General features: G+C 35.9%; 13 protein-coding genes across 13 annotated transcripts; 4 read left to right on the plus strand and 9 right to left on the minus strand.

The window, feature by feature from the left end:
- Positions 1-931: 931 nt before the first annotated feature.
- Positions 932-10,958, plus strand: LOC117918377. The gene is made up of 8 exons (XM_034834981.1): positions 932-1,061; positions 1,276-6,640; positions 6,732-6,979; positions 7,055-7,199; positions 8,087-8,288; positions 8,388-8,726; positions 8,817-9,517; positions 9,815-10,958. The coding sequence occupies exons 2-8, from the start codon at positions 1,451-1,453 to the stop codon at positions 10,460-10,462; spliced, it is 7,473 nt and encodes a 2,490-aa protein (XP_034690872.1). The 5' UTR covers positions 932-1,061; positions 1,276-1,450; the 3' UTR covers positions 10,463-10,958.
- Positions 10,959-12,290: 1,332 nt separating this feature from the next.
- LOC117919084 (ethylene-responsive transcription factor ERF109-like) lies at positions 12,291-13,498 on the minus strand. Its single transcript, XM_034836134.1, has one exon. It carries the CDS (start codon positions 13,461-13,463, stop codon positions 12,816-12,818), a length of 648 nt encoding a protein of 215 aa, XP_034692025.1. The 5' UTR covers positions 13,464-13,498; the 3' UTR covers positions 12,291-12,815.
- Positions 13,499-16,315: 2,817 nt separating this feature from the next.
- On the minus strand, positions 16,316-17,279 carry LOC117919191 (ethylene-responsive transcription factor ERF109-like). The gene has a single exon (XM_034836313.1). The coding sequence runs from the start codon at positions 17,229-17,231 to the stop codon at positions 16,677-16,679; it is 555 nt and encodes a 184-aa protein (XP_034692204.1). The 5' UTR covers positions 17,232-17,279; the 3' UTR covers positions 16,316-16,676.
- An 11,223-nt stretch (positions 17,280-28,502) lies between these two features.
- LOC117919439 lies at positions 28,503-31,265 on the minus strand. The gene is made up of 2 exons (XM_034836643.1): positions 31,024-31,265; positions 28,503-29,520 (listed from the first exon to the last, which is right to left on the minus strand). Exons 1-2 carry the CDS (start codon positions 31,263-31,265, stop codon positions 28,674-28,676), a joined length of 1,089 nt encoding a protein of 362 aa, XP_034692534.1. The 3' UTR covers positions 28,503-28,673.
- A 1,563-nt stretch (positions 31,266-32,828) lies between these two features.
- LOC117919442 (pentatricopeptide repeat-containing protein At5g39350-like) lies at positions 32,829-35,855 on the minus strand. The gene has a single exon (XM_034836647.1). It carries the CDS (start codon positions 35,853-35,855, stop codon positions 32,829-32,831), a length of 3,027 nt encoding a protein of 1,008 aa, XP_034692538.1.
- Positions 35,856-37,014: 1,159 nt separating this feature from the next.
- LOC117917706 (caltractin-like) lies at positions 37,015-40,899 on the minus strand. The gene is made up of 7 exons (XM_034834070.1): positions 40,756-40,899; positions 39,325-39,442; positions 39,203-39,239; positions 39,107-39,134; positions 38,297-38,449; positions 38,120-38,222; positions 37,015-37,253 (listed from the first exon to the last, which is right to left on the minus strand). Exons 1-7 carry the CDS (start codon positions 40,858-40,860, stop codon positions 37,189-37,191), a joined length of 609 nt encoding a protein of 202 aa, XP_034689961.1. The 5' UTR covers positions 40,861-40,899; the 3' UTR covers positions 37,015-37,188.
- Positions 40,900-42,562: 1,663 nt separating this feature from the next.
- Positions 42,563-45,518, minus strand: LOC117917254 (abscisic acid 8'-hydroxylase CYP707A1-like). Its single transcript, XM_034833464.1, has 9 exons — positions 45,337-45,518; positions 44,915-45,236; positions 44,465-44,614; positions 44,095-44,343; positions 43,895-43,984; positions 43,698-43,776; positions 43,167-43,273; positions 42,915-43,036; positions 42,563-42,659 (listed from the first exon to the last, which is right to left on the minus strand). The coding sequence occupies exons 1-9, from the start codon at positions 45,516-45,518 to the stop codon at positions 42,563-42,565; spliced, it is 1,398 nt and encodes a 465-aa protein (XP_034689355.1).
- Positions 45,519-51,046: 5,528 nt separating this feature from the next.
- Positions 51,047-55,033, minus strand: LOC117919356 (red chlorophyll catabolite reductase). The gene is made up of 2 exons (XM_034836537.1): positions 54,639-55,033; positions 51,047-51,829 (listed from the first exon to the last, which is right to left on the minus strand). Exons 1-2 carry the CDS (start codon positions 54,993-54,995, stop codon positions 51,221-51,223), a joined length of 966 nt encoding a protein of 321 aa, XP_034692428.1. The 5' UTR covers positions 54,996-55,033; the 3' UTR covers positions 51,047-51,220.
- An 11,335-nt stretch (positions 55,034-66,368) lies between these two features.
- LOC117919451 (AP2-like ethylene-responsive transcription factor AIL1) lies at positions 66,369-67,279 on the plus strand. The gene is made up of 3 exons (XM_034836659.1): positions 66,369-66,576; positions 66,811-66,897; positions 66,981-67,279. The coding sequence occupies exons 1-3, from the start codon at positions 66,369-66,371 to the stop codon at positions 67,277-67,279; spliced, it is 594 nt and encodes a 197-aa protein (XP_034692550.1).
- A 2,847-nt stretch (positions 67,280-70,126) lies between these two features.
- LOC117918744 (heat shock factor protein HSF24) lies at positions 70,127-73,045 on the minus strand. Its single transcript, XM_034835611.1, has 2 exons — positions 72,384-73,045; positions 70,127-71,196 (listed from the first exon to the last, which is right to left on the minus strand). The coding sequence occupies exons 1-2, from the start codon at positions 72,585-72,587 to the stop codon at positions 70,540-70,542; spliced, it is 861 nt and encodes a 286-aa protein (XP_034691502.1). The 5' UTR covers positions 72,588-73,045; the 3' UTR covers positions 70,127-70,539.
- Positions 73,046-89,310: 16,265 nt separating this feature from the next.
- LOC117919386 lies at positions 89,311-90,463 on the minus strand. Its single transcript, XM_034836569.1, has 2 exons — positions 89,990-90,463; positions 89,311-89,768 (listed from the first exon to the last, which is right to left on the minus strand). Exons 1-2 carry the CDS (start codon positions 90,378-90,380, stop codon positions 89,686-89,688), a joined length of 474 nt encoding a protein of 157 aa, XP_034692460.1. The 5' UTR covers positions 90,381-90,463; the 3' UTR covers positions 89,311-89,685.
- Positions 90,464-96,157: 5,694 nt separating this feature from the next.
- LOC117919372 (protein DCL homolog, chloroplastic-like) lies at positions 96,158-98,383 on the plus strand. Its single transcript, XM_034836554.1, has 3 exons — positions 96,158-96,616; positions 97,578-97,692; positions 97,906-98,383. Exons 1-3 carry the CDS (start codon positions 96,291-96,293, stop codon positions 98,080-98,082), a joined length of 618 nt encoding a protein of 205 aa, XP_034692445.1. The 5' UTR covers positions 96,158-96,290; the 3' UTR covers positions 98,083-98,383.
- A 1,068-nt stretch (positions 98,384-99,451) lies between these two features.
- Positions 99,452-105,765, plus strand: LOC117918432 (CLK4-associating serine/arginine rich protein). The gene is made up of 13 exons (XM_034835091.1): positions 99,452-99,744; positions 100,938-100,976; positions 101,155-101,303; positions 101,497-101,572; positions 102,463-102,754; positions 102,832-102,941; positions 103,069-103,116; positions 103,206-103,412; positions 103,679-103,780; positions 103,973-104,103; positions 104,366-104,504; positions 105,219-105,362; positions 105,476-105,765. The coding sequence occupies exons 1-13, from the start codon at positions 99,548-99,550 to the stop codon at positions 105,498-105,500; spliced, it is 1,659 nt and encodes a 552-aa protein (XP_034690982.1). The 5' UTR covers positions 99,452-99,547; the 3' UTR covers positions 105,501-105,765.
- The last annotated feature ends 3,224 nt before the right edge of the window (positions 105,766-108,989 follow it).

Raw genomic sequence — 108,989 nt, forward strand, 5'->3', positions numbered from 1 at the left:
AGTTATTTGGAAATTGAATTTGAGGATTTTAGATTTTGTTCTGCTACTCTGAACAGGTATTTGGTAATTGGTAACATCCAGTTACAATATGATTGTTTGGGTCAGATTATACTTTAAGCCTTCGGGTTTGAGGTGTGAAATGACCGTCACGCCCTTGGAGTGGGTCTTGGGGCGTGACATTATATCATTAACCAAATATAAAATATGATTTGTTATCTTATTTCTTATCTATTACATGTTATATTTTTGAATAATAACAAATTTTATAAGATAAAATTTGAAAATACCTAAGAAATTGTATATATTTTTATTATAATTTATTTATTAAAAATATCTTAAAAAAATACATATTTTCTTTATTTTTTCTATTGTTTTACTTTGACAAAATATAACCTTAATATAATTTATTTATTTAATTTGTGTAATATGTGATTTTAACTATGCTCGATATGCTTTTATATTTACACATCATAAAAAAATACAAAAAAAAAAACTTAGAAATAATTGTTAATTAATTATTTTATTTTATTTTAATTACAATTTTAGTGAATTGAAATTACGTAAAAACAAACTGCAATTTAAGGTGATCCGGAATCTTGAAAGAGATTATATTATTGCATTCGATTTAATTAATAATAAACGTCTCTTTATAATGAATGTTATTGGACATGCTATGATATTATTAGTAAAGAAATTAGATATAAAATATTAAGATATTGTATTTACTATCTTACCATTCTACGTAAAATAAGATTTGATTATTCTAAAACCTTAAAAATGTCGTCCTAAATAAATACTAGGAATGAAGAAATGCGAGCGCGAGACATGGATAATCGACGTGGTGGACACAAAAGTCAAAAAATAGAGAAATATAGGGAGGTAATTAGAAATACAGAAAAATAAAGGGAAGCAGGCTCGTATAGTTCTAAATTCTAATAAAGTTTCTCTCTCTTCTACTCCGGCTAGAGTAGGGCTTCTCTGACGTTGTCACTCCTCCCATATTCATTCCTCAACGGCGCAGGTTAATCGCCGCCGTCCATCCGATCTTCCGCTTACCAAAGGTCAGCTCTCCATCCCACGTTTTTTCGTTTGTGTTTTTATTTTCGTTTTTAATTTATTTTCGTATAAGTTGCAAACGCATCCAAACCTTAATGACGCAAATGATCATTTTTGAGTTTCATCATTTTTTAAATTTATTTATTGGTTTTTTTTAATCAAATCTTGCAACGGAGATGGGTTTTTATTGGTAATTTCATTTTATTGTTTGTTGATCAGGGTTGGAGTTGGAGAGGAGTTTCTAGGGTTTTAATTTTTGATCAATTACTGCGAGATCTGTTGATTGGATTTGGTACGGCAATTTAACGTGAAAATAAAATTAGGGTTAGGGTTTTGATGCGTTGGCGGAGATTGGGATCCGCCGCGAGGAGAAGAGTTCGGGTGGGATTGTGCGATGGCCAATCATGGAGTCGGGAGCAAGTTTGTGTCAGTGAATTTAAACAAATCATATGGTCAGCCTCCTCATCCACCTCATCAGAGCTCTTATGGATCCAACAGAACTCGAACTGGTAGTCATGGTGGTGGCGGAGGGATGGTGGTGCTATCGAGGTCTCGGAATATGCAGAAGATTGGGCCGAAGCTTTCTGTTCCACCCCCCTTGAATCTGCCTTCTCTGAGGAAGGAGCATGAGCGGTTCGATTCTTCAGGTTTGGGTAGTGGGCAATCGGGTGGCAGCGGTTCAGGTAATGGGTCTAGACCCACTTCTTCTGGAATGGGATGGACAAAACCGGGGACTGTTGCCCTGCAAGAGAAAGATGGGGGAGGTGATCATCACTTATTTGGCAGATCAGGAAGTGAAGCTCAGGCAGTTGACAATGTGGACCAGGGTCTGCATAGTGTAGATGGGGCGACTAGGGGGAGTGGTGTTTATATGCCTCCTTCTGCTCGATCAGGCACACTGGTGCCCCCAATATCTGCTGCATCTCGAGCTTTTCCGTCTGTGGAGAAAGCTGTGGTTCTGAGGGGTGAGGATTTTCCTTCATTGCAGGCCGCTTTGCCTACCACATCTGGACCTGCACAGAAGCCAAAGGATGGTCAAAATCAGAAACAGAAGCATGTTCTGAGTGAGGAGTTATCTAATGAGCAGAGGGAAAGTGACCATTTAAGCTTGCTTGTTGACATGCGCCCTCAGGTGCAACCTTCTCATCATAATGATGGCAATAGGTTGAAAGAGAATCATGAAGGTCATGGCTTGGGCAGTTCCTGCAAAACTGAGCTAACTAGGAAGCAGGATGATTACTTTCCTGGTCCATTACCTCTAGTTCGTTTGAACCCGAGATCTGATTGGGCTGATGATGAACGTGATACAGGTCATGGATTCACAGAGCGGGCTAGAGATCATGGCTTTTCTAAAACTGAAGCCTATTGGGATAGAGACTTTGATATGCCCAGGAGTGGTGTTTTACCACACAAACCAGCTCATAATGTTTTTGACAGATGGGGTCAGCGTGACAATGAAGCTGGAAAGGTTTATTCCAGTGAAGTCCCTAAATTGGACCCTTATGGCAGAGATGTAAGAACTCCCAGTAGGGATGGTTATGTAAGAACTCCAAGTAGAGATGGTTATGAAGGAAACTCTTGGAGAACTTCTTCCCCACTTCCAAAAGACGGATTTAGCTCCCAAGAAGTTGGAAATGACAGGGGTGGCTTTGGTGCAAGACCATCTAGTATGAACCGAGAAACAAGCAAAGAGAATAACAAGTATGCGCCATCACCACTGCTAGAAAATAGTCGAGATGATTTTAGTGTAGTCTCTGCAAATCGAGACTCTGCATTGGGAAGGAGGGATATGGGGTATGGACAAGGTGGAAAACAGCACTGGAACCATAATATGGAATCATTTAGTAGTCGAGGTGCAGAACGGAATATGCGTGATCGGCATGGCAATGAACACAACAATAGATATAGAGGTGATGCTTTCCAGAATAGCTCTATATCAAAGTCTTCATTCTCTCTGGGTGGTAAGAGTCTTCATATGAATGACCCAATACTCAATTTTGGAAGGGAGAAGCGTTCATTTGTGAAGAATGAAAAACCTTATTTGGAGGACCCTTTCCTGAAGGATTATGGTTCTACTGGTTTTGATGGGCGGGATCCCTTTTCTGGGGGTCTTGTTGGGTTAGTTAAGCGGAAGAAAGAAGTGGCTAAACCGACTGATTTCCATGACCCTGTTAGGGAATCTTTTGAGGCTGAACTTGAGAGAGTTCAAAAGATGCAAGAAATGGAGCGGCAGAAGATCATTGAAGAACAAGAAAGAGCTATGGAGCTTGCTCGCAGAGAAGAAGAGGAGCGGGCACGTTTGGCTAGGGAGCAGGAAGAGCAGCAGAGGAAACTGGAGGAAGAAGCCAGACAAGCTGCTTGGAGAGCAGAACAGGACCGAGTAGAAGCTGTACGCCGAGCTGAAGAGCAAAAGATAGCTAGAGAAGAGGAGAAAAGGAGAATTCTTGTGGAGGAAGAGAGGAGAAAACAGGCAGCTAAGCAAAAACTTATGGAATTGGAGGCAAAGATTGCTAGAAGACAGGCTGAAATGTCAAAAGAGGACAATTTTTCTGCTGCCATTGCTGATGAAAAAATGTTAGTGGGGATGAAAGGAACAAAGGCAGATCTTGGTGATTGGGATGATGGAGAGAGATTGGTGGAGAGAATCACAACTTCAGCATCCTCAGATTCTTCTAGTCTTGGTAGATCATTCAATGTGGGGTCTAGGCCTATCTCTTCTAGAGAGATTTCTTCTCCTATTTTGGACAGAGGCAAATCTATTAATTCATGGAGAAGGGATGCAGTTGAGAATGGAAATAGTTCAGCCTTCCTCCCACAAGACCAGGAGAATGGTCACCAGAGTCCCAGACCTGATGCATCTGCTGGTGGTAGAGGATATTCTAGGAAAGAGTTCTATGGAGGAGGTGGGTTCATGTCATCAAGAAGTTATTATAAAGGTGGGATGACAGATCATCAAGTAGATGATTATACACATGCAAAAGGGCATAGGTGGAACCTCTCTGGGGATGGAGACCATTATGGCAGAAACGTAGAGATTGATTCGGAATTTCATGATAATATTGGAGAAAAGTTTGGTGATGTTGGATGGGGGCAGGGTCCTTCTCGTGGCCATCTTCATCCTCCTTACTTAGAACGGATGTATCAAAACTCTGATTCAGATGAACTTTATTCCTTTGGTAGGTCGCGCTATTCCATGAGACAGCCTCGTGTTCTCCCCCCTCCATCACTAGCCTCCATGCACAAAATGTCCTACAGAGGTGAAAATGAACGCCCTGGTCCTTCTACTTTCCCAGATAGTGAAATGCAGTACGATGCGAGAAATGAACCTACTATGCAGACAGGATATGATAATAGTGCTCACCAGGAGAAGCATGAACAATCTGAAATAATTGATATCCAGAGAGAGAAGGCTGAGACTGAGGAGCAGAAATTGGAGAGGAACGCTACACCAAGGTGTGACTCGCAATCGTCCCTATCTGTTTCAAGTCCCCCTACCTCTCCAACTCATCTCTCTCATGATGATTTGGATGAATCAGGGGATTCTTCCATGTTACCATCCACTACAGAAGGCAAAGAAATACCTCTGTCAGGGAATGAACAGGTTGTTTTAAGTACCAAAGGTGGCAAAGAGAACATGATGACAGCCTCAAGTTCCATCTCTACTGCTGATGATGAGGAATGGTCCATTGATAATAATGAACAGTTGCAGGAGCAAGAAGAATATGATGAGGATGAAGAGGGCTACCATGAAGAAGATGAAGTTCATGAAGCAGATGAGCATATTAACCTGACCAAGGAGTTGGAGGATATGCATTTAGGAGAGAAAGGCTCTCCCCACACGGTAGACAACTTGGTCTTGGGCTTGGATGAGGGTGTTGAAGTTAGAATGCCAAGTGATGAGTTTGAGAGAAGTTCAGGAAATGAAGAAAGCACATTTATGCTACCAAAGGTTTCTCTTGGTACTGTAGAGGAACAAGGTGCTTTTGGTGGGATACATGAAGGACAAAGCCCTCAACTTACTGATGGTTCTCCTCAAGTGAGCATTGATGGTTCTGGCAGGAGGGGCGAGGACGCAGGAAAGGCAATCCAAGATTTAGTCATACAGCCGGTTAATGGTCCTCATACCTTGGTGGCATCTGATGTTTTGAATTCTGTGGATGCTTCTATTAGTTCTAGTCAGACTTCACTGCATCCTGCTCCCTCTTCTGTTAATGTGGCCATGCATTCCTCATCTGGGAAGGCTGTTACGTCTACTGTATCTGCTGCTCCAGGTCAGGCTGAGTTGCCTGTTAAGCTCCAGTTTGGGTTGTTCTCTGGTCCTTCTCTGATACCATCTCCAGTCCCTGCAATACAGATTGGCTCCATACAGATGCCTCTCCATCTACATCCCCAAGTTGGTCCATCACTTACCCATATACACCCATCACAGCCTCCTCTCTTCCAGTTTGGTCAACTCAGGTATACATCACCTATCTCCCAGGGAATTCTACCACTGGCTCCTCAATCAATGTCTTTTGTTCAGCCCAATGTCCCTGCCCATTTTACTGCCAATCAGAATCCTGGAGGTTCTATTCCTGTTCAAGCCATTCAAAACACTAAGATTGACATAGTGTCCCTTCCAATGGATAGTCAACTTGGTCTTGTTCCAAGGAACTTGGATCTGCCACAGGACAATGCATCAAAAGAAGTAAAGTCATTGCCCCTGAGAGTAAGTGCAGACTGTAATGTTATGACAAGTCATGCCCAAGCTGATATGTCCCATATTGTTGAAAACAGTAGTAGGTATGAATTAGGACTCCAGGTGACAGATCAAGGGCACCATGAAACAGTTAAAAAAAACTACATTTCCTTGTCCAATGCCAGAGAATCTGAAGGCCTGCCACAAAATGGATCCACATCATCCCAATCTTTTTCAAGGGAGAGAGATTTAAGTGGGTCAAAGGCTCAGGGCCCAATATCTGCTGGCAAAGGCAGAAAATATATGTTTACAGTTAAGAATTCTGGGCCAAGATCATCATTTCCAGTTCCTGAGTCTTCTCGGGCAGATTCTGGTGGATTTCAGAGGAAACCTCGACGTATCCAGCGCACTGAGTTTCGAGTACGTGAAAATCCTGATAGGAGGCAATCATCAGGCATGGTTTCATCTAACCACTCTGGCTTAGATGATAAGTCAAATATCAGTGGAAGGGGTGCAGGAATATCTTCAAGGACTGGGTCTAAGAAGGGAGCTGTGTTGAATAAACCATTGAAACACACCTTTGAATCTGAGAGCTCAGGTCCTATTATTTCGCGTGAAGTTGATCCTGTAGGTAGGGCTGAGAAAGGAATTGGAAAAGAAGCTTTAACTAAGAATCAGAGTTCATCACGTTCTGGAGAGGGGAACTTGAAAAGGAGCAACATTTGTGCTGGAGAAGATGTCGATGCTCCTTTACAAAGTGGCATTGTCCGTGTTTTTGAACAACCTGGCATAGAAGCACCTAGTGATGAAGATGACTTCATTGAGGTGAGATCAAAGAGACAAATGCTCAATGATCGGCGTGAGCAGAGAGAAAAAGAAATCAAGGCGAAGTCTAGGGTTGCCAAGGTTTTAATTACTTCAGCTTAACTCCTATCTATTTGTCCTGTTGTTGCAGTTGATATTGCCTAATTATGTTGTCTTAACTATTTTATGCCAGATGCCACGGAAGCCTCGGTCTACTTCACAGAGTGCTGTTGTGTCAACCAACTCAAATAAAATTTCTGCACCATTGGGTGGAGAAGCTACAAACAACATTCATTCTGATTTTGCTGTTGCAGAGGGTCGGGCAAACAGTGAAGTATCAACAGGATTTAGCAGCAATATAATATCCCAACCCTTGGCTCCAATTGGTACTCCAACAGTGAATACTGATTCCCAGGCTGATATAAGATCCCAACCTATTAAGTATTGCTCAAAAAAACTTGACTCTGCCATAATTATATAAATCTAGACAAACAATTCTCATATCTTCTTTTACAGGTCCCTCCAGACAAGCTCCCTCCCTGTTATATCCAGTGGTGGAAAAAATATTGGGCCTAGTTTGATATTTGATACCAAGAATACAGTTCTGGATAATGTCCCAACATCTCTGGGTTCTTGGGGTAATGGACGGCTTAATAAACAGGTCTGCAGTGCTATTTTATTTTTGCTTGCCAAAATACATTTGTTTTTTATCTGCAAACATACAATTGTTGCTACAAACAAATATGTGTGTGTGTGTATATATATATATATATATATATACATACGTATGTATGTATTATACAATTCTACATATCTTCATGTTGTTGCATTCTGGGGTCACATTCACTCATTTATACAATTACTATATTACACATATAATACACAATTACTATATTATACATATATTATACAATTGCTCATTTATGCATATATCATACAATTCTACATATCATCATATTATACAATTACTTTTTCATTGTTTTGAGTCTTCAAATTTTCAGTTTCTTAGAACAGTCTCGTTCTCACCTTGTACTGCTATTCTTTAAAGTTAGCTGTGTGGATGGGTGGCTTGTGTTCGGGTTTCTAGAGTGGTGCTCTACTGCTCTTTTATTTCCATGTAAGATATGTGGGAGAAATTTTTCTTGATCTTTATACAATGTCATGAGCTGGTTTGAGCATTTAGTAGGACGAGGGTATATATTAGTTTAATGCTTTTCAAGATCCATAGTTTTGGCTTTGGGAAAATATGTTGCTTTATCCTAAATTTTTTAGAATTTGATAACCCATCTTGGATTTCTGATTGGTGACAAGTTTTTCCTTCCTTAAACTGGACAAATGGTCTATAGATTTGGTGGGCTGAGTACAGTGTGCTGCTGGACAGAGCCCATGTTGTAATATTCAAATAGGTTCTACATGAGTGTGAGTTGAAAGCAAAGCATTAGAATTATAAAAACCTGGTTGAGATTGATTTGTTTTTAATGTTTTTACTGGTTTCTGAGGGGATGAAATGTGCTCATGATGTTAAGCTAATTTAATCATATATTGTAGGTTATGGCCCTAACACAGACCCAACTTGATGAGGCTATGAAGCCTCCCCGATTTGACACACATGTTACTTCTATTGGAGATCATACTACCTCAGTTAGTGAGCCAAGCATGCCATCATCATCCATCTTGACAAAGGACAAAACATTTTCTTCTGCAGTAAGCCCAATCAATTCCCTTCTTGCAGGGGAGAAAATTCAATTTGGTGAGCAGTTACTTCCTAAAAACTGTTGTGTATATATGCGTATGTATTTTTCAAGTTGAAATTGCCCGACTTCTGAATGATTTCTGTCTTCTGATTCAGGGGCAGTCACTTCTCCTACAATTCTCCCCCCTAGCAGCCATGCCATTTCACATGGCATTGGTGCTCCAGGTTCATGCAGGTCAGACATTCAGATTGCTCATGATCTTTCTTCAGCTGAGAATGATTGCGGTCTCTTTTTCAAGAAAGAGAAGCACACGGATGAATCTTGCATTCATTTAGAAGATTGTGAGGCTGAAGCTGAAGCGGCTGCTTCAGCCATTGCTGTGGCAGCCATTAGTAATGATGAAATTGTTGGGAATGGGCTGGGTGCATGTTCTGTCTCTGTTACCGATTCCAAAGGTTTTGGAGTTCCAGATCTTGATGGGACAGCTGGAGGCGGTAAACACTTCTTGCATCCAAAGCTGGTGAATCTTGCATTTTCCATTTTTAAGATGTTTAATGTGTTAACAATGTATTACTCTGTGGCAGGTGTGGCTGGTGATCAACAATTATCAAGTCAATCAAGGGCTGAAGAGTCTCTTAGTGTAGCTCTTCCAGCTGATCTTTCTGTTGATACCCCGCCAATCTCCTTGTGGCCGGCTTTACCAAGTCCCCAGAATACTTCAAGCCAGATGCTTTCACATTTCCCTGGAGGCCAGCCTTCTCCATTTCCTGTTTTCGAGATGAACCCCATGATGGGCAGTCCTATCTTTGCTTTTGGACCACATGATGAATCTGTTGGTACCCAATCACAGACCCAGAAAAGTAGTGCATCAGGTTCAGGGCCACTCGGGGCCTGGCCACAGTGCCATTCTGGTGTGGACTCATTCTATGGTCCTCCAGCAGGGTTCACGGGTCCTTTCATCAGTCCGCCAGGGGGTATTCCAGGGGTTCAAGGTCCACCACATATGGTTGTCTATAACCATTTTGCTCCAGTTGGACAATTTGGACAAGTTGGCTTGAGTTTCATGGGTACAACCTATATCCCATCTGGAAAGCAGCCTGATTGGAAGCACAACCCTACATCTTCTGCTATGGGGATAGGTGATGGGGACATGAACAATTTGAATATGGTTTCTGCAATGCGCAATCCACCTAATATGCCTGCTCCCATCCAGCATCTTGCCCCTGGGTCGCCACTTCTGCCCATGGCATCTCCTTTGGCCATGTTTGATGTCTCTCCTTTCCAGGTAAAAGGTCTGCTCTATATTTGAAATCTTAAGCTGATTTGGCTTGCTCAATTGATTTGATGATTTTGAATCCCTTGCAGACTGTCAGTCTTTTCCAGTAAATATAGATTTGGTGTATAGTTCAGTTGGGAGTGAGCATTATGTTTTCTATTGCTAGAATTTGTAGTACACTGGAAATTTTTACCGCTTAGGAGACCTTTGGTGCTAGAAGATTTTGCTACGACAATTCCATATTTTTTTATTGTTCCGTTTTCCCAATACAACTAATATTTGGAGTCAAAATGTTTTTGTGCCCAGTCCTCTCCTGACATGCCAATGCAAGCTCGATGGTCCCATGTTCCTGCATCACCTCTTCACTCTGTTCCTCTCTCGCTGCCATTACAGCAACAAGCTGATGCTGCGCTGCCTTCTCAATTCAACCAAGTGCCTACCATCGACCACTCATTAACAGCCAGCAGGTTCCCTGAGTCGAGAACTTCGACACCCTCTGATGGTGCCCATAGCTTTCCTGTGGCAACAGATGCGACTGTTACCCAATTACCTGATGAACTAGGGTTAGTAGACCCATCGATCTCCACTTGTGGTGGAGCATCAACCCCAAGTATTGCCACTAAGAGCACATTGGGAAGCACAATAGCCGATACTGTTAAGACTGATGCTGTCAAGAACGGCAGTAGCAGCCAGACCGCAAGTTCTGGTTTAAAGTCTCAATCATCTCAGCAGAAGAATTTATCTGGGCAGCAGTACAATCATTCTACCGGGTATAATTATCAGAGAGGTGTGGTTTCTCAGAAGAACGGTTCAGGAGGTGAATGGTCCCACCGCAGAATGGGTTTCCAAGGAAGGAACCAGACCATGGGTGTAGACAAGAACTTCCCCAGCTCAAAGATGAAGCAAATTTATGTGGCTAAACAACCCACGAGCGGGACATCAACTGGAGTGTGAGAATCATAGAAAGTGCTGCTGCTTGATTTCTAAAATAAAAGGTATCGAGATCTCTCTGGAAAGTTGAATATTTTGGTCATTTTTGGTAGCATCAACCCCGTTGGTGGATGTGAGGAGTGTTGAGATTTGGTTTTCCTTTGTTGACCATTATGTTAGGTAGGTAGTGCTGGTTTTTATAATGAAGGTTTCTGAACTGGGTTGGGAGAGGTTCTGAACACTTCTATGGGAGTGTCTAGTGAGAGGAAGGAATGGGTTTAGTATATGGTGGGGATGAGCATGGGCATGGGCATGGGCTGTAGAAGACGCAATGAGATTTTTTAAGTGTGCAATAGTCAGTGTAGTCCATTGCCTTTTATGTGTTCTTTTTTGTCGGCTGCAGATCAAATTATTGTTTCCCTTGGGATTGATGTATTAAAATTATTATACAGTCTCAGCTGATAATTTTCCCTGTTACTAATATGAGAAATCTGGAGTATGCGTCTCTCCGCCTTTTCTTTGTTCTCTCTCTCTTTTTTAAACTGGGAACCAGGTCCTGGGAAGAGTACCTTGGGGCCGGCCAAACTAGCTAAACCAGCTTTTTAGCTCTTAGATACGTGGGGGACCTTGTTTTGGTAGTGGATTGCAGAGCTATTGAAATTCCTTTGAAAAAAAAAAAAGTTATAATTTCATGTATTTTAAAATTATTTACTTTTTATATAAAAATTAAAATTAAATAAAATGAATTTAAAGAAACGATTAAAAATAATTTATTAATTTTAAATATATTTTTTATTTTTCCCAAAATTTTCAAGGGTTAAAGATATCACAAAGTACCTTTTAATGAGTATACTGACTTTGGAAAAATAAATATATTTGTTCATTTTGTACACTGAAGTAGTTGATCAAAGCAAACCATTTGGTGAATCTATACATTTGATAGAAAACTAATACATCTTAAATTATTTTTTCTATGGGTAGAAGGGATAGTAACAAAATAAATTAGAAAAAGAACACATCAATTCTACGTATAGGGCCGTGGATACTAGTCATACTACCAGTCTCTGTTTGCAAATTGGGTGGCTGAAGATCCGGTCACCGTCTACATCTACCCGTTGTGGGCATACTGTGGGGGAGATTATTGTTCTGAATAATGGATCTGGTTCACTCCTTTGACATGCAATAATGACCAAATTAGGAGTGTAATTTGAGCTAGTTGGCTAATCTCAATCTTAACCTAATCCCATTTTTCAAGGGGTTTAAACCATCACTTTTAATATTCAAATTGATCTTGGATTAATTTTTTAATCCAAATTCAATTTAGATTGAGTTTGGGTTGAAGTTGAGATAATTTGAATTTAGCTTGAATTTGATATGATATTTTATCAAATTTATAATTTATATTATTTTATTTACCTTTATATTCTTAAAATTATATTATATATATTTATAAAAATTATAAATTTATTTATTTTTATTATTATCATAAAATTTTATCTCATTTGTTATTTAAATTTTAATATAAAAATATAAAAAATATTTTGAAAAAAAAAAAAGGAATTGTATAACTCCATCACATAATCCAATAAATTGGAGCTTAAAAAAATTGTAATTAAGTTAGACTTGAATTGATTACCATAAATTAAATTAAATTCGGATAGATTATTGGTTAATTCAGATTGAGCTAGAGTGATAACCTCCAACCCACGAGCCACTCATGTACGGCCCACCACGGATCTATTACAAAATATATTTTTGTGGGCCGCCAATGTGGTCTGGACCACTAACCTATGGCCCACCACGGATCTATTACAAATATATTTTGTGGGCTGCCGATGTGGTCTGGACCACTAACCTATGGCCCACCACTGATGTCACCATTCACACGCCACCGTAAAAAATATATCGAGGACACGCTGTTGCAGAAAGCCTAGGGGATAAGCTTTTGACAGGTGGCGGATTTCCTTGAAGAGAATGTTGGCCTAAATCTAAAGACGATAGGATGTACTGACACGTGGTATCCAAGTAGGGCCGCCAAATATCTCCATTCCATTATTGAAAGTAACGCCATCATTTTTATTTGGAAAATAATATACGGAGATTCTCCGCCCTCTATATATTATCCATAGGATGCAATACCAAAATTTCAGTGGGGTTATGAACCACAGAGATTTCAACAGTATGGAAGCTGTATGGATATATATTATATACCTACATACACATTCCTAACTACACTGTTGGAGATGAACGGTTACGCTTCCCGGCAAAACATTTTAAAAAATTTGGTAGTTTGGGTAATCCGTCGTTCGTAAAAGGAAAAATAAAAAATAAAAAAATCCAACAACGCCCAATCTTGTCGCCTTCACCTATCTTCCATCTATTCTCTTACTTTACTGGCCTCCCCTGCTACCTCAGTCTTCTTCTTGCTCAGTTCGCTCTCATCTACCGCGTCATACAATTTCTCTTTACTCTTCAATTTTCGACTCTCTCCGAGATCCGACGTAGTGGGCTTAACCCTAACTCCCATAATGTTGCTTGATTCTGTTTCGTTTGTGTAGTCGGATAGTGGAAAGTTGAGCTTGGCTTTAATTCCGCGGAACTCAATGGCTTTCCTGTCGTAAGCTCGGGCGGCTGCCTCGGCGTTGTCGAAGGTGCCCAGCCACAAGCGCACCGCTTTTTGCGGGTCTCGAATTTCTGCCGCCCATTTTCCCCAGGGCCTGTGTCGAACTCCCCTGTACTTCCTCTTTCTAGTCCTCTTCTTCCCTCTCTCGTCCGGTGGGGCAAAGAAATTGCACCCGAGACAGCCGTCGAAACCGCATTCCTGACACTTCTCAGGATCCGGCAGAGCCAGCACGGTCAGATCATTACTGTGGTGGGTGGTGAAGGTATCATTTTCCAGAGGTTCAATGTTTCCGGTGATGACATTCTGGAGAGTGGAGACCATGACGGCGAACTCCACGTCCTTATTCAAACCCGGCCAAGCAGTGGACTCCACTATCTTCATTCCGTCTCCGAACATCCGCATTTCTTAATTTTGGTTTTGACTGCAGCAGCTTTAGTATGAAATGACACAGTGGGCAGCAAAGCTGTGAGGATTCAAACTATATACCCCTCGGGAATCCACGTGGCAGACAGCTTAGACGCCGTTTGGACACGGTCTTTTAAGGCAGATTACGGTTTGGCACGTGGGCCTCTCAAGGTCATATACAGTGAGCTGTACACTTGGGAGCCAAGTGGATCAGATGACATAAGCATTTTTGTCATAGTCACATGACACGCGGCACTCGGTCGCTTTTTCAGACTGAGACCGGAAACGGAAGTCGTGGCTACATCAACGACTTACAGCGCAGCGTCTTTGAACTCGTGGGCCCACTTTTGCATCCATGATTAGAGTCAAAAGTAAAATGGATATTTTTCAGTAAATAAAGGTTTTTTCTATTTTTTTTTACGTTGGAAAAAGGAAAAAACATTTTTATTTTTTTAATAAATCTTTTGCATATTTGTGAATGGGTGTTGGTGAGATGACAAATGAAATATTGATATCTTGCTATTTAATGATCGTTAGGTAATAGGGTTCTTACCCAACAAGTATATATCTTATATATTTGAAACTTAAAAGTAAAAACTTTTTACTTTCATAAAGTTTTAAAAATTTTGAAAAGATATTTTAAGAGCATAATGCAAATCTCAAAAGATTCTACCACTGCAAAAACCCCACGTAGCATGAATATTAATAAAATAATGTTATAGACATGTTTGAAACCATTATCATTGGTCGGTGAACGATTGTCCTTTTCGTTAAAGAGTTAAATAAGAACACGACATAATGATTAACAGAAGTGAAATTTGTTACCACGGACATCAAAGAATACGCTGCACATGTTAAAAGTCAACCGACCAAATCAGAGGGAATCACCGGGAATATAAGTTTTGTATGAGCCGCCATTTTGCTTCTCGATCTTCGTCTTTTTTGATGTTGTCATTTCAAGTCTTGTGCAGATCGGCAAGGGTACTCGACCTGATTTAATTGCAGCGGTGAATCTCCAGCTGAATCTGAATCAGCAAGTTGGGCATTCATAAGAAGGGACTTCATTCCCATTCTTATATATGTGAATTGATCAATTCACACCATTAAAATGCTTAGACCATACGCAAGTGAAAAAATTTGTAGCTACGTGGAACTATTCTCCATGAAAAGCCCAGACATAGCACCTTCTAACTGACAGTTCTTCAAACTGGTCAACCACACAATGGTTGTCTTTTGAATGGCGCAAACATCAAGTCAACCCACAGAATCTAAATTGAACCGAGTGGATTCCCAAACTGTGGGCGCAAGCTGTGTTTCTGAGCTGTACCAACCGCCCAAAATTCTGAAGGGCTGAGTCTTAACTGTCTCACTTGTCAACATCCTCATAAGCAATTACAAAAATAAAATTATTATGTCATGTCAGAATGTGGACAGGTGGGTCTTCTTATTAATGTTCCGTCGGTCAAGAGTCAAGACTCCTAATTTTAGAAGAACTCATGATGGTCATGTCAGAATGTAGACGGGTGGCTAATCACTGCTCATATATGTTCAGTGGGTCATGACTCCTTTCAAGGTAGAGCCTCCCATTTGCTCTGTTTTCCTCCTTGTTTTTTCTTCTGTCCGCGTAAGCAAGGTGGACCTCATTTGCAGCGTTAAATCTCCAGCTGCTTCGGTTAGCGATCAACCATGAATAGAACTTGGATCCACTTGTATCAAATTATTCAAAAAACAGACCCTGAAATCATTTTTAAAAAAAACAAAAAAAACAACTGTTAGGACTTGTTCATGAGTAGACACAACTATTGAAATTATTAAATTTTTTTAGAAAATTTTTGTTTATGACATTTTTTCACTGCAATAATTTTTTTTTTTTTTTTGGGTAAACTTAAAACTTTTTAAGAGGGATATCTGAATGCCACGTGTCTCGGCATTTTATTCTCATCAAAGTTGTCTTCCAAGACCTTTGGAGAGAAGGGTCAAAAAGTTTAGCAGCAGTCATGACCTAAAACTTTTTGGATACTATATGGTGACTCGATGATATTTTTTTTTATATATATTTAATAAATACTGATAGTTTTATTATTATTATTATTATTATTATGTTTTTACCATATTCAATCATTTAATGGATTTCCTTTTTATTACTATAATCTAGAATCTATTCTCTAAATCCCTTATTTCACTCTGACAATATCATTCACTGGATGTCACGATAAATGTATTTCTACAATTATAATCGAGTCAAGTCATGAAATATATAAATTGATCAAATAAAATTTGGACTATGACATCACTTATTTTATTGGATCATAATAAAAAAATATTCTTTTCAAGTGAACCAATTCATTCTTAATATGGGGCTTCTTGTTATGCTTGGAATAAAGACACATGATATATCTTATGAGTAATCTCATTCAAATATGGTAGATTAAAACATGACATTAAAATAAATGATTATTGAGCTATATGAGGTAAGAAACTCTCAAGTACGATTCTAAATGAAGAAATCGATTCCCCTATTCCGATTAAGAATAATTACCCATTCATTAGGGAGATTTTGAAATTACGGGAGCTTGGTTCGACCAAACCGCTGAATATTGAAAACAAGTTATAACATAAGCACATAATTGGTTGAAGATCACTTTTATGACTTTTCATATCTTTTGAATAATGTACCTAAATATGTCATTTCAAGAGGCATTCCTTGGAAGTAGTAAGTTTCCAAACTTTTAGGAATGTTCCAACATGGGCATATATAATCTCCCATATGTAATTATATATATATATATCTTAATGCAACATATACATTTAATGTGGCATTTGAGATTAGTTTGGCTTGTCCTATTTGATTCTCCTCCTGTCTCAATTTGCAATTCTATAACACTCTCCATGTGTGGGTGGTTAGAGGACTGCACCTGATATAAGGTGTTAAAACATGATATATATATTGATCCCAAATCTATTTAGGAAAATTGGTGGTTCAATAAATCATGCAAATGGGTAGTTCAACAACATAGACCGTGCGCAACATTTGCGTATGGTCGGAGCCTTGAACAGTAATATCGACGAACTGGATCATAAACCTAGTTAAGTACCAGCTTACTACGTACTAGGAAGTTTACTCGTATGCATATGGGCTCAACCCTTATTCTATCCCAGACTTTGTTTCTAAAATATATAAGCCTGGTGTGAAGGAAGATCCTGCATAATCTACTCTCGAAGTTCTTTTGAACTGGTCTCAGCGTTCATATTCTCCAATTTTTTCTTCTCCGCTGTGTCCGATGCACTGGGCTCACCTTCCTCACTAATGTTGTTTGATTTTTTCTCATTTTTATAGTCGGATAAAGGGAAGTTGAGCCTGGCTCTAATTCCTCGGAATTCATAGGATTTTCTATCATAAGCTCTAGCAGCGGCCTCTGCAGTGTCGAATGTGCCCAACCACACCCGCATGCCCCGGCGTGGGTCTCGAATCTCCGCCGCCCATTTTCCCCAGGGTCTCTGTCGAACACCTCTGAACTTGACCTTCCCCCTAGCATCCTCCGTTTCACCCGGCCCCACAAAAAGGTTACACCCAATACATCCGTCGTAGTCGCAGTGCGGACACTTTTCAGGAGGAGGGAGTGACAACAGGGTCTGAGTTTGCTGGGTGTGGGTGGTGGTGGTGGACGTAGAAGCTGACATGACATTTTCTGGATGCTCGGTGGTTCCGGCGATGACGTTACGGAGTGTGGACACAATGATTGCTGACTCCTCTTCCGTATTCATTGTTGCTCTCCGAAGTCTGGAACTCCTTTTGCTTTCTGTTTTTCTCGTCTGCAGTAGGCAGGGGAGTGGGCGTCGAGACTCAAGAATAGAACATATATATATATACTGATATATATAGGCACGTGGAGTCCAGCCGGCACACCTATTGGACACGGTTTGTGTTGATATTTGGCACGTGGGAAGTAGAAGGCCCCTGGACAGGAAGAAACTTAAAATGAGATCGGGAGTAACGAGACCTATCCAGCCATATATGTAAGGGGGAGGACCCACCCACGTCGCTGTCCCAGCTGGTCTCGACCTTTTTGACGAGGTTAAAGTTCCAAATGTAGATGATTGCCGATGATGTAAGTGATGACACCAAAATATAAATAAATAAAATTAAGTAGCAGTAAATAAGATTAGGGAATAAAAAAGTGAAATTAAAATATAAAATAATATAATTAAACTTGGACACAAGGAATATAAATAATTTTTTTTTTATTAGGACCATATTTTGATAGAATCAATATGTATGATCAAGTATCATTGGTAACCCTTTTTTTTTTATTATTATTTTGGTAACTTTAACAATTAATTAAAAAGACTTTTCTTAATGCTTTGGAAGATGATAATATGATCCAAACATAATATAGAAATAAATTTTTTTTGGATACTCATAAAAAAGGCACCACTGATAAGGTGGTGTCACATTCACATTTTCAAATTTGTTATTTGTATTATAATTTTATTTATTTATATTTTTATCATCAATCTATATCTCATCACATATATATTCAATTCAATAATCCCTGTTTTTTGTTTTATATATACCATTACAATATTTTAATATTTTCTATGATAACATTGGTCATCTTTTTGTAGCCAAGGTACAAGCTTCTCTACTATTATTATCGGAGTATCTAGACTTCACTAAAAATTTGCTTAATTATTTGTATTATGAAATTATTTTTTACATGAACTCATGTCTAATTTTTTGTTTGACAACCTTATGGATATTCATTTTCAATAAATAAAGATTTATTTAGGAATAACTTTTTATTATTTTTTTTTACTTTTTAGATTCAAAATTTTTTTTTTCTCAACCTTCATCCAATTAGGGTAGTACAAGGAAGTTATATTTAGATACAAATTAAATTAATGGTCAAAGCACCATTTGGTAATTAGATATATTATTTGAAATTAAAATCTAATGTAACATGATAAATTAGTGAGAGTAAATCCCAATGTGAAAAGAACCAATGATTGAGCTGGTGGCTTTAACCGAGTTGTACACCTGGAAAGCGTTGAGCACCATCTGTAGCTCCAATAGACCAGGGCAGTTGAGATAAACCGAAAAAAAGTCGGTTGAAAACTTTGGCGTCAAACAGGGACCTTGAGAGACTGGTGGGGCTGGCTGTTTCGGCGCAGACCTCTATCAACTCTGATCAATACAGCTAGGAAATGGACCAGTTCAAACTTCAAACCGGATAGTCACTTTTCCTGCAATGACTTTTTCTCATTATGTCATTGTCCTAGGAAGTTTTCAGGTTCCTCACACGAAGGCGATACCTTGCATGGCCTCCGCCAATCGGATTATAGGATTTGATTCCGTGATCATTTATATATATATATATATACACTTGGCTACAATTATATATAATTTATGGGTTGTTATATGGTACACTACCTATTCACATTTGACCCCAAAATATGAGATATGTAAAGTATATATCATTAAAAAATTTATAAAAATTTATCAAACCGGTAAAGATGACTTATTGGTGAGAAATAATCACATGCATTTCATATATATATCTAAATATTACAATTTTTTTATAATTTATTATTAAATATCAAATATAATTTGTTATTTAATGCATTACCTAACTTTATCTAAAAAAAGAAAATCTTACCTACTACTCTTATACTCTCATTATTCATATATAAAAAAATAATAGTAATTTAATATGAAAATTAAATAATTTCAACTACCAAATTACAAAATATGTAAGATGTATTTTGATGAATCAAATTTCAAGATTAAGTTTAAAACTTTTTTAGAGAGAAAATTTAAAATTTGTATTATATGAAGAAGATGAAGGATTTCAAGTGATTACAAGTGTCAAAGGTAATATTTGATTTTTTTTTATCTAAATATAATTGTTGTAAGAAGAATTGTGATGTTAAATAACGATTTATAATTTTTTATGAGTTTCTTATAAAATTTTGTTATCAAATTGTTATTAATATTTTTATACAATTTCTTTTTTGTGTTCATAGATTAAATTTGAAGATGAAGTTTTATATGTCTTGAAGGATGTCAAGTGATTACAAATGTTAAAAGGTAACATTTGATTTTTTTTTTTCCATTTATATATAACTATTGTAGGTAGAAATGTCATGTTAAATGACATTTAAATATGTAATGATTTATAATATCTAGATTTTTTAATTTTTTTCTGAGTTATTTTTAGTCAAATTGAGAGCATTTAGTAATTTGTTATGAAATTGTCATTAATATTTTGTAAGAGATGGTACAAACTTTGTAAAAGAGTGTACGAATTTTCTAAGAGAGGGTACGGACTTTCTAAGAGAGGGTACGAACTTTTTAAGAGAGGGTACGAACTGTCTAAGAGATGGTACGAACTTTCTAAGAGAAGGTATGAACTTTCTAAGAGTGAGTACAAACTTTCTAAAAGAAAATACGAACTTTCTAAGAGAGGGTACGAATTTTCTAAGAGATGGTACAAACTTTCTAAGAGAGGATACGAACCTTTTAAAAGAGGGTAAAAATTTTTTAAGAGATGATACGAACTTTCTAAGAGATGGTACAAAGTGGTACCGTAGAATTTTCCATAATTTATTTCTATTTTTCTTTTGAACACATAAATTAAAATAAAAATACAACTGTTGACTCCTCATTTTGACCGGACAATTGGAGGAGAATATTCTCGTTGGTTTGTTATAGAGCAGCAGAGAGATCCTTAAGGCTGACACGTAGCTGTGGGAGCTCTTTTCCGTTAGGGAAGACACCACATTAGGGAGCACCTTTGAGAGAGAGCAGACACTTTTTCTGGAGAGAACCAGCGGAAGACACGTAGCAGAGACCGTTGGGAGAGGCTTGGAGGGGAAGCAAGAAAAGTTTGGAAGCTTGAGAGAGGCTGGGGGAGTGAGGCGGTGGGAAAGCCATTTTTGAGAGAGTGAGTAGGAGATTTAGAGGAAGCTGGGGGGGACTGTGAGAAAGAGGAGAAAACAAAGAGAGCTAGACCAAAGACAGAGAAGGAGCAGAGGAGAGAAGGGGAGCTGGTTTGCCGTGGTTTTGCTAGAAGTTTAGGAGAAGAAGCAGAGCAGCTTGAAGGCCAGCTAGTCTTGCTGGAGGGGAGCATTTTCAGATACGTTTGCTAGACCACATATTTATTCCAGTTGATTTTCTTGGGGTTGCTGTGACTGTGTTATTATAAATCCATGTCTCATTCTTATGCGAAATTTGTTTAAGAGTGATCTAGTTCCTTTTTAGCTTTCCTATGGGTGTCTGAGTCATACCTTTGATCTAATTTCCACCTGGCGATGCATAAGCCCATTCACTTCAATATGAGATGGGGCTTGGTTTAATGTTTTCTTTGGTTTATTTAATGCTCTGTTTTTATGCTTGCTCCCTTCTTGTTTGCCCTTTGCTCTCGGTTATGATTCGTACCCCCAAGGAGAATAGTTTTGGCCAGCATTGCCATTGGTTTTCATATGGGCACAGTTTTCTGAATTTGGGTCGCTGCTGTTTCATTGCTCATGGAGTTGCTGAGTTATTCTGCTCAGAATTGGTGACTGCCATCCCAGGGTATTAGCGTTATCTTTTGACTGCTCATGGTTCATGCACCTATACTATTGGAGCTGATGGGATGATCTCCAAAATTAACTCTAGCCCAGGAAACCAATTGGGGGCGTTCAAAGCTTCTATAAAGGTGATATTATTTATGTTGGCATCCTCAAATTGCAAGAGGTTTTAGGAAAAATCAACGTCCCATCACAATTGTGGCCCATGGAACCAGAAGATAGGATGGAATGATCAGGCGGTGCACTTTCAGGCATAGAATATTTTGGAAGTTTTGGTTCACCAGATGGTATTGTCGAATCATTTCGATTGCATGCTGCAGGCGGTTGTAAGGATCCGTATGACACAACTAAACATAAAAGGAGTCCCTAATCAGACGGGAAAGCTACCCGCTGTCAATTTTCTTCATATGGGAAGTCTCTAATCACTGTCAGAGATGGGCTCGATCTGAGTTTGTTGGTTTGCTTGAGAAGACAACTGCTGTGATTTGAGATCGGGTTTAGTGGAAATATATTCTGAGTCACCGCAACTGGGTGTGGGATCTAAGTTGGGCAATGGCCGCATGGGTGTCGTTGCTGCATTTTCGTGTGAGTGATTTGTTGATTCTCAAGAACCTTATATTTGCTGTCTTCCAGAACTTCTCAGCTTCGGAAGCTCAAGCCTGATGAGTCTGCAATCAGATGCCAATCTTCACACAGCCACTTTGACACTCAAAGTGGGATATGAAGGGCACCGCTTTAGCAAAACTTTGAAATTGGGATTAAAGACAACTGACCATAGAAATGGAATTAAAAGTTCAGACGGGAAGGGCCGAGTGAAGAAGTCAAGTTCAGGAGATTTGCTCCCCTCAACAAATTTGTGTCAAATACCACTAAGTTCATAAAGAGGTTTACAATTGGTTTGCCATCAGCTTTGACGACTTTGGGCGTACATTAACTCTCCAACAAACTGAAGTTTGCCGAAGTAATTTTTTTTTCGAGACTCAACTCGATTTATGGCTCAAGACCAGCTACAACTCTGATAATGGTGAATCATTAGGTGAAGAAAACTGGAGGCAGCAATTGGCCTTCTACATGCAAGGCGTCAGAGTGATTCTCCTGTGATTGAGAGCACTGTATCCGCACCCATACCTGCTAAAGCAGCTGGTGGAAATGTATTTGATGTCCCTCTTCTCTATCATTACATGTTTCCCTGGCCATGAAGGTGATGTTAATACTTTGGTTCTCTCCAGATAGGAATGGATTTGGGAACTGGCTCAAATGAGAAACTGAACTGAGGAACTCAAGACAGCAGGGTAGGTACAAAGAAGGTTCAAAAATGCATTGAAAACTGTTGAGATGATTAAGAGAATGGAGCTAAGAGAAATACTTCGAACTTCCTAAACAAAGAACGTGCCTATTTGGACTGCCAATCCATTTATCATTTTCTTATTATGCTCTCCACTCGAGTGATTCTTCCCTCGTATTTGCATTTGATGGTCCTTGGTAACGCTGGAGCGGCTACTGGAGATGCACGGAGTTAAGATGGCAAAGTGACAGCATTTCAGAGTTCAATTCCGGCAGTTCCACTTGGGTCGCTTTCACATGGTCATGGAATGATAAGTCCTATTGGAATAATTTCCCATGGGATGATAGGAGGATGAAGGCTTGCCAACTTTCATTGTGCTCCACTACGAGACTTCACTCCAAAAGCAGAGAGACGTAATGTTAATTATATGGATTCTGCTGCCCTGGCTTCTGCCTTAACTGAGATCCGGGAGCTCAAAACCTTTTGGGAAATGACGGCAGTGCATAAAATAACAAGAAGGAAGGAGCACCTGACCTAAGATTATCAATTTGATGAATTTGGTGCGGTTCATAATTGCCACTGTGGTGCTGTAGGCTGTGCTTAAGATGCCGAGTGAGATTGGAACAATCGAGAACATCCCAAAGACTTGCCCAGAGTCGGAGAAAATTGTTTTCCTTGATGATGATGCTGTTGACCAGAGGATTTGACCTCACTTGTACATGATAGCATCTTTCCATATCAACATAAAGACGTGGCTCACCAGGCAAGTCTCAAGAAAATGTTGCTTTTTCCCAATGTTGAATATTTTATCCAAACACGTAGGAAAGGAATCAAGTGCATATTTGAATAGTAAGGAATGTGAGTCATGTGACACCAGGACACAGTATAACAGTGTATACAAGTCAGACCCACAAAATCCAAATTATAAATCACCGGCCAAACTGTGGAGATCGCCGCGGCTAACCGTGACAGCTTCCTGGAATCTGGATCCAACTGGAAAATCCGAAAATGTATGCATATCATAATTTTCAAAGTAAATACTAAATACCGTGTCCTGCCCCATTTCGCTATTCTTCTTTATGTCGCTGTTCTTTATTGTGTCGTACTTTGGTCTAACCCGAGGCCGACGCAGGTCCAATATTGCGAAATATTGATGCCATTAATTGATGTTGTAAGCTCTGTTCCTACCGTTCAAATAATATCAAATATATGTTACAGAATATAAAATTAAATTAACTCTAGGTATAAAAAAAAATTATTGATATTTTAATGCAAATAATATTAGTTTAACAACACAAAATTAAAATAATCCAAAAAGATTTTAATATGATTTGACCAATCATGCCTATATATATATATATATATGGAAAAGAGAGAATCATTCTAATATATTATATAGAATATTACAAAAAATAAAAACCAAATATAATTATTGGATTGTCGAAATATTTTATGTTTCCTGTATCTTTCTTTTTCATATTATTTTTTGAAATTCATCTTCATTTCATAATATTTTCCCTCATAAATTAATATCATATTATAATATCATATAAATATAAAAAAATTCTTTACAATATTCTTGACAAAAAAATTTATACTAATTAAGAATTTAAGACATTTTCCTGCAAAAATAACAAAAATAACGGAAATAAAAGAGAAGTAGGTATATTCAAGGTTAAAATTATTGGTTTTCATTGACTACTTGAATTTTAAGTATATATTGAAAGATATCAGTGAGTATTTTAATATAAAATATCAGTCAGATAAAAATAAATCAAAACTCATGGAAATATTGAGAAAATTACAAAAATGATAGAAAAATAATAATAATACAATAAGACTTTGAAAACATAGTAATATTAAAATGATGATATGTTTAATTATAAATTTATATTTGTTTTATATTTAATTTGTATATAAAACATATAATTAAATAATTAAAATTAACTTATTTATAATAATTTTATTTTAATTAATTTATAATATGATATATATTTATAATTTATCAAATATGTTATAACTTATAATAATATATATATAAAAACCAAATGAAGATGTGGTTTAATGGGACAAGCCATCCTTAATCTGTTAAAAGAAAGTGTATTTTAATTGTAAGTGTCACAACAGTCTTACATCTGAAAATATTTTTATTTAATAGATGTTGCCCTATCCATTAGCATAATATTAAATTTGGGCAGGTTGGGTTGATTTCAACTTTATGTTGTGAATAAAAGGTTATTGAATTTTGGCATTAAATCCAAAATTGAAAATGGTGTTGACATGGTATTGAAATTATCGTCGATATATATCTCAATATTTTACAGAAAGTACATACATCACCATATCAACAAATTGAATAGGCTTTTGAATCTCTCATCTTAGTTTATTGATTGCAATCGAACCTTATTGTAAAAGTACTTGAGATGAAGCATCTTCTTCATCTTTGATACTTTCCTTTATTATTTGTCTCATTAACATTTGTTATTGATGTTGTCTCAAACACCATCTATTATGAGTACTCGTTGTCTTCTTCTCTTGAGAATAATTTTTATCTACATGTCTTAGTAAAGTAGATTTATCACAAGTTGCATTCCCACTTTAAATTATTCTCTTCGAATCTAGACACCAAAAGTAATGTCCCCTTCCACCTACATTGAGCTTAATGAGTAATGTTCTCTTGGCCCTTGAATTTAATTTGTGTTCATTCACATAAAAAAGGTTGGTGGAATAAAAATGTATATTGAATAATAATCATTTGCAAGTTTTCTATATTATACCCAAATAGGAGTTTTGCTTTCAATTGTAGTCAATAGTATACAATTGATGAGATGATATGCAAAAACAACTATCTTAGCCAAAAAGAATTTTTTTTTGCCTAATCTAGCATTTGACAACATACATTGAATCTTTTTCCAACAAAGTTCAATTCCTGTGCTCTATTATCCCATTTTGTTATGGTATATTGCTAATTATGAAGGGTTGAACAATGCCCTCATTTTGCAATAGTTAGACAGATTGATCATTTTTGTATTCACCATTATTTGATCTTCTTGTTAGTTTTAGTTTCATACAATTTTTCCATTTCAAAAACACTCTAAAAACTTTGCCCTAAGCTTCCATGACATACCCTCAAACCCCTCTAAAGAAGTTGTCAATGAAAGCAATAAAGTAGTGCATACCTCCTAAAGAAACTACTTAATTTAATTGGTTGTTAGACATGCATATTGATATAATCTAAGATATCTTCAATTTGGTGAGTCGTAGTATCAAATTTCACTTGTGTTTGCTTTCCAATAACATAATGTTCACACAATCCTAATTTTCCAGTTATGTATCCTTTAATAAGCTTTGCTTCATAAAATTTTATATATTCATTTCACCTACATGTCCTTTGTGCATATGTCAATGTCCCTTGGGCATATGTCATAACCTTATAACTTCTAATTTTGTACCATTTTCAATAACTATAGTTGTTGATCTAACAATTGTACTCCCCCAAAGGAAGTACAAATGATTATTTATTCAATCCATCACCGGAATGCACCTAAACAAACAAAACTTTCAAAAACCCATCTTTTACGGTAATTAAGAACCCTAATGGATTCTAATATTCCTAATGAGTTTCAATTAATCCATCATGAGTCTTTAATTGTAACATGCATATTCCTGCTTTCACATGCATTTCTTCAAAGCTAGAATATGTTACAATATCATGGTAAGGTTGTGACTCAACTTTTGTTCAATTACTGATCTGATTTATAATTTAGAATTTAATAATATTTTCTATTTAACTACCTATCTAATTTTAAAAATGTTATTTTTAAGTAGTGACATTCAAGGGAGAGAGAGACCTTCTAGATTCCCATTAAATATAATATAGTATTTTATTAATATAAATATATTCCCAATATTAAAATAGTTAGACAATAGGCAAAAATGAAAAGGATTGTAGAGAAGAAGATGGTTTTGACGAATCCAATGGGTGTATGCTGGGTTTGGGGTTGTAGTACCATTTTTAGAAGTAAGAGTGGTAGGAGGACATGGTAAAATGCCAGTGACATATCCCAACAAATCATAACCAACTAGGAGAGTGTAAAATTGGAGTCTCCATGTAGAAAAATTGTGTTGAGTGAGTTTGATAGGGGTTTGGTAAGAGGCGTTTATGGCTATGAGTAAGGATGAAAATATCGGTAATCATGGATATATCGGTACTTCGATTTTATAGATATATCAAAGATATATCGGTGGATATTTTGGAAAAAAATATCGGTAAGTTTAAAATTGTTAAAAACTCATGAAAATATAAGGAAAACCTCATAATAATATAATTAGAAGTATAATAGACATTTTAAAGTTATTTTATTGAAAATTTTGATATATGTATAACATGATTTATCATATTTGATAATAATATCGTTGTCATACTGAGCTGTACCAATTATCAACCACCCAAATTGTCAAAATCCATTCATCTAATTGTCTTATCCAACAATCCAACAAATCAACGCCCTTATATACCACTAGAAAATGTATGTAAAATGTTACTTTTGAGTAAAGAAATACTTTTGATATTTTCATAGAAATTTTAATAAAGTTAGGATACCAATGGAATTCCACGCTTTTAACTCAAAATTTAAAATTTAAATAGAAAATTTCAGATTTTATTTTTATTATTAGACTTAATTTTTCAAAGTTTAAAATTGAATTACTTTAAACTGTAACTTCATTACTCAAACTTATTTAGTTTATAACAAAGATGCAAATTGCATAAAAAGGTTTCACATTATTTTTATATTGAAATGTTGGGAAAAATTGCTCAAATAATAATATGTGATAATTACAAAATGATAGCAGCAAAATAAAAATAAAAATAAAAATTATTCTTTATGTAATTAAATAAACATATGAAAATTTAAAATAATTTAACATATAAATTAAATTGAATAATTAACTAAAATAGAAAAATCAAGACATCAATGAAAAAAAACCCTTTATCATGAAGGGAAAAAAACCACATCACCTAATCCGGTCAAAATCTTCCACTATAATTAGAATTGAATTATGCGCACACAAAACAACAAAATAACCGACACACATATCCTCTTTTCATCGGAAAATTCTATATACAGTTTTTGTTTTTTTTTGGGCTTTTTTTATTGAAGTTGGCCCCACTTATTTTGCCCTTTTGTTTATTTGAAGTGGCCCCCACCTCTACGTGGAGGGACGCCACTCAACATGCGGCGGGTAACAACATAACGTCAAAAGAACCTTATCCATATCATGTACAAGGATTTCAATAGAAAAAGAAAATTTCCTAGGTCGTGACGACCAATGTTTTTAGAATCGGATAGATAATTGACCCGGAAACGTTATTCATTGATAGATTGACGATCCAACCGTCATAATGTATAATTTATAAATTATTAAAATTTAAAATAATTATAAAAATAAAATAATAATTTATATATTATTTTAAAATTAAAATTTTATTTAAAAATTAGAAAATTAGTTTTAAATTAGAAATTAAAATTAAAATCATAATTTAAATTTAAATTTAAAAAATTTTCAAATTTATTTTAAAATTAAAAAACTTATTTTAAAATCAATAATTTATTTAAAATTATAATATTTTTATTAATTTAAATTAAAAGCATAAGTTTTAAATATCATAAAATAAAAAAATAATTAATATAAAAAGAAATAAATAGTAACGAGGTAAAAAATAATTTTTAAAAAAATCTGTAAGAAAGGAGAGGAGCGGGCAGTGGGGTTTTGGGGGTTGGGTTTCCACTTCCAGCGCAAGGGTGGGGGTTTCCGACGGGAAAAAAGGGGAAAGCTTTTCAGCTTTTCCAGCGCAAGGGGTTCCAGCACAGGGAAGGGGGTGGTTTCCAGCGCGGGGGGTTCCTTCGTGCAAGAAGAACTTTTCCGGCGCGCGCGCAAGCAGGGGGTGGTGGTGTTCCAGCGGGGTCGCGGGCTGGCTTTGCAAGGGTGGTGGGGGTCCTGCTGGCAGGACTTTTCCGGCGCGGGGACAGGGAGGGTTCCAGCGGGGTGGCCTTGCAAGGGGGGGTGGGGGTCTCGCCGGAGGGGAACGACGACAATGGAGGAAAAATATAAATAAAAAAATTGAATCGGACGGTTCGGAACAGTCCGTTCATCCGGTTCTCCGGTTGGACCAACGGTTTAACGGGTTTAATTTCGGATTGACCATTTTCCGGCCCAATTGACCGGATCGAACCGGAATCGTGACGGTCTGATCGGCCGGTCCGGTCCGGTTTTAAAACATGATTAAAACTGTGGGTCTAAGTTTGACTGTACATCTATCAAATCATCCCAAGTACAACAGTAAATTATCATGGGTGTAAACTCTGATCCTCCTCCGTCAACTCTCCAAGCTCTTTCACACCGGTCTCCACTGCTACACCCTTCAATCTTTCTTTCTTTGTATTATCCGATGCACTGGGTTCATCTTCCTCATTAATGGTGATTGATTTTTGTTCATTTTTATAGTCGGAAAGTGGGAAGTTGAGCTTAGCTCTAATTCCTCGCAATTCAATGGCTTTTCTATCGTAAGCTCGAGCGGCGGCTTCCCCCGTGTCGAACGTGCCCAGCCACAGTCGCACAGCTCGCCGCGGGTCTCGAATCTCCGCCGCCCATTTTCCCCAGGGTCTCTGTCGAACTCCTCTGAACTTGCCCTTCCTCGTCCTCTCCTCTGCTTCACCTGAAGGCACAAAAAGGTTGCAGCCAAGACAGCCTTCGTAGTCGCAGTACGGACACTTTTCAGGAGCAGGGAGAGACAACAGTACCTGATCAGTTTGCTGGGTGGTGGTGAACGTGGACGATGACGTGGCATTTTCTCGAGGTTCAGTGGCTCCGGCAATGACGTTACAGAGGGTAGAGACCATGATTGAGAACTCCTCTTCCTTATTCACCTTCACTCTCTGAATTCTGTCTCCACAGTCGCTCATTTTCCTTTTGAGTTTTTCATCTACAACGAAGGGAGAACTCAGAGGATAGAAAATGATATATAAAGAGGTAAACGGTGAGAGTCTAGATGGGGTCCACCTGGAACACCCTCTCAATGCCTTTATTTTTGGCACGTCGGCAGCTGGAAGGCCCGGCCGCAAATCATGGACGATAACACACGTGGCTTTCCGGTTGACCCAGTTCACGATGTCGATGTCAGGAGGTAAAGCCCGTCTTTATTTCTTAAGTTATTTATATTTTATTAATATCTAATATTTATTTTTACATGTTAAAAATATTTATAAAATTAATTCATATTATATATATATATATATATATTAAAATTAATAATTAAAAGATAATAATTTAATATATTTTAAAATTAAATATATCAAATTATTTTTAATAGAGTTTAAAAAAAAACAGTAAATACAAGAAACTCAATTGATTTCGCTTTCGGATGGGAATGAGAATTGACGGATGAGGGTCGTGAACCACATCACCTGTAGATGTCAGGGGCCTACCAAAGTCAAGAAGTATGAAAGAAAGCTGAAAAAGGGATCCAGGTTTGTTTTGAAGTCAAAATATTGAGGCGTTCCAGGTTTGAAGTCAAAATATCGAGGCGAAAAGCTCCAACATTTCGAAATCACCAGTGGAAATGGAACTGGGAAATCAGACGCGGCCAGATTGCAAAGCTCATTGCCAGCAAAATTCCTTCCCAGTTTCTCCACAGGCTAAAATTAAAATATTGTTGGTAAACTCTTCTATTAATATATTGATTTTGTCTGGCGACATCCGTCAAATCTCTTCTTCTTATTAGAATTCAAATCCTCCATTGTAGCTTATGAGGCTTAGTAAGTGGATTGTGCTTCACCAAAATATCATGCTCCACTACGTCGAACTCGGAGGCCCATTCACGATTTTCAGGCAAACACCGAGTCCCGCAATACAAATCCCATGGCTATTCCCACCTTCTTACAAATCTTGCATTGGTCCTTCGCCTTGGTATTCTTTAAAAATAAAGATAGTGTCAGTTTCACAGCTTTCTCTTTGATTCTGCTTTTTCTTTTTCTTTGGCAGACTCTTCTTCCTTCACAAAACCTTTATAGCACTTAGAACATAGATTTCATGTGTCAGGTGTCCCAAAGAAGCCACAACCATTTGCGCATAATGATGGATCTTCCATGTTTCTCCTTTCTTCTTATGGAATTGCTCTTCTTCTTTTTTTTGGGTATTACTTGAGAATTTTCACATGTTGAAGGATTATAACGAAGTATCTCAAATTCTTAATTGTAATAAGAGTTTAAGAATGTTATAAAAAATGTTCAAAATTACAATTAGATTTTTTTAAAAACAAACAAAGATGGTAGGAATATTTTTATAAATATTTTAGATCATAAAGGAAAAAAGTTAGGAACGAAATGAGTTTGTGAATATAGGATGTAAAAAAGAGTTTATAGTTCAAGGTAAAAACACAAAAAGTGAGAAATACGAGATGTTTTGGACTCAGATAATTATACTTGTCTCTATCCTATATAATATTTTCTATCATAGTGAAAAATTATCTTTTATTCATAGAGATAAATATGATTAACTTCCACAAATAATTAATTGACCCACGTTAAAACTTTGTGTATTGTTTTCGGTTTTATTTTATATTTTTTTATTAATATGTTTGCGTTCAAAATATATATATATATATTTGCAGCCATTAAAACCCAAGTGATGATAACGTACCCATTTTCATACTGGTCCATGAAAATCTCCCACACAACGTCTTTCCGTATGAAGGGAACAAACAATGAGAACCCAGTGATGTAATTCTGTTTGCAATCAAGAAGCAATGCGTAAGTGATGATAACATTGCAGCCATTTTCACACCAGTCCACGAAAATTTCCAGCACAGCATCTTTCAGAAGAAAAGAAAAAACAATGAAGACCACATGATTTATGTCTTCCAGGTCCGACTCTACTGACATCGTTATCATAATGGTCGGCAGCCAATGCCTGGGTGCTGGGATTGCCCTTTTTCACAAATTGATGTATAAGTGAGATTGAATGAGCCAAAAGTGGACCCAAAGAGCCCATCTTGACTTTCTCAACCGACCAAGAGGTTGAAATCACCCATACAACTGGAATGTACGTCCATGGCCTCATAAACTATGTTTTCTCATCAATAGGATGGGCCCTCTTGCAAGTTCCAAAACTTAACTCATTGCCAAAAGTGCACCCAAAGAGCCCACCTTGAACTTTCTCAACCGACCAAGAGGTCGAAATCATCCATACAAGTGGAATGTACATCCATGGCCTCATAAACTATGTTTTCTCATCAATAGGGTGGGCCCTCTTGCAAGTTCCAAAACCACAAAGCTATGTTAGATAAGGACTCATTCAACGTGAAACTCATCGTCCTCCTTCCTCCTACTTTCTCTTCTGATCTGTGAAGCCATGTGGCCGACTTATTTTTGCAGCATTCAATCTCATGGGTACACACTACACAAGCCAGTGTGAGAAGTGGACAAGGGGAAGTTTTCAAGTGATGCCAATGCAGCAACCATTAGTACGAGTCAGAGCCTTGGATTGCATCAGAAAACTGGATAGCAAACAAAACCTGATGGTACCAGAGCCAGTGCGAGAATTGGACAACCTTCAGCTAAAGTGGCGGGTGGTAGCCAAGGGAAACTTTTCAAGTGATGCTAATGCGGCAACTATGAGCAGAAGTCAAGAGTCTAAGCCATTGCTAACAACACTTTGGGAGCAATGTGCCAAAATCCAAGCGCAAAGCTTCTTGATTTCAAATCAGTAGATGCTGCATCAGAGTCAAAATAGCACTGCAGTGTATGGAAATGGGTTTCACTTTTCATACAATCTTGGCCTGCCTGCAACTTGTACGTAGAATCAGTCTTCTACCTCAATCGAAGATCACAAGTACATCATTCTGCAATGGAAGAAAGGATGGCCCATTTCCCTTTTGCATTCATAGAATGTTCAGCCTCATTCGTCCAATGAAAAGCTGTGTGACATCTTGTGCTTATCCACAGGTGTCTCTTCAGCTTCACAGTGCATGCCAGAGACAGAGGTGAAGAGCATCTCTAACTTCTTTTAGAAAAGGAACGTTTGATCCAAGGCTGGAGACCAAGAAACAATGCCTTCAAAAGGAGAATGATGAATGATCCCCTCAGCAAGACAAAAGATACAGGCTGGCAACAGTAGTTTTGGGCGAATAGCTTCCTGCTTTATGAATGTCAAAGACGGGACCATTTCAAGCATCTCCTTAGAGAAGACCGAGGAGAATGATGGGCCATCTACTGTCATGTATCTGAATGTGGAGTCAATAGCTGGGATTTTAAAGGTATGGCAAGAAGGCATGACTCCTGATGGTCAGGCTCTCTTGGAAAAAGTACATTGCCATGTCTAGGACATAGATTTGGTCATGAAATTGCCCTCATCAGAGTAAATCATTTGACTTGAGAATGACTGCCGTGATACAAGCAAAATACATAAGAATTGATGTCCATAACCTCCACAAGCCTCCAAGATAACTATTCAACAGGATATCTATTTCCCTCAACAAGACTAAAACCAGGTATTTTTCTCCATTGTCTCTCTTCCATATCAGACCTCACTCTATTGGCATCCATCCACCTTCCAGCTGCTGCATAGATATTATAAAGCATGACATAGGATCCTGAATTTTTTGGATCTAATTCAAAGAGCAAGCTACTAATTTTCTCACCAAGTTTCACATTCCCATGGATTATACAAGCACCCAACAAAGATTCAAGCAGGCTTACAGAAGGTTTGCAGGGCAGTTTCTCAACAAAGTCATAAGCCTCATTCAACTGACCTGTTCTCCCAAGAAGGTCCACCATGCAAGCATAGTGCTCCATTCTTGGTGGTACCCCTTCTTCTACCATAGAATTGAATATCATCCACCCTTGATCAATGAAACCCCCATGGCTGCAAGCTGATAAAACACTGGCATAAGTAATGCCATCAGGTTTCATCCCTGAAAGTCTCATCTGTGACAGAAGAGCAAGGGCAGCTTCACTATCCCCATGTAATCCATACCCGTTAATCATAGTACTCCAAGAGACAGCATCCTTTGAGGACAAGCCCTCAAATATTTTCCTTGCAATTGAGATGTTCCCACATCTTGCATACAAATCTATAAGGGCATTGCTGATGACTATATGTTTGCCAAATCCCTTTTGTATCACATGAGCCATTACTGAGTTTGAAAGGTTGAGGCTAGATAGCTGGACACAAGCCGAGATCAAGCTCAAGAATGTTATATAATCTGGTTCTACCCTCGCATGAAGCAACTCACAGAAGAAAGTAACTGACTCTTTGGCATTTTTGGTCTGGACATAGACAGACATGATAGCATTCCACAAAGCAATATCTTTCTTTCCCCCCATTTCAAACAGAAAGATAAATGAATTTATATTTTCAAATCTAGCATACATGGATATAAGTGACGTAATAATGGGAGTCTCTACTATAACTCCTGTCCTAACTGCAGAAGCATGAATAGATTTACCTTGCAACAAGGTGCGGCATGAAGGCAGCAAATTTAGCAATGTCACATAATTTGGCTTCTGACCTTCCCTTATCATTTGACAAAATGAGGCCATGACCTCATTTTGTAAGTAGTGAAATCGGTAGCCAGTTATAAGAGCATTCCAGGAAACTATGCTCCTCCAAGGCATAACTTCAAAAAGAAACTTTCCTGCATTAATATCTCCACAGTTGAAATACATGCTGATAAGTGCATTCACCAAAGAAACGTCACAGGCAAACCCAGTTTTAATAGCATAGCCATGAAGAGTCATTCCTTGTATCAAATTTTCTGCCACTCTGCAAATAGGGATGATGCTTATTAGGGTAACTAGATCCAGCTCCATTTTCTCTTGCTGCATCTTGTGAAGAAGGGCAACTGCCTTTTTTGTGTCTCCATTATGTACACACCCAGATATCAAAGTATTCCATGAAATGGCATTTCTTAAAGGCATTTTTTGGAAAAGCTTAAAAGAAGAGGAGAGCTTACCACAATCAGAATAGAATGCCAATAAAGCATTTGAGATATTAAGATTTGAATCAAATCCCTTCCTAAAGCTAAATGCATGAGCAGCCTTACCCAGAAGAATGGCCTCTAGTTTGGAGCAAGCAGAAAGAATACTAACAATGGAAATTGCATCTGGATCAAACCCTTCAAACTGCATGTCACAAAATGCATCCATACTTGCTTCCCATAGACAATTATGCCCATACCCAGAAATCATTGAATTCCACGATAGGAGGTTTCTCCTTGGCATTTGATAAAAAATAAACTCAGCAGAATTCAGGTCTCCAAGCTTGGCATACATGGAAAGAAGAGCTGTTGCCACCGAGAGTTGACTATCTAACCTGTATTTCATTACATGAGCATGAAGGGATTTACCATACCAAAAGTTAGCAGAGTTCTCACAACAGGGAATAATCGACACAAAAGTGACCACATTTGGCTGCATATTGACTTGGAGCATTTGCTGGAACATTTTAAAGGCTTCACTAGACTTCTGGTTCTGAGCATAGGCAGAGATCATAGAGTTCCAGATAACAACATTCTTTTCTGCTGCAGAATCAAACAAGTCTCTAGCAATAAACAAATTCCCACCAGCAGCATACATTGAAATTAAAGCAGGTGTCAAAAATTCATCTGAAGAAAATCCAGATTTTACAACAAAGCCATGGATAGACTTCCCAATATCAAGACATTTCATTCGAGTACACAACGGAATTATGCTGGCAAAAGTGCTCACATTGGGTTTCAAACCCATCTCACGAATCTGCCTCAAAACCTCAAAGACCTCTTTATCAAACCCATTCAAAGAATAACCGGATATTAAAGCATTCCAGGTCACCAAGTCTGGTTGAGAAATCTTATCAAGCACCAAGCGTGCCTTCACCATACGACCAGTTTTTGCATAAAAATCAACTAAAGCAGTCTGTATAACAAGATTTTCTTCAAACGCAGTTCTCAAAACAATACAATGAACCCCTTCCGCAATCCAAACAGCCCCCAGAGCCGAGCACGCCTTGATGACAAAAGGAAATGTGAAATCATCAGATGGGCAACCCAGAACCCGACACTTCAAGTAAACACACAAGACATCCTCGAACAACCCATGATCACAAAGACGCCTTATCATCAGATTCTGCAGAAACACACTCGGCTTTTCGATCGCTTCAAAAGCAGAGAGAGCCAATTCTGGCGCACCGAGATGAAAACACGAAATAATAAATTCTGCAACCACATATTCATCTCTCATTAGATCGCGCACAATGAGAACAGACCCGAGAGGCTTCAAATTCTCGATGTTTCGACAGAGGTCGAACAAACGAAGAAAGCTGGTAACTTTCGGATTGGATGAATTGTGCTTCGAAGGGTTCTTTATGAACTGTTTGTTTGAGAAAGATGAGAGATTTGTAAATGGAAAAGCGAAGCTGAAACGGAAGAGGGGTGGCGTCGGTTTTAAAAGATAGGAAGAGGAGAGAGAACGCCAATGAAGAAGATTCAAAACCATGCTGGCCTGTGGATTCCCGAGCGTGGTTGGAGCTCATGCTTTTACCGTTGACCGCCGCGCGACAATTTTTTCAAGCATGTGATATAAATACTCTGATTTTTCAGATATTAATTTGCCACGTGGCTTCTAGGGAACGTCGCAAAATGTCGTTATAAAATATTAGTTATTATTAATTTTTTATTTGTTAAAAAAATAGTGACGTGTATTCACAACATACTTACATTTCTAAGAAGTATTAAAATATCAATTTAATGTTTTTAGAATTTTGTTTAAAATAAATTGAAAAACAAGAAAACATTTTTTAAACCAAATAAATTACATTATATTTTTGTGTTAACTAAATGAGCCACTAATTTTAAATTGCAAGAATGGTTAGTTAAGTATTGAATGATTTTTTTTCTTTTTAATGTTGAATATGCTTAATAAAATGGTATACTAATGCATGAGTATTTTATTTTCACTAAAATATGTTGAAATAAGCTTTTTAATTGTTTTTTAAAATAATTTTCTATCCTTTAATGTTATTTTATTTTCAAAAAAAATATGTTTAATAACCAAAAAAATAGAAAACAATTTTTTGTTCTTAAAAATTTTTAAATAAATAAATTTATTTTTTAATAACATCTTATTTTCACTTATTTTATGATAATTATTTAAAAAATAATAATTGTACAAATATAAAGATTAATTAAAAATAAAACACTATATATAATTTATTTTTAAAATATATTAAAATAAAAAATAGGTTAAAAAATTTTCAAATTTCCAAACATACTTTTATTAACAAAATATTAAAAAATAGTTTTTGAAAACTGCTTTTCCAACATGTGTCCCAAACATAGCTAAAGAGTCTGTTTGACTTAGAATAGTTTTCTGTTATTCAAAAAAAAAAAAAAAAAAAAAACCATATTTGTTTGTCATTCAAGCTTGTATTTTTATTATTAAAGGCGAACAATAAGTTGGGGGTTGCGGAGGGACAATACTCCCCCGCAGTACGATTCCATGGTATTTTTGGAATTTCATTATTTGAGGGTTAATATAAATACTCTTTTATATAACCCTAATTTGATATATAATGAAAGTTTCTTTCTTATTCTCGTGGACGTGGGCAATCTATCGAACCACGTTAAATCTGTATTTTCTTTTCGTTTTTCTCTAATTTTTCACTAGGAATTGTTGCACGAAAACCAACAAATAGTTTTCATTGCCATGGGCAATAAAATCTGTCTACATATGGTCAAAATAAGCTGAACAATATTTGCAGAAGGTTAGAAAACTCTGCATTTGAATAAAATCCTTACAGGAAGAAGAGGGTAAGCTTAAAATTGAAGCCTTAATACCCATATGTGGTTCTCTTCATCATCCTCATAAACTCCTCAGCACTGACTTCACCATCAGCTGTACATTTCAAAGTAAGAAACGTGTTAGAAGTATGCAATGCAGAATGAAGAAATATTTCAAACATAAAGAGATCCATATCTGCAATGTTGTTTTCCTCAATAGACAAACCAACATATTATTGAACTGAATTATATGGGAGTTGAATTGCATGTAACAACAATAAAGAGATCAAAAGATTCTTGGTTTGAATCTTGGGTTTTAGCAACAGTAAAGGGCTGATCAAAAACCGAATAAGGAGGCCATCAGAGTGGAAGATGGAGGATCAGTGAGAGAAGTAGATCCCTTGAAGACCTTCCAGGGCTGAATCCAGCCCACATGGACCTAATTATCTCAAAGTTGAGCCACGACATTGCCTACTTTCAAGAGTTCTGTAACGGTTTAGAAACAATTCCACACTGGGAGATTGATGTTCAGCAAACAAATCAGTAAAACTTGAGCATGAAGAGTGTAGAAGGGCTCCAATAAGAATTTTAGCAGGTCATGACAAAGGCAAAAATTCCTAGGGTGAGTTGTGTTAGAAAAGGGGAAAATACAGAATAAGTAGCAAATGTAGAAGAAACTATGAAGCAATCATCACTAGAGGAAAGAAACATTATCATAAACTATTTATATCAACAATTGATGCAACATCTGTTAATATGATCACAACTTGTTTAATTAATATGATCAGCCTATTCAGAAGTTCAGATTGAAATGCTAGCAACTAGAAAAAGAAAGTTCAATGTAATGGCCACAATAACTGGTCCCATAAGCTAGAAATAAAGAACTCATAAGTGATATTCCATCTGTTTTCTTCCAAATTCCATACAAAATAGAACAAAGAATACTACACCAAAAACAAAAATAAAGGCAGGCTAACTTACAATCTTGATCTGCTTCCCGAATCATCTCCTCAATCTCCCTGGTAGAAAACTTCTCTCCCAATTCCTCTGTAATACGCTTAATGTCCATGGAAGATATTTTTCCCTGTGTTCAAATGAAATAAGCATTGGATATCAGCAAGAAGCATCAAAATAAGATCAAGATAAACAAGATCTTACATTTTGATCTTGGTCAATAATGTGGAAAGCTTTCATGAGCTCCTCCTTAGAGTCCCTTTCCCCAATCTTGGCAGTCATCATGTGTGCAAATTCATCAAAATCGATTGCACCACTGCCGTTCTTGTCAACATCTGCAATCATTTGTGTGATTTGCTGGAATGACATAGCAAAGCAAGTGTTAGCCATGAGGATCACAAAGATCTGAAGATTCCTGAAAGAATTTAGAATAAAAAGGAAAGTCACACCTGAGAGCTCTCTCAGGTACTGCATACAAGGATAGATGATTTAACAGCACAAATTTTTTATCAATTCCTGAATTGGATTGATAAACAATGAAGCATTGTTGATTTTTTTTCTATCAAAATTTAAAGACTTGTTGAAATCCTGAGAGTAGAATCACCAACTTAGCAAATTTGTTTGGGCTTACTGAATGGAAACAGAAATTTTAACTTAAAAGAAATAAAAGGACAAAATCCGAGTGAGAATTTTGATCAAGCATTCAGTTCTTTCACATGAGTGAAAGAGTTAGAATTTATATTTTAGCTCTAAATTTAAAAAATTAAAAAAAAAATGACTGATTAGTTATATTTTATCAAACCAAAGGATAACCTTATTTGAATTATTGGTTTAAGAGAAGAGCTAGACTTGGGACCTTCAAAAAAAATCCAGAACAGATGCAACTAAATTCATCAAATGGAAGAGCAAATGATTCAAACAAAGAGCAACATGGCCACACACAAAAACACCCGATCATAGATGCACATTGATCCTGAAGTTCCAGAAATGAGTGTGCTAGGGTTTAGACATTACCTCTTCTGTCATTTCGAAACCCAGGGCCCTGCAATGAAATTATTTTTAGCTATAATATTTGTGTAATCCATTGACATAGTGATCGGATATTCATACCTCATGGCAACATTGAGCTCTCTAGCATCAATAGTGCCTAAACAACAAAATCCAACAAACAAATTAATTCAAAAGTTATACGCACACATCAAAAACATTTACATAATAAATAATTTGAGTACCTGAGCCATCAGTATCAAAAAGATCAAATGCTTCCTTTATCTCTTGCCTCTTTCGTTGAGGTAATCCATGACGTCCTTTAGGTTTATCTTTCCTAGATTTCTCACCATACATGCTTTTCTGAAGAGGATTTTGCACATTTAAGAAAATATATACCAAATAAGTTTCATGGAAAATTTGGTACAGTTTTGCAAATTGGTGAATGAATAGGTTATGAAAGAAGAAAAAAGGAACTCCATGCATATACTTAGAAAAAGATGCACCTACCATTGTATGGTGTTAACTGAACATTTACATCAAACCTTCATAGAAACCTCTAAAGCTTATATTAGAATAAATTTTGAATCAGATGATGGGTAAGCCATCAGATTACAGAAATCCTCGTATATCACTTTGATCCTATCTTTATTTAGCAAATAGATTAGTACAAGAATATGCTGGTGAAGGTACCAGACCGTGCTCTAGGCTCTAAAGTAGAGTACGCTGAAAACCCTTTTCCAAATGCTTGAAATATTAGAGGATCCTAACCCACAAAATTGTGAAGAAATCTACACCACATTTTAATTCTAATACAGACCCAATGGATTAGCACAGATAGAACATCAATAAGTCTAAGGTAACCAACCCAAACTAGGTAATAAATCAAGCAGATCAGGTTTAAGAAGTTCAAAAAAGTCTGAATTGCTCTGAGTGCAACAATCCTTAGAGTCATTAGTTTCTAATGTACAAGATACCATACTCAAAACATGTTTCCTACTGAGAAAAGAAACGAAATCAACAGGAAAATTGGCACACAAAAAACTTTCAATAAACGTATCGGAGGTAATCAGTTGAATTAGCTGCCAATCTAGCAGGATTCAAGTTTGCACACAAATCCAACTAATCCTAAATTAGAGCAGCAGAGTTCGACCCCATCATAAATTAAAATAGCCAGATTCCATCAGAATCTAAATAGTTATAAACAGATGTTACGCATAGAAATGGATCATACAATAGGTATATTTGAAACTTAAGATCTAATCGCTCTCATAATCAAATTTAATCAGGTAAAATTTTGATATCAAATCTGGCCCCTAAATGGAAGACATCTCAGGCTCTATCTGTTGGGTCTTTTCTTACCTTCATACTTCGATCCCCCCTTTCTATTACCTTTAGATTATCAAAAGACTCCATTGACTTCCATAATTACATCAATGTCTTAGTTTATTGATCATTTTTTGAAGATCAGAAATAAGCCAGTTCAGAATTACTAACCCAGTAACCTCAAACCCTCTTACATTGGATTCCGATGGAGGCAATACTATTCCTCCAAAACACATCAATAAAACAGCTGAATATCACATCTTGACGAACTAAAGAAAATGCCAGTTTCAAATCATCATACTCCAAAACATATCAGCTAAAGAAGAGAAGGGGAATAAAATTGGGGTTACCTGGCGATTCATGATGCAGTCAATCTCTTCTTTCTTTCTGTTGAAGTATGAACCAGACCCCCAGTTGAGTTTTTTAAATTTCTTGCTGCTTACACATTCTCGCATAAAACGCGTTTTCAAATTTCAATCCTGTTTGGTGCAAATTTCGCCGTTTATCTCGGTCCGCTGATTTTGGGTTTGGGCCAAGTCCCCAGCCCGGCCTCATTTAAAGTCCCCGTCGGCCTGATGCTTTAAGAGCCATATTGGGAGCAATTTTCTTTAAAGCGCTTTTGCTGCTATTTTGTTTAAAGTGCCTTTACCTCTTAAGTATTTTTTAAAGATGAAAATATCGTTAATTACGTGTGTGTGTGTGTGTGTGGGCGCGCGCGCGTGTATGTGTGTTGATTTTGGGTTTGGGCCAAGTCCCCAACCCGGCCTCATTTAATGTCTCGGTTGGCTTGATGCTTTCAGAACCAAACTAGGAGCAATTTTGTTTTAAGTGTTTTTGCCACTATTTTGTTTAAAGCGTTTTTTTTAAAAAAACTCTATAAAATTATATAAAAAGTAAAAATAAATATTTTAAAATGATATATATATAATTTATCATATTTGATAGTAATATCTTCTATCTCAATAAAAAATATAAATTTTATAATATATATTTATTATTACATTGCATTATATATTATTTTACAATAATATTATGAATCTATTGCTCAAGCATTGGAACTAAATTGGATTTTTTGTCATTAAAATATGTTTTCTCAAAATTCTTTTGAAACAATTGTTTAAGGTGGTCTTGGGCCGATTTTTTGTTTTTTTATTTTTTAAAACCAGAATTTATATTTTAATTTTTTTTTAAATCTAAAAAGCTTGAGGTTGTGAAAATTACTTCCTAATATCTTGAAAACAGGTAAGCTCTCAAGGGCCAATTTCATCCAAGATTCTACAAGATTTCTAACTCCAAAAGTTAAGTGAATTTGTACGACAGTCATTAATCACGTATCGTCACATTTTATAAATAAAATAATATTTTGTTAAATTTTCAAACTTAATACTGGACTTGACTAGGGACTAAATTTCCAACTCGGCCTGAGTCCAGCTTCAAGGCTTGGTTGGACCGAGCGATGGAGCCAAGTCCAGCCCACATCCAATTCAAGAGGGCTTGGGCCCGGCCTGTTTACATGCAGTGCCCCATTGAAAAGTTATGTTTGTGTATAATGTTGAATGATTTTTCAAAATATTATGCAAGGAGACAATCGAACAATAGAAATTTTAAAATAGTAAATAATTTGTTTTATTTTACATATTTTTATTCTTTACAAAATATTTGAGTTCCACGAAAAACAAAAAGGGGAAAACTTAATTTTACAAAAAGTTAGATCATAACAAACCTCGAGTAATTAAGTGACCAATTGTCACATTCGGTAACAAATGACTCTCTTTTGAGCGTACATAAAAAGCAAAAAACTTTCTAAGTGCCTCACATGAGTTTAAGAAAAGCCTAAATCCATAACACCATACTTAAAAAAGTAAAAGGCACGTCATTGGTAGAAATATATATATATATATACATGATATAGAAGTCAAACACAAAGACATGAAGCACTGAATTTTGACAAAATCAGAAGTTTAATCCCCGCTTCACATTATTGTATATCCAAATGAGAGACACAAACACCCAGTTTTCATTAAAACCCTAATATGCAAGACCAGAATGAACACAAACTGAGACATATTTCCACTTCCATTGGAGAGAAGAAGCCAGAACTCAGAGGTGAGGGAGGCATGGCATCTGCAGTCATGTGCTGTCATCTTGTCCTTGAATTCAGCATTCCTTCCAAAACCTAGCAGGAAGTCCCTTTTCAGGTACTGGAAATGGCTGATATTGAACCCCATTTGTCTTGGATCCCACCACTTCCCATCTGCAACCAACATCATTCAAAGACAAGCTGGTAAGAAAAATAAATTATTTTTCTTCTTACACCCAATAATATGACTCCAACTGTATTGGGTTTTCTAGTTAAATTCTTGTGAATCAACATCTTCCATGATCTTCTAACTGGTTGGTCCCATTGATAAGTTGTTGATTCTTTAACTACTTAACATCTTGGTTCTGTTACTTATCATTCAATTCATCACATCCACATCCTTAGTTCTCTCAACACAAGTGTACGTACCTGAACTTGGTGACTGCATAGTGGATGAAAATAAGCATCTCTAGCTTGGCAACTTCATTTCCAGGACATGAATGCACTCCAGTGCCAAACGGCATGAATGTATTGGGTTTTAGGGCGCCAGCCTTCCTCCAACAAAATAGAAACCAGTGCTCATAGTCATTAGTAAGAGTCCAAATGAAAAGATGCAATAAAGAGAAGGTAGCCAGACTTTAAAAATATATTCTGGTCGAGTAAAATAGGGCATATATATACCTCAAATCTTGAAGGATCAAATTTGTATGGATCGGAAAAGAAATCCGGGTTATGATGAATGTTTCGAAACATAGGCAATACCTTCCATCCTTTTGGAATCAAGTATCCTGCCAAAATTTCTAAAACTGGTCAATCCATTTAAGACATCCTAGGGTAATTTTTAATTGTAGAATTCTGATCCTCCTGCAGCTCAGTTCCTCCCCAGTAACATTCTCTTCAATAAACCTTACTAGTATCTTACAAAACTCGCCGTGTTAGTATCATGAAGAAAAATTAGGATCAACCATCTGATGGGATCCCCTTCTTTGAAGCTAGGGTTTGCAAATTCAATTTGACTAAAGATTGCTAATTGAAGCCTTCAGCTTATCTTGGTTCCAGAATTTATCTGAACCCTTTTGAATCCAGTGGTTCATTGATCTTTTGCTCATTGAAAGAGTTGACTTTCAACTGTTTTTGTACATTTTGTTAATGTGATCGGATCATTTTTTAAATTGAAGAAATATAGAGTGAAAATATGATGCAATTACTTACCCTTGTAGTAAACATCATCAACAGCCTCCCTGTAGGTGAAAGAAATGATGCTGGCCATCCTCAAGCTCTCCATTATGACCTGAAAGACCATATATAAACATAATTATGAACAAATAGTTTATAACTGTAACTTAATTAGTGCCTATGCTTTTCATCATATTTCTTCACTAAAACTTGTATTTTTGGGATTGTGAGACCTTTTGTGTGACTGCCATATTTTTCGTCTGAGCCCATGTCAATGGCTGATTCCCACCACCGTTTGATTTATATATTGCCTCCTGTTCACACTGATGTAGCATATATGTATATCACATGTGAGTTCAATGAGTTGGTAGAAAATTCTGGGCTTGGACAGGAAATTAACGGAGGGGTGAATGAGACCGTGTTGAATTGTTACCCTAATGGCTGCTAGAAGTTTTGGATCATCATGGATGTATTTGAGAATCCAGGTTAGCATACTAGCTGTAGTATCCTGAGCAGCAAACAATACTCCAATGATGTTATCTGCAATTTGATCATCAGTTAAGATTTGTCCATTTTCATCTCTGGAGTTCAATAGGCAGCCCAAGAGACCTTTCTGCACTGATCTCTCCTCCTTCCTCTCCTTAATAATGCTGCTGAGAATCTTGCTCAACCTTCTTCTTGCCTGAATTGATTTATAAAGAAGGTACCAAAAAACATTGAATTAAGTGAACAGTTTTAGTTCAAGAGCCTCCAAAATAGGCAAAAGAAAAAGCTGATTTGCAGTGGTGTGTAAGCATGCTTACCGAGGCTGATTTACTGAATAAAGTACCAGGCAGGCTTGTAGGAAAAGAATTGTAACCTTTGTCCAGTATGAAGTAGTTCTTCTTTAGCTGCTCTTTGTTCCAAGTATCCAAGTTACCAAAGATGGTCAATATTGCAACATCAAAAGTGAACTGCAATTGTCAGAAGTGAGAGGATCCATTAGTTAGTTTTGAAGGAGACCCATTTCATTTTTAACCCATAACCCATTTGAAAAGTTATTAGTTTTTACTTATTAAAACTATCTTATAGCTGGTGGTAACTGGCAAGATATAATTAAATATTTAAATTAACATCCAGACGTGATATATACAACAGTTAATGCTGCTTACTCATCCCTCTGAACTCAATGTAACGTAAGTCACTAACAACACAGATAGTCTCAATCTGCAACCTCTGCAGACCCACCAACAAATGGATCTTATCAGGCTTACCTTCTTCAACTCATGGAAGGTGCTTATAACATGACCCCCAGACCATGACTCCAAGCAAGCGGCAGCAATGGCTCCAATGTCCGGGACTAAGTTCCGAATAACATCAAGAGACAGAGACCCTTGAACCAACTTTCTCATCTGCAAATGGTAAGAACCTTGGTGAAAGAAAAGTGCCCATCTCCCTATCAACTGTTCCTTGCTTGGTGGGTATGTGGGCTTGAACAAGTGGGCTTGTGTCACCAACACAAACCACGCAGCCTCAGGGCTGGCCAGCATCACACAGGGACACCCAAGTATATGGGTCTTCACTATCTCCCCATACCTAAACCAAAATCACATTGAAACCCATCTTTCAAAATCAATCAAAAAACATGCATGTGTGATAAAGTTATGTATCTACTACATATCAGCATATGCAAAACCTTTTCTGCCTTGTGGAAAAGAAAACATCTGGGTTCTGGGAATAGAGCCGCAGAGTCTCTCCTATGTATGGCCACCCCATTGAGCCTGGAGGGAGGTTTGCTCTTTGCTGTGGCTTCTTCAGCAGCATGAATGAAAGGATGGCAACAAGGGAGAAGAAAATGTACAGGATAATATCCCCCATGTCTTTCTCTCTGCAATACACATATTAAGAAAGCATGTGTCATACCATATATATAGCATTCACCAGAACACAAAATCATAAACAGTACTGATCAAGCTGTGCTTCCAGCTTCAGATTCTCAAAACCTCACCCAATCTGCTGAGATTAATGAGAAACCCTACTTCAACACTTTTCTGATTTGTATATGCATAGGTGGGATCAGAGATGTGTTGACTAAAGAAAAGGAAGCGGTTATTGACCAGATTTAGTCAAAACTGGAAGTGGGTGTCCAAGGGTTTGATTTCCATTGCGTAGAAAAGAAGTCAAAACTGAAAAGGAAAATAATGTTGTTCATTTTTGGGTGTGAGGTGTCAAAGAGCCAAGCTGCAGCCACACATTTGGCGTTCATTGTAAGTAGACACCAAGTCTAAGTGTGACTTAGTTCCATGCATTCATTTACTTTCTAAAACTGGAACTGTGTAATTAATTACTAATTAATACACCAAAAAAATTATTTATAATGTAAATGAATCACATCATTATCAATTTTCAAAGACTTTGGTATGTTTCTGTTCGTCCTATACCATATAGAATGTTTTCGATTGCTTTCAAACACTTAGTCATGAACAAAATAAAAATAATCAAGGCTTAAAAATTAAAACAAATACAAAATGTGTTTATTTTTTTTACTTAATTCTTAATAAAATTTTAATATTTGATAATTATAAAGTATTAGATTGTTTGTTTTTTTAATATTTCATTTTTATTAAATATTAAGAAGGAAAAAAAAATTCATGTTACCTTTTTCATTTAAAAAAAGTTAAAATATTTTATTTTTTCTATTCAGTAAAAAGTTTATAATAAATTATAAAAATAATAAAATTTAAAAAATATATATATTTTAAAGTTTAAAAGCAAATTATTTTCAACAAAAAAAAACTAAAAAAATCAAATGGCCTCAAACACTTGTGATGATACATGTACAACGAAATCTGAAACCCCAAACCATTTTCATGAAGGGAAGTGATAAGAAATTAGAACATCTTCATAAAGCAAAGTGGTCAAGTGGATCAAAACTTAGTAGTCTGATATCACGAGAGCTCCATTGTTGTTGAATGTCATTTATGATATTGATGATATAACATTTCACAAATGACTTTGACCTAGATAATGTTATATCTGCACGTAATATAGTGTAAATAGAGTTGGCTTTAATTCCCAATTTGAAGGTATAAATGTCAAATATAGTATTTTGATTGTTCGGTATGATATTAAGGGTTTTATTTTATTAAATTTTATACTTATCTCATTGCATTTGCTCATTTCCCTTTACTTAAGTTGCAAAAGCTAACTTTAAATGATTAGACAGGTAAATATATTTTTACTTAGTGACAATTTGAGTGACACATTGTTGTTTTTTAAGAAAGAGCTTACTAAAACATACATCCAAAAATTGAAAGGGATTTTTAGACATCAAATGGGCACGAACATCTTCAAATTTCAAATTCATGTCTCCATCGAGAAGTTTCATCCACCTTTTACAAAGTTGATAAAGTCTATTGAGGAATAGTATACTAAATCAATTCTTTGTGTTCAACCCATGTATTCATAAATCCAAAATAATAATTTTGTATGGACAAAATTGCTTTAACAACATTAAAATAACTCTAATTTTAGGTCAAAATGTCTAACATAGCTTCAACAATACAACTTACCCGAGATGAAGCAAAGACTTGATCCAAACTCTTAATCAAGCATGTAGACTAAGATATTGGTTGTTCCATGAACAAAGATCAAGTTCACCCACAAAACAAGATAATACTTACTATGGTTTGACTACTTCTCTACTCTGATACACTGACAAAATAAAAGAGACCCAAAGAAATAAAGAATTATTATGAAATGGTTAATCTTTTCCTTAGGATCGAACCTTCTTATATTGAGAAGAGAATTTGTTAAATTAAGGCATGTATGGCAAGAAAATCCGAAAATCATGCAAGAGGATAGGTATAGAATCTTATTAAATAAAATCCTTAATATCATGGCAAATAATCTACTAATATACTATGTTGGACAATATGTATTATATTTAATATTAATTAAGGATATTTTTAATTTAGAAAATCATGGTTGTTGATTTTGTGTTTCCAAATTTTGATATTTAAAATTATATAAAATTATAAATATTGACCACCAATAGTGGAAACTCATAAAAAAAAATCATTCAAAAAGGATGTACATAATTACTAACATATTTTCATTTTTTTTTAATAAAAAATAAACTATAATTACTAAGATTGTGTTTAATTGGCATGATATCTTAATAGATATGCATATATTAGGACATTATATATAGTTAGATATGACATGCATATCTAATTCTTAGATATTATTATCCAATAAAGTATATGATATCTCACAATATTATATATCTAATAAGATATGTTATCTCATGTTTATATTTAATTTTTAAAATAAATGAAAAAAAGTAAAATATTACTTTTCAGTTTTTCAATATTTATTTAAAATAAGAATTATATTTTATTATAATATTTACTATTAAAAAATATATAAAATTTATCTTACATTTAGTGATGTTTAGAAATCATTCAATAATTTAAAATTTAGTAAATTATTATTATTTATTTATTAATCAATAATATTCATGATTAAATTTAGAAAAACTTAATTAAATGAGACTATAAAAAAAATTATATTATATATTTCATAACTATTTTTTAATTATTATTTTTAATTATAAATTTAATTTTTAATAAAAAATTATTTTACAAAATAAGTAATATAAAAAATAACAATTTAATAAAAAAAAATATTTACATAGAATATTTATCTTATATATTTCAACTGAGGATTGACATATCTCATGGGTAGAGAATATAAAAACCCAATTGCTATTCGTAACACTATTTTTATTAATGCAATATTTTACATTCCTAAATTACCCTCTCTTATTTCTTCCCCCCTCTCTCCTCTCTCCTCCCCAACCTCACATCCCAATTGCACCCCTTTTTGAGTTTTTTTTTTTTTTTTTCTCAATCCTCACCCCATATTTTGGGACAATTGTGTTTTGCACCTAGTTGAGTCAAAAAATTAAACTTTAATCCATATAAATTCACCATTTAAACCCAAGACCTAGATAAAGTGTGAAAATTGAAAAAAATGATATGAATTTTTTATCTTTCCAAAAATGACCTTTATTGACTATGAAAAAAATTAGAAAAACATTAATTTAAATTTTATTCCTTTTGCAAACCTCAAGAAAAATTAATTTAATTTAGTGATTTGGAAAAAAAATAACCATTTTCCAAAAAAAAAAAAAAAAAAATTATTATTATTATTTAAAAATCAAACATCTTGAAAAATATTTATTTTAAAAATTGTGTATATAAAAAATAACTAAAAATATGTCAAATTTATTTTTTTAAAATTATATATTTTTAGAATATATATTTTTTAAATTAGTTTTCTAAAAATAATAAATTTTCAGAATAATTATGAAAAAAATTTAAGATAAAAAAATTTGTCAAACATTGTGATAGAAAATACTCAAAATAGTTTTGAAGGGTATATTGGTCTCTTCATATTTTATATATTTCCCCTCAAATATGCAACTTTTATGAGTTAAATCTTAATTTTTGAGCCCGTCCAAAACACAATTGTCCCCCACATTTTAGCATTATTTTTCTTTATTTTTATCTTTCTTTTCATCTCTACCCACCCAACCCTCCACCCTACGTAAACTTTGTTTTTTTTTTTTCATTTCTTTTATTTTTTTCACACTCAATTGTTTTTATTTTTTTTTAATATATTTTAAAACAAAATAATTTATTTAAATAATAAATTATAAAATGATTTTTTCACCAAAAGTATATTATGTAAAATGATTTTATTATATTCAATGTTTTAATATGAAATTCATAACTCAATTTTTTAAATAAAAATTATTATTAAAATTTTTAAATAAAAAATATTTAATTGGAATGGTTTTTTAAAAAAATATATTTTTTATTGTGTTCAATATGATTTATTATGTAACCCAAACAAAAATATTGCATATAACTAGATATTGTGGTCCCCAACTTCCATCCCTACTTCAAACCCTAACCGTCGTCGCCACTGCTGCCTCCCAGGATGCCGGAGACCCACCCAGGTCGCCAGTTTTTTTTTATAAGTATATATATATTTCTTTATAAAAAAAAATGAAAGTTATAAATCTTACCTGAAAATTGTCATCAAATAATTGAATTTCGTCATTCATTGTATTTCATGTGATTCATAGCCTTAATCAACTAGAATTTAAGTTTAATATGTTAGAGAGAGTTCTTTATTAAAAAGGGTATATGTGAAAAAAAAAAAAAAAAATGACAAAAAAGTGTTACATTTAGAAGAAGGGATATTGACGAGTAGAACTCCCCTAATGTGAATAATATCAAAGTTTGCAAAATTGAAAAAAAAGACCTATTCACGATTAAATCAGTTATTGAATTATGATTAAATTAGTGATATCATAAATATAAAATTTACATATTATTAAAATTAAAAATAAATTTTAAAATTTTAAAATATATAAAGAAATTAAAAATAATAATATCTATTTTCTGTATTTAATACTATCAAACTTAAATCATGAATAAATATTAATATATTGATGTTTTAAATTTTATAAATAAAATATGTGTATTGTTTAAATGTGAAGAAATATATTAAAATAGAAGAAAATTGTTTTCTTTATAATTTGTTTTACTTATATTACATTATTTTACTTACTATTATTAAAAAAAATTAATAATGATTTTGTTATTTTTCTTTTAGTTTGCAACTTCAGCATATCAACCATTAGTAACAAAGTGGTCATCAATAACCCATCCTGAAATCCCACATCGAATCAGATGGGGATGAGAGTCTTTTAAGTTGTGGGCTAGGGCTTCCCATTCATTGGTCCACTATGGTCTTACATTGGAGGTTGGGCTCCTACCCACCCTTCTGCTAAAAAAGGCAGACTCAGAACCAGCAAACCTGGTTACGGTACTTGGTTCAACATAGAATATCACCCACCTAATCAAACATCACCTAAATATATTTAATATTTATAAAGATAAAAATATAATTAAAAGTTTTCTATGCCTTTTATTTTTTTAAATGATTTTAAAATCGTCTTTGTAATATATTTTTATTTTTTATTTTAAAATATGGATAGCAAAAGTTAAAAGAAAAATAAAAATATAATTTTTTTTATTTCTCTGAAAAATTTTAAACAATTTTTAAAATAAGAATTACATTTACAACTCATTTATATCTTATCATTTTTGTTGGACTATAGTAAAAGGGGTATTTTTTTTTTTTTAATCCTTAGAATATGCATCATCGGTAAAATGAGACCACACATGCAACTTAAGTTATAAAAAAAAAAAAAAAAAAAAAAACGTTTTAGTTTTTTCTATTAAATAAAAATTTTAAGAAATAAGTTTTAAAAAAAAAAAACAACTATCTAAAGTTTAAAAGTAAATTATTTTCAATAAAAATAAAAATATAAAAATGCAAAGACCCTCTAAGTGAATTCTTTAGGTCAACAACAAAATTGCCTTTCACAATATTTCCTCAGTAATATACAGAAGAAATACTTCAATAAAAAACTGCACATTCAAACCCTAAACCACTACATTTGTTCAGCTGAAAAACAAATTTATAGCTTATGCGCAATATCATTTAAAAACCCCCCGCATAGCTTCCAAAACTCTACCTGCTGTTTCTGGCCCAAACAACCTAGGCAAGCTTGAGCCAAGATCAATCTCGATCGTTTTGCTTCTGATCAACCTATCCCTCTTTTCTAAGTAAGATATCTCCGAATCTCCTACTTCTCTCTCTCCAAATGCACACTGATCCAGCCATATTCCCAAAACCTCCTTGGCAACAGGTCCAACATGAGACTGTAAAATCTCTTCCATTCGTTCCACTCCACCTGCCTCAGTTTCTATCCGGGTCATTATTGCTGTGGGAGAGACAATGCAGCGGATGTAAAGAGAGGATGAGAAGTAGGGTTGGGACTCGGGGATTTTCTCAAGCAGTTGTCTGCGACTCTCCAATTTGGTGTCTTCATAGAAAGTCTGAAGGTAGTCTGGATGAAGGGCAAGGTCCTTACGAGGAGGCAAATCAAGAATGAGGACCAGAGATGTAGGGCTGCTCCGGATGAGCTCAATTAGGAAATTTGGTGCATCTGTTGAAGGGTTTAAATAGGTGGAGAGGCTGGTTATGTTGAGTGCTCCTCCAGATGGCAGCTGACAGTGTATCCAGCTTCCCAATACGAAATCAATCTGCAACATGTTCATAAGTTCAGAGCCAGAGTACCAAAAAGATGTACCACATATATTGTTCATATAGCTTTCTTGATCATTCCAGGATAGAAAACTACTGGCTGTCTTTTAGTTCCAACTAGAATAATATTTACCTCATCCTCTATGCAAGATTATTTTCCCTGCATTCCTTATGTTGGTTTTATGGTAGGTGCTTCAAAGTTCAAACTGCTGATTATATTTTTCCTTTTGTGAAATTGCAATACAAGTAATAAGCCCTTTCCAGGAAAAGCATTCCATAGGATTGCAGTATGGCAAATACAAAACCCTGAACCAAGCTCCCATCTAGTTAGTGAACACCTTCCTGAGATATCAGTGCTGTAAGGTAAGATGCTAATTCAACCTGCATCTCCTGAACCCCTCCTTAAGGGGCCCATGCCAGCATCTCAAAGAGCGAAGGAATGGCACAACTAGCTGAACCATACAAGAGTAGGGTGACAATTTCCCATCTAACCCAACCTACCTTATTTAGGGTGGAACTGGGCTCAGAAAGATCCATCCCAAGCTGTTCCTATCCAACCCAATCAATCAAAAGAAATAAACGAAAGATGGAGCCAACAGCCAATGAAGTCAGCATTGAATGGTATGAATATTGAAACAATGCTGAATCCAACAGCTTTTGGCTTGAGCTTATGTGAGACAAGCTAACAAATCTTCTTTGGAACTTGAATTACCTTGACCCAAGTCACCTGGCCTAAATATATACCTGCTCAATAAATTAAAGCATGCAGAGTAAACAAGTAACTCATAGACAACCACCTAGAACTTGATCCAAATCCCATCTTTACAAATCAGCCCAAGAAAGCATATTCAGACGGTTCAAAACTAAAATAATATTAGCAAACTATTGTAAATATTAATAATAACCTGATGAAACTGTTGCTCCAATGCAAGCAAGTGGCAACAGATATTCACGACATATTGGGATATTTCAACAATATTTCTCAGCATAAGGGGAACCTCCCAAATTATACTCCTTTTGCAATATTTCAAATTTTCTTATGGGTGGTCAGGTTTTTGAAGGGCAAAATAAGTCATTTGAAAATCTCTCAGCTGACAATTAGGAGGTCACAAGACTCCCAGCTAATTAGCCATTGGAAGATTCCTAGAGGATTTCTTCAACACTTCAATATAATATAACATCCTCCTTCCTTACTTCTTTCCTGTTTTATTTATTCTCTCATTTTCTTACTTCAAAATCTATTCTTCATTATCTAACAATCTGCTGATTCTTTGAACTCTTTCATTATTATTTTATGCATTCATTATTAGCTTTCCCCATTAATTCAATATTTGCATTCATTATTAGTTTGCTTATTCATTTAATATTTAATCATTTCCTTGTGACATATATAAAATCTTGGTATAATTAGATGAAGTGAAGCATTTAGTTTACACAAGTTGAGTTTGATATTTCATCATTATCGTAATTGTATGTTTCAAGTATTTCATAGTTTTAATAACCTTTGGTAGAGATGATGATAGATTTAAATTCCTCATGAACTCCAAGGTATTAAGCTAATAACTGCTGTATTCTCTGCTTACATCTTGTGCAAAAATATTTACAATAAGATGAATAAAAATTGCAGTGGTCAAATAAATACTAACCTGCATGCTCAAATTCATCACTAATATATTCTTTCATTTATTTATTTTTTTTCTCAGACAAAAATAAATTTTTTTATCAATGTTTTAGCTCTAGCTGATCTATAGTTGAACATATTATTTCCTAAAGTTTCATTTCAAATTTCTATGTTGTTATAGTAACTACCATTGTTTTTCTTACAGTATTTCCTAGATTGTTTGGTGTTGCTATGAGGTTGATATATATCTGCAGAGGTCAATATGTTATTATTAAATATGCCGAAATCATTTCCTAGTTGCCTTAAATTTTCAAAATATTTATTTGTTTTCCTCGAAGCCCCAAAATTCCAGATAAATTAGCTTAATCTCTTTGTACTCTTGAACAAATTGAAATAAATTTTTAAGGTAATGATTCAAAAAGCTCATACTTACAGAAGCACGAGCTAATAGGACTGAATATAACTTTGCTTTATTCCTTTATGTAACTTCAATTTCTGACATCTTAAAGCGAAGACGAATTTGAATCATCTTAAAAGAATGTTTTCATCTTCTCAGTCTTCTCCTATTTATTCAAGAGCTTTCTAGCTACAATACCTTGAAAAGTTTACAACAATACCACATTCAAGAAAAGACACTTACATTCACTTCAATCCAAAAATTAATTATTATAAACACCATTGCTACTATGCCTTGATTCAAAGAACTAAACTGCCCAGATTTGCTAAAGAGAAAATTCTATGGTTTCGGAAAAAATATTACTCTTATGGACGTAATGCCATAAGAAATATCTCCTATTGAAAAGCTTCCCCTCCAATGATGGGTAAAATGGTTGGTAAGGTGTTGGGCTATTCCTACCTAATCTTTCGAGCTAAACTACATGCCAACTCCTGTGGCTTATCATTTCTTCCTTTAATCACAAGTCACAACCACACCAGCAACTCTTGTTTCGAAATCAAAGAGAGAAACACGATGCCCCATGGATATCCGCCTTTACCACGAGTTCCTCATAGGCAAACCTTTTTTTCCCCCAATAAATGTTCTGAATATGCCTTTATTCTACTAAAATTGGCAAAAAGAGGCCTCAAAATCTAAGGAGTTCGAGTATCAAACTACTAATAATTGGACGCTATAAACTCTGCAAAGTTGAAATTCGGATTTCGGAAAGAGAGGAAAAAGATTAAATTACCGGCGAGGAGTCATGGCCGGATCTGACATGGAGAGTCGCTTGGGCGGTTCCACTCTGGTTCTCATAGTACTGAACATCTGGCGGGAGAGTACAAGGAAGCAGATAAGAGTCAAGGCGCGCCTCCACCGCTGACACGAGCTCCACCATAAGATCTCTGTGCGGAGCTGAGACGTGCGGGAACTCCATGAATCTACTTCGCCCTCCGCCGTACTGCGGATCCGTGAGAGACGACGAGGATGAGGAAGCAGCCATGATCGGAGGCCTCCTCGGTGACACAGAATAATGAGAAGCGGTCCGAGAAGAAGGGGGAGGAAGACAGAGTGGAGGAAGCAAAAAGTGGCTGGTAACCACAGCCATTCGTTTCTACTCACTCGCCACTCCACTCTCGTATTATCAGAGGATATCAGATTTCTACAGTTTCTTCACTTTCACAAACGTTTTTCACGAGACTAATTATTTTGTAAATATTTTTACTTATTTTTTAAAATATAAATAAAATATTAAATTATTATAATTATATATTTTTTTATATTTAATTCAATATTTGACTTATTTAATGATTTAAATTATTTCATTGGTAATCAAGTCCCCTCCAAATATCTTCCTCAATCTAGAGTTTGGTGCAAAGGAAGCTTTCATTGACTTTGTGCTCATGCTACATTTTCTATTTATATTTCATCTTTATTCTTTAAGTTGACGATGGTATATAAAAAAAATTAAATATTTGATCAAATAAATAAATTTATAATACATAAGATATACATATCTCATATCTTATCACATAATTAATATATTCTATTTAGAAAGAATATAAAAAAATTAATAATAATAATAATATTTTATTACTTATCATATCTCATATTTAGTTGATCATAAAATATGATAACAAATAAAATAACTTATTTTATCTCATTATTAACAAAACATGGAATAAGATATAACAACTCATGAAATATCGTTCAACCAAATACAAACTAAAAGTTTAGAATATAAAATAAGTAGTAAATTTAGGAGGTTGTTATTCGCAACATCTTTTTTGCTAAACATAAGACTTTTTTGTCATATTTTTTTCACATATACCTTTTTAGGCTCTTGATTACATATTTTGTTTTATGAGTCTATACTTCCCACACACAAATAATTATTACATTGCTCATATTCTTAATCAATCTCTAGTTAAATGTAATATTTTTGTTTGGGTTACAAAAAAGATCATATTGAGCAGATGCCCAGGAGTGATTTCCCACCCTTACAGCATCGTCATCCTCATTCAGTTCAGCAGTACCCTTCTGTGCATCCTCATACTGTCACAGCGCGACCTTCATTTCAGTTTCAGCGTCCACAGACTAGTATCCCACGGCATGAGCAGTCTCGTTCCCATCGGCGACATCAGAGGACTTATTCGGATTTGGGGATGCCTTTGGATAGAGCTTTTGAGAGACTCAGAGCTATTGGTTTTTTAGCACCATTGGCCCCTAGGCCACTCCCGAGTACTTTACCTCCGCGTTTTCGTGCTCATGAGTTCTGTGCATTTCACCAGATGGCAGGCCATCGTACTGACTATTGTGCTTCTCTACGTCATGCCATACAGGATCTTATTGACAGTGGTGCGGTTAGCTTCCCCTTATTGACCCCAGATACTGATCTTGGCCCGGATATGACTGCTGATTCCTTTCCAGCCTAGTCCACACATGCAGTTTCTCCTCCTTCGGGCTTATACCATCACGTTTTGGACACCCAGGGCACTGATATTCACAGGACACTTTGATACCTTGTTGGTGTATTTTGGGACTACATTGTTAGTTGGTCGTTTGAGTTTTTGTTCTCCTTTGCTTTGTATTTGAGTCTTGTTTTATAGTTAGTGATTCGTGTTCGTACCCTGTGTTTCGAGAGTAGACCTTATTGTCTTATTATTTTGCATGATGTACTCTCATTTCACTTAGTGATTTTGTTGCTTTCTTGGGTATGTGTTTCCATTTTCTTTTTATTATTATCATTGTTTCGTATCATGTGTTTTATGTGTTGTTATTTTGAGTAGCATCGTGTGTTGCTTTGTGTTGTTTCTTGCATGTGTCTGTTTTAGAGTCTTGGACAGTTTTAGTGTCGTGACTGGTCCCCGAGCAGAGATTGATGGCATGATGGTTATGATATTTTCAGAGTACATTGAGATTAGACTTCTTCAGTTGAGGTTCACCATGTCGGACGAGATCGCACCCATTACTCTTACTACTCTTTACGGGATGATGGTGGATTTGACACGGAGAGTTGAGAGGATTGAGCTTATTCTGTCAGAGTATCCATCGTCATCGAGAGGAGTTCCAGGAGTAGCGACGCATTCATTGCCACACTCGACTTCACCGGCACCTGTTGCTTTGGGTGCCTCACATCCACGACCTCGCCCACATTCAGTGCTCCAGCAGCATTCCTCATCCATTTCATTGGCTATGTCGACACAACCTCCATCCCGGGTTCGCGGCCCTCCGGTCGTTACAGTTCCTCAAGGGCGACCTCACCTTCATCGACGATGTCGGAGACACTTTTCAGATCTGAGTATACCCCTGAGTAGAGCTTTTGAGACGTTCCAGGCCATGGGATTTTTGGCTCCTTTGGCTCCTAGGGCACTTCCGGATCCTGTGCCTTCGCAGTTTCGGCTTGATTTATATTGTATGTACCATCAGTCAGTAGGACATCACACTGATCGTTGCACTGCTCTACGACATGCCATACAGGACATTGTTGATTCTGGGACGTTTGGGCATCCTCAGTCCGATGTGTTTTCTATACCTACCTCAGCTCAGGCTATGCATGCAGACACCCCTTCACCAGCAGTCCGTGATCTTATTGATTTGGGCGATTGACTCATGATTGGCTTACCTTGGTACAGTGGTGATCAGATTTTGTTCCTTCTATGGCCAGAGATGTGACGACAGGACCAGTCACTGTTTTTGTTTTTGTTTTTGCTTGTTTAGTCTTGTTTTACTTTTGACTTTTAGAGACTATAACTCGATTCTTGAGTATTGTCTTTGTTATCCTTCTTTTGCATGATGTACTCATCGGATTATCCCATTGGATGCATTTTCTTTTATGGACGTATCTTTGTGTTTTGTGATATGATGTGTGTTTCTTTTGACTTGAGACGTCTTTTCACTTGCACATTGTGGTCTTGAGGCCTGACCTATCATGGAGGATATTGAGCCTATTAGCCTAGGATCAGATATTTGACTTAGGGAGTTCGAGATTGTGATCCATTTTCTTATGATCAGACCAGTACCTTGCTCACTTCCCACACCTTGACTTTGCTTTGACCTACATCCATTCATTGTGAGCTTTGCACAGCATCACCCTTGAGACCATTATATGACCTTTCCATCCTCGATCTTTCTAGCTTTTCACATCCCCTCTCTGATTCGACCAGGTAGAGTGCGAGGAGTTTGAGCCTAGGGTTGATCTCGCATGACGATGGATGGCTTATGATCTTTCGGTGGCTTACGATGTGAGGATTGGTCGATTGCTTGATGAGATTGTCACTTATTTTGCCGTGAGTATAGAGATTGATCTTGTATGGTGAGAGTTGGCTTATGATGGGCGGTCGTGCCTGATGAGATCACCGTTTACTTTGCTTTGAGAGGATCGTCCTTGAGATTATCATAGAGCATTTGGAGTACGATTGGTGCATGATTCTAGAGGGTTGACGTGGTTATATCAGATAGACATCGATCTCTAGTATTGATCATTTGAGGGCTTGAGAGCATGATGTTTGAGACTGTGGTCGCAGGATGGGTGGTCTTCATTTCGGTTAGCTCACACCTTATTACCTTTATTGACACCTAGACCATTGCTAGCCCTTTGAGCCTCGCATGAGCATCATAGCCTTTTCTTTCTTATAGCCTTGCTCACCTTCTACACCGGGATAGGGGCCCTTCAGTGTATGCATGCATTGTTTAGGAATTTCAGGAGCCTTGGACCGAGGGGTCCATCTTTCTCATTATCTTTTCCTATCTTTGCGTCATTGCATTTCATCACACTTCCTCGATTGTGTCCTTTATCCTATCTGCTGCTCGCTTTGCATCACTTTCTCCCACCCCCGAGTGGTGATCATCCTCAGTTCATTACATGGAGGGTAGTCATGTCATTTTCCACTATCTATCATATGGACATTGATCCAGGGATCCTTGGCTTGAGAGTGTCACATCATTAGAGAGAGTTTATGCTACATTGGCATTTGAGAGTATGTTTATCCATTTTTGACCTCATCTTTGGGGCTTCTTTCTTGGTTTGCGTTCAGAGCATGTATATTTGTATATATGTAAAAAAAAAAAAAAAAAAAAAAAAAATGAATGAAAAATAAGAAAGACACGCATGTAGTATTCTTTATCATTGAGTATGTGTATATTGATGTTTGAGGGTCACTTGATTGAGTATGTTTGATGATGGGAGTTCGTATGTGAGCTTCCCGAGACCTTTCATTCTTCGTATTCACTTTGTCGTACATTTTGAGAGTGAGATGAGTGGCCTTCTCTTAGGAGCTCTGGGTCATTGTCCATTCCATTATTGTGTTCGTTATTGACGTGACCTCCTTTCATATTTGATTTGAGCGGATCATCACTCGTTCTCGTATTCTATGCTTCATCATCACCCTCGTTCTCACTTCTGATTCATCATTTTCATTTCACCTCTTATTCCGTTCTTACAGTGACCTCATTTTCGGGTTTGGTGCTCTCTTCGCACCATCATTATACATCTCGTCATCAGTTCGGTTCTTCTTCATTGCATCATCATTGTTACCATGTTCACAGTAGGCATCTTCAGGTCCATGGCTCACGATATTTTCTATGCATGTTGCATTTTATACATGAGGGCATGGGTTTTGATCATTGGGTATTTGGGCCTAGTTTCCCTTCATTTCTATCACCCTATCACCCTAGCCTTCATTGCGTCCTGAGTCTTAAGACCACCCTGAGGCCATGACATCACACATTGTGTTTGACAGCTCTTATGTGAGCGATACTCGGGATTGATTCGAGAGCATTCTGATCTTGATGGACCAGGAGTTATGGTATGACTTTACACTGGGTCATAGCCATCTCAGAGAGTTTTATTATCGGATGACCATTATGTCGAGGCATACTCTTCTCGGTCGATGACGGATTTTTGAGCCATGTTCTTTTTCACATTGGAGCATGAGACGACTGACGTATTTCATCCAGTGTATTTTACACAGGGGCATACCCCTTTCGGTTGATGATGGTTTTTTAGGCATAGTTGTTCCTTGGAGGCGATTAGATTCATTTCACATTGGAGTACGAGATATGATTGGATGATTTCTTTGATGTGATCACGAGGAGCGTAGCCTTCTCATCATTGTTGACATATTTTTCAGATGATTGGATCAGGACACAGACACTTATGAGAACATGCAGCGGAGTTTAGTCATTTCAGGGTTTGCCCTATACTGGGGCATAACCCTTTCATGGGAGGTTGATCTTAGAGACACCAGTTCACATTGGAACATGCTCTTTCTTTCGAGGAGGTCAGATACGCTCTTCACATTACCACGATGACTTTGAGGAGCGGAGATTCATTTTGATTAGATGATGTATGATTGGTTGTACTCCTCTCATTGATGTTTGATTTGGAAACGCTTACACTGGGGCATAGCCTACTCATCGATGATGATTTTGTGAGATGACAGCTTATGTCGGACACTTACTTTCCAGAGATTATTCTGCACTGAGAGTTTTCCCGTTTCGAGATGATGCATTCATACTAGGGCATAGCCACCTTGTTGATTTTGATATTGAGACTCCAGTTCGTGTTCATGATTGTTGCTTTCGATGGATCATGGAGTCATTGACACCCTGGGCTCAGTCTTCTCAGCGTACCCAGTTTGATTTGGATATTCACTTATCTTTGTTACACACCCATACATCCTACATTGGACCCTGTTATACCTGCACCCATCTTATCAGAGTCTTACATCTTTTGAGCCCATATATTTCATCGTCTTGCATGACCTTATCCCTTTCTTTTGTGATCAGAGGAGGATGCAGACCAGTCTCGGGTTTTCTGGTCGAGTTTTCACATGTTTTGGGCATCAGGTTCAACATTTTCCATGATGGTAGGGCCTGTTAGATTGTTGATGCATTTGGGATGATGTACTCGTTATTGATAGTTGACATGTTGTGACTTGTTTTGCTTACATTTCAGACTTAGAGTTTTGGTCAGCATTTGTTTGGGCCATTACTTTAGTTTTGCTTTCGTCAGCATAGTTTCGATGATGTTTGGACTTGTTTTAGCATTTGTTCATTGAGGCTATGTATATCTTTTTCATTGCATCATCATTGAGCATATCCCAGAGTGTCTGGTTTGGTGACATTCTATGTCTTATGTTGGTTACTATCTTACACTGGGGCATACCCCCATCCTTGAGCTCATTAGATCTTTTGCAGACTTTCTCACTACTCGATCTATTTCTTGATCTTTGCGAGTCGTCATACTGGAGCATACCCCCTTTGGCGCTTTTCTACAGGGGCATACCCCTTCTCTTTGGGTTTACCGTGTCTCGTGTTGATTTCATGGTTGTCAGACCCATTTGTCGATCTTTACGAGCTATCACTTAGGGCATCCCCCTATTGTCATCTTGTTTAGGGCGTTCCCCTACCGTCAGTTTGCTTAGGGCATCCCCCTTTGTTTCAGTTATATCACCACCATAGATTGACATCTATGGGCATTTCAGTTATTTCACCACCATGGATTTTCATCCTTGGGTTTTCGAGATTATCACCACCATAGATCGGACATCTATGGGCATTTCGGTTATTTCACCACCATGGATTTTCATCCTTGGGCTTTCGAGATTATCACCACCATAGATCGAACATCTATGGGCATTTCAGTTATTTCACCACCATGGATTTTCATCCTTGGGTTTTCGAGATTATCACCACCATAGATCGGACATCTATGGGCATTTCAGTTATTTCACCACCATGGATTTTCATCATTGAGCTTTCGAGATTATCACCACCATAGATCGAACATCTATGGGCATTTCAGTTATTTCACCACCATGGATTTTCATCCTTGGGCTTTTGAGATTATCACCACCATAGATTTTCATCCTTGGGCTTTCGAGATTATCACCACCATAGATTTTTATCTGTGGGCCTTTGAGAGTTTCACCACCATAGATTGGCATCTATGGGCATTTTTATTGTATCACCACCGTAGGTCTTCACCTATGGGCCTTCTAGTTTAGTGTTTAGAGTTAGCTTTTTGGTTTGGCTCCCAGAGCTATTATTTTCTCGGTTTAGTGTTTAGAGTTAGCTTTTTGGTTTGGCTTCCAGAGCTATTATTTTCTCAGTTTAGCGTTTAGAGTCAGTCTTGTCATTCAGAGTCACAGCTCCTGGCATTCACATTCATTGGCATTGCACATCTCACCTTCATGGTTTTGCATTCGTCATCGATTTTCCTCGCTTCGTTACCGTGTGCTTATCGCATATTCATCTCGTAGTCCACATAGGGCAGTCTCCTTTAGACGCATTCTTGTTCGTACTCCAGGGTGGTTCGACCGTTACTTATCTTTGACATCGATTTTCGAGTCACTTTTGGAGACGTCTTAGAGGGAGCCTGGACCTTTTAGTGTGGCTTCAGAGGCATTTTGAGACATCTTTTCTTTTAGGATTAGAGCCTTTGTGTTCGTCTGCTAGCCTGGGTGACTTTGCGTTTCACCAGTGTCCCTATGGGGGTCTCTTTGATTCTTCGGTAGAGTTCACTTCATGCCACTCACTATTCACACTTTCTTTTCACTCCATTGTTCATATTCCTTACACTCATGAACTCTACCGAAGAGGGGCATATTTGTAGACCCCCATTAGGGGCACGTTTTTTTCTCTCATTTTGTGCAGCTTATTTGCCAGCTGGAGGGCTCCTGGAAAGCCAAGTGCTGCCTCCTGGTTGATGGCTGTGGAATCAGCTTAGTGGAATTGATGGACGAATGAGAGAGCGACACCAGGTTGGAGGATATGCAGAGGATTCAGAGTCTGTTATGAGGGGAGCGTCTCCTGCAGGTTTGAGGGGGTGCTTTTCAGGTGGTGGCTTTGAGAGGGGCTGCAGAGATCTTTTGTGGAGGGAAGCTTTTGTTGGGCTTTTTCAGGGGGGGGGGAGCCTGAGAGCTAGGGTCTGGGAGTTCTCTTTTGTGATTTCCAGAGAGGCTTTTCCATGAGAGAGGGAATTGAGAACTGTTGAAGAGATAGCTGCCGAGAGGTGAGAGAGTGAAGGCAAGGAGCAGAGAGCTTTAGAGAGGTGTAGGAGGGTAGCTGAGGGTGAGAGAGAGGAAAAGAACCAGGAGAGGAAGAAGAAGAGGGGGCTTGCTGATTTCTTGCCAACCAATCTAGAGAGGATTATTTTCAGGTAGGTTTATTGTGGTTTTCCCATTTGCTTCAACTGGTAAGTTTTTCTTCTCTTGTTTTTGTTGATTATTGAATGATGTTTGTTGGTTGGGAGTAAACATGCTCATATCTCTGTTTTTTAATGATTTCTATTGAGGACCCGTTTGGCTCTGTTTTAGTTTCCCCATGAGATATCTGTAGCCTTGTTTTGATTTTTTTTTATTTGGTACTCATTTGATTTCACCCACCTTCATATGAGCTCATTGATCAATGTATGAAATGAGGCTTGCATGAATCCATGTTGTCCCTGTTGCTTGCACTCTGTTTTTTTGTTGTCTGCCCTGTTTCTGGTACCCGTACCTGGGGTGTATTTTTCTTCTCATTTCTGCCTGTGGAAGCAAGGAATTACAGAGGACAAATTCTCAGTTGGGAGAGCTACCTAGGCTTCGTTAATAGATGTGGGAAGTTTCAGAGAGAAGCAGATCACTAACACTAGTATATAGTGGAATGTATCTTGGTTCAGTCACTGGGTTAGCTGTCTCTCCCGCTCTAATCCAAAAGGCTTGGATGGCTTTCTGTTTTCTACTCATTTGGCTCTCTTGGAAGTATCTGGTTTGCATTATGGTTGAGTAAAGCATATAGTTCACCAGCAGATCCAGAATTTAGCGAAAAGGAAGAAAAGGTTATTTTAGGAGGCATCACATCAAAGGAACCTGTTTCATCCATTCCTTGGAAACTAATTTTGTCGAAGGCACCAGTTTGGGCTCTCATAATCTCCTATTTCTGCCATAACTGGGGAATTTTTATTCTCCTAATATGGATGCGCTACATAAGGAGCTTGAAACCGAGATCTGTGCAAGCATGTTGGATCCATTGAATGAATGCATACAGATTTCTAGGCCACTCTTGGATGAAAACCAAATGAAGTCCATTATGGATGAAATAAAGCAGACAACTATACCTATAGAACAAGTTCAGAGGGGAAGATTCAGTAATCACAGATAATCTGTCAAAGCTGAAGACGGCCACCAAAGATTCTGATGGGATGGATGGTAAGTTGCAATCTGAGCCCAAGTGTGCAGTTAATGATGATGCTTTAGAAATTGCTCAGCGAGTTGTTGGTGAGTTAGAGGAAGAATTGGGGAAATTTTCGATGGCTCAACAAAACTGTAACTCAAAGATGTATAGGATGTTGGCTCCTAGTGCCCCTCTTGAGACTCAATCGATCGACAGTAAGCAGGCTATTCATGCCTCTGCAAATAATGATTTGAAAGGCACCTTCAGAGCAAATTGTGAAGCAGTTGTTGGAGTTCTGAGGAAGAATAAAGATATACTCTTAATGTTATTAGAGGTATCTGTCTGGGATCCACTTGTAGAATGGACACGGGGAGATTTTCATGAAGATGCAGCAATTGGTGGTGAGAAAAGAAAGGGAGCGGGGTTGGCGGTTAGTTTAAGTTTATTTGCATCTTGAGTGCAAGAGGTCCTGGTTCCTTTACAGGAACATCATGATCTTTTATTGACTACCTTACCAGCTGTTGAATTTGCTAGTCACATCCATCATCATGTCCCTTTTCTCACACCCATCTCCACACCTAATCAACCTTCCTACCCGTTATTGTTCATCACCACTATATCTGTATCTACATCTCTGTAGTCCATTCCCCTCATCTCTCTATATTGCCTGTCCACTCATTTTCTCCATACCACCTTCTTCATGCCACATGCCCATTTTCCTTCAAATACCCACCATACCCGTTTCTTCTCAGTGCTATATTTCCATCCACCACGTTCACATTCATACCCCTTTTTTTCTCTTATCACCCATCTCACCCATGACATTCACGCCATGAACCCTACATGCACATGGCTCTACATGCACGCCATGTATTTCTCCCAATACCCTGCGAACCCCTTTCTTTCCCCAATATTTGAAGACTCTTCCTCACGGTCCGAGGGGTCCGAAAAGCTTATAAGAAGTCAGCATACTTCAGGTCCGGTTCGTCCTCCAGAGTCGACAGCCAGGCGTCAATGCATGGCCACAGTTGATGCTGCCGCTCGTTTCTAGTGACTGCATGGATGATAGCAATGGCTCCCCCGCACCAGATTTGCAAGCAACATAGCTCAATGCTCGAGATATGTGACTGTGTGCACCAATGGGATTTTTCCTAGTACGTCTATAAGGAGATGGCTCTCCTTAGGCGTCAACTTGAGTAAAGTAAAATTGCATTGCTACTCGAAAAAGCGCCAGAAGCTATGCTGAAGACTCCAGGGGTTTCTGATCAAGCTTCGATCTCTAAAGAACCAGAAACCTAGTAGTCATGACGTTTAAATGCAGAAACGGCATCCGCGACAAACATGGTTGAGGACTTGCTAGAAGGTTGACCAGGATTGAAATGGGATAAGGACCAACTAAAGAACCGGGTATGAGTCCCGATGACAGCTACTCGTCGGAGAAGATACAGACTTTCAAGAAAATTCCATCTGTTGGAGACCTGATCAGCTTGTTGAAGTGCAGGGCGGCATTGCCACAGGCTGCAGTCGTCGTTTTCTTCAATGGCCTTACAGATGGTGGCCTCCAGGCCTCATTGTTGTCCTTCTTGAAGGCTCGGTTTCACTTCAACAAAGACTAGTTTGCAGACATAATGCTAATCATTGGGGTCTCAACAGCATAGCCTGGTCATTCTGAGTCCCATACGCTACTGCTGCTTCCTTTAATGTGCAGAGGTACCGCTTGCAAGATATAATTGAGATACGGCAGTGATTTTGGTTTGAACCTTTGACGAATGTTGAAGGAAAACTTTCAGATCTTGTGAGCAGTCCACCATATATTCTGAGCGATCATATTTCTGGTCTACAACCTGACGTGGGGTGGCATGAACCAAGACTTGCATTAGATGCTGGTGTGGATGACATAGAGGGCATTGATCAAGAATTCGAGAAGTCTCGTTAATGAGGTGATGGTAAATAGAATAATGGCCCCAGTTTGTCACCAGTAAACTACATTGGACTCCGCCCTGTTGATCCTCCAGCTGCCAGAATTTGCTTGGCCTCATTTGCCGAAATTTATACAAAAACACAAGCTGTTAGCAAGAGTACAGTTTCTCAGGTCAAAGATGAAAAGATATTGAGAACAGACTATGAACCCCCAGATGTGGACGTCCTATATGCCGAAGGGGTTACTTCATCCAATGGGTTTGCTTATTTGTGGGTTTCTCATTTCTACAGTCGGAACCTGGTGATAATATTGAGGCAGCCGATCAGCATGATTCTCAGCTTAGATACCAACTAATCAGAGTATAAGCAAGAGGTCTCGGAGAAAAACTGCATGTGACTAGAGATGTTTGAAGATGTCTGCATTGCCATATCTTGTGTTTCCTTGCATGATTATGATCAATATTCCTATGATGCAAATGGGTCATTGGTGAACAAGATGATGCTGAGTCAGAGGTTATTTGAGAGCATTGTTACTCAGCCAACTTTTGAGCAGATCGACATGTTACAGGCCAGATATTATGCATCAAGTCCAAGTGCTATTGCTTGGAGATGTACTGAAGTTTGTGTCCTTAGATGAACGCTAAGAAAGAATGGGACCAGAAGCACATTCAATGGAGAGCTTGAAGCAGACCCACCTCCACAAATCCAACCTTATCATCATCACTACAGCGAGACCCCACAAACCCTAGTCACAACAACTCAGATTCAGCAGCAGTGTGGTTCAAACCCTAGTGGCCATAATAATTGTTTTTATCATGTACCTTTTGATCATAGTGCAACTTCAGTTTCTGGGTTCAATTCATGGTTGCGCCAAACACCATTTTCTGGGGAAAAATCTTCTTCTTGTGCTTCTGCTGATCAGTCAAACAATTGTAACTTTCAATCACTGTCACTCACAATGAGTCCCGGCTCTCAACATGGGGGGGGTTCACTGCTGTTTCTTCTCCATTGCAAGCTGCTGAGAGCCGGAAAAGGCAAGTTGGTGGGAAGGCTCTTACCAGAGAACCAGTTCCTCGGAAATCAATTGATACTTTTGGGCAAAGAACTTCTCAATATCGTGGTGTAACTAGGCACAGATGGACTGGAAGATATGAAGCCTATTTGTGGGACAACAGTTGCAGAAAAGAAGGACAAATAAGGAAAGGAAGGAAAGTTTATCTTGGTGGGTATGATAAGGAAGAAAAAGCAGCTAGGGCTTATGATTTAGCGGCACTCAAGTATTGGGGTCCAACCGCTCACATAAATTTCCCTTAGTTATGAGAAAGAGCTTGAAGAGATGAAGAACATGACCAGGCAAGAGTTTGTGGCCAACTTAAGAAGGAAAAGTAGTGGGTTTTCAAGAGGGGCGTCTGTGTACAGAGAAGATGACAAGTTTGTGAGCTTGGAAGGCGTGGGGTTTGGAGTCACTGTTATGAAATAAAAGGCAGACAATTACACCACGTGCCCTTTCTCTTTTTTTATTTCATCATATTTTATTTTAAAATAATTCCTCAAACCTCAGTTTTCAAAGTAGTTTTCCAAGTTTTGGTTGATTAAATAACTTCAAATATTCCAACTTTTCACCCTTAGCATTTTCCTTAGGTTACACAAAAATCCCATTTTTAATAAAACTTTGCCGCCATTTTCCTTCCTGGTGAGCAATCCTCACATCTTTTCTGTTTTAAAAAATGTTTTAAAATAAGCAAGACTTTAATTCCATAATTCCGAATAATGGAATTTATGGAATTAATTCATGCAAAATAAACGGGCTTTGGTGGGGGCCCCACATATGTGATTTATGATCGATTGATTGACTGATTGATTAATTTGATTATCATACATGTTTGATTTATCTTGCTCTCTAACATGCATGCTATTATTCCTTAATTGCGCACTAACCCTCTCTCTTGATAGCGCATTGATCGTTTGATGCCCAGGTACGCCCCGTTCTCACTTTGGTCATTCATCATTGAGTGTTCTGATTCTCATACGTGCATAATCATTCTGGGTACTTATTGATTTACTCATCCATTGCCATGATCGCTTCATTTTATTAGTAGAGACCCGACTTTAGGGACTTAGAGGGGTGCTACGGTCTTTACCGTACCTTCCCGATAAGTAACCTGACCCCCGAACCTGATCCGGTTTTTCACAGACCGCCTTTTCCAAAATAAGGAGTCACACTTAGGGTTTTTTTTTCTTATTTTGTTTACCCTTTAAAAATAAAACAAAAATAAGTGGCGACTCCAAGTCATTTTCAAATAATCAATAAAAACCAATTTTTCAAATAAAAATCGAGCTCGCCATTTGAGTGGGAAACGCATGAGCACGAAATGCGGGGTCCACATATACTTTTGGTGAAAAAAATCATTTTATAATTTATTATTTAAAGAAATTATTTTGTTTTAAAATATAAGAAGAATATGAAAAACAATTGAGTGTGAAAAAATAAAAGAAATAAAAAGAAAAAGAAACAAAGTTTACATGGGTTGTGGGATTGGATGGGTAGAGATGAAAAAAATATATAAAAATAAAAGAAAAATAATGCTAAAATGTGGGGTGGGGTTGGGAAAATAAAAAATAAAAAATGGGTGCAATTGGGACGTGAGGTTGAGGAGGAGGGAGGGGACATGAGAGACAAGAGAGAAGGGGAAAGGAATAAGGGAAGTAGTTTAGGAATGTAAAAACTATATTAATAAAAATGGTGTTGCAAATAGCAATTAGATAAATATACATACAACTTAAAAAATTTTAATAATAAATTTTTTTTACACTTTAATTTGTTTAAAACATCTTTTAAATCATTACTTTTTCTATATAAATTTTCAAGGGTTCTTAGTAAAAGTTATTAATAATCTTCTATTTTAAAAACAAAAAATGGAAAACATATTCGATCAAATATTTAATGGGTATTTAATAAGCTAATTTAAATCATTAAATATATTTGGTAAAATTATTTAATAATATGATTTAAAATAAAAAGCAACTTTAAATAATAAGTAAAAGTAACTTTTTCTTAAAGTTCACTTTTTTATTTTTATTATTTACCCTAACTTACCTTGATTACCCTCACGATCTCATTTGTTACTCCACGACATCCATTGTTACTAGACTTTTTTTGTCTTGATTATAATTTATGATGATAAATATATATAAATTTGATGATTTAATAAAAATTTTAAGTTAATTTTAGTAAACAACTTTAACATTTAAAGCAAAAATTAAATAATAAATTTTAAATTAATAACTTAAATAAAATTTAACTTAAAGTTAATTTAATTTATTAAATAATAAGTATTAAGTTTTATCAAATAAAATAAATAAAATAAAAATAAAAATATATTATTTTTATCTAATTATATATATAAATGGCGTAGAACAAGACAAGACCCATCCGTCTCGAACCGGACACATGATTCAAAAAACCAAACAAGGAAACCCATCCTCATCCCGCTAAAATCCTTTCCAAATCTGTTCTACTAGGGGTGGAGTAGGCTGGAATATACCCACACTGACTGTCATTCCTACTTGGAGCAGTTGTCTTCCAATCACGAATCAGGAACGTCAAAAGCCCTAGCCTCACAAACCCCAATCTAGGTTGGCCAACCGGCCCAAGATATCTTAGGCCCAATCTCCCTCCTGTCTCTCAGTGGTCAGGCGGTCCACATTCTTTTTCTTGTGGAGCCTCATCCACACAATCAAGTCAAAACTCGAATGAAAGAAAAATTCAAAAAAGATAGCAGCAAAAGTATGATGTGAAAGAAAGGTCCCAGCACAGGCCGCTAAGCCGTTGGGCTAAGATTGGAATTTGATATGATTAGGGATTGACCACAACGCCAACTCATGGGATTAGATAATCACTAATTCAAATCGGGTTTAGGTAAGAACTTGCTTAAACCTTAAGTTTGGAAACAAAAATTATTATATGCCGCAGACTGCCTGAACTGCCCTTGCGTAGGCTCAATATTATTATTTACGTAAAATTATCATATAAGAACCACAATTCCAAAGGAGAACATGCCCTCCAAGTAATCCATAGTATACGTTATTCTCCAACCAATGGGTCGGCTCCGATGCAATGAGCCATAACACGAAAGTCAGAACAGAAGCAGAAGGCATCCAAAAGTAAATATAGAAAGCTTCCAACATTATGATATATGTTCTAAATGGATTGTGCAAATTTTACACAGATTTATGAACTTACTTGGAGATGGGGAAAGGAAGGTGGAGACCCATTTGCCTTTGATCTCCGACGCCACCTTTTCTCCTCATCATCATCATCAACGGTGGACCTGTCCTAGTCCTACGTTATAAATAAATAACCACCCCCGTCTTCGTTACATTATTTCACAAACTAAGAAATAACCCTAGGGTTGCAGAGAGTCTCTTCTTTCTCACTGCTAACTGTAAACTAGAACTAAAGAACATTTTTAACATACATATATAAATATCAAAAGAAACAAGCCCATGTGCATGGCCTTTTTCTTTCTTTTTTGGTTTGGGTGTCTGCGTGTGTCACATGCTGTTGAGGTTGTTCAGTTGCAGACCTTGCTGGTCATCCACGGCGCCTCAAAGTCCACAGTCTTCATCTCCTTCTGGTGTGGCCCACCGTACCCCATTTTCTCCTCTCGTCCCCTTTTCTTCTTTCCCTTCAGCCAAACCCCAAACAGTTTCAAACTCTCCTCATTAGGGTCCTCGTCTTTTTCATCGTCGTCGTCGTCATCAACAGAGCCTCCAATTTCACCAACCAACCCACCATGGCCGGACCCACAGCTTTCTTGCTTCATGATGCGATTGATCTGATCGGGTGCCACCTTCACGTACTCAGTCAAAAACGCTATCAGCTCCTCGCACTGCCTCTTCGTCTGCGCCAGCTCTGTGCTCAGACTCTCGTTATCCTTTTTCAGTTTCTCGTTCTCGTCCGATAAATCAGCGAACTGCGCCGTCGTCGTAGTCTCCACAGACCCGGGGTTTTTCGAGTCCGGAGATGACATCGAAGTCGACCCCAGATCCTCCCCGGAGTTCGTCGGAGACGACGTTCCACCCCCGGCGGATTTTCCACCTGGCGGGGCCTGCGCCGTCGCCGACGTGGTCGTTTTGCGGCGTCGAATTTCGGACATAAGCTCTCTTTGCCCTCGTTTGAAATACTCGTTCGCGAATTCCCATTTGTCGGGCACAATCTTTCTAAAGCCCTGCGAATCACCCGATAACTAATTAATTAAATCATCATTTAATTTTCAAGAAATTAAAATTTAACAGGGTAGATTTCATAATTTTCCGCCGTCAAATTGGAAAAAAACCGAAAGCACGGAGATTTTCTCTAGTGCTCTGCTGCGTCAGGATAGTGACATAAAGCAGATCGGGCCATACACGTACACCACCAATCGACACAAAAGTGGTAATATCGGAGGGTGTAAATGTAGCTGAAGCGTAATTTTCTCAATCTGTACGCAACAGATGCATTGTTTCAGAAATTTCTACGGATTCGGCAGATGGGCCCTAATGGCCCCCACCTACACACAGCTGTATCGCAGCTGTACAATATCAGACGCATGCTTCTATCCGTACATCAGTCAGTTCAACAAAAAGACCTCTCTGACACTTACCTACATAGGGACCTGCCTACAATAAAAGGGCAAAACGGTCACCATGACCACTCTTAAGGCGCCGACCATCTCCTACGTCATATTTTTGTCCTCAAAAATAATTATTCCATTTTTTTCCTTCCCCTCAAAAATAATTAAATAGACATTCTAAAAACAATTTTTTTTTTTCAGAATAAAAATCTATATTTTAATATATTTAATAAAACAATTTCTTCAAAGATATTTTTAAAATTTTATCTTATAAATAAATTATTTATCGTACTTATTTTCAAATAAAGTACTAAATCGAAGATAATTGCATGCACAATTCCCAAAATAGCCCTTATATTTTTTTTTCCTCTTTCCTATTATAAAGACAAAAAAAAAAAAATCAGCGCAGAAATAATGACCACCACAAAATTCATTTTCCCAATTTTTACTTTAATTTTATGAATGATTTTACGTTTTTATTTATTGATAAAAAGGAAACGAGTAAAGACCTCACTCTTCTAAATGTTTTATTTTCATTTTTGGTTAAATTCGTAAATAGCATTAATATTTAATATACACCTTCGTGGTCAAACTATTGAATAGACTACCAAATAGAGAAGGCAGTAGAAGATTGAAACGGCGGCAGCACCGCCGCCGACGGCACACACCGATCGAATAGGATACCGTTCCTTTTTCATTTTCTTTTTTCCCTCTCGGTTTCTCACCGGCCAAACGCAGGCCAATCAAAACTAAAATAGAATAAAGAAACGTATGGAACAAAGGGAGGAGGAGAGGTGACGTACATATGTATTGAGCTGGCGGACGAAGCTTGAGAAATTGTTGTGCTTGAAGTAATTAGGAAGCAAATCCTTAGCGAAGTCCGCAGTTTTCCAAACCACGAAGGTGTTGCCGCTTTCGCTCCAGGAGATCACGTCGTCGGTGCTCGGATCATCCACCAACTGGTACGTCTTCGTCAGAAACGGCGCCGGAACCGATCTTTGTGCCATTTCTCCCCGATTTATCCCTCACCAACCAACCCCCACGGCCCACCCAAAACACAGAAAAAAATAGGCCAAAAAAAAAAAAATCGTAGCAAAATGAAAATCGACAGGAATCGGGAACAGAAGTATCTTCACCTCCGTTCCTTTTAGGAAGGTCTTTTAAGGGAATCGATCACCAACTAAAAAGCAGAAGTGCAGTTAAGAACTCCCAACCCCAGCAATAAAACCCAGATGGCTTTGTTCTAATGGCCTCCATCAGTGTTGAGCGGAAGGAGTTGCCGGATTTGGATTCGAACGAACCCACCAAGCCCAGACCATAACTTTCTTAATCTCAAAGCATATGATTTTTCGATCTGGGGGGGGTGGCGTACAAAAGTCTTATAAAGAGAAGAGACAGTGGAGAAAGCGATTTGGGTTTCTAGAAATGTTGAGAAACGCTACAAAACGGACATTAAATATACGAGAAAAATGCAGTTTAGTCGTCTTTAAAGGAGATAAGAAGCAGTGGACCAACACAACGCGCTTTAGGAAAATTTTGTAGCAATTTTTTTCCTTTTTCTTTTCCCTTTTTTCTTCTGTAGTGGTTTCCATGGGGAAGCTTCTAATACATTTTCCAGACTGCTTTCAAAGTGACGCGTGCCTTTCACCCTTTTACTTTTTCCACACCAAGACTCAAAGGCCCGCCCCAGTGGGTATGGAGATTATTATTATTTTTTTATTTTTTTTCCCACCTAACCTTTTTCTATTGCGTTTTTTTTTTTATTTCAATAAATTAGACTTCTGTTAAAGATGTTTTTTTTTATATATAAAAAAAATTAGATATTTATCAAAATTTTAAAAATATTTTTTAAAGAAAATCAGATAAAATTTAAAAAATCCTTTTTAAAAAAATACTTATAATGCTTTTAAGCATTTTCCTAAAAAAACTTTTGAAAAAAGCATTTTTATTAAAAACTTTGAATAGAAAATTTACCAGATTTACTTTTAATTAAATCTTATTGATAAATTTTCTTAAAAAGATTAGATATAAGCAACAAAAAAATTATGTTCAATTTATGAACGTAGCCCTTTTATGGTAAATAATGGATAGGATATGATTAAAATATATATATATATATATATATATATATATATATATATATATATATATTAAGAATTTAATATGAAAAAATTATGATAAAGTGTAAAACTATAAAACCATGTTAAAAAAATCTTATTAAAACTTTTTACTATTTTAATTTAAAAACATTAAAGCACATTAAATTATATTTATAATCTTTTATTAGATAATCAAATTATTTATTAACTAATTAACTTACAGATATTACCTACAAATTAAGTTTTTAACGTGAAAACCATGGCTCTTTATATTTATCAACCCTCTGGAGAATTTTTTTAACCTCGATTTTCAATATCATATATCATTTCAAAACAATTTTCATTTTAACTTATTTTTTAACCAAAATGATTTTGGGTCTATTTGAAAACAATTTTTTAAATCGGTTTTTTGTTTTCCAAAATAAAAAACATATGATATTTTCAAAAAACCTCTTCTAATTATTTTTATTTGTTTTATAAAAACCGTTTTAAGAAATAACTATGTAAATATGTAAAATAATTAAAAATAAAATATTAAATGTAAATTTATTTTTAAAATAATAAAAACATACTAAAAATATTTTAGGCTTTCAAACAAATTATTATTCTACAAAAATTATAAAACAATTTTCAATAACTATTTTTAAAAACTATTTTTTATGATTGTTTTTTAAAATAGTTTCCAAGCATACACTTAATTTTTTTTATTTTACAAGTTAAATTTTTTGTTGAATTTAATTCTTAAATTATATATATTAAAACAATTATCTTTTTCTGTTTTTTATTTTTTATTTTAAATTTGCTTAATGATAACTTTGAGTTTTTTTTATTATTAGATAATATTGGTAATTTTAGTTATTTGATATAGATTTATGTGGATTTCTAAAAACTAATAAAAGTTGATATTATTATATTAAAACCAATTATTGGAACCTTTTTATTATCCTATTTATATTCAAGTCTCAAAACGTAACTTTTGGACTTTAATGATTTTTTTTTTCTTATCAAATATTGTATTTAAATTTAATTATAACAAAAGGGGTATGAATAAATATCTCCTATTAATGGTAATGCATGGAGTCATTTGATTTTGAAGCCACCCATTTGGTTCAAGTCATTTCATTTCGAGGCTCTCGCTTCAATGAATTTCTTTTACTAAAACCAAATGATTGATGGCTAAGATGGTGGTTTTTCAATTAGGTGGTTGGGGTTGGTCGGTAAAATTCAATGTGGAAATTCAGGGAAAATAATCGATGCATAAACTATGGTTAGAAAATAAAACTAAAGAAGGCTTGAGAATGATGTTTCTTTTTCTTTTTTTATTTATTTTTTTAATGGAGATTAATATAATGTAAAGGCCACCAAGGAATAAGGATCCGATGGAGTATTTGTCTATTTGATGACTCAATCACAGTAGCAGGGCATGTCACTTTGTGGGATGATCCATTGAAGTTGAGTTCCACATCATGTATACCTAATTTAAAGGCTTTTTTCTAACTCATCATTGGGTGGCCTATGTTTCCTTCCACACCCTTCTTTTGTTTCATTCCATCATGCTTTGGCCCACAGTGTTTTAAAGGGGAAATTGCAAAAAAGTGACTGCCCAACACTTAATTCTAAGAGAGAAGAAAAAATAAGTTTAAAAATAAAAACTCCCTCGAACTTAATTTCAAAAGAAAAGAACTCTCTGACTGAAATAAAAAAAAAAAAAATAGAATGAATGATCTTGCTCGTATTATTAGAGAAGTCATCCAATCCAGTAGGATCTCAGGCAAATATTACCAACTCTCATAAAAATAATTATTATTAAAAAATACGCATATTCTAATCTTATAATTCATTTACAACAATTACTATCATGAAACACACATATTATATCCTTATAGCATATTCACCTAAGTGATCACGACATTTAAATACAAAGGGAATTGATGAATACAACCAACCTCCATTCTGTCAATAATCTCCCCAAAGACACCCTTAGGATTCGTAACCTCGACTCTAATATCACTTGTACGACCTTAGGCATCATCAACCCTCCTAAAAATAATTGTTATTAAGAAAGACGTATATCTTAACTTTATATTGTGCTCATTCACCAAAACACCCGCAACATTGAAACATAAGGAGGGTTGAATGCAGCCAACCTCTAATCTACCAACAAAAATAAAGACTCTCAAACTTAATTCCAAAAGAAAAAAAAAAACTCCCCAACTTAAATGATCAAAAGAAAAAATAGAGTGAATGGTCTTACTCGTATTAGAGGGGTGGTTATGTTTTGCTCGTGTTAAAAGGAATGGTCTTGATCAATCAGTTCATTGTGTTCATCATGCTTAGCATATTCTTTGATCGGTTCATTGTATTCGTCATGTTAAATATAAGCTTTGGTAGAATATATTCATTATAATAAAAGTATGTTTATCTTGTACAAATATGCGGTTCTACATACGATAGAATATACTTCAATGACAAACTTAATTTTTTAATTTTTTTTATCATTTATCCGTGACATGATGTTTTTTGCCAAAAACATATATGCATCCAAAGATGTCAAAAAGAAATATTTCACATATACTAATCATAGTATGCATGTGATAAAATATATACTAAACTGAGTATGTTTTTGGAGTTAACTATGGTTTATACTTATGTTTAGGAACGTCTTTATAAAAAAGCATAATGATTTGAAGTTATTTTTAAACACGTATTTTAGTGATATATGAATAAATTAAATCATGACAGAGATAAAATACAAATGTATTTATTTACTATTAACAAGAATGCAGTAAAATTTTATTATTCAATTTTAATTAATATATCATATCAATCTATTATTTTAAAAATTATAAAATTTTTATTTATTGGATGGATATTTACATTTATTTTAAAGTTTTAAAATAGTATATTTAACTATTATAAACCACTATCATACAAAAATTAAATTTAAAATAATACAAAATCACCATGATTATGAAGGCAACCACCAACCACTAGATGGTGCTTATATTTTCTTGTCCCTTGCCCAGGTGAAAGTCAAAACCTACGTAAATTAAAAGGCTATGAATTATATTTTTTGCCAAATCCAAAAACTCAAATCTCTCTTTGAGGAGGCTTAAGCACACACGTGTGAATGAGGATTTATGGTTTTTACTAGTTATTTAAATATTGTAATAAAAATATGGTTTTTACTAATTAGTTAAGTAATATAATAAACATTAAAGAAAGAATCGGTGGAGGAGTACTTTTATTTTGAAAAAAAAAAAAAAAACCTATAAAAATGAGCATTATCTTTATTGAAATTAAGAGAGTATTTGTAAAACTTAATACTTATTACTTAATAACTTGAATTGATTTTAAATGTTAAAATTGTTTGATAAAATTAACTTAAAATTTATTATAAATTATCAAATTGAGATTTTTATTCTCATAAATTTTAAATAAGATTAAGTAACAATAAAAGTCATGAAATAGCAAAAGAGATCATGTAGGTAATTAATACAAATAAGGGTAAACAATAAAAATAAAAATGTAAATTTAAAAATAAGTTAATTATTTTTATTTATTATTTAAAGTTATTTTTTACTTTAAGTCATATCATTAATATATTTTACCATACTTAATTTACTTAATGATTTAAATTATATTATTAAGTCACTTTGAATTATTAAATTAATTTACCAAACATCCACTAAGTCATTATCAAAAATTTTATTTTTCAATTTACTCTTTTTGGAATTAAGTTTATGTTATTGTTTTTTGTTTTGTTATTTTTGTTTTTAACTTATTATTGAAAGCGACTTCCTTTAAAATTTTAAATAATTTGTTTATTTTTATTTTTTGTTCACTTATTATTTATTTTTTAAATGTTTTATTTAAAATATCAAAATATTTAACTCTTTAAATGTTAAAAATGATCGATTGGTTTTCCTTACTTATTAATATTCAATAGAAATAAAAAATTAAAAAATAAATAACTTAATATTTAACCCTATTTAGTTTTAAATTTTATTTAGAATTACGTCAAAAAATAAAAATAAACACAACCTTAGTGTCTATTTTTTAAAAATTTAATATTTGACCCTAAAATCATTGAGAAAAATGCCAAGAAAAGATAAAGATAGTAGAGAGAATAAATAGAAGAAGAAAAATGTAAAGAAAGAAAAAAAAATTAAAATTAATAAATTGTTTTTATATTCTTTTAAGATATATTTAACTTTTTTTTCATTATTAAATAATTATATATATATATATATATAAAGGTGGGGGTATTGCATGCCCCACCCATTATAGAAATTTGATTTTCTCCATTTTGGTTAATTTAAAAAAAAAATTAAAATTTTGTGCTTGACCAAAATTTGAAAAAAATGGCATTACTATTGACAAGAATGATGAATTATTGGAGTCATCTGACAAGTTGGTTGGTTTTGGCTTTGCTGCCAAACCCGTGGAAGTGGTTGGTTGGGGAAGCACGCCCTTGCGCATGCTGCCGACTCAAGCTTTCTGACTTCTCGCCCCCCACTCGCTCCAGTAAAATTAAATCTGCAATAACCAAAAAACCCATCACTTTATAATAATAATAATTAACATTTTGCCTTCAAATTACCATAATTGGGTCACGCACATCCTTAGAACCAATTTCTATGATCATTTGCTTTTATTAATCAATACCCAAAATCAACCTCTAAACCCCCATTTAAATGAGGGAAGTCTCTTCAATGATCTTTCTTAAATTGCAATTTTAATTAAATAATATTTAATATTTAATATTTAATAAATTGTTTAAAATAATGTCAACACACCTTATTTTGGAGCCGAAAAAAGATGATGTGGCATGATAGGTGTCTAGAATGTTTTGGTGGGCAACCCTGGCCTTTTTCAACTTGGACTGATTTCGTGGCCGGCGTGTAGTGGACGAATCCATTTTTCTTTCTCTCTGACGACAATCGGTTGTGGAATTCAATCACCTTTCATATTGAGGTTTCATCCTACATTCTTTCACATGCACAAAATAAAAGGAAAAAAAGAAAAACATGTTTTTATTTTTTTATTTTTTTGTTAACTGTTTTTTAAAACAATTTTCAAAAATAATTGTTTAAAACATTTTTTTGATATTTTATAGAACATAATTCTATTTGGAGACCTATTGATATTTTTAATATTTTAAAAGTAATTATTTTTTTTTTTTATAAAATTCATCATAAAACAAGTGAAAATAATTAAAATATGTTATTTAAAAATAGTATATTTTATCTTCCTAATAATAAAAATTCAAAAAAAAATTAATTATTAAATATATTTTTTTTGTTATAAAAAGTAAAAAACTGTTCTTGAAAATATAACCTTATTTTTTATTTTTTAAAACAAACAATATTGTGTTATTAAATAAAGTTTTTGACTTATTTTATTTATAAAAATTGTTTTTAGAATAACTATACAAATATGAAAACGTATACAAATTATTTTTAAAGTATAAAACATAGTTAAAAATATTTTAAGTTTTAAATTAAACTTTTAATCTATAAGATATTATAAAATAATTTATAGCACACTTCCAAACAGAATCATAATATCTCCCATGAAGATTTTATTCTTTAGACAGTCAAAAATCTTCTCAGACAATTTATTTATTTTTCAAAAAAATCATGCTCTTGCTATATTTGACTAAATAATATATTTTTTAAATAAATTATTTATGAAGAAACATGCTTTAAGTGATTCTGGTGGCATGCAGTTATTATTGAATAAGTAAAACAAATTCCTTTTTAACAAATTAAATAATCATTAAAAGACAAATTACTAATATTCGAATCTGAATGCATGATGTATGATCACTGCATGTATAAAAACCTTAAAATCCAGAACATTCAAAGATGGGTTTGATAATAAGGTTATCAATTTGCCTTGTTGTGTAGTCCAGGCGGCCATGACGCACATCCTCCATGGAACATAATAAATATTGACCATTTTTCTCAATCTATTTGTATTCAATCACCCTTGTCAATTGAACTGGTTTGAATTGAGTTTCTTAATGTGATTCTATTCAATATTCTTAGTATCATAGGGATGTCTATCCTATCCATCCCAGCTTGTATCTTACTCATCTTAATCTTATCTTTATACGTAATATAATATTATTTTCCAATTTATTTTTTTAATATTTATTCTTCACATTTTTCATAAAACAACCATGTTTTTCACATGTCATTTTCATTTTTCATACCTAAAAGTATAACAAATGGGATTAAAAAATATTAAATTATACCGAAGATGTTTTAACCAACCGACATTAGACCATGTTTGGGAGTGACTTTAAATTGGATATTCTTAAAAATATTTTTTCAAAATATAAAATAAGGTGATGTTTATTTTTTTTTAATAAAAAAAATCAAAATATTTGACTTTTTTTATTGAGTTAGAAGTAACTAGTTGACCATTGACAATGTCCAATATAACTATAATGGACCTATTGATAATAAGTTTACTTTAATTATATTGGATTATATTAATATGTTACTTTTAACTGAATAAAAAAAGTCATAACTGAATAAAAAAAGTCAAATATTTTTATTTTTTTTATTCAGTTAAAAAACAAACAACACTAAAGTCTCTTTATATATTTATATGAAAGGCTTGTTACCATTTTTTATTTTTCAAATGAAAAAAATAAAAATATATCCAAATGAACCTTAAGTAAATAAGGGCTTGTTTGGTTACAGTTTTTATTATCGAAAAAAAAAATGTTTGGTTGAGTTAATAAAAAAGTTTTTCAAAATAAGTAAAATAAAAAATATATTTGAAAGTTATTTTTTTTAATTAATAAAGTGTTTTCTTCCATTAACTTTATATTATAAATATATAAATAATTTTCATATGTACAATTCATTTAAATTAAAAAAATTATTTTATTTTGAAATTTTTACGCCAATTATAATTTTTTTAAACAAATAATGACTTTATAATCATGTGTAAGTATATTAATTTCAATAATTTAAGAAAAAAAAAAATGGTTTGCGGATGGGGGGTTAGTTGGGTAGGGCTTACTTTTGTGGAAACACAAAGAACAGTTATGAAAACACAAAAAGGAGGAGAAAACACGAAAAATAATCTATTTTTTTAATAATGAAAAAACAATGAAAACATTTTTTTGTTGTTATAAAAAAGTGGTTTATGAAAACATGGAAAACACAAAAAATAAAAACATACCACTTTCCTCAAAAAAAAATTTGTGTTTTTTGTTTTAAATAAAAAAAAAGGGTTCTTGAAAATAGGAACAAATAAACCCTAGATCACCAAAATTTTTGTAGCATATGGGATATGGCAAATTGGGTTAGGTACCATGAGACTGAGAAAAAAATGTAGGTAATTAATAGGGTGTACCCCATCTCTGGACCAGAGACAGAAGAATCCGAATGAGCTTGACCCTCATAAATAGGATTTACCAATTCTAAGAGTGCAGGTAGATTGTGATAAGCCCTATAGAATATAGAACAGATAACTAATGAGAATGTCACTTTCCAACCACTGAATCTGTCCTCCATTAATAACTTTCAGACCTTCAGCCTAGTAATTGGAGTCAATTCCAAGCCCGGGAATTTTGGGGTAGGTTTTGAATAAAATGTTGAAATTTATTTATTTCAATTAAAAATAAGTAGGCTAGGTTTTCATCTTGGAAAATTCCAGAGAATGAAGACAAGTAAAATAGAAAATTGGAGTTGTGTGTGAATCCCACCAACGTTGTAAAGTATATTTGATTGTGTGATTCCCACAAATGAGCCACCTAGAAAGAACCCAAGTAGATTAGATGGATAGAAGAAGTACAAGGCGGTACGTGAAGAAATGGTCAAGAAAAGCACTAAATTGATGTCGGGTTTTGTCTGGAAGAAAAGGAGATATGAATGCAAGTTGTGTGGACTCGTGAAGGGCACCTCAGAATCTGATAATTCTATTTCGTCAAACTATTTACTTGAACGGCTTCAATGACTTGCTTTTTTTTTAATTTTCTTTTTTTTTTTGAAGACTAAGTTGTTTTCTATGAATCTGTTGGCTTGCTTTCTCCGATACCTGATTTTGAATGATTCTCAGAAGCTTCCTTTAGTTAAGGATTTGACCATTGGCAAAACGGCCCATCCTTTATTTTATTTTATTTTTATTCTTCCCTGGAAAATACGGCAACGATGTCTGACCATAAAGAGCAGATCATGCGGCATTTGTTTGGTTAGTGAGAAAGTTCCAAATTTTGCAATCTATTGATTGGATACGGGTAAGGGGCCCCAAAATAGTAGGTATTAGCATCTGATTGGGTCTAGTGAAGACGTATTATATACGTAGCAACAACAAAGTATGAACGAGCAAAAAGTTGTTTTATATCATTCAAAATGTCGTTAATAGATAGACATGGCTCAAATTAATCATGTATCAATCAAAATATATTTATGTAGACCCCCATTTGGGGGATCTTAGTTTTTAATATAACATTAGAGGAGCTGGCAGCACATTGGAGATAAGTGGGAGGGGGGGTCCCTCTTTTCGCCATACCCGGAAAATCAGCCGCATAAACGTGGGCAGCCATGCTGGTGGCTGGCGGACGACATGCTGCTGATGCGAGGAACAGTGAGGCAGGTAGTGGCTTGCTGTGGAAGATGGAAACAGGAGGAGATAAAAAGGAGGTTTTTGGCTTCAAGCGAAGGGGGATCGAGAGCAGAGGAGGGGGAGTAAGCTGGAAAAGATCTGAAGATCCATTCAGCCGGAGACTCTCGGTCCAGGTATGCTTTTTTTTATTTTTAGTTTTTTTTTTGGCTTCCCCTGTTTTGAACTCTCCCCCCCCTGTTTCTGATCACTTATGGATACCTTTGGCATTTGATGACAGCTTGTGCACTCTGTTTTTCTGTTTTGGGATGCCCTGAGTTGGGGTTCATCATTGCATCTGTTTTTATTTTTAGATATCATGCCCGTATTTCCTTTTGGTTCCACCCAAACCCCTCCCATTGACATCTGTGGAATGGGGTGAGACTTGGCAGTTTTCCTTTACATATGTGTACCTGCTCTGTTTTTTTTCTTGCTCATATTTTTCTGCCAAGACTCTTCTTTTTTTTGAAACGTGGAATGCCGCACCTCATACTGGTCATCTGGGTTGAGGCGCTTATGGGAAAACTCAGGTCCCTTCCATAGATACAGGTTGTTTCGCTTCCCCATTTTGGCTGTGTTGGAGAGAAGCACCGGATTGGCAAAAGTGCTATATTGAAAGTTGATCATAACAGAGATGTCTTACAATATTTGAACAATGAAGTTGTTATATCCATTTCCTCTGAGAGAGGTCCCAATGAGATCTCGAAGTTTTTTTGTTTCTTTGCAGTCTTTGTGCGGGGAACGTTTATTTTCAGAGGGTTTCAGTGCCAGCTTGGGGGGACTCTCCTTCCATTCTAAGGAGGTCACATAAAATATCCAGAAAAGCGTTGTTGGACATATTCATCTAAACAAGCCGTTGTTGCAAGATTTGAAAGCAAGACCATTCTCTCTCACCACTTTCCCTATGTCACGTGCATGAACCATGCACGCATTGGTCATTCACCGAACCCCATGCGTGGCCATTTCTATTCCTCACCAAGTCACCCCATACAAACCCATTTCTCTCTCTAGATTTATTCATACCCATTGCCATCCACCATAGCCATCTCCCATATCACCTAACCTTCCACCCATCCACCCAAATCTCACTGCATAACCACTCAAAATTCCCCCCAAAGCCTTCCTTTAAGAGCCCAAGCTCTTATTCACCCCCGTACGCGAGAATCTTACGTCAATAAACCATCTTCCTCTCCCATGCATGACCAGAGGAAAACGCTTGTGATAGCCTGGATATTGGCAGTGGTGCTGATGATACATGCAATACCCAGCTGATTGTAGAGTTTGGAACGGGGATATGGTTCAATAGGGTGCTGGATCATCATCTGGGGAAAGGAAGAGATGTCTCAATTTTTTCCAATCAAAAGCCATGCGGAGTGTGACCGATATACGAAATCATTTAACGTGCCACTATTGCTGTCGGGTGGTGGTGATTATACCCTCAGAAATGTTGCTTGTTTATGGTGCTATGAGACAGGTGTTGCCATTGGGATTGGAGTTGATGACAAGACGCCACAACACGAGTACTAAGGGTACTTTGGTCCGGACCATATTCTTCATGTCACTCCTAATAACATGGAAAATAAAAATTCAACACCATGCATGCACCATTCATCCTCACTCCCGTGCAAGTGCTCACCACCCCGCGTACCCACTGCACCGAACCCATTTTCCCTCACTTTCTTTCACACTCCTCACTTCTCTCTCTAACATCTAAATACCCATCCATCCAACTCACTAACCCATTTCATCTTTCCTCTACCGTGCTTTCTCTCTCTACACCACACCATTCACCCACTCTCTTTCAAGTGCCCCTCAAGTCCATTGTTCTCACCTATGCATGGCCGTTTCTATTCCTTCACCTTCGCATGGCTGCACATGGCCATGCATGGCCGTATTATATTCTTCATGCCATGCATGAAATCCATGTGTTCACTCATCACTCGTCTTCTATACCCTCATGCGCACCACCACTTTTCATCTTTCTACCTCACATGCTATTTCCAACCACCCATCATTGGACCCTATTCTTCTCTGCCGCTCTCATGGTCGAAAGGAGCAAGCTGAAGAAATATACGCGCTTCACAATATGTGAAGGACATGGTGGAACCGAGATCTCCAATGAGGATACATGAATATTCCCACACGTGATCAGATGTAGGAGATTGACGCATTCTGGTATTGACACATTTGTTGGAGAAATGCTCATGAAAGATAGTTCAAAGAAGAGACAGAATCGCTTGGCCTCCAAGGTAAAGGTTTGGAAAAGTGTGGTGCCATAGACTTATAATGATGCCTGTGCGTGAGCCCAGATGGACGAATCTAGGTTGCTGAAAGAGTGAAATCTCCACCCGTGTAAAATAAGTGAATATGCGGATAGCTGGCTATGTATTTACCAAGCTGATCACGAAGCAAATAGTCATTCCTAAGAATTCTTGACTGCAACGGCACTATTAGGTTTTCATGTTACCAAGTACTCCCGTAGAATTATGGCCAAACGGAGCATGAAAACGGCATCGCATCTTCTTAAGTGCACCAATCAACTCGCTGCCGAACATAATATGTATCTCTTTCAGCACGCCTGTAGCTCTATTCATTGGTGTCCATGGGGTGAAGAAGCTTCCTTGAAGCATAAAGAGGAAACGTGTCAATATCCTTGTCGTGAGATACCACTCTTGCTACAGGTGTCATGTGATGGAAGTGGAGTCTTTTGAGAGCGAATGGTTTGTAAAACCGCTCAAGTGATCGGTTTGTTTGTTTTGAGGTGGTTTAAGAAGAGCAGCTTGATGTTGATAAGATATGCATGACATATGTGTGGGCTTTATACGGTGGAGGGGGTTATCCATTGAGTGTCTTTCTTTTCACTTGGTTCGAAACTTTTGATGGGTACTTTGGGAAGTGTGTCTCTCAAGAGCGATCTTCAGATGAAAGAAAAACTAGGAGGCATTGACTAGGCTTGATGATTATGATGGGCATAGCCGGCAGTGGCAGTGAACTTGAGGCCACATGTTATCGCCCACTTCTTCCTTCAATTTTTTTTTTTTAATATAATTTTCCTGAACGTCATCTTATTAATAATTCCTCCGATTATTCTTTTCAATAATGTCAAGTTGCTAAACTCTTCATCCTGTTCTGTTTTCTGAATTGATTTCTCACATTGTGGTCCTCAAGTATTCATTTATTCTTTTTTTAATTCTCGTTTCCTTTAATAATTTTCCGATTTCTAAATTTTCCAAATTCTTCATTCATATTCTGTTTTCTAAATTATTTCTTCTCCTTCCTAGTTCTCAAGTATTTATTTATTTACTTATTTTTAATTCTTGTTTTCTTAAATGATTTTCCAGTTCCTGAGTCCTTCAAACAAATTTTTACTTTTCAAGTTCTCATCCTTAGATTCATTTTTCGATCCTAAAATTCTCGTTTTCCATATAGTCTCATGATTCTAGTTTTCTTTTTAATTTTCCAAATTCCCTTCTTATTTATTTATTCATTTTTAATTTTCATCTTTAGGTTTCTTTTTTTTAGAATCACCCTAGGGTCCCGTTTGTTAATAAGATTTTGCTGCCATTTTTCTTTCGGGCGAGCAATTATCACAATCCTTCTGATTTCCTTTTTAAAGAAAAATATTTCAAAAATCAGCATAAATTCAATTCTGTAATTCCAATTCAGGGGATTTACGAAATTAATTCATGCTTAAATAAATGGGCTTTGGTGAGGGCCCCACATATGTGATTTCATGACTAATTGATTGATTGATTTATATATGTATTTGCCACGCGTGATTGATTTATTCTGTTCTTGATATACATATAATCATTTTGTGTTTATTCACTAACCCCATTCCATGATAGCGCGTTGCTGTTTACTGCCCAGGTACGCATTCACTCATTCTGATACTTCACTATACATATTCCAATTCTCATATGTGCATGATCATTCAGGATATTCATTGATTTCCTCATCAATTGCCATGATTGCTTCCTTTTATTAGTAGAGACCCGGCTTTAGGGACTTAGAGGGGTGCTACGGTCGTTACCATACCTTCCCAATAAGTAACCTGACTCCCGAACCCGATCCGGTTTTTCGTAGATCACCTTTTCCAAAATAAGGAGTCGCACTTAGGGTTTTCTTTCTTATTTTGTTTACCCTTTTAAAATAAAACAAAAATAAGTGGCGACTCCAAGTCATTTTCTAATAAGTAAAAATCATTTTTGAAATAAAAATCGAGCTCCCCATCGAGTGGAAAACGCATGAGCCGAAATGCGGGGTCCACAATTTATTATTATTTTTATTTCATTTTTAGAGTTTTTATTTTTTATTTTGATATTTTTATATGAATTTATATTAAAATATTTTGACATATTCGTAAAATTTAATTACCAAAATATCTATGAAAAATGAATACTTATTTCGTTATCTTCGTCCATTTACCTTGACAAGGTCCAAAAATTTGTGTGTGTTTTCATTTGATGGCGAATTCATTTTTTATTTAAAAAATGATTTATATTTTTAGAAAATAACTTGTAATCGTCACTTATTTTTGTTTTATTTTTAAATGGTAAATAAAATAAAAAAAAAAGACTCTTTATTTTGAAAAAGATAGTCTATAAAAAATCAAATCGATTTCGAGGGTCTAATTACTTATTAGGAAAATACGGCCGTAACACCTCAATAAGTAAAAAAAAAAGGTTTCTAAAACCAAAACATACATAGAGGATAGAGGACAAGAGGGAGAGATGATGGGTATTTTGACAGCAAATGAAAATAGGCTATCAAAAAATGGGTCAATGCACGATAATAATAATGGACGCAAAGTGTGTCACACATGCCAAGTAACAAAACTGAGAATGATCTCCTCCTTCACTCAGTTTCTTGCCCCTCCAGCTATGGAATACGCTCTCACGTACTGGATGTCCTCTCTCACAAGTTTCCTACTCTCAGTCTTCCTGTTGCTCACCCTCCTTTTTTTCTTTTTCTACGCTTCTTTACAAATATCTCTGCCCCCACGAAACTTTCTCTCCAAGCCACCCTAAAAACACGGCTCCCCTCTATGTAACCTCTCAGACCACAACCCAGAAAAATATCCCCTCCTCTCTGTCTTACCTCCCCCAGCTTGCCTCCCAAGCCAACTAGAAAATATCCTCTACCACGGAATACGCTCCCCCTGGAATATTCCCTAACAGGTGTCTCTTCCTGATTGCATCCTCAAACCATTCTCCCACAGCCTCTCCTCGGGCAGCACGTGGCTCTAAAAGAGCCCTCCACCTGGCAAAAATAACCTGCAGAAAAGTGAGCCCCAAAATGGGGCAACGTGTTTATATCACTATCATAGAGACTCGGAGTTGTTAAAACTTAAATGTGCCAGGCTGCCAGCCTTACACAATTTTTAGTGGGCTCAACGGGCCGTCATGTTGGGCAATCCTAACCGACCAAAAAATCAAGATGGCCCATCGAAGTAATTTCATCAGCCAGCCATGGGCCCATGACCCAACATTGCCATAGGCTTGGTGGGCCGGCCTTTTTTCCTTTTTCATTTTTTTTTTTGGTTTAAGAATCATACAAAACATTCATAAGAAAGTTATGAAAATTGCAAAATTTTGAAAAAGAAAAGCAAATAAATAAAACATGACACTATTCAATATTTTAACTAAACATAATGTGCCTTTTAAAAATTTATTTAGACTATGTTTGGTTTCCAAGAAAATTGAGGAAAAGTGGAAATAAAGAAAACGTGAAAAAAAAAAAGATTAAAAAAATAATAAATTATTTTTATACTATTTTTAAACTTATTTAACATATTTTTTTCTCCATTATATTAAGATTAAATAATTTTAAAATATATAAATTTCTAACTAATTTTAATAATATTTAGTTTTCTTTTGTATTTTTTTTTATAGTGAAACAAGGATGAAAAAAATCATTTTTCTTAATATTTTTTTTTTTATTTCTTAACATTTTCCCGAAATCAAACATAACCTTAAAAAATGAGAATTGCATTATGTGCTGTTTCGATACTAGAGGTTGATGGAAAATTGGAAAGATTGTGAAAGAAATATATAAGAAAGAAATGAAATAGGGCATTAACAGGGGTCTGATGTCCCTCACTCTCCTCTTGTAGAAACATTGATCTGTCATTCCCTTCCATTTTTTATCAAGCAATCTGCTCAAAGTGGTAAAGATTTTAAAACTATGAAGCATAATTACATTCTCTCTTTTCATTTTTTTTGGTAAGAAATTTATATTGATAGTTTTGAAATCGTGTGTGTCAATTAAATCAAATGTCCATTTCAGCAATATGGGCGGTGGGTGCATTGAAGTTGAAATGAAAGAAGAATTGTTTCAAAGTGACAAGTCAACTTGAGCAGGAGCAAATTTCTTACCATGACAGAGTTCGGATTAATTTGAGGAAAATAGTAATTATAGCAAGGGGAAGAAGTTAACAATGCAACAAAATATCTATTTTTTTTCCCATCAGGGACAAAAAAAATCAAAATTTGCTTATGTTTTTGAACACGTAAGAGTTGCAGTGGTCAACCGGACGGGCCCGACCCATATAAATGCAAAGGAAGTGCAGGGGATGGAGGCGAAGAAGCATTGAAACTGAGCTGTAATATTGTTGGAAATGGTTGATCTAGGGGTCCATTTGTGAGAAGCCCCACTGATTGCTTTGAATTTTCAGTAACGCCTGTTTTCATGGTACAGATGGGCAATGATACAGACCAAGCTTAGTGGTGCTTGCTTGCTGGAGCCAGCTGCTTCCACCTAAAATTCCCCCATTTGAATCAAACGCCCACCCTTTTTTTTGAATTACTACCCACATGGAGGTCGAGGCTCATTGCTCACCAGCTTATTCACAGCCATGAAAAGCAATCATTCAATCATTATGCTAGACACAGACACTCCTTCAGGGTAACCTCCATGTAGCTTTTGAAATCAATCCAAACTCATCACTCAAGAGTCTGCATTATCACCGCCTCGAGTAAATTTTATTAAAAATCAAAATTAAAAGAAAAAAAAAAGATCTTTTCCATTATTCAAAGAGGGAGAGAGAGAGAGGCTTGTCGTGTTTCCAAAACATTAGCTTTTACAAAAGTTAAGGGGGGCAAAACAAAGAACCTCAGACAACATTTTTTGACCTTTGCACAGAAGAGTTCATACATAAAAATCTGCCTAAGCCACGTAAAAGGAAATTCCAATACCAAATTACCAATTTAAAAAAAAACAAAAGAAAGGAAAAGGTCAATCCAGTACAAGTCGGTTTTCCATGCTGAAGAATTTTTTTGGTTTTTGGGTTCTGATAATATTCATAGCCAAACAAAGCCGGTGAGCCGATCATTGGTTATTCTGATGACTGTATTTGGTTCGCTACAGTTCTTGGAATTAATCAACCAGAACTCTGCCTCACCGAACAAGCAACCACCTGAGCCCAGTGTCTCAACCTTGTCTTCACCGTCTGTGGATTATCACCTTCAGTTTCCCGAGAAACAAGCAACAAAGTCATAAGTTAGATTCTTTCTTGCGCACCAATTTTCGTAATAAAAACTTGTTTCTGACGTTTAAAAAAGCGTGCCTACAACGGCAAACCCCCCAGAAACACACGCAAGTTGATAACAGAATAATAATCGTATAAACCGACGGCGATGAACGCCGGAGCGGGTTAAGAGAGGAGAAACGAGAAAGGAAATTACCGGGACCGAATATGGTGTGGGGGCTGCCCAGGGGAGACGGTGGATCGCATTCGGACATCGTTGATGAAGACGGAGACAACGACTTGGCGACGGTGTCGAAGTACTGCTTATTGACGGCCTTGTAAAGGCCCAACGCCGGCAGAGTATCGGACAAGCGTTGATCCATATCCGGCGAGTCGAAGCCGAAACCGAGCTCGATGCAGGCCTTGAGCTCATCCAGATCCTCGTCGGTGACGCTCTTGCTGCGGCGGCGGGAGCGGCGGGTGTTGTTGCCCTTGCGGCGCTGCCATGCCTCGTCGCGATAGGTGTCGGGCGAGTCGGGCGACCACGATCGCTGCTTGTATAGAGGCGCCGGTGGCGGCGCTAGGGGTGGCGCGTGGGCCTCAGACATGTGGTGTTGGCCCCCAACCCCCTCGGCCGGGGATGTGCGGAGGTGGGCGGACCCTGGACCTCTTGGGCTTTTTGGTGTCGATATTGAGGGCCGATAGGTTGAGGATTCGGTTATAAGGGGTGGGCTGAGCTTGTGGGCCCTCAACGCAACGCTTTGGTTGGTCCGCGTCATCATGACCTGTCCCCATTTAAACTTAAGGAAAGTTGTTAATTGGGCGAGAATTTATAATGTGCTTCCCCACTCCAACTTCCATCATGCTCCTTCCACCTTATCATCATCAAATCACTGGGCCCCAACCTTTTGTTTCATCCTCGACCACATCACACGCTGCCACGAATGTACATAGAGAATATTTTATTTAATTCTTAAATTAAAGAAGTAATCTTGCTTTTCTTAGTTGGATTTGAATAAAAAATATTTATTATCATTTTTCTTCAAGAATAAAAATATAAAAACCAATTTCAAAGAAAAGTTCAAACATCCCGTTGATGGATGTTTTTACATCTATAAAATAGAAGAAAAGACCAATAATAATAATAATAATAATAAACTATAATTTGATTGGGATGGATATTATTTTTTAATTTAAGAATTATTTACCTTTTTAATCAAATACAAATTATTTATAGGAGTTTATTTTAAATTTTAAAACATTTTCTTAATATTCCTTTATAATTTATTTATTTTTTAAATTAAACTTTTGATCATCCATCTAAAATCACAACTTTTTAATTTAATTTTTGCATTTAAAAGGAAAAATGGAAAAGGTCGACATCCTACATGGGGGGACCTCTATATAGTGACAAAATAATTAGGTGGGCTAAACTTTAATGTATTAGTAATTTTATGATTAGATAGAGAAATTAATTTAAGGTCAAAGACGCTACACAATGAGCCTAAATACTATTAGATGCAGAATTATTAGGATTGTGGTTTCGTTGAAGTTGACTTGGTTTGATGACTTTCTCGGGATATTTTTGTAATTTTCGTTAAACTTAACTTAGGAGCTACTAATAAGATAATTGCCAAAACTTGGTCACCAAGAAAGTTTTATGTAGAGAGAGGAAATTTTGTTCATTTTTAATGACTAAAAAGCCTATAAAATAAATAGAGATGAAAGAATTCAAAATTGATCCTTTTTTTAACCTCTAAGATCTTCGAAATTACAAAAACGACACTGTTAATATATGGGAATCAAAGTAAAAGCAAGAAGGGAGAAGTACGAAGATTTTTCCCTTTTTCGTCTGTAGTTTTCCTGGAAGAGATGAAAGAGCTGGGAACTTGCATCTCCCAAGCGGAGAATATTTGAAGAAGCTTCCCTGGGTTTTATTCTAATTGACTCGCAAAACTCCAAACCACTGATTTGTCGAGGTTGATTCAGTCAAAAAAAGATATGATCAGAGGGTGGTTTTGTAATTGACCACCATGCATGAATCTAACGTCCCATACCATCTACATTCAATTTTATTTTATTTTTTTAATGTTATTTATGAAGATGTCAAACTTAGGAAACTTCCTACGAGATATACGCCTAAATTTCCTTCATTGATAATAGGAGGCTTCCAATTGGTGCAACCACATTGAGGATCTCCAAAGTCTATCTTACAAAGACAAGCATAAAATAAAATTAATTCTAGTATCTATTACCGTTTATCACTTTGTGTCATAATTTATACTACTTAGATTTTATCATTTTGTATTTTAATTCAATCTATTTGCATATTTATTCAACGGTTTAGATTTTATCTCACACTTTTTGATGATTTCTATGATAAAAAATATAATGTTATATGGAATTGTTACCATAGCCTTTTCCGATTTTTCATGGTTAATAGAAATACAAAGTGAAAAGAAAAAAAATATATATTTAATAATATTGATATAAAATTATTTCAAATAAAAAATACTGTCATCTACCATGATAAATTTATTGAAATAAAGTATTGGTTTTTTTTTTCACATTTTTATTTTACATCACTTTTATCACCTATAATGCCGATTATCAATTTTCTAGCCCCAAGAATTACACTTCCACGATATTTAAGAATAGTAGGAAATTTTTCATCATAAAAAATAGTATAAAGGCATGTTTGGGTGTTTTTTAAAACAAGTTTCTATTTTTTAAAACAAAAAGTATAGGAAACCATTTGATAACCAAATGCTATTTTATGTTTCTGAAATCAAAATTTGGTTAATTTTAGTTTTGATGATAATAAAACAAAGTTTATATTATATTTCAAGTGTGTTTAGGCAAGACGATTTTCAAAGTGGCAATCATAAAGACAAATCAAGTCAAAGTAAAATCATTAAGAAGAAGAAAACCTCAAAAAGAAGTGTTTTTCAAAACTCAAGTTTCGTAAGATCTTTTAGTAAGGTTGTTTCAACTAAAACCTTGTGTCAAATGTTTTCTAAACTTATTTAAAAGGTTTTAAGTTGAAAAAGTTGGTTATTGAGCCAAAAATGGCTCAACCGATTGAATCGGTCAAGGAGCAAGTCGATTTCCAACTCAACTGGTCTAGGAGCAGGTCGACCCCCAGTAGGTCGAGAGGTGCAAAAAACTTTATATTTCTTCCAGAATGGTTGTTCAACCGGTCGACCCCCACCTCAACCGGTCGAGGTTCGGTCAAGGGGGTGGTTGAGGTCTAACGGTCACCTACTAAGTATTAAATGCTAACGGCTAGTCAACCGGTTGAACCCCCGACGACTAATTTTGTCGTTTTTTTCTATAAAAAAACTTCAATCTTTATTGTTTTATGGATTTAACCTTCCTAAATCTTTCTTGAATATATTTGAGTATTGGAAGAGTGTTTTTAAGTGCGCCGTTATTCTAAAACTTGCACATCTTTAGTGCACCATTCAATCTTAGTTTTCTTATATCATTTGAACCTAAAGTTTTGCATTAGGATTTTGTGAAATTATTTGTATATTTTTTAGAGAAAGAATATAAGTGTGAGGTATTACTTAGAAGTTTTTAAGTGCGGGGTATCACTTGAGAGGTTGTTTAAGAGTGGGGTATCTCTTGAGGATTGTAAAGGGTGCTTGAAGCCAAAAGTTCAAGATGATGAATTGGAACCATAATTCAATTATATTGCTTAAAGGTTTGGTTTGGAAGCCTTAAAATAATGAAACCTCAAGCTTAGGATTGAAGTTAGAGAAGAGTGGACGTAGGTCAAGTTACGCTGAACTATTATAAAAATTTTGTGTTTGCATTTTTTCTTCCTTATTCTTTTAATTTATATGCAATTGTTTTTATTTTATATCTGCATATAATTATCTTTTGCATTCACATAATTTAAATTTATAAAAAGATATCATCATCCTATTCACTCCCTCCAGGGTGATTACCATAGGTTGGATTTACCTAATTTTTCTAACAATGTTTTTAACAATATAAAATATGACATTTTCAATTAAAAAAACAATTATACAAACATGTAAAATGATCAAAAGTAAAACACTACATATAAATTTTATTTTTAAAACATATTTAAAAATAAGTAAAAAAATATTTTAAATTTTCAAATAGACTTTTTTTTCCACAAAAATCAAATAAAAATTTTTAAAAACTATTCTCAAAAACAAAATTTTAAAATTGTTTTTGAAAACATGTACCAAATATATCCTAAAACTTTATTTAATAGTGTTTTAAAAATACTTTTACAAAATGGTTTTCAAAAACACTTCTTTAATATTTTAAGAACAACATTTTATTTAAAAACTTAAATATAAAAAAATAAATTTTCCAACTTATTATCCATAAAGACATTTTACACTTTTATATGATATAAAAAATTTTAATCTATTTATTTTATTTCCAATCATTTAAAAATATGATTTGGATGTTCCATTATAAAATATTTTATAAAAATACCTTCCAAAAATACCCTTAAATTTGGTAGTGGTGTAGCGCCGTGATTAACAATACATATATATATAATAACATAAGAGCCTCGAGACGTCATATATTAAATTTGGAAAAAAAAAAAAAAAAAAAAAGTGGAAGAAGGGATAGGTGGCAGCCTCATGACTTGGGTTATCACACACAAAATTGACATATAAGAATTAATAAGCAAGGTTTGATATCAAAGTACGTGTCTTAGAGGTGCCACCAAAAAGTGGCGGCTGCTTTCCGCTCTGGAAATGCTTTGTTTATGGTCAAGTTGTGAGATTAATTTAAATACTGAAATGGCGGTGCATTGTCAATCCCCTCAATTACTTAATGCGCGATTGACGTCGAAGGATTCAGAGGACATGGAGCTGGTTTTTAATATTAATTTCTATTCCTTCCCTCTCTGCCTCTCCTACACTTAATCCTTGACCATGGAGGCTCTGTGAAGAAAGGGGCAAGTGTCCTCTTCAAATTTTACCCAGATTGTGGTTGCCATTAGTCTCAGCCGTTTTTAAAAATTTTGGAAACATTTTTCACTCACTAAACTAATTTATTGAACTCGTTTCATAAGTCTTTCAATTCAACATCAATTAACAAGCGATGAAGTTTTTTTGACCCAATTAAGTCAAATGTTTAGGTATTACTTGAAAATATTTTGAAAAATGTTTGGAAACATATGCTTAACCTTTGACATCTTCTGGTTGGCTTATCAATGTGGTACTGTGACCGCTCATTTGTTCAATGAATGCTACAAAACATTAGAGAAATCGCTTTTATCTTTTTGATTGTAAGATAGCCGGCCCTTGACCAAAAAAATCCAGAGCCCTGAGGGGGCCCAGAAGCCCAAAGCATTTAGGTGGTCTGGACAACATAATAGGAGAGTGGGTGGTCATGGGGACCTCCACACAGTGGAGCACTAAATTTTCATCTTTAGGCAGTGCAGACATCATCAAACTGAAAATTTTAAGGTTTAATGCTACTCTTCCACACTGTGAATGATGTGTTTGGGTTCTGTTCATGTCCCATACCTTTTATATTTTGAAAGGCTCAAGCACTAGCAATGGTCGGCAGAATGCCAATTCGTGGGTTGCCTTCTCAAAAATTCATATTTTATTTTGTTGCTCCCCCTTTCAAGTATATACTTCTTTACATTAACTTTTGGATTTTTGCCTAATGAAAAGCTTGCTCTGATTCTAAACTTCCTGAGTTTTGGTTCTCCATGGCTCTGAACTCTAGGCCCAGCCCAATGCACTACCCTTGGCTTTTCATTAGGGGGGGAATTTGTACGGATAGGTTTGATCCAAGTTCCAACCCCATATTTAGTCGGAGTTAGGTAAACATTTTTAATGTTCGGATTGAGTTTTTAAGTTTTCTAGGTTGGACTGGAACAAGGTTCGGATAACTCAAATCTAACCTGAATCGAAATTGATGTTTGATGTTTTTATAATATTTATTATCTTATATAATAATATTTAGTTTTTAGATTTTAAATAAAAAAATCAAATTATAATTATATCATATTATAAATCTTTTTATTTGTTTTAAAAAGATGTGTAAATTTTTTTTTTATTTATTATTTAAATTTTGATATAAATATATAATTTTATTTTTATTTTTATTTTAAAAAAATCAGAATAGATGAATTTTGAATCATGGAACCAAATCAATACGACCAGTCCAAATTTAATACAATAAATCTGAGTTTAATCCCATCAACTCCAATCTAATAGGAATAAATCGAGTTTAATTCTAGTTGAGTTTTTGGGCCATTTGTCCAGTCATGCTCAAAACGACGTCGTTAATCACCAACGATCTCCAGACGGCCCTTTCATTGGTTGCCTCATATCCACTAGAGATTGCCTCCATGCTCCAGCAACAGCAAAAGTCGAAAGACTTATAAATGTCTTCCAGTCTTTCTCCCCTAAATCTCCTTCACCATAACTCAGAAACCCACAGCTCAAAAAAGTAGAAAAAGCTTCGCTGAAAATGGTTTGAAGTACATAAATTAGAGAAGCTAAGTAATGGCTTCCGTGGCCAGATCCTCACCTCCACTGCGGATTCACCACCTCCACACAAACCCCATCTCCCTCCACCCTTCTCATCATATCCTCCACTTCGCAACCCGCCGAACCCCATCTGTTCCTGCACTCAAAACTGCATCAGACGGAAGCCAAGAAGTGTACGGCCCTGATTTGCTGAGGAAGCCCCATGTATCTGCACCGGACGACGAGGGTGATCGGAAGAGGACGAAGAGGAAAGGGGGTGAGTGGGTGGACTGGGAGGATCAGATTCTGGAGGACACTGTCCCTCTTGTTGGCTTTGTCAGAATGATTCTTCACTCCGGAAAGTAAATTTGATGCTATCCCTTATCTTTTTCTTCTTTGATTATGTATTTTGATTGAGTTTGGTGAAGCGGGTTTGAATTGATGCCCTCAATTTGTTGTGTACGTGATTCTAATGCTTCAGTCTGCACAAATGTGGAGAGTGTAGCTCAGAAACTGAAATGGGTTTGAATTTTTGTAAACATAGTATCTACATAGATAGCTCGAATGATCGCTTCTCAGACTAAGAATGTATGTAACCCTATCCCGGTGTGGTTCAGTATGAACTTATAACCATGGATTTGATTCCTTCATCAGGATCATAGATTATAATAAGATCATGACCCTAGTCCATTCCAATTTTTGACAGAACAGATCAAGTAATCATTTGATATTCCAGTTAAGTATGATACATCCGAGGACCTCCGGCCAAGCGGAAGAAACACAGAGAAACTATTATCTATTGGCAACTCCTCTGCCCCACTGCACTCTGCTTTAGTATTGCCGCCCATTTTATGATAGTTGGAGAATGTGAGTGTTTCTACTTTCAGGTTGCAGAACATAAAAGCTTCTGGAAGTACAAAACTTTAGGGTTTCTACCAATTTGTTCCTAATTCTTTGTCTTAATATATGAATTTGGCTCAAATAAGAAGGCGTGCAAATCTTTTCATTCCATGGATGGCTGCTGTTATAAAGTTATGGGAACCAGTATTTGTATTGTTGGAGAATATCTATGTAGAGTGTCATATAAGTTTGCTCTTATATGGCTGTAGGAGCAGCCAAGAAATAAGTGAAAGTGTTTTTGAGCATGGGGTTCAATGTTTTTGCTATTTATCAGTTTTATTTGCTCAAAAACAAAATTTGGCTGTCTACTTAATGTAGGGAGCAATGATATCTCTCGATGTATTGTGACATGTGAGTCTTTAATTTGTCCAATATGAGCTATATTACTTTCAGGCCTGTTTAAGTGATGATTATTATATGCAGATACAGAAGTGGTGAGAGACTGAGCCCTGAACATGAGAAAATAATTCTGGAGAGATTGCTTCCATATCATCCTGGATATGAGAGGAAGATCGGAAGTGGAATCGACTATATCACGGTATGTCCCTATTTATTAGACATCCCCCTTTGTTTGATATATTGGCTGCTGATCCATGTTCTCTGAACACTGCTGAGATTCTGCATCTTTGAATTTCATTTATTCACACCACATAGAATCAGGTCAATAAAGTTATTGACCATTTTAGTTTGAGGATCCTCTTAGTTTTGTCCATTCCCTTTACTCATGGTGATGGGTGTGGATTGATGACAGGTTGGGTATCACCCAGAATTTGAAAGTTCTCGGTGTTTATTCATTGTGAGGAAGGATGGAGAGCTGGTTGATTTCTCATACTGGAAATGCATAAAGGGTTTTATCAGGAAGAACTATCCCTTGTATGCAGACAGTTTCATTCTCAGACATTTCCGACAGCATAGGCGCAGCGAATGAACCTAAAACCAACTGTATGTTTGTAGATGAACAAGGCAAGGGTTTCCCATGGCTGCAAATCCTTTCCACCATTGTAGTAGTGTAATAGCTGCTTTTTCTTTTCCTTTTTCCTTTCTCATTTCTTTTTGATGGGTGTATTTTGGGTTGTAAAGTTAAGTGGTTGATGCTGTGAGTCATTCGCTTTCAAGAAGTAGAGGCACCAGTTTCTGTATTGACTCTCTGTTAACAGTTTGTTAAGTTGAGAAAACTGGTTATGGTGACTCGGTAACATTCACAAATTATAATAATGTTGTCATGAAAACTTCTTATACCCGGGAAATGGATCATTAGGCCTCCATATCAATTGGATAGTCTTAATTTTTAAGCCAAAAGAAATGAAATAGCCCATGAACCATGTAGTCTTTTTCTTTCAGAGCACATTATGACCGATTTGAGGAATATAGAAGTTATCTTAAGGTTAAGACCATTTTCATTACCACTAATATAGGAATCAAAGATGGGTTGAACCCAACCCAACTCGAACTTTAAGCTCGGGTTGAAAATTTGTAACCTTGACCTAATGTAAATATTTTAAATTTTGAAAATGGGGTTCAACACAATCCAACCCAACTTGAAAACAACTTAAAACTTGGGTTTGAAAATTTTTAACTTAGGGTGAGGTTTTAAAAAAAAAAGTTTTTATGATTCTACATTGGATAGAAGATAAAGTTTTTATCGTTGTAAAAATATGAACTTCTTTTAATCATATAGATGTATTTTAAAACTATGAAGATCTTTTGGATTTAGAACAAACAATATTTAAATGATTGCATGTGAATCATTATATAATGGTATCAGAACTAGATAGTTGATCTTAAGGATTTGTTCAGTTGCATGATGAGTGTTTATTTGTTTGGTCTCATAATCTCATGAGATACAATGCCGTTTAAATATGAATTCATATTAGATGAAGCTTTGACGTTAATATGAACATAATTTTTTAATACCAAATATTAATGTTTCTTAAAAAATTGTAAGTGGAAGTCTTTTAACTCATAGATGATAGGTTAGACGAGAATCCAACCCCAAATGTAGCCTTAAATAACATATATATATATATATATATATATATATATATATAATGGTAAAAAATAGGGAAGTTCCGTTTATATTTATTTAAAGCTCGGGAAAAAACTTTTTTTTTTCCTCAAACTTTCTAATAATTCGATAAACTACAAATGGATATATGAAAAATAGTTTGTTTGTTGGCTAATTATATTTTGAAATATAAATATAATAATATTTTTAAAACTTTTAAATTTAAGAGAAAGATAGTAAATTAAAAAAAAAAAAATTCCCTATAATCATTCGGTGGATACGGAGTTCCTTATTTCACTCCAGTATCATCCACCTTTTCCTTTTCTCTTATTAGATACTCTAGGGTTAGGGTTTCTAATCTCTGCAACGTAGAGATTCGAGAGAAGAGATGTGGCATGAAGCGAGGAGGTCGGAGAGAAAAGTCCATGACCTCATGGACGCAGCTCGAAAGAGGGCTCAGAGACGAGCCGTGTTTCTGGCCAAGAGGCGTGGTGATCCTCAACAATCGATTCAAGTCCTAGGATCTCGCTCTCGCACGTACCGCGACGATGGTCTCTACCAGGCCACCCTTGATCAGCAAGGCCTGTAAGATTGCTCCCAAAAAATGTTTTTTCTTTTTTCACGATTCTCCTCAGCAAATCTAGGGTTTTTTCGTTTGTTTTTCCTTTTCTGCTATTAAATTAATCGGTTAAACTAAGAATTTTATTGCTTTCCTCGTGTTTTTATTTTCTGGATTTGAAATGAGGGTTGTTTGAATTGGAGTTTTAGGGCATTGGCCAATTTGCAAAAACTATAAGAAAAAAAACACGAAAATACGAAATATGCAAGCAATATTTGTGTTTTGGGTTCAATGGGGTCGTTCTGACTTTGCTTATTGAGTTGAAGGAATTAGTGCCTTATTTGGTCAATGGGCAATTGTATTGGGTGGAAAGAAAAGAAAAATTAGAACGTATGGTTGAAGTTCTGATCACAAACCTTTGTTAGATCTCAATATTTCGTTTTCATTTACTTTGTTAATGATTTCTCGGTGACATGGTGGGGCTTAAGTTTTGAGGATGACTAAGAAATCTGCTTCTACCCCATATATCAAAGCTTATGAGTTTTACTAGATTGACGCTACATGTATAAATCTGAAAATGGTAAAAGTATCGGCTGAATTGAGGGAATTCATCATAGTTCACATATGCTAACTGCTAATAAATAACCCATCTGATACATTTATACATGCTGAAGTTTATTATGTACTTGGTCAAGGAAGAAACTAAGTGATCCTTTGATGTCTTCAAGCTTAAGCTCAAACTTGAAATATGGTAACCATCCTTGAAGGCAATATCACGGGTCTTCTGCAGCAAATAATTTACAATTGGTTATTGAAGCTACTATTTTTTTCTTTTCTATACAAAACCACCTGCAACTTAGATAATTTCGATTTGAAGTTGTGCAGTCTTGTGATACTAGATGCGTGTCTGATGTTGACAGATATTGACAAGCATGAAATATGGAGAAAATGAGATTTACTGTTAAGATTATGTGCTAAAGAACCCTTTTTTTTAAAGAACTTAGTAGTATGAAATTTTAATATTCAGTCTAGCACTCAATAAAATGTGTGCATTTCTCATTAATTTTTATTCTCATGTTACTTACTGATAAAAGGTTTATTTATATAATGTGATAAGCTTTAACTTCTATGATTCTGATTTTGTTGTTCCAGTGGCATCATTGTTGTTTGACATCTATATTCTGTCTAATGGTGACCTCACCTTTATTTTCTTTGACAGGATACCGTGGAATGGGAAACAGAATATTTTGATTGACAGGTGTAGTGCCTTCTTCTTCTTCTACTAGTTTGTATATTTGTATATGTGTTCTTGTAGTTTTTTGTTGGGGAGAGGGGGTGGTTTGGTCTGACTGGGGATATTGGTTTTGACTTGAGTTTAAATTTTATATTGATCACATAAGGTTTGGTAATAAATTTTCCTTTACTTTAATAAGCAGATTTGATGGCCGTGCTCTACTTGATTTCATTCGAGATTCTGATTCCCGACATTTTCGGGCCCAACAGAAAACCGAGGAAGAGGAAGAATTAGAAGAGTTTGTTAATTTTGAGCGTTATCGGGATTTAATTAAGCATCGACGTAGAGGATGTCGGTACTTTTTTGATTTTTTTGATCATGTGTTAAATTCTTGAACTTTATCAAATGTCTTTTCTCCTTTACCCATATCTTTTTATGTTTAAAAGATGGCGGAAAAAAAACCTTCTCATCCATCTTTGGAATAATATTATATTAAGGGATTCATGTAATTTCAGTTTTACAAGCTAAGTTCTGCTTGTAACAGTTACTGATGAAGAGGGTTTGCAACATGTTAATGAAGAGATGGAGGCCAAGACTGTTGCTCCATTTACATCAGACAGGTTCCAATTTTTACTTTGATTTTACATTTTTTTTATTCATCAGTTGGTTAGTAAAGCATCTGGATTTTCTTACTTGGTCATTAAACCATATAATGAATTAAGAGTTTTACACATGCACACAAACATAGATGAGCTGGATCTATTTGAGGGCAATGTCTAAAAAATACTTAAGTTATACCATTGTGTGTGTGGAAAAACTGTTTAATTTCTTGAATTATTTAATTGCTAGATACTTTGCATTTTCTAATTATATAATTTTCTGGTGTTGTAGGTTTCTTTGGGTACATAGTCAAATATAACATAATTGTGTTGTGTTGACAGGACTGAAGAGTCATCTGATCTGAGTTATGTATGCTTCTTGAAAAAGCATTTCATTACACACACACATACACGCGCACACATTTGGTGTAATGAATTCTAGTTTTACAGTTTTTGAAAAGCATTTCTTACATGTAATGGTATACTTGAAAATAATTGTTTTTATTTGCTAATGAGGTGCTCTCTAAGCTGATTGCTATTACGTGGGATTGTGAATTGTCCAGAAAGAGCTAATATTTGAAACTGCTCAACCTTTTTGACAATATCTCAATATTACATGTCAAGGCTGTCAGATAAACCTGTGATTGTTTAATCAAATTACGGTTGTCAATCTCTCGTTTGTTTTTCAAACAAAATATAGTTCCTATATAATTTGATCAATGGTTATATATTTGTTTATGGCTTTCAATTATAATATAATCTCTCTCTCTCTCTCTCTCTCTCTCCCTTTAGTGCTTTGAAGTTGGTTAATCGTGGATACACCCTGTCAATCTTGTTTTGCTAGTCTTCTTTTAGCATTTCTTATTGCTTTCTCCCTTACTTGACAATTCTACACAATGTATTTCTGATAGATCTCAGCTGCCACAGCCTCCAGCAAGCAAGGGTTCATATTCACAGGTGGGTTTCTCCTATGATGGAGATGGAAAAGAGGAAACTCATTTTTCAGATGGTGATAATGATGATGATGATGAGGATGACGAGGATGATGAGGATTTTAACAGTGATGATAGCAATGATGAAGGAATGGATACAATAGCAAAAGAATTTGGAGTGAAGAGGTATGGTTGGCTTGTTTACATGGATAAAAAAGCTAAAGAGGAAGAGAAAAGGCAAAAGGAAGTGATCAAGGGCGATCCTGCAATTGTAAGTTAGTCAGTGAAAGCTGAAATTTTACAAGCTTGGATTGCCTGTTCTTATGTCTAGAACGTTGAAATTTTCAGAGAAAGCTGAGTCGCAAAGAAAGAAGAAAGGCTTCTCAGATAGAAAGAGAGAGAGAAAGAGAAGCTACACGGGTGACTGGAACTCGCATGCTTCAGCATGATCCCTACAGGTAAAAGAGTGGATGCTATTTTCTATTTGCATTTATTTGGGAAAAATCAAGTAGTGCTTTTGCAAAAGTGGAAGACTGAGGATTCTATTATGCTTATGACAAACTGGTTCTCCCTCTTTGTATTCAGGGAACCTAGAAGAAGTCCAACTTATGATGCTTATCCTCGTTCTAGAAGGTATGCCTTGTATGACATAGGTCTTCCTGGAAGATGCTTTTCTGGTTGAAGGAATTTGGCAGATCAATGGTGTTGTTTCATATATGCAGATCAAGGTCAAGATCACGTTCATACTCCCCCTCATACTCCAGGCGCTATGCTCGTGGTGGGCATGATGATGTTCATCGAAGCAAATCAAAGACTCCTAAGATAGAATACATTACTGAATTTGGAGGCTCTGCCGATGGTGATGATCCAAAGTTTGAAGGATTTTCTCCACCACCATCTCCTCCATCTCATGCTGATGCGTTGAACCGGTCGGAGCACTCGACCTTTAATTCTTGCACAGATAGATTGGACAGTCTTTAGTCTGCTGCAGCTTATCCCCCATTTTGTTTCCTGAGGCTAACTTTTGTGATTTAGAATAGATCAGGCTTAGGGTTATCAGCATAACTGCCAAGAGGGGAGAGGGAAGGAAGCTTCTTTTCTGAAGCACAGATTTCCTCTTCAATGGACTTTCTAAACGCTTCCGAGTTGCATGGAACTGTTGAAATGGGTTTCTGATACTTCTGCTTGTCTGCAGGCCTTCATCTGGTCGCATACTTGAGGCACTGCATGTTGATCCTGCTTCTGGCATATCCCTTGACAAGGAAAAGCAGTCCAAAGTGTTGAAGCCATCAGTGAGGTATTTTGTAATATGTGGGTTGAAATTTCTATTATATCTTATTGCTTTTATTTTTTAAATATTGGTTAATGGATATGCATGTTTAGAGAGGAGGATTAGTAATGTGCTTATTTCTGTTTATTGCCCTTTTTTGTCTTACTCTTCTACTTATACAGACTGTTGTTTAAACTCTTTTGTTTATTTCTCTGACAGTACATCATCTGCATTGTCAAAGCTAAGCAAGCCAACAACTATTGGAGGCCCCTTAAAACAACAGGGGGAAAAGAAGGAAAGACCCCAAGAACGGCTCAAAAGGATCATGAGCAAGCAGCTAAACAAACAAAGTATTCACTAAATCATTTGTATTTTCATATCGATGGATTTAATCCAGTGACTTGGGTTTCCATATGGTATTGGAGAGAGATGGGAACAAAGAATTTTTTGGCTTTTGTCCTCCCTTACCCCAGCAATGAGTGGGGGCTTTGGTTTTTATTTTAATTTTAATTTTTTTCCCTTTGGACATTTTGTGGTTCTTTTTAATCTATTTTGTGGTGCATCTATTTGTTCCTCACTATTTATGATTTGTGTAATTGGTTTCTTTTACAGTAAAAAAGGATACTGCAGTTGAAATGGCTAAGAAACGAGAACAGGAGCGCCAGAGGCTGGAGAAACTGGCAGAAACAAGCCGATTAAGTCGATACAGGTATCGTAGCCGCAGCAGAAGTGACAGTCGCTCGCCTCCTAGGTAAATGCTCTGTGATTTGATACATGAAAGTTGTAGTAATAGTGAATTTCCATATAGATTTTTATCATTTTGGGAGTACTTATTGTTTGATCTTCTTCGGAAAAATGCTTTTGGAGAATTTCAGGCTGGCTTCTTAGGGGTTATTTTGCCACCCTGAGTTGTTTGATCTATTTTTCTTTTGGAGTGCTTTATCTGTATTTGAAGGATGACTCATCCTTCTTTCTTAACATTTCATTCATCTTCAATAGAATGAGATTTGTTTCTGATCAAGAAAGGAAGAAATAATCCCAAATTCTTTGGGTTCGGAAAGATTAAAATATTGGCTTGTGGCATAACCTTTTCAGCTCTTGAATATCCATCCTATGCTGACAAATCTAAGCTGTTACTCGAGTCAGGTTATGCCCACAGCAGTTCAGACTTTCCTTATTGCATCATGCATGGATATATGGGTTTTGGTTTGTCTTTTTCTTTATGCATTTTTTTTCCCATTTACTCAAAGATAATAGGTAGATGACCCTCCTATAGCAAGCTTGTAGTCCATGTAAAGGCACTGTTTTTTTGTGCATATTCTTTCTCGGGGCAACTGACAATGCCCATTTTGTGCATATAAATCATGTGGTTAATAGGATTGTCTAGTCTGGACATATTGTACTGTAGAGTACTAGATAGACCAGCTATTGTTGTTCAATTTGGGTTCGTACATGCCTTCTGCAGAAGACACCAGCGCTGCAGAAGTCCAAGTAGGAGTAGGAGTTCGCGAAGAAATTATTCTTCCCGTGCCCGTTCGCCCTCCTGGTCTGGTTCAGGCTCTCACTCCCGCTCTCAATCTCCTTCTCGTTCTCATTCTCGCTCACCAAGGTGATCAAGCAGTTGTGGATTTTTTCTTTTAAATATATTTTAAAGTGTATTTTCATGGATTAAGGGGATCTGTTTGTAATCTTGGGGACTAAATCTGAAAGCTAATATTGCAGGGTAAGAAGCCGCGCAAGGTACTGATGGAGAGCTTGTGTCAAGGGTGGAGTACGCATTCTTATGGAGGAAGAAAAGCCAAATGCTTGAAATAGCTAGGGGTGATTTTATGAAGGAAAAAGAGAGACAGTGCACACTCTTGTTTAACCTGTTACGCTTTGTGTCAACTGTGTTAACTTCATCATATGTAATATAATAAGTGAACAGTAATTTGTTCTCTTTTGTTCGTTCTCAGATCAAAGTGTACTGATTCTGGATATGTTTCAATGCTAGTGATACTTGGGGTTCTAAATGAAGCCTCAATATAGGCCCAAGTTAGTGTGTTAGATAATCCCCCCTTTTCGGGTTTTCTGTCTGGTTCGCGAAGCTAGTCGCGGCCCTGTGGAAAAGATGGGGTTGGTATAGGTAGCTTTGCAGTGTTAGAACCTCCACTTCCACCCTTGAACAAATGAGATTTTTGGGCATCTGATTCACATTGGATTTGAGGGTATTTTTTGTACCTCTGATGAAGTTCATCTAATGAACTTTTTGTTTTTACTCGTGCCCCAGAGCAAGGAGCAATTTTAGCTATGATATAAGAGGTTATGGTGTTATTTATCGCGATACATCCCTGTGGGGACTGGAGAACACTGTTGCCCATTGAACTTGCTATTTGTCTGTTCAGTGGGCATTGGCAAAATCATGAAAAATGCCATTAGGATAGAGCTTCAGACAAAAGCTATGTGGATATTCACTGGCGGCAGAAGGCTCTGGTCCCACACTAGACAGAAGAATGCAAGCGTGACCCATTTCATTTCTTATTTATAGTGTGAGCAAAGTTGAAATGATTACCCCAAAAAATGATTAGGGGAGCAGGAGAAGTTAAGGTAAAATGATTGGCCACCCATTTTTTTTTATTCAGAGTAGCTTAATGTGCAGATTGGAGCAATTTGAAAAATCCGTAATCCATTCATTTTGATATATGGATCTGCGAGATTTTTAAGCATGGTTCGAACATGATTCTAGGATTTCAGCTCATACTGGGACTGCCACTGTGATTTGAAGCTCTCTCCAATACATCCCGTCCATAGTATTTGATGTTTGAATTGTTCATGTGAATGATGTCTTCAAATAATTGCTTGCTCTCTGGTTGATGTAGGTGTCACCATCAAAGATGTCGGATATGGCTACTTTCCTCCGACTTCAAGGGACCTTGGGAAACATATTAAGGGTTTACAAAAATTCATGTCAAATCCTCCTTTACACAAAGGAATGGCCAAAACCAACCCAGCTGGCTGGTCATTCACAGAAATCTTATCGGCCGGCAAACACAGAGCTCTTCACATGACATGTATCCAAAGATTGGAGCTGCATGGAAATATCATACTTTAATACTGATAATAGGAAATGGAATAAAGTGTGTATAAGCTCCATGATTAATGTTTGTTGAGGAAAAGGGAAACAAAAAATATTTCTTTTCTACAGATACCAGGCTTTCCAGATCCCAGAAGTTGGTGTCTTTCTCTGTGTAAATAGCAAATGTGGATTCTAATCGGCTCAGGTTGAACATGGTGGCAATGGAGGAGTATCATTTGTTGGGCCATTCTGGACCAACTGAGATACACCTTTTTTGAAAACAAGCGCAACTCATCCACTGCCTAAAAAAAACAATCATATGAAATATGTTGGTCCATCTCTCCCCCTAATCCTTATCCCTATTCTTTATGGGAAGCCAAGATTTGATCACATACAATTGTCAAATCATCTGAGCTAGCAATATTGTTCCTTAGATTTTACTCCTCTCAACAGTCCCCACCACTTACCAACACTGATCAAGAGCTCCAAGGTCCCTCAGACAAGCTCTACAATTTTGCAAAGAGTTATTTTCCTTACAAGGCTAGGTATGGGCATTCATGCTATTCTCATTCAAGACTTCCTTTTGAAGCCATGAAGGCATCAAACCTGTGATGGTAATGAATCTAAGTTGCCTTACAGATCATAACTTCCTTTACATTGGCTGTCTTTTCATTGATCCCCTTTGCATCCCGTGCTCCACACGGGACTTGTTCTAAAGGAAAGTCAGTGAAAAAACTACTTGCTTTATTCTATCCTTGTCATATACACGAGTCTCATGGCATCAGCGAGATGCTCATATCTACCTTTACCCTCATATTCACACATACTTTTAGTCTCATACCTACCCACCCACCTACAGAGAGGAAGTAAGAAAAGAGAGAAAGAGAATGATCAAATGAAAAAGTATGAACACCACACGAGGAGAGGAGGGGCTTGTCTTTAGAACTCAGCTTTTATCATAATGGAATACCACACAGAAAAGGCTCTGATTAATTATCCTAAACCGAAAGAGCTTGGTTTTACAATGTGTACTTGAGAGGAATCATCCCCTTTAAATTGCTCTATCATTAACAAGCCTTTAAGAAAAGAATCCATGTCCATCAAATGCCTCATGGATCAACCCCCATTAATCTAATCCGTTTTAATAATTCTTTTCAACTTTTTTGAGTTTTTAAATAATCAAGGCAATGAATCCCCTATCCATTTCTCGAAAACCACCTGTGTATTAGGCTTTAACGGTCCATTATTCCTACAGAAAAAAAATGGTTTAGAAGGTTGCTGAGGCACATGGGTTGGTGTATCTAGCCATAGTTTTATATGCAATCTTTAGTACAAGAGCGTATAAAGTAAGATTATATTAGTGGGTGAGATCTCTACCCTACAAAATGATTTTATTCTTCTAAGCATGCGTTCCCATCTTTATAATCACTTAGATATTATATTATCACCAGACTCACCATTTGCCAATGCAAATTCTGCTCTCTTTTTTTTGTCCCTGCAGTCAATTTAGGGTTAGATCTTCACCAAAAATATCATTTGATTCCTTGGTCTCTTGTCATGTTGACGTCAGGATTCACATGCATATGCGCGGTCTGCAGAAATTTGAATCAAAAGAAGAAATGGTTAAGGAAGTGGATGGACTGGAGACAAGTTGTCCGAACCAAAAGTCATAAAAAATGTGTATAAAATGGGCGGTTCCATGTTTTTGCTTGACCTAGTTTTGTTGTGTACCATTAGTACCATGTCAGCAGAGAATTGGGTTGTTTTATAGAAATATTCAAGTTAAAAGGGGTGAAGGGTCCATCTCTAATTTGATCGGATTGATACATTGGAACTAATTGAATTCTCTCCCAAGTGAAGATTAACCAAGTGTTTGATTTTTTATTTGGTGGCTTTTAGAGATTCCATGGATGGGACTGAGCACCAAAGCTATAGCTATAATCAATAATGTTCCACTAAAAATGACCTTTTATAGACCTCATTTCCCATTACACAAAAATAGTGTAGGTTTGGTTGCTTCCACAATTTGCCAAATGGAGATATCAAATCTGTCGCTTGAGACATCAGTTTTTTTGCTCATCATCCAGAGTTCTCCTCCAACCATCGATTGAAAGAGACCACATTAAGCTTAAGCCATACCTTAAGTGCCACCTAACCGAATTCATTACGAAAACTAGCAAA

This window comes from Vitis riparia, chromosome 7 (assembly GCF_004353265.1).
Source record: "Vitis riparia cultivar Riparia Gloire de Montpellier isolate 1030 chromosome 7, EGFV_Vit.rip_1.0, whole genome shotgun sequence".
Taxonomy (NCBI): Eukaryota; Viridiplantae; Streptophyta; class Magnoliopsida; order Vitales; family Vitaceae; genus Vitis; species Vitis riparia.

Coding starts and splice junctions, on each gene's coding strand:
- LOC117919084 (XM_034836134.1), bottom strand. CDS start 13,463: ATGCGGATGTTCGGAGACGGAATGAAGATAGTGGAGTCCACTGCTTGG.
- LOC117918432 (XM_034835091.1), top strand. CDS start 99,548: ATGTGGCATGAAGCGAGGAGGTCGGAGAGAAAAGTCCATGACCTCATG. Junction 101,304..101,496: donor TAAGCATCGACGTAGAGGAT/GTCGGTACTTTT, acceptor TGCTTGTAACAG/TTACTGATGAAGAGGGTTTG. Junction 104,505..105,218: donor GACAGTCGCTCGCCTCCTAG/GTAAATGCTCTG, acceptor TGCCTTCTGCAG/AAGACACCAGCGCTGCAGAA.
- LOC117919191 (XM_034836313.1), bottom strand. CDS start 17,231: ATGAATACGGAAGAGGAGTCAGCAATCATTGTGTCCACACTCCGTAAC.
- LOC117919356 (XM_034836537.1), bottom strand. CDS start 54,995: ATGGCTGTGGTTACCAGCCACTTTTTGCTTCCTCCACTCTGTCTTCCT. Junction 51,830..54,638: donor CCGGCCATGACTCCTCGCCG/GTAATTTAATCT, acceptor AACATGTTGCAG/ATTGATTTCGTATTGGGAAG.
- LOC117919372 (XM_034836554.1), top strand. CDS start 96,291: ATGGCTTCCGTGGCCAGATCCTCACCTCCACTGCGGATTCACCACCTC. Junction 96,617..97,577: donor ATGATTCTTCACTCCGGAAA/GTAAATTTGATG, acceptor TATTATATGCAG/ATACAGAAGTGGTGAGAGAC. Junction 97,693..97,905: donor GTGGAATCGACTATATCACG/GTATGTCCCTAT, acceptor GATTGATGACAG/GTTGGGTATCACCCAGAATT.
- LOC117917706 (XM_034834070.1), bottom strand. CDS start 40,860: ATGCGAGAATGTGTAAGCAGCAAGAAATTTAAAAAACTCAACTGGGGG. Junction 39,240..39,324: donor TTTTGATACTGATGGCTCAG/GTACTCAAATTA, acceptor TTTGTTGTTTAG/GCACTATTGATGCTAGAGAG. Junction 37,254..38,119: donor TCGGGAAGCAGATCAAGATT/GTAAGTTAGCCT, acceptor TGAAATGTACAG/CTGATGGTGAAGTCAGTGCT.
- LOC117919439 (XM_034836643.1), bottom strand. CDS start 31,265: ATGTCAGTAGAGTCGGACCTGGAAGACATAAATCATGTGGTCTTCATT. Junction 29,521..31,023: donor ATGGACCAGTATGAAAATGG/GTACGTTATCAT, acceptor TAAGAAATAAAG/ACGGGCTTTACCTCCTGACA.
- LOC117919386 (XM_034836569.1), bottom strand. CDS start 90,380: ATGTCTGAGGCCCACGCGCCACCCCTAGCGCCGCCACCGGCGCCTCTA. Junction 89,769..89,989: donor CCACACCATATTCGGTCCCG/GTAATTTCCTTT, acceptor GGGAAACTGAAG/GTGATAATCCACAGACGGTG.
- LOC117919442 (XM_034836647.1), bottom strand. CDS start 35,855: ATGGTTTTGAATCTTCTTCATTGGCGTTCTCTCTCCTCTTCCTATCTT.
- LOC117918744 (XM_034835611.1), bottom strand. CDS start 72,587: ATGGCACAAAGATCGGTTCCGGCGCCGTTTCTGACGAAGACGTACCAG. Junction 71,197..72,383: donor TCCGCCAGCTCAATACATAT/GTACGTCACCTC, acceptor GGTGATTCGCAG/GGCTTTAGAAAGATTGTGCC.
- LOC117918377 (XM_034834981.1), top strand. CDS start 1,451: ATGGCCAATCATGGAGTCGGGAGCAAGTTTGTGTCAGTGAATTTAAAC. Junction 6,641..6,731: donor CGAAGTCTAGGGTTGCCAAG/GTTTTAATTACT, acceptor ATTTTATGCCAG/ATGCCACGGAAGCCTCGGTC. Junction 9,518..9,814: donor TTGATGTCTCTCCTTTCCAG/GTAAAAGGTCTG, acceptor TTTTGTGCCCAG/TCCTCTCCTGACATGCCAAT.
- LOC117917254 (XM_034833464.1), bottom strand. CDS start 45,518: ATGGGGGATATTATCCTGTACATTTTCTTCTCCCTTGTTGCCATCCTT. Junction 43,274..43,697: donor TGATGATGTTTACTACAAGG/GTAAGTAATTGC, acceptor AAATTTTGGCAG/GATACTTGATTCCAAAAGGA. Junction 42,660..42,914: donor TATGCAGTCACCAAGTTCAG/GTACGTACACTT, acceptor TGTTGGTTGCAG/ATGGGAAGTGGTGGGATCCA.
- LOC117919451 (XM_034836659.1), top strand. CDS start 66,369: ATGTTTGAAGATGTCTGCATTGCCATATCTTGTGTTTCCTTGCATGAT. Junction 66,577..66,810: donor AAGTGCTATTGCTTGGAGAT/GTACTGAAGTTT, acceptor GTGCAACTTCAG/TTTCTGGGTTCAATTCATGG. Junction 66,898..66,980: donor TGCTGATCAGTCAAACAATT/GTAACTTTCAAT, acceptor CTCCATTGCAAG/CTGCTGAGAGCCGGAAAAGG.